The sequence below is a fragment of the Gouania willdenowi genome, chromosome 16 (genome assembly GCF_900634775.1).
Source record: "Gouania willdenowi chromosome 16, fGouWil2.1, whole genome shotgun sequence".
NCBI lineage: Eukaryota > Metazoa > Chordata > Actinopteri > Blenniiformes > Gobiesocidae > Gouania > Gouania willdenowi.
The window spans coordinates 37,753,803-37,892,964 of record NC_041059.1 but is presented as its reverse complement, the minus strand read 5'-3'; the positions used below and the strand labels follow the sequence as shown (position 1 = coordinate 37,892,964).

Below are 139,162 nucleotides of genomic sequence, written 5' to 3'. Positions count from 1 at the left end.
TAGTATCTGTGAAGAAAAGCTCATTTCCTCCTAGGCGTTGCTGTGGTAACCAGGCAGCAGCTCTCTGAATGCCTGAAGCTGATTGGCTGTTTGCCAGGCTATAAAACCTGGAAGGGACGTGGGAAACAGAGCTACAACCTCTGACCTCTGACCTTTGAGCTGCTGACGATGTTTACTAATTAACGACAGATCAGGTTTTCTCTCTCACACACACACACACACACACACACACACACACGCACACGCACGCACGCACGCACACACACACACACACACACACACACACACACACACACACACACATCAAATGTCTTGAGATTTAATGCCTTCAGACAAGCAGTTGATGATTACAATCAGACTCTTTTTAGGACAAAAAACACTGATTATAATTACACTAAATTAAAAAAAGCAAAAAAAAGAAATTAATAAAAAGTAAAGATTTAAAACTGTGTTGCCCCACCTTTTTAACATTTAATGTTTAGCTGTGTTGGATGATCAGAGCTCTGTTGGATGATCGGAGCTGTGTTGGATGATCAGAGTTGTGTTGGATGATCAGAGCTGTGATGGATGATCAGAGTTGAGTGTTGGATGATCAGAGCTGAGTTGGATGATCAGAGCTGAGTGTTGGATGATCAGAGTTGAGTGTTGGATGATCAGAGTTGAGTGTTGGATGATCAGAGCTGAGTTGGATGTCATTTGTTTGTTCTCTTTGATTTGAATGGATTTGCTTGTGTTTTTGTGTATTTTCCAAACCTGTGAACGTGGATGTAAATCAATCCTTTTAGTGTCTCTGCAGCTGCTGCTTCATTTTCCTAAACAGGAAAACATGACGTGTTCCCAGTGTTTCTCAGTCTCAGTAAAATCAGACAAAAAGTGAAGCACAGATGTATTGTAAAGTTGAGCGTGCTAAAAATAAACACCAACATTTAGCAACAAACGCATTTTTGAAAAATGGAAGTGAATTTTTTATGTTACTTTTTAAAGCAATATTTGTGAAATCTTTTTTCTCATAAAATTATAGTCAGTGTTCAATCTAAATCTAAATGTTATGTTTAATTATACATTTCAAATCTGATTCTAAATGTTAAATGTAAATCTTAAATGTTAAATCAAAATTTTAAATATAAGTCTAAATGTTAAATGTTTATTTAGGTAATTCAGGTGAATTTGCAAATTAGCTAAATATTTAGTTTCACCCAAGACATTTTGATTTAACATTTAGATTTAACATTCAGATTTTGAAAACAACTATAGATTATAATGATGGAATTAATGGGTGATAACACCTATTTTAAAGAATCTAGTTTTGTAAATTAGTTGGAAAGAAACTATCTTTAGTGCAGTGGTTCCCAACCTTTTTGGATCTTCACCCAAATTTGATATTAAGAATTTCTGGCGGCCCCAAAGACATTTTTTCCGAGAATTAGTTTTTGATCACGTTTGAGCTCAGATCATTTTTTCAACTGAATTAGTTCAACTAGATTTATATTTCACAAAGTGAAAGTACAGAAAAATAGTTGTTTTTTTTTTGTTTAAAAATAAAGAAATAAAAAAGATAAAATAATAATTTCAAAGTTTCAAAAATCTATTTAAATATTTCTGAAATTTGAAGTGACCTCATTTAAACTCCAGGTGAACCCACAAGGGGTCCTCATCCCAAGCTTTAAAAACACTAATTTAGTGGCTCCTGAATAGATTGATTTTTGATTGAATGAATGTCTTAGCAGCAAACTCAAGGTCCATAGAAATACACTATTACATACAAAAATAATCAATTAAGAACAGTTCAAATGAAGATTAGATTAAACAAGGCATTTGTTTCATTTACTATGTATTTATGCTGATATAACCTACAGCTACTAGCAGTGTTCATAACACTACTTCTGCGTACTTCTGCGCTGTTTCAGGGCTTAATAATTCTTCGGTGTCTGTAACGGTGACATGCTGACTGGCAGATGGTGTGATTTGGCTGAGAAAAAACCTTTGGATGTGATGTGTATGGACCACAGACATGTGACAGACACGGCACCGCAAGGTTAAAATGTGAACTACAGACGGTTCCACGATCTCATGTTTTAATCCTTACAATCTAATATCGTCAGATCGCACACGTGAGTGAGAGAGAGAGACACACACACAAAATGTTAGTTTTTTAGAGGAGTAAACTAACACTATAACACAAACACACAGCAATATAAACAGTGAGCAAAATTAGGTAGTTACATACCATCTCAGACGGCGTCTGTCCTCTACAAACACTTTCTTTCTGAAAGCATGTTGACGACTCGGTGCATGTTGTGTGAGGTGTCTAGAGACTGCTCGTCCCACTAATTGATCTAAAAATGTTTTAAAAGGTAATCAATCGCAAGGTCCTTCTGGCAGCGTTCACTGCAGCAGCGACGGCGTTAGCTCGTTAGCTTGTTAGCATTAGCTCTGTAGCAGTGACGTGCCGTCAGGGTAGGCAAGGTAGGCAGTGCCTACCCAAGAGTGAATTGATATTTTGATTATTTATTTTAATTATAATATAATTATAAATTATGATTATTTCCATTTCCAATAGCCTACAGTACCTATAAGTTTGAAAGTGTCTGCATTTTGTGCGTTTCATAGCCCAAATTACTAAACAGCGCTATTTCCTGGAACAGCTGCACAGTCTCACTCCGCTGTAAAGCAGGAGGAGGCCACGCCCCCTCCCAAAGGCGCGTTGCTGCTTTACCTCTGTTCCCATTGCGTGGTTTTACGTGTTTGCGCATGTGCAGTCAGGTCCCCAAGATGGAAACCATTTCAGTCCAAAGGCAGTGTAGAGAGCTGCCTTTGGACGTAACCGTATGCATACCGTATTCTGTATTTATATATTACTAGTACAGTGCCTGTCGGAAGTATGAATTCATATAGTGGGCGCTTAAGTAGAGTTGTCAATTATGGGCATAAAAACAACATACTCTGTAGTGTTATAAAGGAGTATATTTGCTGGTGCAAAATAAAATAGCATGTGCAATTTCCCTGGTTTATTTTTATGAGAAATGCGCATGATAAATGTGTTGGTTTTTTAATATATCATTTTCGTTTGGTGTATTTTTCTGTAATGTATGTTTTATGTAAGTCATTATGTGTATTTGTGTTTTTGTGCATTTTTTGTATAATTATTGTTTTTTGTTGTCATTCTAGTGTGATTCTGGAGTCATTTCGAGTATTTTTGTGTCTTTTTTGGTGTATTTCTGTTGTCATTTTAGTGTATGTTTTGTATAAATATTTAGTTTTGTGTATATTGAGTCATTTTCATGTTTTTGTTGTCATTTGGTGTATATTTCTGTAATATATGTTTTTTGGAGTCATTTTGTCTGTTTTTGGAGCCTTTTGTATATGTTTGTGCATTTCTGTTGTTGTTTTGTGTACTTCCTGTATAAATATTGTTTACTTTTTTGTTTTACGTCATTTGTGCATTTTTTGTATAAATATTGTTTTTTGTTGCATTTGTAGTGTGATTCTGGAGTCATTTTGTATCTTTTTTAGTGTAGTTTTTTGTATTTCTGTTGTATTTTTTGTCATTTTTGGAGAAATATTTAGTTTTGTGTATTTTGAGTCATTTTCATATTTTTGTTGTTGTTTGGTGTGTGTGTGTGTGTGTGTGTGTGTGTGTGTGTGTGTGTGTGTGTGTGTGTGTGTGTGTGTGTGTGTGTGTGTTTGGGGGGGGAATTCATTCTAAATTCATGCCACCAGTCTATCCACGTGTACCTGCCTAACTATTACTAAACGTATCTATTGTCAGTATTTAGATGTAGTGGTTGGTGTGTTGTGAGTGAAGCTGCAGTAATCAGGTGACCTTCACTATGTAACATGTAAACACTTAGATCTGACTCAGAGCGTAACACTACAGTCACTACCACCCTATGAATGGGTGTCGTGACACAGACTGTAACCGGACTAAATGGTGGTCCATTACACACTCACACACTCACATACCTGAAGGCATGTCACGTAGACAGTGATCGATAGTGAAGCCCACCTGATTGACGTGTGTGTGTGAGACTCTCTACCTGGGACTCTAATCTCCTCCGTTGGTTCTCACACACACACACGCTGCGAAGAACACAACACAGCAGCCATTACCATCAATAACTTCTGGGTGAGGTCTGTCTGGTCTAAATAGCAAACGGTCAAACTAACATAAAAACACACATTTTGAAACATTATCACCAAATAAAGAACAGTAAAAAACTGTTTTTTCTCAAAAGAGAAAAGACAAGTCCACGGGAGCTCTGACATGCATCGGATGTGAGCTGTGCAGTGAAATAGATATAGATGGTGCGATAGCGCCCAGTCACACTCTGAGGTCAAAATCTGAATAAGCTTCACTTGCCGTACCGTCCAGAAGTGAAATAAAAATAAAATAAACATTTTGAAATCACCAAATCACTCCAAAATAACAGACGCACACACTCGGGGTATTTGGAAGCCGTTGACAAGTTTCAGGTGGAACAGGCACCACGTCGGGGAGATATTTGCTCCACACACACACGCACGCTCGCGTGCACGCACACACGCATGCATGCACACACACACACACACACACACACACACACACACACAGACCTTTCTTGAATTATAGTATAGATTTCAACCCTGTGTGCTGCTATTTTTTTTTTTTCTGTAATGCTACTGGAATTTTAATTTCCCTGACGGAGTCTTCCCATGGGATTAATTAAATCTATCTAACTTGATCTAATCTAATATAATCTAATCTAATAAGGACATTTCAAAGATTTTAGGCCACATTTGTAAAAACAGTGGAGGATCCCGTTAAGATGACATGATGACTAATTGAAGTGCAATAGTTGAAGATCAGCCTTTTTGTAGCTTTGTAAAGATGGAGAATGACAAAGGGATATTTTTTTTAACTATTTTGAACGCTATTAATATAAACGCTTCATCAATGAAATGCAAACAAATTAACAAAGTATCTTTTTCTTATTTCCAATATAAATGAGGTTTAGAAAGACTTCCTCCTTTTGTCCTACAGCTCTGAGGACACACCAGAGTCACTCAAACACTTTGAATTGGAGCGACTCCAGTGTCCCATGATTGAGCAGAAATGGATCACATGTCATATTTTTCCATCTCATGTGTCTTATTCCATATTTGTTTATTGAAATAATGCCATGCAAAAACAATGCAGCCCTCAGACTCATAGACAGATATAAGATCTGACTTCATCATCAGGCTGAGGACCACAACTGCTGAACCGTTGTTTATTTCATGTAAGTATACACGTTTACAGCTTTCAGTCGCTTTGAACCAGGGTTGGGGTCAATTATAATTGTAATCGCGTAATTGATAATTAAATAAATCTGTGACGTAATTATAATTGTAATTGAAATAATCTGTTGCTGTTGTAATCATAAATAAATTCAGATTATTGACTAAATGTAATTTAATTAAATGCAAAACCAGGAAACCATGTTACAGTTCAATGGCTTACACACGTGTAGTTAAATTAATTATTAAAATACGTTTCATATCAAGTTTACCTGTCAGTTCTCTTGAGGCTTATTTTACCATAAATAAATAAAAATAATCTTGGGCTATACTGACAGACAAAAGGCCAACACCAAAAATATTACATATATTATTGTCATTGATTAGTAAACCTAACGAGGTAACCAAGAGATTAAAAACAAATTGGATGATTCATAATATTTTTTGGTGTATTTTACAGCTGATTTAAGACATGGGTCAAAACTGACCCATTATCATAAGAGATGCTAACAGAAAGCTAACACAAGAGGAAGGTTAACTTTGAACTTGAACAATTGAGACCGTATTTATAATAGAATAGTTTTAATTGTAATTAGGGGGGAAATGCTGGTCATCATAATCATAATTAAGTTGTTACTGAACATGGATAATTTATGACATAAATGTAATTGAAAAATGTAATTGACCCCCACCCTGCTGATGGACTGAAAGATGGACAATATTTGAGTTTTTTTTCAACCTGAGAGTTCTTTTTAGTGAGATTTGATCATTCTCACTGGTTTCCACCTCGACAGATGTTTTGTACTTGATAAGTGTGATCACAGACTCTTTACATTAATCAGTAAACTTTTAAAGTGGAATAAAACATACTAGATTATCTTCAATGCGGAGTCTTATTCTTTGTTTTTCATCTTTCAGTGAACAAACAGATGCTGATGACACAATGCATCTGATTGTCCTCTTTGTCGGTAAGAGAATAAAAACATATTCATGTTTTCTCAGATTAAGATGCTGGTAAAACTAAAGTGTATTGGGGATGTCTGACTACTGCATTGTGTGTTTTTGTTGTTATTTTGTGTGTTTTTGTTGTCATCATTATCTCCAACAAGGAGCTCATATTTTCACCCACATCTATTTGTTTGCTTGTGTGATCTGTTTGCAGGAAGATGTGAAAAATGCTTAAAGCTGCTTCTGTTCAGTTAAAATCATAACGTATGTCTACAGAAAGAATGAAATTGCTGCTCGGAAGCTTATTTTGGTCTCCACTGTAATAGAGTGACTATATTTGGATTTCCAAAAAAGACGATACTTGGGCCGATCTCGTCATACTCAAAGTACTCAACGTTTTCTTGAATCTACCTTTTGATGGCAAAATACAATATAACAAATGAATAAGTCGTTATTGTCCATAAGGTAAAAATATTTTTTGTCTTCATAATAAAGACTTAAAAAAACAGTCTGAAACCAGTGGTGACTGAAGTTAATCACCTTTATTATCTCATATTAACCTCCTAGAAATCTTTCAATCATTGACAAAATATGAGAACATCTCCAAAAACAAAAGAACAAAAAACTCATTGCTTACAGAACATTAAATAATGATTAAATATACACTTCAATAGATAACCTTTTTCATTGAATCCACTGTTATTTGGTCTTTTTGTCACGGGTAGCAGACAGGACCCAATTGCAGGACTCAGAGGCAGGATTGTGTTACAAAGTCTTTATTTTAACCACATATAGCACCGACTGACGTGAGGAACAGGGCGATCCTCAACCTGGGGTGTGCGGCCGACCTGGACTCCAGACTGACGAGTAGGACGGACCAGACGTGAAAGACTAACAGACCAACAAGGAAGATACACACAGACAGGATATATATAGGTGATGTGATTATAGCAGATTGACTACAGGTGTGGTGCTGACAGGAACGCCCAGAACATGTGACCCTCCCACTAGCTGAAGGTGATCCTCAGCCTAGTCCCTGACAGTACCCCCCCCTCCACAACCGTCCCCAGACGGCCCAGGCATTTCAGGATGCTGGCGATGGAAATCCCTCACCATGTCCGGGTCAAAGATGTCCCTAGAGGGAACCCATGCACGTTCCTCAGGACCATACCCCTCCCAGTCAACTAGGTACTGAAGACCACGTCCCCGCCGACGAGCTGCCAGGAGCCGCCTGATAGTATAAACCACCTCACCATCTACAACCCGGGGAGGAGGAGGGGCCCTAGAGGAGGGAACCAGTGGACTAACCCTAGCAGGTTTAACCATGGAAACATGAAAGGTGGGGTGGACGCGGAGTGAGCGAGGCAGGCGAAGGCGAACTGCAGAGGGACCAACCAGCTTAACTATCGGATAGGGTCCAATAAACTTAGGGGATAACTTCTTGGCCTCCGAGCGGATAGGCAGGTCCCGGGTGGAGAGCCACACGCGCTGGCCGACAGAGTAAGCAGGGGCGGGAACCCGACGCCGATCTGCGAGCCTTTTACGCTCTGCAGAGCACTGCAGGAGCCTGCTTCTTGCTTTAAGCCAAGCACGCTTGCAACGCCGCACCAACATCAAAGCAGACGGTACACTAACCTCTGATTCTAAGGCAGGAAACAGGGGAGGTTGGTAACCAAAAACACATTCAAAGGGAGACAGCCCAGTGGAAGAACAGGGAAGAGAATTATGGGCATACTCTACCCAGACCAACTGCCTGTACCAAGAAGCCGGGCTGTCAGAGACCAGGCAACGAAGGATGGACTCCAACTCCTGGTTTACCCTCTCCGTTTGGCCATTAGACTCGGGGTGGTAACCGGAAGAAAGACTCACGGTCGTTCCCAACAGTCTACAAAACTCCCTCCAAAAACGAGACACAAACTGAGGTCCCCTGTCCGATACTATGTCCCGTGGGAACCCATGGAGGCGGAACACATTAGTCAACATCACCTCTGCTAGCTCCTTGGCCGATGGGAGCTTCACCAATGGCACAAAGTGGGCCATCTTGGAGAACCGGTCCACCACAGTAAGAATGGTAGTAAACCCCTCTGCCTCAGGGAGACCAGTGACAAAGTCAATGGACAGGTCTGCCCATGGCCGGGTGGGTACCGGGAGTGGCTGTAAAAGACCAGAGGGGCGAGAACGAGAGGTTTTGTTACGTGCACAAACAGGACAGGCACTGACATACTCACGGACATCCCTGCTCATTCCTGGCCACCAAAAACGTTGCCTCACCGTGAACAGGGTGTGCTGACCTCCTGGGTGACAAGACAAACGGTTAGTATGGGCCCATTGAATGACCCCAGATCGTTGTGGGGAACACACAAACAGGCGATTAGGAGGACAACCTGGTGGTATCGTTGCCCCCTCCAGAGCCCGCCGAACCCGCTCCTCAATCTCCCACGTCACCGCCCCCACCACACAGGTAGGAGGTAAGATAGGCGTGGGGGAACGAGGAGCCGGATCCGGCTCAAAGGCACGGGAAAGAGCATCAGGCTTCACATTTTTTGAACCAGGGCGATATGACACCACAAAATTGAACCTGGTAAAAAACAGAGCCCACCGTGCCTGACGAGAGTTTAATCTCTTGGCTGATTTTATGTACTCAAGGTTCCTATGGTCAGTCCATACCACAAAGGGGTGCTCCGCACCTTCCAAATAATGCCTCCACTCCTCTAATGCAGACTTTATGGCCAGGAGCTCTCGGTTGCCAATGTCATAATTCTGCTCAGCAGGGGTCAGGCGCCTGGAATAAAAGGCACACGGATGCACCCTACCATCTGCAACGCTCCGCTGAGACAGAACCGCCCCAACACCCACATCTGAAGCATCCACCTCCACCACAAACTGCCTCCCTGGATCTGCAATACACAGCAAAGGTGAAGATGTGAACCTGGCCTTGAGTACAGAAAATGCTCGTTCAGCCGAGGGATTCCAAGAAAACGGAACCTTGGGAGAAGTTAAGGCATGCAGAGGAGCAGCAATGGAGCTAAATCCTCTAATAAACCTCCGATAAAAGTTAGCAAACCCCAAAAAACGCAAAAGTTGTTTGCGGTTACCCGGGATCGGCCATTCAGCCACAGCTCTGACCTTCCCCTCGTCCATCTCAATCTGACCTTCAGAGATTACATGTCCGAGAAAAGAAGTTGAGAGAGCATGAAACACACATTTCTCTGCTTTCACAAATAAACGGTTACTCAGGAGGCGCTCCAAAACAAACCGAACATGACCGACATGACTAGCTAGGTCAGAAGAAAAAATTAAAATATCGTCCAAATACACGAACAAAAACTTATTTAGTGCTTCTCTCAGCACATCATTGACCAGGTTTTGGAAAACTGCAGGAGCATTGCATAACCCAAAAGGCATCACCAAGTACTCATAGTGGCCTGACAGAGTATTAAAAGCAGTCTTCCACTCGTCCCCCTGTTTAATCCGGACTAAGTGATAAGCATTACGTAAATCCAGTTTAGTAAATACTCTGGCACCCTGCAGACGTTCAAAAGCTGATGTCATAAGGGGCAGTGGGTAACGATTCTTAACCGTAATCTCATTCAGACCCCTGTAATCAATGCATGGCCTAAGTGTTTTATCCTTCTTTCCGACAAAAAAAAATCCTGCTCCTGCAGGGGAGGATGAGGGCCTAATAATACCTGCCTTTAAAGCAGACTCAACATACTCCCTCATAGCTTGGTTCTCAGGTTGTGAGAGTGAGTAAATACGACCCCTGGGGGGAGTGGTTCCCGGTAATAAATCAATGGCACAGTCATAAGGACGATGAGGTGGCAGCGACGTAGCTTTATCTTTATTAAAAACCTCTCTCAGATCATGATAGCAGCTGGGAACTCGATCCAGGTCTGGATACTCTGAAATATCAATCGCTGCAATATTAACTAAAGGCCGACATTGTTCAGGACATTCCTTTCCCCAACTCAAAATCACTCCCGATTCCCAGTCAATATGGGGCTTGTGTATCTGTAACCAAGGAAGGCCCAAAATAACTGGGTAAGATGGACTCAGACCTAAATGAAAAGAAATGTTTTCAACATGGGAGGATCCAAACAATAATTCAACTGAAAGTGTTTTTTCATCAATGGAAAAAATTTCATGTCCATCTAAAGCAAAAGCCTTTAAAGGCGATGGTAACGGTACAGTGGGAACATTGTGTTGCTCAGCCCACTTAATGTCCATAAAGTTCTCATCTGCACCTGAATCAATGAAAATGTCAACGTTTACAGTGGTGCTATCAAACCTGAGTTTAGCAGGCGTCAGTCTTCTTAAAGGTGCAGTGGAGGAATTCTTAAGTCTCACCGGAGCCCACCTTAACCCAGGTGAGACTGATCTTTTAACGGGCAAACTGCAGCTCTGTGCCCTTGCTGGCCGCAGTACAGACACAGGCCGCTGGTTAGACGCCGATGTCGCTCCTGTGTGGAGATGCCGGTGCGGCCAAGCTGCATCGGCTCGTCTGGATGCTGTGCAGCGGTGAGTGATCGCTCCTGTTGCGGAGCGGGGCGGAGAGGGGCGTGGTCCTCACGTCCGTTCGTGGCTCCTCCTCTCGGCGCGTCCGTCTGCCTGAGGCGTTCACGAACCGCCAGACGATTATCCATCTTGACAGCCAGGGCGATCAGGGAATCCAAGTCCTCCGGGAGATCCATCGGAAACAGCTGATCACGGACAGGCCCGGTCAGCCCATAGAGGAAAGTGTCCCTCAGTGAGGCCTCGTTCCAGGTACAGTCCGCGGAGAGAGTCCGGAACTCGATTGCGTAGTCAATCACTGACCTTCTGCCCTGACGCAGCGCTGCCAGCGCCCGTGCCGCCTCCTGTCCACCAGGGCGTCTATCAAAGATCTTTGACAGCGCGTCAGCAAACACGTCCACAGACTCACACAGCCGAGATCGGCTATTCCACTCCGCGGTGGCCCAAGCCTCTGCTCTCCCCGATAGGTGGGAAATCATATACGCCACCTTGGACCTCTCTGTTGGAAATGCGCCTGGCTGCATTTCGAAATGGAGACCACACTGGACCAGGAAGGGTCGCGAGTCTCCGGAGTCCCCAGAGAAGCGCGCTGGGTTTGACAGCTGTGAAGACGGGATCGCTGCGGCGGCGGCAGCCAGCGAAACCGATGGGAGGATCGGGGCCTCCGGAGCTGAGAAACGAGTGATGAGCATCTGGACCTGTTCGGTGAGTTGAGTTAACTGTGTTTCCATTGAAACGTGTCGACGTGAAAGATCTTGGAGCCCCGCCGTTAACCCAGCCAACTGCTCATCATGTTGAGTGAGGCGGCTCCCCTGCTTCCTGATCGCTCCTCGAAGCTGGTCAGAGTCTGCTGGGTCCATCATGGTTGGTCTGTTCTGTCACGGGTAGCAGACAGGACCCAATTGCAGGACTCAGAGGCAGGATTGTGTTACAAAGTCTTTATTTTAACCACATATAGCACCGACTGACGTGAGGAACAGGGCGATCCTCAACCTGGGGTGTGCGGCCGACCTGGACTCCAGACTGACGAGTAGGACGGACCAGACGTGAAAGACTAACAGACCAACAAGGAAGATACACACAGACAGGATATATATAGGTGATGTGATTATAGCAGATTGACTACAGGTGTGGTGCTGACAGGAACGCCCAGAACATGTGACCCTCCCACTAGCTGAAGGTGATCCTCAGCCTAGTCCCTGACACTTTTAAACTCTTTCTTTTGGACTTTGGTCCTCTTTCTCTTTTCCTCGTGTATGGCGATTTTTGTCAAAGCGCAGTTACAGTCATTTAAATGAAAGTTTTACCCGAGATGCGTTCAAGGTCCATGGGAAACCCGTACAATTTCATTTATTTGTAAAATATCCCCGGACCAGACGTAAAAAGAGGAAATGTCCGGGTAAATCCAGATGTATGGTCACGCTACACTGTCAACACTCTCTTATTGACGTTCTCAGAAAAGGTTTGGTGCATTGCATTGTGGGATGTGGAGTCCTAATTTAGATGGACGCATAGCAGTGCTTTTCCTTCATTCTTACTTTGATTTCTTGTGTTTCTATTACATTCAAGGAGGACAGTGATTGACTCCATTTTTGCTCTAGTTTGTTCCTGGTATTCACGGCCGTGATATCAGGATGAAATAAAAACACGTCTCCACGTCCCACAATGCAATGCACCAAAATGACAACAAACAAAGTGTTGATGGTGGAAGTTTTTTAGTAAACAATCTTGGACTTAATGATCCATGAAGCCTATACAGTGTCTTTATCTGATAAACAATGATTGTGTCCAGCAGCTGTAAGGTTTATTTTAACCAAAAATAAACCTTACGCCACGGAAGATTCCATTAAACTTCAGATATAATGGTTTTGCTACAGTGATATACATCCCTTTAGCTCATACCTGTCAAGTTTTGGATTTGAAAATAAGAATAATAAATAACATTTTCTGGTGCCCACAACGATCCGTCCCACCCGCCCAACCAAGCTCCAGTATCACTTATATTTTAAGATAAGAACGCAGCGGTTGGACACAAAAAACGATTATCACCTTAAATTGACTATTCCTGTGGTTAGTAGAGGAGAGGAGGAGAAGAAAGTGACTTAGCAGCTACGGTGAGTTAGTGTTTGAAGCAATGTGGCGGGGTTCTATTTTCGTTCAAAAAGAAGAACCATGACAATCTATATGGCAAGTCGACTTTCATTTATTTTTCCCAAAAATGGTGCCGGTGCTCAATATTTACAGTGGAACATAAATATTTACATCAAGAGAAAAAACCACAACCTGGTCCCAGCTCTACTTCCAGCTGAGAGGCTTTCAGAAATGTCCCGGTACATTGCTCCCACATGCACCTCCAGAGAAAGACTGCCCTCTATGCAGCTTCCTACACTGCTTTTAACAGGTTAGCCCCTCCCATGGGTGTGGTTTAAATTAAACCAAAAACAATTATTAAGGAATACAAACAAAATCAATATTCACATCCTTTTCAAATGATAACTGATTTTCTAATAAAATAAACAAATGCATTTTTCAAATCACATCCTAAATTAATCCCCATATAAAAAAAATAATTAAGACAAAATAACCCCTGATCACATGATCTCCCACCCTGCGCTACTGCCTTACATAATCCCTTAGTTAACTCCGCCCCGTTTTGTCCGTCAGCTGCTCAGAGACGTCATGTCACCGGTAAGAGTTTCAGTGTGTGAGTGTGTGTGAGAATGTGTGAATGTTTGTGCAGCAGGTGAAGCCTAGAACAGTCAAGTGTTCAAACCTGGCTGACTCTAGCAACAGTTGGGGAAGAAGGAGATTATTTAAATGCATGATGTGAGGAGAAATACGGAGGGTAGAGAGAGAGAGAGAGAGAGTGTGTGTGTGTGTGTGTGTGTGTGTGTGACTCTGCTTACGCACACACACACACACACACACACACACACACACACACACACACACACACACCGTGGAGCAGTGTTTGTCTGACTCACAATCATAATAGCCGCCTGAATAGCCATGTGTTTTACTGTAATGTGCAAACACATGTCTACAAACACGCCTACTCATGATTATGCATAAGTAGGCCCCAAAACAGCCCGATTTTATAACTGCTCAGTAAGTCACTTTTTGGGAGTTTGGGAAAATAAACCTCAAATACTATGTTGTTGGGGTTCTTAGAACAAATGAAGATGGTGAAAAGCATAATACCACACCTTTAACTGAGTTTGATAATGAGCTGCTTGGTCCTCAGGGTTTGGCCTCACGCTCTGCTCAGACGTTTATGTTCGTCAGTACCACTACGTCGACCTGGAACTGAGCTGGACCAACGCTCAGCTTCACTGCAGGGAGAAGTTCTCTGACCTGGCAACCTTCAGCAGCAGTGATGACCTCAGCAGGCTCCCTGAAACAACCTTTAGGGCAGCGTGGTTTGGAATGACTGACCACTCCAAATCCTGGAAAAACATTTTCAACAACGACTCAAACTCTTGGAAATGGTCAGCGAGCGGTGAATGGAGCGTTCCCAGTTACCAAAACTGGTTCCCGGGTCAGCCGGACAATGATGGTTCGGCTCAGACCTGTGTGTACGTTTTAGGTGGTGGAAAATGGATTGATGGTTACTGTGAGGAAAAGAAAAACTTTGTTTGCTTTAACGGTAAGAACTGAGTTTTTAGAATTTCCACTCCTTAAATAACTGCTTTGTTTTTGCATCATCTCATGTCTGATCAGTGTGTGTCATTAAGGGAAGAGAACAGATGAAACTGATTCTATTTATCAAGGGTTCAAAACGGAGGTTAAACAGTATTTATGGAAAGAATGAAAGCATAAAAGTGTCTCAACTATATGTTCAGCCTTAAAAAGCATTGTACAAGCTTCAAAACACATTTAAACCAATTCAAACATGTTATAACTCATACTGGTAAATTGAATAATTTAATAAATTATATAATAATTATTTAATATAGTTGTAGATATGTTTAAATATTATAATTTTATAATCAGAATTATTATTATATTATAATATATTCTTCTTTTACTTCTAATAATAATAATAATAATAATAATAATAATAATAATAATAATAATAATAATAATAAATCATTATCAACTACCACGATTATTTATTTTATTTTATAGCACCTACATATGCTCCAATCATTTAAGTCCTAAAGTAATTCAAATGTGTTTTTCTTAAATAATTGTGCACATGATGTGTTTTTTGGAAATAATAAACAACTATTATGTTATATACATGACTTGTAGAGGTATCCCCAAGCCAACCGGAGCTAATTTTACGGAGAGGTGAACCATGTGTTACCTGTAATATGTTGACGGCTGTCCAAATGTGCACAATGTTTGGCAATTTAAATATTTTTCTAGGGCTGGGACTTTAATGCATGAATTATGATTACTTAATTACAAAAAAAAATAATACACACACAAAAAAAATGCAGTTAATCACTTTTTTTTGCACTCCAAACAGCACGGAAACTTTCCCATTTCACGAGTTCCTGGTATACCCATAATACAGACCACAACGCAAGAAACGGGAGACTCCGAGGAAAAATCGTTGCTGTGCTTCGTGAGCGTTAATTTTAGTTTATAATAACACTGGGTAGAAAACAAAAGCCCAGTTGTGTGCAAATCGTGCAAGAAAGCGCAGCTAGCATGGACAGCTAGCGCTGATACTCGGACAGTGCTAGCTCTAAACTGCTCTGAGCAGACAGTGTCTCCAATCCACACTGGACACTCAGACAGAGTTCAGAGCCAAAATGAATAAATCCATGAGTGACAAATGAACAAAGTCAGTAGATAAATGATTGTAGTGACAGTCGACCATTCTCTGTGGTAGAGGATGTGGGCGGGGCTAGAAGCGCTGCTACAGTTAGCATCGTCTGACCCAACTTATCAACTGCTATGTAGAAAAACTATTTCAAACTTAATTCATCAGCTTCATCAGTTGCTCTGTTTATTTCATGCCACAGATATTCTAACTATTTTACACGGTTCAGTTTCAACTTCTCTGGAATGTTCTGGAATAAGTGCTGTTTTTTATTTTAATACAGAAAAAAAAACCTTTAGAAGGTTTGCAAAAAATCCAGAAAAGCCTGACTATAACTTACTTAAATTAAAGTTTGTGCTTTGTGAACAATACGATTACAATATTCTTCATTCATATTGCACATTATGTTAGCACTCAGTAATAGAAATAATGAACACTATTTTGTTGTTTAAGCTCATTTATTGTTTGCATTAATTGATACCAAAATCTATTAAAATTGAAAAATGTTGCTTCTTGTGTCAAATATTGTTAGGCAATTAATTTAGATTAATTAATTACAAAGTCTCTAATTAATTAGATTTTTCTTTTTTTATTGAATCCCTCCACTAATTTTTTAATGTACAAACAAAAAATATTTTCTCGTCCTATAACTTCAGAACTCTTGGTTTTTTATGAGCTGATAGTAAACCATTAGATGTCTGACATGGTTTTTAAAGATAATGCCGTGTTACTTCTGACTTTCCTAATGTTCGTCCATAGGTACGTTGGATCAGAAAACATACCATCTGATTAAAGATTCAAAAAAATGGAAGGAAGCCCGAGATTACTGCAGAGAGCACCACATTGACCTGGCCATGATCGAGAGCCAAAGGGAGAATGAACAGTTTCTGTTGGAAAAACATACCCCTCTAGTGTGGATAGGCATGTACCGAGTGCCCTGGAGATGGTCTGATGGGAGCACAAGCTTGTTCAGAAACTGGAGAGATGGACAACCAAACAACTTCAATGGAGAGCAGCACTGTGGCGTGATAAAGATGAGCCACGTCTGGGACGATGACAACTGTGACAACGCAAAGCCATTTTTCTGCCAAAAGAGTAAAACGTTCACCAGTTCATGCTGGTCCACATCATTCCCCATCCCACTGTTTCTAGCACCAGTACAAGTCAGAAAAACCAAGCTTGTCTCACCTCATCTTCTTTTGTTTTGTCTTGACTGTTTGTCTGGTGCCGTACCCATTTTTATCTTGTCTTTCCTTGTCTAGTTGTGCCTTGCACTTTACCCAATCAAGCCACATCTTGCTTTACCTTGTCTTGTCTTCTCCTTTTTGCGTTGTCTTTGCCTGCACTTTAACCAACCTTGTCTGGCTTGTCTTGCGTTGTCTTGCATCTTACCCTGTCTTGTCGGGTCCTCTTTTTCCACGTCTTGTCTAGTCTTTTACTGTCATGTCTTGCACCTGTACTGAGAGTCATCTTGTGTTGTCTATTTTTTCTGGCCTTATCAATAGTGGATTATACGAAACTGGGCTTTGTTTGTGCTTTATCTTGTGTTGTCTTGCACCTTACCTGGTCTTGTCCTGTCTTGCCTTTTCTGGTATTTTCCTGTCTTGCCTTTTCTTCCCTTTTCTTTGATTACCTTGGCATAGCTTGCACTATAACCAACCTTGTCTTGCCTTTCCTTGCCTTGCGTTGTCTTGACTTGTCCCATGTCCTGTCATGCACCTACAGTATACCTAATCTAATCTTGCCTTGTATTGCCTTTCCTGGACTTGTCATGACTTGTCTTGTCTTGTTAATTATCAGTACCTAAACATGGCAGTGCAATGTGTTTAACAAAAACCTAAAAACTTTGCTTTGCCAGTACATTCCTTCCTTTTCTACACTGGTAATCCTTATTACTTGGTATTTTGTGCACTGTCTCTATTGTAGATTGTCATCAGGGCTTTAAGTACACATTATTTTCACAACACTAGTCTCCTGATCCATGCATCCACATGGACGAGGACCCAGATTACAACATTTTCATCATTGTTCCGTGATTTGTGCGCTGTATTGATATTCCTTCATACTGACAATAACTGAGCAAAAGTGAGCTGTTGATATAGATTATATTTCTGATTGTCATGTGTTTCTTGAACTCTTTAGACCTTAAAGTAAGAAAGATCAAGATTGTGAAAGTGAAGCTTCAGTCGACCACCGGCAACCTCTCAGACCCACGGAGCCACTCCTTCATCCTGCAGAAGGTCAAACCATTTTTTGATTCAGGGTCCAGCTCAAAGGGGTGTCTTTGTCCAATAGATGTTCATTAGAATTTAATAGATAACTGATCACATGGTTGAAATACCAGTTGTGCACATTTTGGCCTGTACATAGTTTTGTGTGAACCCTTCATTTTAATTAACTAGTTTGAAAGCGTCAATGCTTCATGAGGCTTCATATCCCCATTGTAAGTGTTTAATACTCCCAGTAAACAGACTAGGAGACCTAGGAAACTACAACGCCCCCTCCTGCCTGAAGGAACTATTACACTATTTGCATAACAATCATTGCAGAAGCTCCTGGGCCCGTTTTTCAAAAGTAATCTGCTCGGATTCTGGATAATGGATGGAATTAAATCTTGAAATGGGTTTTTCAAAATTAAAAATAAACAACGTAACAGGATTAGATCACATTATCCAATCTTGGTTTTGATCCGGATCAAAACTTTAATTTGTGTTTTTCAGAACCCTTTAGAAGGATTGGGATCACTTTGATCCAAAAAAATCTGGATTAAACCGATCCCATCAGAAGGGTGGATTCAGAGGGGATTTCAGGCCAAAAATGTAATGAAACTTTAAAAGTGTATTAAATAATACTATATTTGGATCATGCAGTGTAAAATACCATAGATCCAATTTATTTGTAAGGTTATATTATTTGATTTGTTTATTGTCAGGCTATAGTCATTATGTAGGCTATAACAGTATCGGTCCACAGCAAAGTAGAAAGAGTTTGGCCTCATAAAATATTCCCTCAAACTGATGTCAATATTGACCACAATTAACATATTTAAGTCTGTAACTAATTGATGATTTTATTAGTTTATTCATCACAATCAAAGATATTGTTTTTTTTGTTTTTATACTATTATTTAGCGATGCATGCAATGTTAAAACAGAATAATAAAGCAATGGCATCACTGGTTTTTGAAATCCAAAACAAATTCAAATCAGAAATAGTGTCTAACTATTGCGTCCCTTGTTACATGTCCTGTTTGCTGGTTCTGGTTCTGGTTGTGGCAACCAGCAGCAAAAAGCAGTGTTTTGGTTTGTAAGAAACACTCCCTTCTTCTTATTTGCTTCCGGTCTTGGTCGGTATTTCAAAATAAGATATTGTAATAGGGTTAAGGTCATATTATCCATGACCTATATGCTGAAGCAGTAACCAAGCCAAAAGTCAAGTAGAGGAAATTAAGTCTTTTCAAACCCTTTCTGGTTGGTTGGTGAAAAGGTAACGGAACCCCCACTAAGGCGCTTTTGTAGCCAATCCAAAACGCCCCACAGCTGGCCCGACCCTCCTTGTTTGTGGCAGAATGCAGGAGGTGGGTCAGGGTCTCCAAAGGCTGTAAACATCCTTGATCAAATAAAGATGAGCTCTGGTTATCCAGATTTGGTGATCCTGAAAAGTTGCTATCCGGATCAGATTGATCCAATCCAATGTTGTTTTGAAAAACCGGCTCAAAAGTAAAATTAATTACGTGATCATGGATAATAAAAAAATCCAGATACATTTTATCTGGATTTAACCTTTTAAATAACCAGGACCTGCATTTAAACGTGACATTTAATGTATCTTTTTAGTTTCTAAATGAACGCTCTCAATGATCTTAATGTTTCTTCTTCAGCTGGAGGATGAGCTGATGAAGAACACGGTGTCCATCAGAGTCAGCCTGAAATGGAAAACTGAACCAGGAAAGCAGAGAATCAAAGAAGACTATAAAGAAGACTGCAATAACAGTTTTTTTTGAGTAGTTAGGCTAAAGGAGAAGATGCTCTTTTGTGTCAGATTGTGACTGTGACAGACTCTTAGTGCTCTGTAGTGTTTCCACAGACAAACACATATTAAAGCAATGCTTCGGCGTGATTTTGATCTTTTTGGATAGAAGTACTTGATGAAATGTAAATGTAAATCACGATCAGAAATGGAAGAAGAAGACTAATCCAAACATTAAATGTGATTATTAAAGATCACAATTATATGGACACCAGTACAAACACTGACGAGTCAACAGTGAAGCCAGTGAACTCCATGAATGGAGGAGTTTTAGTAGCCGAGTTTGCTTGGAGCCATGTCATAGGAGTATTTCAAAGAGATAAATGGCTTGTGGTTCTTTGTGATCCTGCAACGTTGACGCCAACCTCAAGTTGGTTGGAGTTTAAAGGTGCATGAGAAGAGGAAGTGAGGGGATGGTGCAGCGGTGTCTTGGGACAGTTTCCTTCCTTTCTGCAGAGCGGCTCATTGACTTCAGTGTAATGACAACGTTATTCAACTTCAGCTCAAGTTCAGCTCAAAGAGAAACGAAACCCCAAACCCACTTTTCTGCTGAATACATATCTATTTGCATGTTAAGTAGTGCTGTTCATTGAGCCTAGTCCAACATTTTAGTAAAAGTATTTTAATTTAGCATTTTTATTTGTAAAATGTCTGAGTGACTGCCCACTAAGGGTTGAACGCTGGCTATTACAATTGAATTTTGCAATACAGCGTCATTTGGACCATTGTGCATCACTGTGACTGTTGGCTCCGCCTCTCCTATAAAAGCTGGGAGGAGAGAGAGGGTTTCCTCCAATCACAGCCCTCAGTGAGCATTGACTGACAGCTCCCTGTGGAAGCCCTTTCTACAACGGTGATGTTTTTGACTGTGCTTCTATAAAGAGCAGATTCTGGTCTAATCAGAGGTTTCATCAAGCTATGTGTGTATTTACAGACACATTGGCCCTCATTGATCAACCTTGTGTGTAAATCTGAGTGCACATTGTGTCGTACGACAGGACCAACGTGGAACTTTAGAAATATTTGTATCTGACCAATCCCAGCGTACTAATGACCGGCGGTTGATAAACGAAGCCGCTGAATTTGATTTTCATGAACATGCTACACCCTCAAATTTTCCTGGTTCGGAGGCCCCGCCCACTGAGGTCAAAAAAACATTTGCAAGGAAATAAAACGTTCTGAGATGAAAATCAGCATCCTCACAGCTGAGGTGAAGAAAAACAAACATACTTTTTGGGACTGTGAAAACTGGAATTTAAGGAGCTCATTTGAACACGTTTCTGTATTGAAACAATCTCAGGTTGAGGTTTGAATTAAATTATCTAACTGCAAGTGATGATTTGAATGAAATGTTATTCACCCACAGTCTAAAAGCATAAATCTCTGATATTTGATCAAGACAATTTTTTAAATTTAGAGTCAGGCTGACGAGCGCTGGCCCTTGAACCCCCCGTTCAGCGCTGTGCACTGATCAAACCGATCTATTTTGTTTTAATAATCCATTTTGATCTGTTCTGAATGTGTGTCTGCTTATGCTTAAATTACATCTGAGGATCGTTTCATACTTTATTTTCAGTCTCAGTCAGACTAGGCTGTATTAAACCACAAATCCACACACTTAGATTTGCGTACATGAACTCAGACCAGATGTGAGATCTTATCGTAGCGTGCGATCACTTCAGAATTGATTAATACCGGAGCTTGCATGACTTTGGTCGAGCACACATCACATGCTCAGATCTGATCTCGGCGACTGTGCGAACGTGTGTGCACTTTTTGTCGCTGTGTGTGTGTGTCCTGGTTTATGTGTGTGTGAGGTGGTTTTCCGGGGGTTCATGACTGCAGAGCATTGGCTGGGTGCTATGGTGTCTGTAGAGTTGTGTGTGCGTGGGTGAGCTTCACATCAGGATTGTGAGTGCCTGTGATTGTAGTAGTTGATCAGAGCTCAGCAGTCACTGTGGAGCACTGTGCACTGCCTGAGTGGGCGTGTCCTTCAGCTTTAGGAGCTCCGCCCATAATCAAGACAGGTTTTAAATTTCCCCCCTAGTGGTTGGTCAGCAGAAAGCAGGGGTTTTGTTACTCTGAGTTTACACGTTAAGAACTCACAGCACGTTGTATCACTGGGCTTCATGTTTCGTTTATTTTAATTATCAAACTTTAAGCAGAAAAAAATAAAGCAATCAGAGTGAATTAATTGTTGACCTGTGTCCTTAAAAATGTCTTCTGTCCTCTGTCATAGCCATATAAAGAATAGATCTGTACCTGTTCTCTGTTACAGACATATAAAGAATGCTTTGCTAATAGATGATGTTTGATACTCTCTCTCTTTTAAGATTAAAAGTCTTGATTGACTGAGACCTGCAGATTCAACTTTTTTTTTTTTGAAAGTCAAAATCGGGGCAAAATCATTTTCTAATCAGTTTATGGCCTCAGTAGTTCACAATTTATCTGTTGGAAACAAACTGAGGACAACTCTGGAATCAAACAGTGCTATTTTTAAAAATCCTTTTAAATGTTGAACAATTGCTGGCACAAGTAGAACACCAGAGCAAAACTAATCTGTGTACATGACCTCTTCCCTTTTCTCAGTATGAATAAAGCACAAAGTGGAACTAAGTCAGGATAAACATATTCTGACTCATTGAGTTACCGTCTAAAGAAGAAGAGTGTGAGAGTGATCAGAATAACACCAAACACAACCCCAAGGATCAGCTTCACATTCAGACCTGAAACACACAGTTCACAGCATCAGTTCATGAGTTATCCCTTGTTTCCATTCATTTTAGTCTATTTTAGTCAGATAAAAATGTAACGCCAATTAAAATAGATATTAGTTATGGAAGCGTATTGCATTCACTGAAATCTGTTTTTTCTGAATGATTTATATTTTTAGGTTTGTGTTTTGGGCGACTTTCTTCTATTTTTCAGTCTATTTTTTTCTTCTATTTTTCAGTGGAATTTTAAAAAAATATTTGGAGGAAATTTTCTGAATTATCGAGATACTTGGAAATGTTGCGAGAACATTAATCCTATAGTGACTCCTTACTACACACTTCAATTCTCTACCCATTTTGGGTGTTTTCAGCAGTCTCCTGATCATATCTTGAGTGACCACGTAGCTAGCCTGAATACATTTCAAATGCATCATTATATTGTATATCCATGATGGAACATGCCATATCTGTTCAGCTGATCCTGGAGAAATGTCTCTATGTCCCGCAGATCTGAATGGGCTTTCCTTCTGAACAACTGCAAAGTCCTCAGGTGCCTGCGTAAAAAATTCCATAGCCTAACTATGTAATGCCATCAATATCATATATAGAATATTGAACTATCGCCTAGTGTCTCAAACCAAGTTGAAAGTACATTTTTTATCAATTTAAACAAGCAGCTAGTGTTGTGTTCAAGACCACACTATCCGAGACCAAGGCTTGCCCGAGACCAGAATGCACCGAGACCAAGACAAGACCAAGACTTTCGGGAGCCGAGACCGAGTCAAGACCATAAACATTTTTTTTTTCAATTTAAATTTTTTATAAATAAAAAAAATTATAGCAAGGTTCAACAGTTAAATAACATTCTCTCTTTAATTTTAGTTTATTTTAAATACATTTGACAGACAAAAAAGGTGCCTCCAAAAAATTAACTAAAATATTAAAACTACTACTGCTACTGATAAATTCACAATTATTCTACATATTTGATAACAAGATTTTTATGTCAGCTGAATGTACAGCAAGTGTTTAAAAGCATTTCTGCCAAGAAATAATGATTCTTGATTCTGATTCTTTGAGTTGTGCAGGTCAACAGGTCACAGATTTCACAAGATAATTTTTTAGTGTGAAAAAGCCTTTACACAGGTTATTTTTATTAATTCACTTAGTTGATATAGTTTAATTTGGTTGCTGTAATGTAACTAGGATATTCAATTCACAAAGGTTTCCAGCTGTAACTGTAAAAGTGAAACTTTCTGAAATAAAACTACAAACAAGTTGTCATCAGTGTAAAAAACATAGAGCTACAGGTAGATGTGAAACTAAATAAAACAAACTCAAACCCTGGAAAAGTCATGTGACAAATTAATCAATAGTTCTTGTTGAGAATTATTATTATTCTATAACTATAAAAAATAATTATATTGTGAACCTGTTTATATTGTGGGGAACATATTATATACATAAATGTAATTGGAGTCTAAAGACACAAAAAAACCCACCACTTTTAAAAGATAATAGACTAATATAAGACCTCTTTACAGTTATTTGACTCATTCTGCGTTAGTGCAACTCTGCGGTGATGACGCGCTGGTGACGACATAAACCAAGATGGCGGCGGCCCGGACTACAGCCGACATTATGTAATAAAGCCTTAAAAGACATGGATATAATGAAAAGAGTGGATGGACAGAGGCATAAACATGGAGACTTTCACACAGACACACACAGACTTATTAAACACACACAGACTTATTAAACACACACAGACTTATTAAACACACACGGACTTATTAAACACACACAGACTTATTAAACACACACAGACTTATTAAACACACACAGACCTCAGTAAACACGGTAAACGGAACAGGCTTCACCGCTCGGCTGGCACTAGGACCCAGAAGCAGAGTAAGTGCGTCCCCTATCCAGCCTTCACAGACTGTAATATCATCAGTTTATCATTTTACCAGTTATTAGAGCTACTGTCTTTACCAGGGAGATAATATTTATTACTGGTGATTGTTTTCTGGAGTTTTACTGGGATTTTTACCAATGATTAGTTCATATCTCCCTTGCACTCCGCGGTCCAAACTGACACCGTAGCCACACACGTATGTGTCACAGCCACTACAAGGAGCACCAAGTAGTGGCAGTACTTTTCCCCCTCTTCCTTTTTTTTTTCCTTCCCCTCCCTTCCCCTTAGGTGTGCGTTTACCTTGGCTGCTGCAGATCCTTAATCAGTGGATGAGACACACCTGGGAGTGAGCTTCAGCAGGAGTCATTGGTCCTCACATAAAAGCTGCAGGCAGTGTGTTTTCTGGTGTCAGACTGTTAACAACTATAGAGTCAGTACGATTGCTGTTCTGCCGTGCCGCTTTCACCTCATTCTCTGTGTCTCCAGTTTTGTTTCTCTACCCACTTGCCTGGAAACTGCAAGATCATCTGCCAGAATAACCACTGCTTCAAATCTCCCAGGATCAACTCCACCATCTGCCTCTGCTTCTCCTCTGGACTGGATTTCCTCACACGGCTCTGCTCAGCCATCATCCTCCACTACCTCAGTCAGCCTGTTTCCCGATCCTCTGTCACCATCTCTCCATCACCCAAACCGCCAGCTTTATTCCCCAGTTCTGTTTGTGAGTTTATATCTGAGTTGAATTAAATACTGCAAAGGATCATTGGTTGTCGTGTCTTGTTGTCCTGCACTTGAGCCTCTGAATACCGGCCGTGACAGTATGAGTGTGTCACACACGTCACTCAGTCACATTAAGGAAGGTTGTGGTCATTATACGGGGTGGATTAAATAATGAATAAAGGATTGTTTTATCCCGTTCTTCTCCGTGTTATCACGTTATAAAAAAGTTTAAAAATAACAGGAATTAGTGCTGGTGTCGAACGGTCTTGACAGAAAATCCCGAGTCTGAGACAAGACCGAGTCAAAATGCTTCAGAGTGCGAGACGAGACTGAGACCTTTAAATTTGGACTCGACTACCACAACACTAGGTACAGCAGAAAAGGTTTGTAACCACTGCCTTCTTTGATGTGTAGATTGTGCTATTTTTGAAAAGGACATGTTGTAAAGACTAATGTTGGAGATGTGTGCTCAACTTGAATTCATTCTACATTTTGAAGCAACCCTTACCTGCACTGAATTGAAATATTTTAGAACAATCCACTGAAATACAAGGCTTTACAGAACAGCATGCACTCAAAAAAAAACAACTCTTTGGATTAACTCAATTGAATTATGGGCAGGATTTCCATCCAAAACACATACAGTACTTAGCCCCAACTCAAAACAAGTATGTCAATGCAGTATAATGTAATTGAGTTTGTCCAACTTAATTTTGTAACTTTTTTTATGTTAGTTTAACTTTACCTAATGACATTAATATAACACAATTACTAATTATTAATTGAGTCAATCCTACTTATTATTTTCATACAGTGTTGCAGCAAAGTATTTACATTCAATGAATTAAATTGATTTATGTACTTTCAAGCCACATAAATGTAATTATTTGAAAGTAATATTAGGTCAAATTATTATTTTTTAAATACCCCATTAGGAAACACACAACAAAAAAAAAACCTGATTGAGGTGTTTTATTTAAAAGTAATAAAATCTCAACAGGACCAACAAGCTTTTCAAGTACCTTAAAAGTAGCTCAAATAGCCACAACAGTGAAATAACCAACAATTTTAAATCCTCTTGAGTTGTAAACAGTGACAGTGGATGCTTTCCAGTCTCAACATTTAAGTTTGACCCCACAATTGGAAAAATTGTGCATTATTCAGGCCAACAAGTTGTAAAGTTGAAATACTATAAAAATATACATAACAAAAATTACATATGCACTAAAAGATGCATCAACTTCACATTTTTTAAAAGCAGCCTTATTTAACACAGATTGTCCAGGCAGTAAAACATCAGGGAGAAGCTTTTACAGAACAGTGCTGCATTCCCAGTGGATAACCATCAAATCAAGGCATCTCAAAATTTTGTGTTTTACATTTTACAAAAGTAAGTTCAACTTGCTAAACCAATAAAACAATTTACAGACACAGAACAGTCTAAAAAAATAAAACAAAAAATTGTCTTGAGGCAGACAGCATGCCTGTTCAGACGGCACCAAATGAGGTTCAGTTTGGTGTAGGTAGTTCAGATTCCACTTGTCAGTTCACAGGTTTGGTCAATTCAGATGTTGTCAATCCAACCAAAAACTAGTAAACATTCCAACCTATTCATCCTGCTACATAAAAAGCTTGATTTTGAACTGCTGTAATCCTGCTAAACCATCCAGGTTTAGCAGGATTAACAAAGTTAACATAAATTAGCCCAAACAGTGCGATGAATGCCATTATTACACTTTCCACGTTGGTGAGGACTTTGACACCCTCAATCACAACCACAATGTCATCTGGCTCCTGACAGTTATCTCTTCAGCAGTGGAGGTCTGTAAAAGAGACATAATCATGTTATAGGCTTCTACTTTCTCCATTTTTAACCCATGTGAATATCTAGCAACTCCTTGTGGAAGTTGGGTCCCCAGGTTTGGAACCCATACAACCAGAAGTCAAGAGCTTACTTTACTGAACTGGGAGTTGTCTTGGCCCATTATCAGATATTTATCACATTGGTCCTATTTAAATCAAAATTAAAATTGTCCATGTAATGTTATTACATTAATGGAATTTGTCCTCTGCATTTAACCCATCCCTGAGGAGCAGTGGGCAGCCATTTTGCGGTGCCTGGGGAGCAGTTCGTATGGCAAGCCCTTTTAACATTTAATAAGTCTGGCAGACATGTAGCAATTTAGTTTTCACTAGTGGAAATTACATTTGAACATGTTCAAATGTAATTTTGACATGTTCAAATGTTAATTCAAGATATCTGTAAAGCCATTTTCACACGTAACAAATATATTTCAACATGTCAAAATGTCATTTTGACATGTAGAAACTGAATTACAGATATCTGCAATTACATTTTTACATGTTACAATTGAATTGCAGATATCTGCAATTACATTTTTACATGTAACAATGATATTACAGATATCTGCAATTGAATTACAACATGTGGAAATGCAGGTTCGGATATGTGGGCGGGACAATGACGTCATTTCGGATATGTACTCAAAATTACCATATTAATTTCGGATATGTGGGCGGGAATGGCCGTCGTGTACCATTCCATTGGCCGACTGTGACGGTCGCAGATGACGGTGCCAGTGGCTCGCACCGTATGTGTTTTGAAGTGGAAGACGTAGAATATGGCGGAGCAAGTGATCCTTAAAATTCAAAGAAAATGTTTTGCAATCGAACGAGCTTATCAACAAGGTGTATGTAGTCAAAGGGAACTACGCGCGACAGACGCCTGCATTGTTAATTTAGTGAGAATTGCTGACCTACTTTCTACAGAGACAGCTAATGAATTAAGAGACGCCCTTCTGGAAATCAAGGAATTGATTTTGAGTTCGCAGCGAGATGCCCCGGCAGCCTTCTCAGTTAATCGAGTTCGTTCAGGTAAGTGCTGAATCATTTGGTCAAAATTATATTCATATTATCTATGTGAACATGCTAATATGCTAAATGGTGACGGTGAGCTTTGGTCTACCGTGAATAACATAAGTAATATTACAAAATCCAGGCAGATGGTGGCAAGTTAAAGAAAATTTGTTAAGGGCTAACGTTACTCAGATATTTCTGTAAGGAAAAGAAAGGTAAACGATGTAAACAGGACAGGCACATACAAGCTAACACCAGGTGAGCACGACGGTGTGCATACATCACTCAAAAAAATGAAACATCATAATTACTTAACAATGTTGTTTCAAGTGGTTACACACAACAGCATTCAGTAATTGCTAAGATATGCAACAAATTAAAACCTACAGAATAAATACAAGTAAGTCTTAATAAACATCATTACATACTATCTACTCAACTTAGTTCAGTCCATTCTAAGCAAAGACTTTCTTTAAGAATTATTTGATCAAGTTGAGTAATTCCTATTGAATATTTCTACACACAAAATACTTAACCAGGTTATGTAAAAATTAAGAAACTGCTCCTCTTAAGAATTACTTAATTGAGTTCACTAATGCCTACAAAACAGAACTATGTAAAAGTAACTTAACTACATTGACTAGATATTAAGAGACTACATACACTAGTATTTTGTTAAAGGCGTTATGTGTAACCACTTGAAATAACATTGTCAAGTGTTTTCTAAGTAACATGGCGTATTTACTGTAGAACAAAGAAAAGTACCAAAAAACATTTTTGAACAGAATATGCTGCTTTTATTACAACTTTTTTTTTTTTTAGAACAATTCATCAAACAAGATGACAAATGTTTCAAATAAGACAGACACTTAAAAGTGCAAATTTTTGCTAAAACTGCAAACTTAAGAAATTTTCAAATTCAGAAAATCGGAATATTATTTAAATTAAAATTAGAAGAAAAAAAAAAAAATCTCTGAAGGAATATGGTAAAGAACAGTCTTTCTAAAATGCTTGAAACAATATGTGGCTCATGTGTTTCTTGAACGCGCATTTAGAACACAACAGCCCCCAGGACAAATGCTCACATAGCCACATAGACTAGGTCATCTCACTCAAAAAGTTTGTTTTTCAGTACTTGAACTTTCTTTGAAAGCTTCCTGTTATCAAGTTCCATCAGAACCTTCTGAAAAAATTCAAAAGTGTACTTAAGGTCAGGTGGGTAGTTGAGGTTGAGCACGTAGATGAGACCAAACAGCAGAGAGAAGGCAGTGGCAACATCTCTGAGGTCCTTCATCACAGTGACACCTTCGATGATGATGCCCACGTCTTCTGGTGCTTCGTGTTCTCCATCACTTTCATGCATGATGACATAAATGCCAATGACAGTCTTCTCCATCTGGCTCTGGGCGTCACGAAACTCCACATCCTAAAACGAGGAAGCACAAAAGAACGAAAGATGTAAAAAGATACAAGGATTTGACAATTTCCAGTTATGGCAGCCTTGTTTTAAAGTGGACATGTCACGCATATGGGGCTTAACACTAGACTCGAACCTTATTTTTGGGTCTCCGCATTGATATTTTATAATTTATATATGATGTCAATAAGAATTAAATGGTAACAATGAATTACAGGTGAAAGAGCTGTAGAAAGTCTAGACTGGGGATCTTCCTTCTGGCAGTTGTAGCAATTACTTAAAAAAGTAAATGCATATGTCCACTTCAAGAGTCAGGACTGTATACATACAGGCACACTTTACTTGTGTATTAATGAGTTAATGAATTATATGCAGAAAAAGGCACAAATGTTGGGAAATAAGTTAAATAGTTCATATAAAGGAATTATAAGAGAAGCTCCAACTATTTTTACAACATGCAATGTACATAGTTTTGCAAAGCATACAACTCTAAAATACTTTAACATTTATGAAATGTACCCAAGGCCAGAGTAAAATCATAATGCATATTAAATGTAGAATGCATCTTTAAGTTGCATATCTTTAGGTTCCAACTTTATCCACAATTTTAGGGATGCACCGAACTGAAAATTTGAGGCTGAAGCCGAATAAAATAAACGCTTGGCCGAACACAGAATTTGTTCTGAAGTTTTTCACAATTTTTTTAAATAGTGCATAAATAGCCTAGAATACATTTTTAGACATGTTTTTTAAAGAAAGTAAAGGTTTATTGAATATTCTGGCTTTTTTTTTTTTTTTTTTTTTTAAATGTTCCAGTAGCCTTTGCTTTTCAAAAAAAAAAAAAAAAGCACAACTATGTTATAATATATATTATACTTTATTGCCATATATGTAAATGCAAACTGCACTACTTTTTCTGCTGCTGGTCGTGTTGGGAGTCATTGCTTGGAACCACAAACCCATTGTTTACACACATCAGCTGTTAGCGCTCCGTGCTAATGCTACACCAGTCTATGCAGTGACACCAGGTGTGGTGTAAGGAGGAAACGATGGGGATGTTTACAGATTTGTGGCTCACAGCGCTAACAGACTCGGTTGTGGTATTGGACGTTTCCAACTTTTACGCGGTGACGGACGACAGAGCGGTAAGGCGAGAGTCTGCAGTTTGTGCAGAAAGGAGGAGCTGCTGCTGGTTGCACAGCATCGCGCACACATCTTTCCGACTGTAAATCACTGCACGTTGTTTGATTGCGTCATACGTCATTCTGCCTCGTTTTTAACTCATAAAACTGAAGACCGAATGTGACTTTTTTTTCAATATTCGGCCGAATATATTCGGTGCGTCCCTATTACATTTGTAAATGTCAACGTTAGCAGTTACAACTTACCAAATATTGTGTAATGAGATTGTTAGGATCTTCACTGAAATACACTACGAGTGTTTTCAGGATGCAAGACCTCCTCGTTTCGATTGTGTCCATCTGTAAACAATACAAACAAACAAAAAAAAAAGGAGTAAAGATTTTTGAATTTAGCTTCCCTGCTTTTAAGACAACCATTTTGAAAATAAGTATTTTATTTGGGCAGAGAATCAATCAAAAGTATATTATTAATTGCATAATATAATGTGATTAATCACAACCAGCAAATTTATGCCAGATGTCCAGTCTCCACCTTCTGACAGTCATACAACTTAAATACTTAAAAATGTTCTGTAATTCGTGTATGCGTGTGTGATTTGAAGTCAGGCCAGGAGAATGTGAATTCTGGAGAATCCTCAGTTTATATAACCTCATAACCACCTTGTCTGTACAAAACAACTAGATTACAAAATTAGTTTACAATTATAATTATGAAGCTGTTTGTGATGAAGTTGTTTCAGCCCCACTACATTTGAAATACATTCCTGTAAAATCTAGGAAGAAATTGCAAACCTCATCAGTCGCTGCCATAATTTGAGCAATCTTTTGTCCAAGCGCTCCTCCCTTCTTTCTGAAGATTTTCACCATCTTAGAGGCATACTGGTCCAGTTGGGATATGAACTTTGAAGTAAGTGCCATCGTGGTGATTCGTTTGAATTCAGCATTTATCTAAAAAGCAAAATGAGATGATACCTTTAAGTATGCATTTTGATCTGTACATTTGGCAATTTTACATTCAATAAAATTAGATCTTTTCATTCATGACATACCTCCCGATGACAGAAGAGAGCAGGCCATCGACTTTTGAACTCTGCTATGAAGGACATGTCTTTCAGAATGCAATTTTTGGATTTTTCCCCTGTAAAGGATATAGCATGTGTGAGTGAGTTCTGTATTGTGGCTTGTTTAGGGGAATGTCCGATTAGGACGCACTGAGGAATTCATCTTATTGAGCTTTTTAATGCAGTTCTGAGAAGTAGTGAAAGCAACTGCTAAAACAAGTGTTTCAAAACAAAATTATATATATAGGCAATATTGTAATTTCATATATTACCAAAATAGAAATGTGATATATCTTTTTTTTTTTTTTTTTTATATCAAAAGAAATGTGATATAGCTTGAAACTCGATATTGCCCAACCCTACTCTAAACCTTTAGTGAATTTAGTGAATTCTCCCCTCAGTGTTTTAGTGGTACCTGCCCACTGGGCAAGTGACTGGTATTTTTTGCCAACAGCCAAATCTACTTGGCAGGTAAAATTAGGTTAATTTAAAATAAATTAACACGGTAATGTGTGTATTTTATTTTTAACTTTTTTATGTGGATATCAATTTAATTTACATCTTGTATAGTGTAATATATATATATATATATATATATATATATATATATATTGCTTTAAATCCTAAATATAACAAAGACTTGCACATTGCCTATAACGCTATATAGAGAGAAATGCTGCACGATGCACATATTTGCTCTCTGCAGAGAATGGTTATGTAGGAGGGGGATTACAATACAAACCAACATAAAGGTTCAGCCATCAGCTTTAAAAGGTGTCTATTTGTACGGACAATCCCCGGTGCCACTGCCTTAGCTTTACATTTGCTCTCAGCATAAAACAAGCTACATTTTGATCGCGTGGAAATCAAAGCGCATTCAAAATGAAATCGAGAAGGGTTCGCATTCTGCACCTGTCTCCCAGCTCTCCGCTTTTACCGTCTCCTCAGTGCACGCCCTCCCTTCAGCTGGTTTCGGCACTGGCGCATGGCCATGAATGACATGCTGATAGCGCTCTCAAACTCGGCTTGAATGTTTAGGAACGACTAGCGGCGTGTAAATCAATATTAACCCTCTACAAAACATGTGTCCGTCTGTGCGTGTTACATATCAGCATGCCGAAGCGTAACTACATAAAACGTGGTGAACAATTTTACCACAAAATACAAAGACTCCCGGTCAATGAAAAACGCACGTCTTTTCACTTCTCATTTACAATATCAATTTTACAATGCGTTTAAAATTCATAATGCTAATCTAAAAGTAACAAAATATATTTACTATGTTGAAAATGAGAAAAGACTTACCTGTTTTGTTAGACGAAGACGAGTGAAAATGGCTCGATGATTCAAACTCAATCCACTTGCTGCGCATGCGTGTTGAGTTCACTTTAAGCGCGCAACTCCGGTGGCAGCTACGGCATCCTCAGAGGGACAAACCTCCTATTGTCTATGCAAACATCCAACGTAAATATTAACCAATGGCCTTGTTTAAGTGTAATACTTATTAGTATTTAATACAATTTACACAAATAGGTTCACTAATGAGTAAAAAAGTAAAGTTAATGCATAAAAATAGCAAAAATCACCTATTTAAAAGCAACAGTAGTGAAAGTTCTTTTTTTTGAGTGTAAACTGATTGTGTTCTTTCAATGATTGTGTATATAATGTGGATGTGATTAGTTAGCTGGCTAAATTATTCTTTTTACACCATACTATTATTTTAACCGTTCAGTTAGGCCTGTTTGCTACTCTGAAGACATGATCAGCTCAGAAAACATGTTATAAATTGATGACAATTTTGCCTTTTCAAAGGCGTTAAAAGGAGATCAGAGTCAGCATAACTGTACCATTCATTATTTGAACAGAATCTCTAGTCACTATTTCCCCTACGTCAACGATTGAACACTTCAAACCATACAAAAAATACATAGTGTCGTTTAACTTGATAATTTAGTGCATTTAATATTAAATCTTCTTTTACATATGTACAAATTTAGATAAATGACTATAAGACACACTTTTAGAGAGTGTTTCACAGTTTAATAAGGTAGTCAGAAATCTGCAATGCATATATTTGAAAGTCATTTTTGAGCTACCTGTTGCTTATTTTTCAGGAGGCCGTGGCAGACCAGCCATTGATGTTTCAAGGCAGCAAATACTGTTTCTGCTGAAACAAGGATACACTGTCAAGCAAATGGCTGGCATGTTTGGTTGCTCCTCATCGTTTCTTTACAAGAAAACAAAGCTGCTTGGAGTGTGTGTTCGAAGAGGACATCTACCAGTGACAGACGAAGAGCTCATCCAACACATCACAAGACTTCATGGGCTTTATCCTAATACAGGAAGTGAGGTACAGTAGTTTTTATGTTCCCCATGAACTGTACACAAAATGTATGTTGTAATTCGGCTCACCAATACAACTTGCTGAAAATGTTTTTTGTTTGTGTGTTGGTTCTATGTTATCAGATGATGAGAGGATTCCTCCGAGCTGAGGGGCTGTTTATTCCACGGCATAGGGTACGAGACGCATTGACCCAGATAAATCCTGGTGCAGCTGCACGCAGGTGGAGCAGTGCTCTGACCAGAAGGGTGTACCATGTTCCCCATCCCAATAGTTTATGGCACATAGATGGAAACATGCGACTCATAAGGTATTTGGTCTGTATGTTATATACATGACTAACTATTAACAGAGATGAACTCCATTTCTACACAAGATATTCCATCATTTGCATAATTTATGTTATCAGATTATACTTTTTTTACGAAGAGAGACATGAGTCCAGCAGATAGAAAGACAAACAAACACGGACAGACTGAACAAATTACATATAGCATCAGAGAAAATAGCATGCATCACGAAATAGATTAGAAGTTTAAAGTTTGTATTATATCAGTTGTTGTTATGGATATGGGGGTCAAGAGCATTGTGACGTTTGGCTAAAATTTTCCGTAGATGTTCAGCTTGGTTGAGTTCTGCTGACTGAATGGCCCGAGCATTTATTCACATAATTTTCATCCTCACCAGACCATTCAGTTAGCCCTGGTGAACAGAATCTCACTTTCAGATGTTTATGTGTATTTTATTTAGCGGTTTTCCTTTAATCTTTCCCTGTATGTACATTTACTGACTAGTTTCAATGCACTATAATCTAGAGGTATAAAAACAACTCCACCAATCTGCTAGATTTATAATCAAATGTACCTTTCTCCTTTGTTTATCACAAGGTGGGGTTTGGTGGTCCATGGAGCCATTGATGGACACTCTCGACTGATCACATACTTGAATTGCAACACAAATAATCGCGCCTCCACTGTACTGACACAGTTTGTAAAAGCAACCTGTATGTATGGCCTTCCTTCCAGAGTTAGATCAGACTATGGAGGTGAGAATTCACAAGTTGCACTGTTCATGAACCTTGTTCAAGGTGTGGAGAGGAGGAGTCACATCACAGGCGAGTCTGTCCATAACCAAAGAATAGAACGTCTTTGGAGAGATGTTTTTCTGCATGTTCTACAATATTTCTATGATGCTCTCTGGAGAATTCTGAGCTTCTTGATCCTGAGGAGGACCTCCACAAAATGGCACTGCAAATTGTCTTTCTACCAGAAATTCAGAAAAGACTTCACAATTTCAGAAATGCCTGGAACAACCACTGTCTGTGTAGTAGGTTGGAAAAATGCTATATTTTAAGTTTTCATTTAGAAACAGACACCCCCTCTATTTTATTTTTCATATTTTAGAACTAAGTGTTTTATTTGTCATGTACCTCCACGCCAGTAGATGTCGCTGTAAGCGCACTGTGGGGACTAGAAGAGCTCAGAATTAAACAGGCTTTGGTCAGACTAACGTGTGCTCTGTTTCTCTCCACAGGTCAACTCATTTAAGTTCATTTTGGTAACTGTAACTTGGTCTAAATGGTATCCGCACTGACTGTGTAACTACCTGTGTTTATTTTTGAGAGTTTTGTCAAAGTAAAGCAGTGTTTTTTAGAAGTTTGCTGTAGTCACGTTCTCTCCACGGACGCCATTATAGCCTCGTGTTGAGCCGTGGAGGAGCATAGTATAAGCTATATTTTCACAAGAAACGTAACCAGTGTCATGGGTATTGATTATAAGAGACTTTTATACAGTTAATGTGTTTAGAGCCGAGTAGAAAACTATTTCTATGTATTTTTGTATGGGTTTGCTGCCATTCAGAGGCACTTTTCCTTTAGTGTGTGTGTGTGTGCGCTAGAGAGCAGTATGAGAGTGAAAGTTTGTAAATTAGTATAATTAATACACTTATTGTGTAACATTATATTTGAAATAGTGAAGAATGAATGTTTGTTTTATGTTGGAAGTAATATTTTATTATGCACTTTATTATATTTTTATTGTCTTTTTATATATTTTACTAAAGGGACGTAATGTTTTTTTATTGTATTTTATTTTATTGTCTTTTATCATTTGATTATGTCTTATGTTAATGATTCTCGGAATTAAACAGGCTTTGGTCAGACTAACGTGTGCTGTGCGTCTCTCCACAGCCACTTACCATTAGGCTACACAGTTTAACACTAGCTGTGTTGCCACTTGCTACCGCCCAGCTATCCCCTAGGGCTGGCGCCGGTAACATCTGCGCACTGAAAACAACAGAACAGCTGTCCAAATCTGGATTGGAGGAATGCTGGCCAATATGGAGATGGACAACACAGCCATCAACAATGTGTTTGGTGAGGACCTTTATAGTGAACAGAGTTTGGAGGCCCTTTTGGCACAATATGGGATTGTCACTTTCCCCAGTCTTGATGACGACGACCATTTCCCAGCTGTTGTTGTGGAAGCACCCAGAATCCACCTCACTTCACAGCAACAGCAACTCGTCATCCAGGCAGTTGAAGATATTGCAGATACGACAGAATATCAGACTTGCTGCACAGTAATTGCAAATATGCTTGTGTTGCCCCAAAGTGAAAATAGTGAATGAGTTAAAGACCAAACTGATACACTGGAGGACAATTTAAAGTAATATCCAGAGTGATGATACCCAGAACAACATCTCAACCTAGAGTGTGATGTTGCTTTAATACAACATTAATACAAGCACAAAATAGTGGTAACAACTAAAAACTCAACAGATTATTTTAACTCCACCAACTCAACGAGTTCCACAGTTTAACTAAAACTAGTCTCAGTCTCATTCTAAGCAACCCATACATTCTCCTGCACTGTTACTTTGTTGGTCTCCATGGTTACCACAGAGCAGCTACTTTGTTGTATGAATCTTAACTTGTGTGTTAAAATAAATTCATTTTATCATGAAACGATTGAAATTCAAGTCTGTTGTTTGAGAAGTTGAAAAGATAAAACCTTTCAGCTATAATTGTCAATTCAGAGTATTCAAAGCTATTGGCTGAGGTGGAGTGATACATGTTGGGGAAAGTCCCAGTGAAGTTGTGTCCTATATCGTCGCTCACGTAATGCCTCTGATCCAATCATATTGCCTGTCAGAACAAACTGTTTTATAAATTACCATATAGGTATACCATAGCTTATAATGGAAGAAGTATTCAACTCCTGTACAAAAGCACAAGTAGTACCACACTATACGTTGTATAGTAAATGTTCACTGTTTTAACATCTTATTTCAACAAATAATAAAGGCAGGTGTTGAATCCGCTTATTCATTTATTTGAAATACCCTCTATGATCATAGTTAAGTAATGTAATATTTTGTCTAATGACCAATAATAAGACTATTGTTTTTTCCGGAATATAAGTCGCACGAGCCAAAAAATGCATAATGATGAAGAAAAAAACCATATATAAGTCGCACCAGCCAAAGAGGAGTATGCACTGATACAAAAGCCTACAGTGTCCTCTAGTGGCCTTCACACAGATAACCGCTAGAGCGTACTGTAGGCTTGTGTATCACACTGATCTCTGTGCCTGTACCTCTAAAATGTTTAATGTATTTGTATACAAGTCACACCCCAGCCAAACCATGACAAAAAGTGTGACTTATAGTCCGGAAAACACTGTACTTCTTGCAGTACACCACTTTACACCCTGTCATTTTACCTCAGAAATCAAAGACACTGCATTTTGTCTTGAAAATATATTTCTTTATTTTATTGTACAACTGCAAAATGTCCTGCCTCCACTGCATAACATTGGAACATTAACTGATAACCACATTCGAGGGGGGAAAAGGGTGAGTTGTACTTAACATGAAAATATCAGTTTCTGAAATATTTGTCTCCAAAATATGAAGTTCTTTTAACAGTATAACCATACTATAACTTCTAACTATTGTTGTGTTCAGTTATGATTACTTCACACAAATGCACTGAAAAAGCAGTTTTAATTTTAAGAAAATTGCAGCAACATTACAGAAGTCTGAAGCGGGCTTTGCCTTAGTGAACTTGTACTTCAAAGCCTGAACTGACTTAAACTTTTTGTCCACAGAATGCGGCACTGAAATCAAATTGCAGAGATCTTGTTTGTTGCCGTTAGACTTAAAGACACAAACATATTAAACAATGGATTTTTTTGTATTTTGTTCAACCTCTTTGTGATATTATATTGATATTTTTATTGTTTTGGTCTGGACTTGGTCTCGTTCCCTAAATGCCTGGGAGCTCTCTGTTGTCGGGCAGTTCTTGGTTATATTTAGTGTGGTCTTGACTACAACATTGGTTTAAAGATTTATTAATTTTAGGGCAAATGTAATGCTACAGTTAAAGTCAAGTAAGCTTTCAATTGGTTTTAATATAATTTTATTGTAGTTTTTCAGAAAATGCTCAGGTTTTGGGAGGTTGTTTTGAAACAATGCAGAGATTTTAGAGTGTTTATGTAGGACCCTAGTTATATTATGCAATGCCGAAACCTGGAGCCTGCAGAATTCCTTCTGTCATACAGCTTTTGAATTTTTCATATTGTTTGTGAATGGGCAGTCTGCGCACTATGGCACATGTGTTTGCCTCTGGAAAGATTTTAGTGTCTTCATTGTAGAGAAATTCAATGACCGGATGCAGTGGGAAGCCCAGGGGAGGCACTGCTGAAGCTCCAGAGGCAAACTCCAGCACCATTTCCAGCGTCAAGGGGCTGCATTCTCCTTCTACAAAGACACAAGCAAAGGAAACTGTAGATCACATGGAAATAAATATGAATGCCTGTCACACTAATACGCTTCAAGTATTGTACAACTGTATCTACATGAAAGTGATGATATAGTCCAGATCTATAATATCTATATTGTTGAACATTGTTGCTAAACTCTTCTGAAACTTCCCAATAGAGGTCTGAGGCTATTTTCAAGTTGTCGTTTTGACATATGCAAGGCCACCCTGGGGCCCATCAGCATAACTATAATTGCACAACAAGACACAAATGGCTGACCGATCAACCAAACCTGATTCCAATTCCTAGGGCTGGCTTAGTGGTCCCGCCAAAAACACACATGCCATTGAAATATCGTACCCTCAACATCGATTAACCAGTCTCTCCAGAAACAGATGGTCTGATTTTCCAGGGGTCGTCTGTTACTTCCAGGGACCGAGAAATCAACTTGAAACAAAGTAGACAAGTCTTTTGCCTCCAGTGGTTTTGGTGCACTGGTGAACAGGTCCTCAAAGATTTCAGGGTGAGCCCTAAGCTCATCAAGGAAACCAAGAGTTTTGAAACTTTCCTCAAACCTGGAAAAAAAACACACATAAATCAGAACATTACAAATCAATGTTTTATGAACAAGTTACCCTTTCACACCCCTCAGTTTTGCCCTGATGGATAAACTGCTCACTCTCTGAATGTCATGTGCGTTCGCCCATCAACAAAATAATGTGCTGCAGATTGGACCAGGGAATCCCTCTGCAAGGATGTGATGTATCTCAGTGATGTATCTCAGTGTTCCCATCATGCTCAGACTGTCTTCTGCATCTGTGATTGCATCATTTGCCTCACGGACAGTCTCAGCTCCTTTTATCTAAAAAAACATATATATTGACTGAGAGTCGTCACATTTTGGGGAAAAAATCTACAGTGAAAATGTAATGAGCAAGCTTCAAAAACGGTGCAATACACAACCTTTAATAACTTTTCTCTGAACGACTGGTCTCCCACTTCATCCAATGAAGCAGCAGGTGGAGATTTACCGCAAAGCCGGAGAAAGAGACGCTTAGAAAAGAAGCATGGGTGAACTCCACCATGGATTATACACACAGTCACCATCTTTCCAAACAGGGTGTACAGTCCAGTCTCAAGATCTGAAAAATAAACATTTATGTAAAGATTAAAATAATTAGTTTTAATTGGTTACACTTCTTTTTAAATATGCAAAAAACTTCATAATTACTTACAATGAGTATCAAGCGCCAACAGTCTATCATTTTCAGGCCCATCAAATATCTTTGAGTGCTGTATAGCCCTCATTAGCAACCGCAGGTATTCCCTGGTTGGCCCCCCGTCATCCACAGCCCCTTCTCCTTCCCCCTCACTGTCGACAAATATCACATCCAGCTTTGCTCCTGGGTCAAAGCAGCGTCGTTTAAACGCTTGAAGGCTACCCTGCAAGATGTTGTCTCTGCAAACGTTTATTTGATTGCTTGTGTGATTGCAGGTGAGATCCACTTTGCTGAGGAGCTTCATCAAGACAGTTTGCAGATCAATTCTGTAATATAAAAACAAATGTAAAAAGTTAAGATTACAAAAGACAACTTTGAAGTTTGAGACTAATTATTCAAATGAAAGTAAAATAACATACTGAGATGATGAGGATTCACTATTCTCCACTATTGTTCTAAGAGTTGGCTGAAGAGGCAGTGATCGTACAGGAGACTGGTCAGGAGAAGAAGGGAGAGAAGGAGGAGAAGAAGGAGTAGCTGAAGGGCTGTGTTGGTCTATGGCAAGGCAAGCATTGCTCAGGTCACATGCATCCATTTCCTGAATTGGAGACAAAAATACACACAAATACAGATACACAATATACATTAAAACTGTTATTTTAAAAATTAAAATGTTTGAAATTACATTGTTAATCACCTGTACATCTGGTCTTGCCATCCACTGAACATAGAGAGTTGAAAAACCTTTGATGTTGTACTGCTCAATGGATCCTGACAGTGTGCTTTCGAGTAGATTGGTTGATGCTGCTTCTCTAAGACAAAAAACCTCAGTGGCCGTTTCCTCTTGCCCAGCAAAATCAAACAATGTCTAAAGCAGAGAACAGAAACAGGAGTTTACATCTATGAATTATCACACACAACCCAGGGCACAACTTAACATCAGAAGTGAACTCCTTCTCAGAGGTTAACATTAAGACAGGTAAAGTGATAACCTGAATGGATTCAGACAAGACAAACTTCCTCATCCTCTCCAATCCATTTGGAAACTTGAATTTGAGCGGCACACCATCAGCAGGCTCTTGAAAAGCTTCCATTCTGTCTTGTGTTGCCTCAATTGCCTAAAACACATAATTACACTTGTATTAATTTTAAAATGCATGTTTAGAGCAACAGGCTGTGAAAGAGTAATTGAAATTGTATTTCATTACATAAGCAATAAAATTTACCTTTAACCTTCTCTGTTCCTGTGATTCCAGTCCCTGATGTCTCATTTCCTGTTTTATAGAAGAACATGTTTTCAACTAATCCATTAATACAACACAATTTTTTTTTCCAATGACAATCCAGCATGAAAGTAGCCTACTCTTTGTCTGTCTGCCAACAATGATGCATTAAATTCTGCATCTTGTTGACACCGTAGAGCCCGCCAATCTTGCAATGTCTGAATAGCAATCAGTATAACCGAGAGATACAACATAATTAGAATAGACAAGTGTTTGACAGTAATCCATTCCTGGAAAAATACAAACGTTTACCAAAAACGAATTGCAATGAAGGCAAGAGGTGTGTTCTTCATTACCTCAGTTGTGTTCCTTTCAAAAAGTGGTCCTGGCACAGGTTCACTTTCAAAGGATCCTGCTGGTGCAGGCTCAGGAGGTGCGAGAGGCATATTTAATGTTGTTTCCTGTGATATAGTGTGAAAGTTCACAGACAATTAACTCAGGCAATCCAAGGTCAACATTTTTGCAGATATCTGCAATTACATTTTTACATGTAACAGTTGAATTGCAGATATCTGCAATTCAATTTGAATGGAAGTCAATGGCACATTTTTACATGTAACACTTGAATTGCAGATATCTGCAATTACATTTTTACATGTAACAATTGAATTGCAGATATCTTATTAAATGTTAAAAGGGCTTGCCATACAGTTCGGGGTTAAGGGACTTGCTCAACATCCCACAGTGACAGCCCAGGTGAGGCTTGAACCGGCAACCCTCCGATTACAACCCCAGCATTTTCAATTTCTGCTTCAAGGAACAATGTGGGTTCATTGAGTGAAGACTAAGTCCTCAGTACTCATTAAATATCACAACATTACTGGAGTTCCATATCATAATGGAAATTAATATATTTTATAGGGGTGTGGCATCTAAGGAACCTTACAATTCAATTCAATGATGATTCAGGGTGCTACAATTCGATCACGATAATAAACCTAATGAATTATACAATAAACATTGTATAATTCAAGGAACTTCTCCAACACCAACAATGTGTCTGAAAGACAATGTGGAGACATGATTTATTGCTCTGGTTGAATGATGGAGTCCAGGCGAGGCATTGATGATTTTATAAAAAAAGATTTATTTTAAAATAAAATAAAAAGGAGTAAAAAAGAAGCTTCCATCCTGAAAGAATGAAAGCTCAGGCTCGTGGCAGAGCAAAAAGGCAAGACCCGCTCCGTTTAACAGTTTCACAGCTTAAGCTTTTATACAGATAACCGAAAAGTTCCACCCTGAGGTGAGGAGAAGGGGGGAGTCAGATGCCCAACAGTGGAAACATTTGAGGATGATGAAGACGTGTATATTATGAGGAAGATTGGGCGCCACTCTTATCTATCCTTGATAGTGTGTGCGTTCGTGTATATCTGCATGTGAGTTTGAGTTTGGCCTTCAGCAGAGACTGTGTTGCACTGAGTACAATACGATCTGTACTGTTTAATCTAACATGATTCAGCTGTTCAAAAGTGCAAAGAGTAATGGAGTCATCATGTATTAAAACATGACAAATTGTACACATGAACAAACATTTGACGATATGATGATGAATATAATAATTGCCATAACACTGGATAATAAATAAACCAATAAAATGATTTTCATCAAGAACTTCAATGCGTTTTGTGTTTTAATTAGATAACATATTTAATGTGAGATTAATACAGATCAGTCGTCCTGTCCGCTTTGCAGAAAAACAGCCCTAAAGCATAATGTTTCCACCCCCATGCTTCACAGTGGGTATAGGGTTCTTGGGATGCAACTCAGCGTTCTTCTCCCTCCAAACACGAGGAGTGGCGTGTATACCAAGAAGTTTTATTTTAGTCTCATCTGAACACATGACTTTCTCCCAATCCTCCTCTGGAACATAAATGGTCATCGGCCAACTTTAGACGGGCCTGGGCATGAGCTGGATTAAGCAGTGGGACCTTCTGGGTGCTGCAGGATTTTAATCCATGACAATGTAGTGTGTTATTAATAGTAACCTTTCAGGGGTATTCCATAAAGGATGTTAACAAACTCTGAGTCTATCCATAAACTCTGGGTCAACCCTCCCCCTTGATGGGAAACTCTGTGTATCTGATTCCATTACAGCTGGTATGAAGTGGGTCAATCCACCCTGAGTATGTAAACCTTGGGTAACTTACGTGCATGCGTGCAATAAAAAGCCATCATCAATGGATCAAAGATGAGTCGAGCTGCCATGGCAACCACCCGGAAAATAGTGATTTATTCACCCTAATGTTTGAGGAATATGAGCCTGTTGTAAAGGTGCGTTCTGTCTTCAGTGACTATAGTGGCTGAAATCACCTGTAATTAGTCACACTTTTTGGTCACTTCATCACTTTATTGCGTCAGTGACGTGACGAGCGGTGAATAATATGAATAAAATGTGTCTGAGGAGACGTGTCAGCAGCATAGGATGGCTACATAGAGAGCCCTCCTGTTACACTGGATATTAAGACAGTAAATGCCGCTTGATATCACATCATTTATATTGATTTTTAATGTAATATTGTCGCCAGAGTCATCTCAACGTCCTAAAAAATGTCATAAAAAAAACACTGAAGCAGGACACGAACCCACAACCCACCGCTTTCACGCACAGCATCACAACTCACTGCGCCATCATATCAGAGAAGAGTTTTAACGTTCATTAAAGTGTTCAGAAATGGTGTTCAGGTGGGCGGAGCCAGGTAGAAACGCAGGGTTTCTTTGATAAAACCTGCCAGCGACCAGGTTTAGTTCATGGACAATGTTGCCATGGTAACATACTCAGAGAAGAACATACCTCACGTTTAGGACTGAGATACTCAGAGTTTCCCTCATTTTAGCCTGAACATACTCAGAGTTTGAACATACCCGCTTTATGAAATACCCCTCAGGTCATTGACCAGTTCCCCCCTGTGTTGTTCTGAGCTGATTTCTCACCTTTCTCATGGTCATTTGTACAGCACAAGGTGAGATCTTGCATGGAGCCAAATATTGAGGGAGAATGTCAGTGATCTTGTATTTCTTCCATTTTCTAATAATTGCTCCAACAGTTGATCTCTTCTCAACAAGCTGTTTGCCTATTGTAGATTGGCTCATCCCAATCTTGCGCAGGCAGAGCTTAATTTGGGCCTGATCCTGCTGGAGCAAGATCCGGCCCCTCCCAGATTTTGACCTGCACTTATATGATTGGATCCAGCACCTCATTAAAAATTAAACAATACATACATTACATATACTCGTACACTTGTCTCTTAAAAAAAAATCGTAATCATTAGGAATCGCAATTGAAATGAGGAATCAGAATTGTTCAAATTCAATTGAGGCCCAGCCCTAGTGGGGGGTGAAAGTAACTACTAACTTTTACTTTGAGTACTGTTTAATTGAGCTACTTTTTACTTGTACTTGAGTATTTTATGTATGACTTACTTGGACTTGAGTAGGATACATCAGTACTCTTTACACCTTTGCTGATGTGCTCACATCATCACCCCAGTGTTGATTTTAAGGCGCTTTTGTGGTGTGTCTAATAAAGAGGCTGTAAATAAAACACACAGAACAGCTGCAGAGTATTGACTTTATTAATGAGTTTAAGGCCACTGTGACTCAGAGCGATGAGCTGAGTCACTCAAACACTCACTAAGCACAAAAAGACACATCAGATGAATTTGACTCCAATCCAGTGAATCAGCTCAACCTGAATCCACTTAACTCTAAATGACTCAAACCAAATGACTTCAATGCTCTCACTTTGACCTTAGTCAAAATAAATCACATTCCTTGAACCAATTAACTCAAATGACTTGATTCAACTTGATTTTTTTGTATTTATTTGATTCAAGTGAATCAAACAACTCAATCCAAATGGGCTTTTTAGACTTAAATCAACTTAATTGAGTTGAATTGACTTTAATGAAATGACTCAAATCAAATGATAGGCATCGACTCAAATTACTTCAATCACTTTTAATTGACTTTGGTAGAATTGAATCAACTCTCTGGATTGACTCAACTCAAACTGGCTCGAAGGACTCGAATGACTTAAAGGAGACATATCATGCTTTTAAATCCTTCCTTTTTACATATAAATCATACAGTAGTGGTCTATATAAAGCGGAACTGCAATGCTTGGGTCTGAATTCCTCATTATTATAGCTCCACCCCTTTTCTACCCTTTTCTGATGTTCTTCTGAGAGAAACTCTTTTTGGTGCGGTCTCTTTAAATGCAAATGAGACACTTCATACCCCGCCCCCTCTCCAGGTTGCAGAGGTGACAATTGGTTCAACTCCACCCTGTTTGGCCGTTTTTGTAGTTTGATAGAAGAGATACGATTATGTAGCGGCGCAAAAACTTTTTATTCACACGTTATTTACAAAATGTCAACAACAGAAGACTTGTCCATCCAGCCTTACATGTTCGAGCCAGAGTCGGACCCGGCGGAGCGAAATGGAAATGATGATAAACCTGCAGAACAACGTCTTCATATGGATGTTAACAAGTGAGCAAACACAAGCACTGAGCTAACGCTAGAGCCAAGCTAACGTCAGGAAATGCCTTTTAATACAGTCTTTTTGGAGACAAAACCAACAAAATGACCAATGAAAGCTTTAGACTTAAATTAAATCACGTAGGCCATATCATCAAGGATCTAAAACGAGCACACAGCGCTAACATATGAAGATAGTGCAACTGCTAATGCTAACAAAACAATGACAGGGACGTCTTATCATCACACTTTTTAGCGTTATTTACAGCTTACCGAAGTGCTCTGTTCGTCATCTCCAAAGATAGAAGGAACTGAACCCTCAATCAGACAAAGTCTTTCGGCAAATCCTTCTTTATTCTGGCGGAAGTTGATGAAGCAGTCATCACTGAAGTGCTTCGTGCACACAAAAATGACCTTACCCACAGATGTGGGTACATTTCCGTGAAAAATAGAACTCAACCAGGCACTTTGAAAAGGTTCTGATGCTGGGAGACGGTGTAATGAAGCGTGTGGGTTACTACATCCAACAACCCAACATTTTGACTTATCCTCTCGTAACTTCAACATCCTTGAGCGTGGACTACAAAATAAAAGCGAGAAATAAAAATGGCGGATTGCTCGAAGTGTTGGGCCTGGAGTCGATGTCCTAATTTGGCAGTTCCGCTGCAAATACTGTGACGTTATTGTTCAAAAAACGTAATAGAGAATCGAGAAATCAAAACAGATTGAAAAATATGACCAAAGCAGAATATAAATATATCAACGGAGCACGTGAAGTGACTAATTAATTAACTTTTCTGTACTTCTAAACACTCTAAATATACAACATAATGCATTTAAGGGCTAAAAAAGTGGATTTAGCATGATAAGTCCCCTTTAATAAATCGCAATCAACTCGATCAGAGTGAAACTGATTTGAATCAAACAGTTCAAACTCCTCTAAATCGAGTCACTGGAGTCGACTCCACTCCAGGAAGAATCACTGAGCTAATAATGAACTGCTCACAAACCGAATCCTGCGTTTGAGGCCAAACGTTTCTGTAACAAAGATCAACCCAAGTCTTAGAAACTCCACAAAAACTGACTTTTCAATTTTAAATGAGAACATAAAAAAGAAAAAGGCAAATGAATACTTAGATTTTGACTTATTTGCTCAGTTACAGAAAAGAAGTAAGATGATATTAAATAAGATACTAAATGTAATCAAAGTGAACAAAAACTTTTCTTCATTTGTGTCCGTCAGCGTAGGATGGAAAACTAAACCAAACGAGGAAAACGCAGACGTGGAGCAAAGGATATGAAGACTTGAATCAAATGACTCAAATCCACTCAAAGCAAATGTGTTGAATTCCCTCAAACTAGCTTTGTTTAAATTGAGTCAAATCCTTTTTTTCTCGACTGTTTACGGAGCTGCTAACAGAAAAGATTCAAACGGTCATCGAAACTGATTCAAAGGTTTCTTTTCAAAAGAAAAGAAAAAAGAACATGATGTGGACTCAGCCCGTCCGAGGAACCGCAAACTGACGGAGGTCAAAGGTGGTGGATACGTTGAGATGAACATGATATGAAGACTCAACTCAAGTAGAGATGAACCAAAATATAAACAGAGCAAAGTCTTCCCACACCAAGTAGAGTTTCTGTCAATAAGCCCCGCCCACAGAACAATCAGAAGCTTCAGGAGTACAGTCACTATTTACACAAACATTATGATATATTTGATCCACTTTGTGTTGATTTTATTTCTATCCATGATGTTGGATCTGGTCCGCCATGGTGGTAGCTTTAGGCGGCGGAGGAGGAGGAGGGAGTCCGGCCTTTGTGTCGATGTCCACGGTGATGTTGGTGTAGAGAGGATGATATTCCCGGGAGATGACTCGAGATTCCACAGTGTTCATCCCGTCCTGTTTCCACGTCTGATGCGTCTTTTCCAACATATTGAACCTGGAACAGAGAAGTTTAGTGTCTGTGTTGGAAAAGTCATCCTAACGTATTACTACTCATACTAACGTACTACTCATACTAACGTACTACTCATACTAACGTACTACTCATACTCACGTACTACTCAAACTAACGTACTACTCACACTACTGTACTACTCATACTAACGTACTACTCATACTCACGTACTACTCATACTAACGTACTACTCACACTACTGTACTACTCATACTCACGTACTACTCATACTAACGTACTACTCATACTCACGTACTACTCACACTACTGTACTACTCATACTCACGTACAACTCATGCTCACGTACTACTGACACTACCGTACTACTCATACTATCGTACTACTCATACTAACTTAGTACGCATACTAACTGACTACTCATACTAATGTACTACTTATACTTAGTACTCATACTAACTTAGTAGTCATACTAACGTACTACTCGTACAAACGTACTACTCATACTTAGTACTCATACTAACTTAGTAGTCATACTAATGTACTACTCATACTAACGTACTACTCATACTTGGTACTCATACTAACTTAGTAGTCATACTAATGTACTACTCATACTAACGTACTACACACTACCATACTACTCATACTAATGCACTACACACTACAGTAGTATTCACGCTAACGTACTACTCATACTAAGGCTGATGTCAAAATTAGTATGTAGTGCGTTCATATTAGATGGTATGAAAAGATTAAATAGGTGAGAAATACTCAGATAAATACTATATGGTGACATTTTTTAAGTGTGCACGGTGGGCACACTAGTCATACTCAACCATCCCATGATGCATTGTGAGAGAAATGGCTTCAAGCTTAAAGTCAAACATCCTCTTTTCAAAATAAAAGCATCTCTTCTTGTCTTCCATTTATTTTTTAACACTTTTGTAAATAGGGATCCTGTTTTAAAGTTAACAGAACATTTTGTCAGTAGCACAATAGAGAGTCTGAAAATCTCTGAAATGTCAGCATGAAATGTGTTTCTGTAGGTTTTATGGATCAAATGAGTACATATTATTCTACTCGGTCACTTTCTCACTTAAAATGTTTTATGAACTTTCAAAGGTGGAGAATCAACAGAGTTATTTAGCCTCAGTGTGCTTTAGGTTTTTGTCGGATATTTGAAATGCATCCTGGGAAATTTGGATGTTTACTTCAGTGGGAACGCTCATCATCCTAATAACATATAGTAAACAGTATATCATTGAGTATGTAGTACGTTAGAATATGTTTGACACTAGCAGCGTTTTCTCATCAAACAGGAAGTGAGTCACCTGTTTATGTTTACGTCGTTTCCTTTGTCCCGTGTGTGATTGATCATTTTGTAGCGTCCCACCTTCAGAGATGGACGACTGATGGACATCCCGGCCCGAGACACTCTGTGGAGACACACACAGGACCATGCTTGTCATGTTGTTAAACATCAGTTGTTTCCTTATTGTGTGACTGTAATTGATCTGATCAGAGGTCATAGTGTGATGGCTAATCAATGTGTGTGTGTCTGTCTGACCTCTTTGCGATGTCATCATCCTCGCCCCCCCACCCCCAGTAGTTGTTGGGGAATCCGTTTATCTTCTGGTAATGCAGCGGACTCAGCGCGGTCACGCCTCCAAAGGCCTTCTTGTACGTAGGCCTGAGAAGGTCAAAAAGGTTCTTCAGCTGAAGGTTTGACCAGCTCTAACTATAGACATCATAATACGTAGACGCCCCATCGACTGCTACTGCCCACTATAGCGGTGTGTCAACAGGGCGGCCATCTTGGACCGGTGGCAATTGCTCCTACAGTGTGTTATATCTATAGAGCTATGATGCGCTACACAATTAAAGCTGACATAAATCGCTCACTTCTCAAGCAATTTTCACGGGGTTTGTTTGTAACAAACGTCAGACATGATAAATAGATAGACATAAATAGAGCAAAATAAATTGTATTATTATTATTATTATTATTATTATTATTATTATTATTATTATTATTATGATTATTATTATATCATCATCATTAATTATAGCCAAAGAACTGAAATATTCAAGGATGTGTGTGTTGAGATTATGTGGTAAGTGGTATAACCAGAGGGGTATTCCATAAAGGCGGGTTAACAAACTCTGAGTCTATCCATAAACTCTGGGTCAACATACCCCGCGATGGGAAACTCTGGGTATCGGATTCCATTACAGCTGGTATGAAGTGGGTCAATCAACCCTGAGTATGTAAACCTTGGGTAACTGACGTGCACACGCGCGATAAAAAACCATCAGCAATGGATCGAAGATGAGTCAAGCTGCCATGGCAACCACCTGGAAAATAGTGATTTAATCACCCTAATGTTTGAGGAATATGAGCCTGTTCTAAAGGTGCGTTCAGTCTTCAGTGACTATAGTGGCTTAAATCACCTGTAATTAGTCACACTTTTTGGTCGCTTCATCACTTTATTGCTTCAGTGACGTGACGAGCGGTGAATAATATGAATAAAATGTGTCTGAGGAGACGTGTCAGCAGCATAGGATGGCTGCATAGAGAGCCCTCCTGTTACACTGGATATTAAGACAGTAAATGCCGCTTGATATCACATCATTTATATTGATTTTTAATGTAATATTGTTGCCAGAGTCATCTCAACGTCCTAAAAAATGTCATTAAAAAAACACTGAAGCAAGACACGAACCTGCAACCCTTCACTTCCAAGAGCAGCATCACAATTCACTGCACCATCATATCTTCAAAGAGCCGTGATCTACAGATTTAACTGTATAACAATATAAAACAACAATCGAGCCTTAAAAGTGGATTTATTTAAATGATCATCTCCTCCTTTATATTATCCACAGGTTTGTATTCAGTGAACTTTACTACAGACGTCAGTAGATGTTTTAATGCAGATCAACCTCAACCTACATCTACAATGTTATAAAGAAAATTACCATTTGCACACAAAAAAAAAAATGTAAAGCAACACAACATTATTAATGATGTGAACACGTCTGTGGTGTGTGATGTTACTAATGTGTTTCAGAGAAGAGTTTTAACGTTCAATAAAGTGTTCAGAAATGGTGTTCAGGTGGGCGGAGCCAGGTAGAAACCCAGGGTTTCTTTGATAAAACCTGCCAGCGACCAGGTTTAGTTCACGGACAATGTTGCCATGGTAACATACTCAGAGAAGAACATACCTCACGTTTAGGAATGAGATACTCAGAGTTTCCCTTATTTGAGCCTGAACATACTCAGAGTTTGAACATAACACGCTTTATGAAATACCCCTCAGCATTTTAAATATATCCAAGCACCTTGTATCATAGCTACAGTACATGTGCAATGTTTTTAAAAAATTAAAGTTTGGAAACTGGTTCAAAATTCAACGAATAATTCTACTTAGAGATTGAGAAATACCTCTTTCAGTCATAATGTCCATGCACTGTTGGACATTATGGTATCATTTATTATTTTTCATTTTTATTTATTTATTTTGGACAAACAACAATTTATAACCATCATAACTAAAACATACAATAATGCAAAAAAAATCACTTAAACACCCCATACAATATATCTTGTCCAAAAAGGAGTAGAAAGAAGAAATGGTTTTGATGTCCTTGTTACAAAAATTTTGTCCATAACTTTAATGAAAACTAAGTTAGTTTTGCCGTGATATGTTGGTGGATAAAAATGAAGAGGTGTGTGTGTGTGTGTGTGTGTGTGTGTGTGTGTGTGTGTGTGTGTGTGTGTGTGTGTGTGTGTGTGTATAATTTTCATTTGGACCGCGGAGTGGAAGGGAGATAGAAACTAATCATCGGTAAAAATACCAGTAAAACTCCAGAGAATAATCATCAGGAATAAAAAGACAGCAGCACTAATAACTGGTAAAATGATAAACTGGTGATATTACAGTCTGTGAATGCAGTACAGGGACGGACTCACTCTGCCTCTGGGTCCTAGTGCCTGCCGACCGGGGACTTCTGTTCCATTTACTGAGGTCCGTGTGTGTTTAATAAGTCTGTGTGTGTCCGTGTGAAAGTCTGCATGTCCATGCCTCTGTCCATCCACTCTTTTCATTATATCCATGTCTTTTAAGGCTTTATTACATAATGTCGGCTGTAGTCTGGGCTGTAGTCGTCACCAGCACGTCATCGCCGAAAGTCGCGCAAGCTCGAAATGACAACTGTAAAGAGTTCTTATATTAGTCTATTATCTTTTTAAAGTGGTGTTTTTTGTGTCTTTAGACTCCAATTACATTTATGTATATAATATGTTCCCCACAATATAAACAGGTTCACAATATAATTATTTTTTATAGTTTCTGTTTCCACTGTATCCAGAATAATAACAATCTTTCACAACAAGAACTGTTGATTGATTGGTCACATGACTGTTCCAGGGCTTGAGTTTGTTTTATTTAGTTTCATCATGTTATTTCTTGGCAGAAATGCTTTTAAACACTTGCTGTACATTCAGCTGACATAAAAATCTTGTTTTCAAATATGTACATTCATTGTGAATTTATCAGTAGCAGTAGTAGTTTTAATATTTTAGTAAACCTTTTTTGTCCATCAAATGTATTTAAAATAAACAAAAATTAAAGAGAGAATGTTATTTAACTGCACACACACACACACACACACCTTTTTGGATTTTAAAGATAATCATTTACTCCTTCATCCTCCACATTTTGACTCACTCAATCATCCTCAACATTTTCATTCCTTTTGTGTACTATACATCTCCAGAATGGCTTTTTTACACATCATCACTTTTATGACATTATGGTAATATAAACACATTTTTGTTATATACATTTCTACTACATGTACCATTTGAAGACAAAATAATCCAAAAGGAACTTCTCCAACACCAACAATGTGTCTGAAAACAGTCATCAGATAAATATAGAATCACAGGAGTACCAAAATTAAAAGGAAATGCATGTGGAAATATAAAGAGAATCAATAATGAAAAAATATACAAATGTAGTCACATTATTTTTCATTGTCTTTTCCATTTGCATTTCGACATTGCTTTTACTTCCTGACTCAAGCTGTGGGTAAAAGCAATGACCCGCCCACAGCAAAGGTCTTTCTGTCCAGGCTGACGAGTCGATACCTGATCTCACGGTTACTGCTTGCAGTGGCTATGTATTAGCAGGCTTGGGGAGTAACGGATTACAAGTAACAGCTTTACATAATCAGTATTCAAAAAACATGTAACTGTAATCCATGACAGTATATTAAAAAACGTGTAATCAGATTATAGGTTGTTTTTTTTTTTTTTTAATAAAAACAGAGATTATTTCGGGGGATTACATTTTAAAAACAAGCAGAATATGCATCTGTGCATCAACACAGTTCACGCACACGTATTGAGAGACTTCACAGCAGTTCACCACAACAAATGAACAGGTAAAACAAGCTATAACAATGTTGTGATCATGTGAACTGTGCAGTCACCGTGCACTTGTCTGGAAACGGACCAATGTGTCAGTGGACTCACAGAGCGTCTGTATTTAATACATCTGAGCACTGAAGAGTTTTCTAAGCAGAGTTGACGGAGCAGTAAGAGTGTTTTATTTTTCTGTGTCTCGTCAACACTAGTACCGTGGGACCCCTACACAACAATCTGAAGCACGTCACGTAGGGCGTTATATCAGTGCATCTGAACTTTATCACGACTGTAAATGGTCTGCGTTATGAAAATTATCTCTTGATTGGATTAAAATTAAACCAGTGCGCAAAGATAATGTACTCAGAGCTGTGTGTGCGTCTAAAGAATATGCTGGATAATAAATAAACCAATAAAATGATTTTCATCAAGAACTTCAATGCATTTTGTGTTTTAATTAGATAACATATTTAATGTGACTGTCTTCCAACAGCTCAGTCAGGCCTGTACAACATTATTTAATGTATGAGTGGGGTCAGGTTAAACATTTATTTATTTTGTTTTTTATTGTGCATTGTTGGAATGTCATTGTTCAATAAATATTTTCATATCTTTAATTGATTTATTATTTTAAGCATTAATATTAATTTATGCAATTGCAATGTTTTCATTTTAGTGATTAGTACATTCAGAGCCAGAAATGCAATGGGGGACTAATAATTTGCATAATAATTTATTTCAGTGTTTCATTTTCGGCCAAAAAAATTAATTTAGATCCTAAACAGAAATAATAATAATAATAATAATAATAATAATAATAATAATAATAATAATAATAATAATAATAATAATAATAATACATTGGATTTTATATAGCTCTTTATCATAGATACTCAAAGCACAATGTGAATGATCTCTGCCTGCTGTTAAAATGTTGTCGTCGTCCAGAGATTTTTGCTTTTACTCTGTATTATTGTATCTGCTCTGTGCTGTCAGAAAATGGATGAATGAATAGATGTACTGTAAGTTATAACCATCCAGTCTTTTAAAAACTCTTCTTAGGGAGGTTTAAAGACAAAAACAAATGATGTTTTAGTTAAATATATGAATATTCCTGGCAGAAGGCTGCAGGATGCAGGTTAACTAAATTCATTAATCAAGGAAATAATTTACATCAAATTGTATTTGGCACATATTTAATTAAAGTCACTACCTGTATATTACATGACACATGAAAAACATGCTGACACCAGTGAAGGGAATTACTTTACTTTACCCTGGAGCATGTTAATGACTAAAACATCTACTGACAATTGTTACTATGTTGTGTATGTAACCTTTGTAACTATAGAACTAGTTAAAACCTGACATACCACATTCAGGTGGTGCTTTTTTGTTTAACAAATATTACAAAACTGTAACAACAACAATTATTATATTCCATACAATAATCATTATAGTATGGTCTGTGGTCTAAGACAGGGGTCTGCAACCTTTACTCTACAAGGAACCATTTAACTTCATCTCATCTAGATTAAAGTCCTCCTGGAGCCAAAAAAACTTTCTCAATGAATACATTATAGTGTATTATATTCTATACAGTTAAAATTATATAGAATAATGTTTGATTTAATTTGATTTGATTTATATTGATAATGTAAATGGAAACTTAAAAACAGTTTAAAATAAAATAAAATAAAACAGTATCTTCATCTTCAAATTCTTACACATCTCAGTTTACATGAACACAATGTTATATAAAGAAGATTTTTTTAGTTCATGTATATGAAAGGCTACAAAAAGTAACTTGGATTTGATAACACATGATCATGTGATCAACTCATTTCTTGCCACACATAAAACATGCATATTTAACCTGTACATTGGTGGTTAAATGAATCTGTTCCCACACAATTAAAATCTTTATTTTCTTCCAGAATGTGTTTAATTATCTTACCAGGGATTTAAAACTTAAGGTTAGCCACAGGTGCAGGAAAGTTGATGGTCTGTAGATGTTACAGGAGGTGATGTAGGAAGGTGCTGAGTCATTGCACGTGATTTATTTTAGGTTAACACATTGTTATATCTTGATGATTTTATTTGTCATTAATCATTAATAGCCTCTGTAAAAAAAAAAAAAAAAAAAAAAGATTTTATTCAATAGTTTTTTAGGGACCCATTGCAAAAGAGTCAAAGAGCGACATCCGCCTGGGTTTGTTTACATGTGTAAACCATGTGACCTCGCGATGATTCACCACGAGACCATCAAAGTCTCGTCTGTGTCTGCCCCGGTCTTCACCTCATTTGAATCCACAGTATGTGAACTCTCCGGACCTATTCCCACCATCATTGCAACTGTTTACCGCTCGCCTAAATCCAACAGTGATTTTTTAAATGACTTTGCTGCCTTCCTCATTCATTTATCCTCCCTTTCATCAAAAAATCATTCATATGGATAACATCAATCATCCTTTTACCTGAGATTTTACATCCTGTTTAGATAGTTTTGGTCTTCAGCAACATATCAACACATCCACCCACTCAAAAGGTCACATTCTTGATTTACTCTGCTGCTCCGGTGTCACCCCTCTTGACTGTAAAACTGATGAACTCCCCATAACTGATCACTTTCTCCTCTCATTCAATGCTGCTCTCACCATTACTCCCACCAAGCTCCCACGTCTCATATCATTCCGCAACATTAACAATATAAATCTCAACACCCTCACCTGCAGTATTGACCACCACCTGGACATAAATACATTTTCTCTCCTCTCCCCATCCCACCAGAATCCTTCCCATTTACTCATTCCTTTTCCATTTTTCAACTCCCCCTTTCCTCTGAAATCTCAGACCTCATCCGTCAGTCCAAACCATCCTCCTATCAGTTGGACCCTCTCCCCACATTCCTGGTCAAAGCCTCCCTCCCCTCTCTGATTCCCATCATATCATCCACTCCTCTCTCATCACTGGAACTGTTCCCTCATCCTTCAAATCAGAAAAAAAATCTGGTGCAGATCCTTCCAATCTCAATAACTTCTGTCCCATCTCAAAACTCCCCTTCATCAGTAAAATTCTCGAAAAAATAGTTGCCAGCCAACTTCACTCTCACCTATCCCACAATAACCTTCATGAACAGTTCCAGTCCGGTTTTTGCCCTCTCCATAGCACTGAAACAGCACTCGTAAAAATAACCAACAACCTCCTCATGGCAGCTGATTCTGGACTCCTCAACATCCTCATCCTCCTCGACCTGAGTGCAGCATTTCACACCATCTCTCACACCACCCTTCTGAACAGATTAGCTTCCATGGGCATTACCCACACCCCCCTTAACTGGTTTAAATCCTATCTCTCTGGCCGCACTCAGTTCATCAAGCTCAAATCCTTTAAATCAAAACCCTCCCCCGTCACTACAGGTGTGCCCCAGGGCTCAGTCCTGGGGCACCTTCTCTTCATTATTTACCTCGTCCCCCTTGGCAATATCTTCCGTAAATTTGGCATTCATTTTCACTGTTACGCTGATGACACCCAGCTCTACCTCACCAGTAAACCATCTTATACCCCCCCCCACTTCCCTTACTGACTGTATCACAGAAGTTAAATCCTAGTTAAATCATAATCTCCTAAAACTCAACTGTGACAAAACAGAGGTTCTCCTCATTGGTACAAAATCAACACTCTCCAAATTCTGTAGTTTCTACATCCAAATTGACAACTCTTCCGTTTCCCCCTCACCACAGGTTAAAAGTCTGGGTGTCATCCTGAGGCCCCTCCCCCAACACGATGGAAAGAAAGAAACCAACAGTCTCTCTACGCACAGAAACCAAATCACAAGATAATTAATTTTAAAAAATTACAAAAAGAACTAACAACAATAATTTATTTACTAAAGACTCAAAATTCCCCAAAAGAGAAAATAAAATAATTCTGTACTGAAACCGTAAAGTCACATGACGTCCCATGACGTCACTCATGCGAGCCCTGCATTCACTCAGGTTGGCTGATTGAGTGTATGAATGAGTGGTGTATACTGGAGAAATGTTTGCAACTCGGAGAAACTATGGATGGAAAAAGGCTTGAGCAGTGGCCAAGTGTGCACCCATAGCGCCTGCGGTGGCTGATGAAAAGAAACCCGAAGACAGCGGTAAACGGCTGGAGCGGTAAGGGAAAGCTGGTCTGAATGAGTGTGCATGTACATGTGTGTGTTAGCGTCATGGTCGCCCCCTGCAATTCTTCTTAGTCCAGAACTCAGCTGCCCGCATCATCACCAAAACTCCCTCTATCTCCCACATCACTCCTGTTCTCCACCAGCTTCCCATTCAATCTCGCATCAACTTCAAGATCCTTCTGTTAACTTATAAGCCCATTCACCAAACTGCCCCCCTTATCTGACTGATCTCATCCACGTCCACACTCCATCTCGCTCCCTCAGATCATCTTCCTCCATTCATCTGTTCACTCCACCAGCCCACCCTACCACTATGGGGAGCAGAGCTTTCTGCCGCTCTGCTCCCCAGCTCTGGAACTACCTCTGGATCTCAGGAACATGGACTAATTTTCACAAAACAAAGCCAGACTCAAAACTCACTTATTCACAACAGCATTTCCCACCTGAGCCCCCCTGTTCTGTCTCCGTGTTTAAGCTTCATTTTGACTGTTGTTTTTATACTGTTTTAGCCTAAATTTGATTGTGGTTTTATACTATGTTGTTGTGGTTTTATCATGTACTGTTAAGTGACCTTGGGTGAACTGAAAGGCGCTGAATTTCAAATAAAATGTATTATTATTATTAGGCTCCAGAGCCGCAGGTTGCAGACCTGGTCTAGGTTAATGATTCAACCGAATTGTTCATAACTAATGAATCATAATAATATATGTAAAACAAAAAAGCACCACCTGAAAGAGGTATGTCATGTTTTAACTAGTTCTATAGTTAGAATCCTGTGATCAGGTATCGACTAGTCAGGCGGGTCATTGCTTTGACATTGCTTGAGTCATGAAGTGAAAGCAATGTCAAAACACAAAAGAAAAAGACAAAACAGAAAAAGTAACGACAAAATGGAAAAAAACAAAAGCAAAATGGAAAAAAAATATGACTACGTTTGTATATTTTTTCATTATTGATCCTCTTTATATTTCCCTTTTTTTATTGATTCTCTTTATATTTTTACATGCATTTCCTTTTAATTTTGGCACTCCTGTGATTCCATACATAACAAGGTTATGAGTCAAACCGTAACACCAACTGTTTGGAGCATTTGTTGTGATCATAGATCAGTTGTGGATGTGTGTGTGTGTGTGTGTGTTCGACGTACTTGTAATTATTCCTGTCAATGGCAACGGAGACGTGCTTGGGGTTTACGTCACACACGTACGTGTTTCTGTCGTCCTCAGGAATCAGATCCACGTCGTGGAAGAACAGACAGTCCCAGTCCTCCTCCTTCATCGCCTCCCGGAAACCCACGTTCATCAGCTTAGCTCGGTTAAAAGTGTAGTTCCCAGCCTAACACACACACACACACACACACACACACACACACACACACAGTGTTTCTCTACTGTGATTAATTTCAAAATTAATACACATATTCTACATTAGACACTTCTTTCCATTTAAAAAAAAAAAAAGAAATTGATTATAATAACGAATCAATAATTACTAGAGTTAAACCACACAAATTTCATTCTTGTGTGTAGTTCAGTTCAATTAAATGAAATAAATTCCTGAATAAACCATTAATCATGATTAAAGGCATTTCACAGACCAACCACAAGTCTTTTCACACTCGGAAATCTCCAATACTAATAATAATCATACATTTTACTGATAGGGGCTTTTCAAAAACTCTAATACACTTTACAGTTGTGAAAAAAATGTGTCTGACTTGAATGTGTTTCTGGTAGGGCAGCTCAGTGCGTGAATGTGAGTGACGTAGTGTGGCTGCACACGCAGGTGTGTGTGGAAAGAAAGCTATGGAGGAGAGAGGTGTGTGCATGCCTATGAGAGAGTCCTACACGGCAACCGGGATAGATAGTGAGGATATGTTCACAGTGCGGAGATAAAATAAAGTGCAGCTCTAAGACAACCACACGACCTGTTCTTTATACGCGGTCGTGACGGCACCAACTTTGACGAGCGTAAGGTATACGAGAGTTTACCCCGCAGGAAAAGCGGCCTCCGGCCCTGGAGTATACATATCTCCTGTGTCTTTCAACCACGGTGGGGAGACTCAACAGGAAAGGTTTTAACACTGGTGACTACGAAGGGACACTCGTTGTTAAAGGAGAGGTGAGCAGCATAAATAAGAGGACAATAACTGTGATACATCAGTAATATTACCTTTGCTAAGCTAATCCAAGATGGCATCCGCTCGTTACCTTCCTATGTGTACGGACAAGAAACTAACTACTCAAACCCGTTTATGTCACTAACTAATGTCCAGGACAATGAAGAAAGTACTGTGGGGGCTTATGAACACGGGACTGAGATAAAATGTGAACATTATAACCAATTAGTGTGTGATGAAAGCTGTGCTAACACACGGGCTAATGGAGAAGATTTGTTTGCGTCATTCAACCGTCCTGCTCCGCCCTCCCCGACCAATCCTTTTTATGGAGCTGACAGGCAAAGCCATGGACTTGCACGAAGCCCAGATGTACATGTGCTCCCCTATAATGCTCCAAACATGTCATCAAATGTCCAGTATGCAGACGCAAATCCCTTTGCTCACATGGGATGTTTTGGACAAAGCACACCAGCTACTTTTAAACCAGAAACAAGCACGCTTCCAATATTATACTCTTGTGTTAACCCAGAGCCGACCATTGAACATGGATGTTCCTCAGCCAGCCACCCATGTGACTCACCTCCATGTGAGAGCCGCACTGCACTTCGTCACTCTCCTCCATCAGACAGTGTTGAGGACTAAGATCTAAAATAGAGAGTCCCTACTCTAAGACCTGGCCAGTACGACGGTAACACACCATGGAGAGAGTTTTTGCACAAGTTTGAGAGCTGTGCAGAGGACAATCACTGGTCAGCAAAGACAAAGGCCATCCAGCTGAAATTCTGCCTAATTGGAGCTACAAGTGCCATAGTCCACAGAAACCCTTGATCATCTAAGTGGGACTAGCGCCGCCTGCTGGAGGAACTCGAAACTGCATATGGCCCTTCTTCAGATCACGCAGCAGCTGTTGCAGTAGAGCTGAGGCAAAGAGTACGCAGATTTGGTGAGTCGCTTCATGTATTCAGAGATGACATTTATGGGAAAGTAGCTATAGCCTATGGGGATTGGGCAGAGGCTGAGCAAGATGCTATAGCTGTTGAAGTCTTCACTAATGGCCTGGGGGATGCAGAACTAGTACAATGACAGTTAGAAAAGCACCCAGCCACCCAAGCCAGAGCTTACGAGATAGCCCATCACTATAAAACCACAAAGAGAGCTGCTGGGCCCGCCTTGGATTGGATTGGTTTATTTGAAAGGGGACAGTGCAATTTCATATTACACATAAACAAACATGGTTAAAAAAAGCCAGAATTAGCCAGAAGGCTATTTTTCATCTGTAGACCCCTGGCCAAGATGTAAAAAGGCAATAAAATACAAGCATAACAATACATTTACAAGTCAATAACAACAATAACAGTACCTGTTACAATATTAAAACACACACAAAAACACGTGTTCAAAAGGCTATGTTATCTAATACAGTACAATGCAGCGCAACAGGCTCGGCTTTTTTAATGTTGGCAAACGTACATGTTAATGAAACAAATTTAAAATTTTTTTGTAAAGGCCTTGTAAGTGGTTAGCTGTTTAACCTCCTCAGGTATTGAGTTCCACTCAGCAGCGCCCCTAACTGACCAGCTGATGATGAACTGGGGCCAAATCATGTGCTACTTTGTATATGAGACTCAGATCTGAAAATCTATGGAGATTTAAAAGGTTGTACTTTTTCAGTATTGCACAGTGATGATAGTGCCTTGGTTTTCTATCCAAGACTTTAATGGCTTGTTTGTATAATGTTTCCAAAGGTCTTTTTGCACTCTGACTTGCCTGAGACCAACTTGTTAGGCAGTAGTTAAAATGGCTGAAAATCATGGAACGTAGAAAAATTATTGCAGCTTCGGTTGACCTTTCATTTCGGATTGAGCGGAAATTTGCTTGATTAAACTTGATATTTTTACATAATTTGTCAATATGGGCTTTAAAGGAGAAGTGAGAATCTGTTACTAACCCAAGGTATTTGTACTGATTTACAATTTGTAATTTTTCTCCAGCAACCAGTATGTCAGGATTAGATGAGGCTCTATTTTACTGAAAAACATACCTACAGTTTTCAAAGTATTTAGCTGCAGGCAGTTCTCCTGCCTGCAGCTAAATACTTTACATCATTGATTGAGTCCATGAAGGTTTGTTGTTCCTGCTTTGGTATCCTAAAGGATTCTGTGCCTGGCAAAGATTTAAAACACTTTTTATTTAATTTTCTGGTGACCATGATGAGATTGTGATCAGACAATCCAGTAAGCATATTGTAAGATTTCAAAATCCTTTCTGGCCTGTTTGTAAAGGTCAATTTGAGTGCTCGTAGAGTTTGTAATTCTCGTGGGGCCTTTAATCACCTGAGCCATATCCATTTTGTCCATGACCTTTTTCAAATTTTTCCTGATTTGTTTGACTTCCCAATTAACATTTAGGTTACCCAATATTATAAGTTCTTTTGCAAGGTTGAGTTGTTTTAATAAAATGTCTAGCTTTTCATAAAAATCTGCATTTGAAGAAGGAGGTCTCTACATAACCACAAGAGTGAAGGACATTTGCTGTGACAAAGTTACATTTAAACCAGGAAATTCCAAATCATTCTCATCTGCAACATGAATTTTATTACAGATAAAAGTTTCCTTAGCATAAATCATGACCCCCCCTCCCTTTGAATCCTGTCTGTCTTTACGAAACATTTTATAACCGGGTATAGATATTATTGCGGAGGGTGAGGTTTCTTGAAGCCAGGTCTCAGAAAGGCATAGAAAGTGAATATAAGAGTCAGTAAGTAGGCGACGGACTTGATCACTTTTTGACTTGATACTTCGTATATTCAAATGTGCACATAAAATGCTTTTTGGTTTTGATCTTGAGTCCCAAATTAATTTAGAGTTATTAACTGTCTGAAATACCCCGAGTTTCCCGTGTTTTATTATTGTGGGATTTGTCGGTTTCCTGTTTCTAGTGTTGACGTAATTTGCAAGTAGCTTTACGTTTACTATGCTGTCACCTGTTGCACGGTTCTCAAACTTACAAGGAAGAGAAAGAGAAGATGGGGCTCGGATTTTACTTGCCGTTGTAGAAAGAGTCTGACAGGTGGAGGTTAGCGAGCCGGCCGCTCCGGTGAGATCCGTACCAGCTTTCAACCATGTCCCTGCTGTACTATCGCCGCCGCCACTCCTACCAGCTGTTTGTGGACTGTTTATAATGCTCCCTCGCGCTGATTCTAATGAGGAGTTTATGGCACAGTTTAATGAGCATGATGAACTCCGGTGAAACAGTGCTCCACGGCTATCCTGAAAGGCGTCCTCGTCCAAATATCCATTTGATGGGGGCATCCCGTTCCCGTGCAGCGGAGACGGCAGAGCTGCGCAGCCGGTAAACACGCCGCTAATCCCTGATGGATCCGTCCAACCAGTGACCACATTTGCGTCGATCACTGGTCCCGCCGCACTCGCCGGAGAGATGGAAGAATCGAGGTAAGTGCTTAGCTCAAACATGTAGTTTGTAGTAAAAGTGCGTACCTGTAAGTTTCCTGCAATGCTCTTGCTGTGGTTTGATGCGATGATATGATGTTGGGCCATTTGTCGGACCGGGGCATTGGTGAATGTCCCCAGACAGCAGAAGGCAGATGGTGATTATTAGTGTGAGGCTCTGTTGCGGCTTTAGTGCCGATTTGGTGTGCTTTCTGATTTTGCTGTACAGATGTGGATGAATCAGCATAGCAGCCAGGACTTGTTTTCCAAGTCCAAAATGTTTGGTGACTTGAATTGTCACAAAGTCCACTGACATAGGTTTGATGATGCTATTGGAACTATAAGAGTCATCCAGAATTTGACCAGTATCTGTGTAAAAAAAGGTGTGTGAGAGCAGTGCATAAGCAAAGAGCGCTGCAACTATACCTGCCACACCTGGCTCCGCCATGTTTCTTTCCATCTTAGGGCAAAATAAATGACTTTGTAATAGAAATTTGCATGGGTGACTTTGGTAAACACCGCATATTTCTGTTCGGAGAAGAAGTGCCCTACTTTCACCCAGAGACTGCCTCAAAGTTGCTCACTGTGAGAGTAGCCCGAACTCTCATGGTTGAACCCGCACAAGATTTCCTAGTCATGGGCGCTGTACATTGGACCAGTGGAGCTCAGGGGGACATGATACTTAGCCCTACAAAATACTTATTGCCTGGGTCCTAGTCCATGTTCAGCCCACTAACGTTGTCCCGCTATGCCTCTTTAACCCTGGCAACAAGGCTGTTACTATTAAAGAAGGTGCAATTGCAGTCCTCCTTCAGCCAGCAGAAGCTCTGCCCCCTTCCAGGAGTTCTACGTACAGAGTTCCACTGGCCTTAATGACAATGAAAAACTTGAACCGTCTAACCCAGGGGTCTGCAACCTGCGGCTCTGGAGCCACATGTGGCTCTTTGACTCTTTTGCAATGGCTCCTTGTAGCGTTTAAAAAATATATGGTATTGATGATTAATGACAATAACTTAAAATAAAATTATGATAAAAGAATTGGTTACCCTAAAAATGAATCACATTGTGCAATAACTTTGCCACCATCCTACTTCACCTCCTGCAACATCTACAGATCATCAACTTTCCTGCACCTGTGGCAAACCCAGAGCCGGATTAACGCAAAGGCAAACTAGGCACGTGCCTAGGGCCTGATTCACGGGATGGGGCCCAGACAGAGGGACAAGACAAAAATAAAAAATAAAAAGATTAAAAAAAAAAATAAAAATGTACAAATGTCCTATCTACAATTTATTTCAATATTTCTTAATTAACTAAAAATAGTCACAATGTTTATTTTAACCATAGACTGTTACATTACGTCACATTAACGCCAGTCAGTTAAATCAGAGGGGACGTCAGAAGCGCGGTCAGAGGTCAGAGCGGGACAACAAAGCTAGCAGGCAGGTCATTTTTTGAGTATGCTAACATTCAAGATGCTTTCAGGTGCGGCAAAACATAAAAAGAAAAAAATTGAAGAGGAAAAAAAGAAAAGACAGCGGGGGGCTTTACAGAAGTTTCTGTCGGGAAGCCGTCCGACAGGTGTGAACCTGCTGGAGTCAGCAGAGCCAGAGGCCGAGACAAGCCCGGAGACACGGCCCGAAGACGGGGCGGGAAATGCAGTGGAAGACGCAGTGGCGCCGTCAACATCAGCGCCGTCACAGACGGACAAAGTGATGGAAGAACAGCAGCCAGCCAGATGTGCCAGAAGTGAGCCCAATATCGTTTTGAAGCAGGAGCCTCTAGACCCAGAAAGGGTATTAGCAAGCTACCCATCTGATCCTGCAAAGTGGGACCAAATCGATGACAGGATGCGTGAGTACTTTACACTAAACAATCCCTGTCAAAATATTGGAGATTTCTCTGCATCACAGAGGAAATATGGAGACATTAACCAAAGCTTAACTAAGGAACATTTCTTTAGAAAAAAGCTTAATGGAGAAACCCTGTCAAGAAAATGGTTAGTGTACTCACCGTCTACTGGCACTGTATTCTGTTACTGCTGCAAGTTGTTCAGTATAAGAGACAATCAATTTGTCACTGGATTTAATGACTGGAAAAACTGTGCTAATTGCTTGCATGAACATGAAAATAGTATGGATCATCGCACTGCTGTGCTGAGTCTATCATCACTTGGAAATAAAAATGCACGCATAGATTCAAACATAGTACAGCAACAGGAGTCTGAGCGAGCATACTGGCTCAACATTTTGAAACGTATAGTGGCAACTATTCAGTTTCTTTCTTCACGAGGACTGCCCTTCCGTGGGGACGATGAGTTAGTATAGGATCACCCCACAATGAGAACTTTTTGTGCTGCTTGGAGTTAATTAGTCGCTTTGATCCACTACTGTCAGAACATCTAGCCAGATATGGAAATAAGGGCAGGGGACATACCAGTTACCTGTCCTCTACAGTTTGTGATGAGTTTATCCAGCTGATGGCTAAGAAAGTTCTGCATGCCATTGTAAAAGAAGTTAAAGATGACAAGTATTTCTCCATCATTGTGGACTCAACACCTGACATCACACATGTTGATCAGCTTGCTCTGATAATTCGCTATGTCCTGAAGAAAAGTGGTGAACCTGTCGAGAGATTTTTGGAGTTCATACCACTACATGGGCATACTGCAGAACACATGGAAGAAACACTCAAATCTGAGTTAAAAGAACTGGACATTGATTTGATGGACTGTCGTGGGCAGAGCTACGACAACTCTAGTAACATGGCAGGGAAATATTCTGGACTCCAGGCAAGAATAAAAAATAAGAATCCTAATGCTGACTTCATACCATGTTCTGCACATTCTCTTAATTTAGTTGGTGCATGTGCAGCAGAATGTTGCCTTGAAGCAATTTCATTTTTTGGCTTCATTCAAAATCTCTACAACTTCTTCTCAGCTTCAACTCGGCGGTGGGAGATTTTAACAGCCCATCTCACAAAATGTGAGCGAGGTCTGACACTGAAGAGCCTTTCCAGCACAAGGTGGTCTGCAAGAGCTGATGCAACAAAAGCTCTGAGATTTGGCTACAAAGCTATACAGGATACTTTGAACAAAATCAAAGTTGACCATGGAACCCCCAGAGCTGCTCAATATGAGGCGAGTCAATTAATAACAGTGATGGAGACCCTTGAAACTGCAGTTATGACAGTACTGTGGGATGAACTGCTGAGAAGAATCAATTTCACCAGCAAAGCATTGCAACAGGTACAAATTGATGTATGTACTGTTCCTTTTCTGTACAGTTCTCTCATAGAGTACATGGGACAGGCCAGAAATTATTTTGATGTCTATGAAGCAGAGGCCAAGACTCCCACAGCGACAGAGGGATACAAAGCAGATAGCCAAAGGAGACGAGTGAAGAAAGTTATGTTTGGTGAGTCTGCAGGTCCAGAGGTGCGGCGCTCAGGCCGTGAAGCATTCTTGATTGACACACATTATGTCATCTGTGACTTCTTGTCACAAGAATTGAAACAACGCAAAGACGCATACAAAAATGTGGAGGAGAAATTTGGTTTCCTTACTAAAACGAAATCAATGAACATTGAACAAATCTGTGCAGCCACAGAAAAGCTGAAGAAAATATACCCCCAGGATCTTGAGGAGGACTTTACAGCAGAGTTTTGCCAGTTCATCTCAATGGTAAAAGATGAAGAATCAGTCATGGCCATGTACAAGAAGCTCCTAGAGCTAGGCTTGAGGGATGCTTTCCCTAATGTGGACATTTGCCTTCGCATGTATCTGACATTACCGATTGCAAACTGTTCAGGAGAAAGATCATTTTCTTTGTTGAAACGAGTAAAAACATACCGGAGAGCAACGGTAACAGAAAAAAAACTGAATGCATTTGCCCTGTTGGCAATTGAGAATGGATTTACAACTTCCCTGGATTTTGAAGACATTATCGAGGACTTCACCGCATCAAAACTCAGGAGAAAGCATCTGTAAATGTAAGTTTTACATTTAAAAATCTAAATCTGAATAAGTAAAGTGAATATTTAAATCAAATGTAAGATGCATATAAATTAAATGTATAATATAGGGCTATACTTTCTACTATAATAAAATGAAATATGAGAAACAACCCAAGTATATTCAAATCTCAAACAGCTGTCTTTCATCTTATGTATACATTTTTTTTATTTCTCCACAGGATTTTGATGATGCCATCCAGACGTATTTCTGCTGCGATGCTGGAAAGCTGAAGAGTAGCCCAGAGTGGAGCGTGCTAAATGGTTTCCTTAGTAAGTGCTGCTGGTTTTATTTATTGTTATTCATTGTTGTACAGTTTCTAAATGGTCTTGATGAATGTGAAGGGTTCATGTTTGTCTTCTTGTTCCTATTAAAAATCACAGGTGTGAATATGGGCTCCAGGAGAAGGGATAAGAATTTTTGCTCACCCAATTCAGGCTCGTTTCCCTTGGCTGTCTGAGCAGGTTAGTAAAGAAAAGTGAAAGAATGTGTTCCTGGTTCAAACATAAGGATCGAGTTATTTAATGATTGCTTATTTTTCTACAATGTCTGTCAAGTCCTCCTTAATTTTGTGCTGTTCCTGACTTGATGGAACCTCTCTTTACTGGATGTTTGCCCCGGATTTCACTCAAGAACCAGACGTTCATTTACTTCTTTCTTTTTTATTTTGAAGTAATGGCTTTAGGTTTGCACATCAGTTTAGCCTCAGCTTTAACTTCAGCCTTAGCTTTAACTTCAGCCTTAGCTTTAACTTCAGCCTTAGCTTTAACTTCAGCCTTAGGTGAAAAACCTCGAAAGAAAAATACACAGTACAATAATAATCAGACAACCATTCATTCAAAGAAATAAACTTTAGCTTTCCAACTCTAACTCTTTTCACATAATTCATGCAGTTATCCGATTTTTAAACAAGTAGCACTTTCTAAACAGGGTTTCATCCTTCAATATAAGTCCATTATACTTAATCATTTTAACTTCCACATTTTTAAATATTTAACCTGTACCATAAACTTAGTGTTTATTTTATTTATTTAACAAAGAAACAAATCATCTCTTTACAATCATTATTCTTTTTTACCACCTATTTAGTAAACCCAGATTGTTGAAAGAAAGTTAACTTAATACTTAATAACTCATGTCTCTTTTTCAACAGCTTTAATATTTCTACTGAATATAAATCATTGTAAACTACTTATTTAATAAACTATTTTTAACCATTTAATCTTATCTTATTTATACTTATATGTATATAGTTTTACCAACACAGTTAACTTTGCACCAGACATAAATTTAATAACCCCTTAAACAAACAAGTATCAAACTCAAACATTTTTTCACTGCCTGTTAAACAAACACTTTTATAGAAATGAACAATAAATGGATTCAACTCAATTTTCCATTTTAGCAGTGTTTACGTCGTAAGTCTAATGAATTGTCCGATAAACAGAAGTTATCTCTCAGCGCTTACCAGCTGCCCATCCAATCATTTAAAGAGTCTTTTGAACCTCACAGTAAGTTCAGTCCCAGGTGAGGGGACAGAACACTTTCCCACTGGAGCTAAGCACTGCTACTGTCTCAGCTTCACCCACAGTCACTGGTTTGCCATTATCACCCTCAGGTGTGCTCACTCACCGGTGGGAAGGACTTCTACCTGGCCCCTCCCCTGCCTAGCAGGAGGGTGAGAGGCAGCTCACATGCAGTTTAGCAGAACACCTCCCACTCGGTCTTTATGCAGGCACTGTCGGGAAGGCCGCACTAAACAGCAACTGGAAAACTGCTCATTAAAGTCCCTTGTTGGAGCTTCCCGAAGTCTCCACCTTGTTCCTCGACCGGCAGAAGAACCACCAACCGCCGGACGTCTCTATGAAGTATCGTACTTTGGCAATCCTTTCCCGTGGGTCTAGGTTCTTTGGCGAAAGGCTTCAGAGTCCTTGATGCACACACACTTGGAGAGACCTTTACGTGGACGTCCCGGACGATGCCTTTAGGATCCGCATTCACGCTGACGACTCTTGCTAGCTTGAACTGGCCTCTTAGTGCATTCTGGTCGCAAAGCCAAACCACATCTCCACTGGCAACGTTTCTTTCAGTGGTATGCCATTTACTGCGAACAAACAGGTTTGGGCCTGCAAGTTGACTCCAGGACTTCCAAAAGTAGTTAACTTGATTTTGCACTTCCTGCAGCCTTTTGAATGGGTAGGTGGCATAGTCGAACGTTTTGAAGTCTCCACTCTGCGTGGCTCGACCAAGCAACAGGGTGTTCGGCGTGATGTACAGGACGCGATCCTCAGGACTCTGTACTCTGGCATCGATAGGCCTCTCATTTGCTAGGTTGGCAGCTAGTTTGAGTGCAGTCAGGAATTCGCTGAAAGTAAGACCTTCTCCTTTACCAAGACTTTGCAGTGCTCTTTTGGTGACCTTGACAGCAGCCTCAGCAGCGCCATTTCGGTGAGGTGAATCGGCAGGAAGGATTTGCCACATCCAGTCGGCCCCACTCTTGGCAGCATATTCTTCAAGCGACTCTTTGTTCTGCTGGCTTGGGTAGGTGTACATCTCCTCCAGGACCGGTTTTGCTCCAATAAAATTTGTCCCTGGATCCGACCAGATTTTCTGGGGATGACCTCGCACAGAAGTGAACCTCTGGTACGCAAGTAGAAAACTTTCCGTTGTTAGCGTGTTTGCTAGTTCAACATGGATGGCTCGGCTTGACATACAGCAGAATATCACGCCCCAAACTTTCATGCTTACTCTTCTCTTGATATCGTCCTTTACTTGGTATGGCCCGAACAGGTCAACAGATGTGAATTGAAAGGGTGCAGCTGGTCCCAACCTCTCTTCGGGCAAGTCTCCCATCACTTGTCTGCAGGTTCTTGCATTTGCCTTTCTGCAAACAACACACTTGTTGACAACTTTTCGGGCAATTATTCTCCCTTTGATGACCCATGCTTTCTTTTGCATCTGTAGCAAAGTTCCTGCTATCCCATCATGTCCCTCATTGTGTGCCTCTCGGGCCAGGAGGGTGGAGATCCAGGCATGGAAAGGGAGCAAGGGGACAGCTTTGCGGTCCTTTTTGAAGGTTTGGATCCTGCCGCCACACATCAGGAGCCCATTTGCTGGATCTCTGTAGACAACCAGCCTATCAGTTGTTGTGTTTGGAAAATGCACACAATTCTGTTCTGCCAGGCACAGGTCTAGAAACACATCTTTTCTTTCTCTCACTGTGATGACACCAGAGGAAGGTACTACCTCCCACTTTTCTTTGTCTTTAATCTTGCCATGCAGGAACTTTTTTGCGGCTCTCCAGGTCCACGCTATTGTCCCGTCCAGCCGCCTTAGGTTGCTGAAGCGCTTTACATCCAATTGCTCTCGGACCGCTACTGCTGCCGGTGTATTATTTGAATTGGCCGCTGCCTTCTGGTCACTGTTTGGACTTTGTGTTTTGAGTTGCAGCATAGCAACAAAGGTTTTCTTCTGCATTTTGGTGATCTTGTCTTTAGCCTGAGCAGCGACATTTCTGGCTGATTTTCTCGGCCACTCATCCTCAGGAAGCTGAAGAAACTTTGGACCCATCTGCCACTCGGATTCCTCAGTAAGGTCATTCGGGCTGGCCCCTCTAGTGACAATATCAGCTATGTTTACCGAACCCGGAATCCACCACCAATCTTGAATGTCAGTACTGTTCTGGATCTCTCCAACTCTATTAGCGTAAAAGGTTTGGTAGCCATAACTCTCACGTTGTATTGCGCCTAAAACGGTTTGACTATCAACCAAGTGGTACCACTTCTCAACTTTAATACGGCAGTGTCTCTGGAAGTCGTTTCTTAGCCGGGCTGCAAAGACTGCACCGCACATTTCTGCTTTCACGGGGTCGCCCTTGTGATCAAGAGGGGTCAGCTTGGCCTTAGACTCCACTAGCCTCACGACAACACCATGGCTGCAGCTCCAACGCAAGTACAGTACAGCACCGTATGCATGCTCACTGCCGTCAGAGAAAGTGATGCCACTTGCCTTTGCACATGGATCATTTGGTGTCAGGGGTCTGGTGAATCTGAGTTGGCTCAAGTCTGCATACTCTTCGAGGAGTTTTATGGCGTCTTCTCTGAGTTCTTTCGACAAAGCAGCATCCCAGGTGTCCTCTCTGTGATACATTACTTTTGCTTCTTGAAAAGCCCTTCTGATCAGGATGGCCGCTTTCTGCTTGGCAGGGGCTACCAGGCCAAGTGGATCATAGAGACCAGAAACTTGGCTTAACAGTTCCCTTCTAGTGAGTGGGTCGGGGGTTTTTCTCCTCACTTCCTCCCTCCATAAGTCCAGACCAAGTCGTATCTTCCTCTTCTTCCTGGAGAAATTAACTGCAACCATGACATGCAGTTTGTCGTCTCCAATTGTGTAACCCAGACCAAGGGCCTTGTTGTCCCCTTCTTTAAGCTGGTTTGGCAGGATCATAGTCTTTGAGTCCATCTTGGTACCTCCCTGAGCCTTCCTCCCACTTTGATCGGAGTAGGCCCAAGGTTTCATGATGAACCCTCCAGCTTTAAGGATCTGCTCCACATTTGAGGTGAGGACTTTCAAGTGGTCAAGGTTATTATGGGAGGTCAGGATGTCATCGACGTATGTGTCTTCCTCCAGCACACGTTTTTCTTCCTTGAAGTGACTGAATGGGGTCAAGTTGGCAGTCTCTCGCATGGCGACTTGGGCTATGCAACCTGCAGGTTTGTCTCCAATGTTGACCCTAGTTATGGCAAAATCTTCTATTTCAGCATCTTCGCTGTCACGCCACAGGAAACGGTGCAGGTGGGTCTCTCTCTCCTCCAACCAGACAGAGTTATACATCTTGCGGATGTCACCAAGGGCAGCAAAGCTACCAGCTCGGAACCTTAGCAGGACAGCTCTGATCGGATTGAGGACATCAGGACCTTTAATCAGTATGTCGTTCAGGCTTAGGCCCCTGTACTTCTGGCTGCTGTTCCATACAAGCCTTACTTGGGTGGAGACTGAATGTGGATTTGGTGCGATCAGGTGACTTATATACCACACTGGACCAGTATAGCCCTGCAGATCTTCTTTGGACAGTTTTATTGCAGCTTTGCGATTAATCATCTCATGGATCTGTAAAGTGTAGGCTCTCTTCCATTCTGGTTCCTTTGCCAACTGCTTTTCTGTTCTGAGAAATGTGGCTTCAACTGCTCTCTTGTTGTTGGGTAGAGACTCTGGATCAACTGTCCATGGATATTTGGCATGCCAGTGTGGTTCAGGACTATGGTGGTCTCCGATCACATACGTCAAGCCTTTCCTCACCATCTCCATCTCCTTTTCTTCAGCCAGGGTCATTTATTTTCCCCCGGGTTGGCAATTCCCACAGCGACACCCTCCACATTGCGGTACACAAGCAGCTCCTATGCTTTCCCACTTCCACCACTTCAGAAAATCTTTGCTGCTTGTGGTTGTATTGGATTGGGTGTGGAGCTCATCAAGGGGCAGACAGGAGGGGGGATTTCTACAAGTGAGTTCACTGTACTTGACTGCTGCAGTTCTCATCGATCTAGCAAAGTGTGTTTTTGACATATGCGCTGCTAAGGTGACTTCTTCAAAGAGGTCCGGGTGTGCGACTCCGATTGTTTTGCCAAGCGGGCCATCCCAGAGCACTAAATCACCAACTGAACGAATTTTCTGCGGCAACTGGCCTTCTTTGTGGCTGATTAGAAGTTGTATTTCCCTAGGTCTTTTGAGGTCTTTGAGGGAAACATCTGGGAAGATCTTTTGCAACTTGGAAGCTTTAACATGTCTGTGGACCTCTGCAATTTTATCAAGCCCATAGCAGATCAGTTGGTGGGACTTAAGAGTACCTCTCGGAGTACTGACGCGTATCTTGAGAAGGTAGCGTTTAGTTGAGACAGACACTTTCATTCCTCCAACCCCATAAACTACCAGCATTACATCTTCACTTTTAAGGTTTAATCTGCTTGCAGCCTCATGTGTTATGTAGTTCGTGTCTGATGCAAGGTCTATGAGGGTTCCAATTTTTTTTCCATCGTTTGATGTGATGTCAAGAAGCATCAGGATCACTGGATACTCCATCAAACCATTTTCTTCCAAAAGACCTCTCCTCGCCGCAGTGGACTTGCATGCCCTGGATATGACATTGCAGAAGGCATTTCGACACTCTTGCGCAAGTCCAGGTGAAAGTTTGGAGAGAAACTCTTATTGGAATAAATGCACCTTTTACCCTCAGCTTTCTCTGGACTGGGTCGAAGTTTTCTTTCGGGCTGACCTTCGGAAATTGGGCAGAGAAGAAAGTGGTGCTGGTCCTTGCACTCGTCACTTCTGCACAGGTATTTCATATTTCTGCAGTAGTCACCGTTGTGGACTTCAAGGCATCTCTCACAAGCTTTGAGCTGTTTTACTGCACTCTTCCTCTCAGATGGTCTGAGGTTGGTCCTAAATCTCCTGCAGAAAAACAATTTCTTCCTGTGCTTTAGGTCACCGCAAATGATGCATCCCATTTCACCACTGGACTCGGTTGTCCTTGTTCTGGTATATTTTAGGAATGTGTTCTTCTCCTTTGCAGGCTCACTGACATCCCTCAGCTGATCGAGTTGTTTGTATATGGACTCTTGGGACTTCAGGAATGAGATGAGCTTATCGAAGCGGTTCTGGTGATTAACAGCGTTCCCTACGTCAGCAGCAAAGGTTAGCCAGTCTTTTTTCAGGGTTTCAGGCAGCTTGCCCTCAATGGATTTAGTCACTAGTGGGTTCTTTATGGCATCTACATTTCCCAGTTCATTCAAGTCATAGAGGGCCTTTTCCACTGTTTGGATGAGTTCGAGAATCCTCCTTGGATGGTTGCTCCTGACCGGTGGAGTTGCTTGTAACTCCTCGACAATCTCAAGAGTAATGGCGGCTTGGTTCCCAAACCTGTTTTCAAGTACTCTGAAGATTTCGTCTGATGAGCTGTATGGTGAGAGGCGAAGATCTCTGGCTACTTTGTCATCAAGGCTATCAAGTAGCTGAAATTTCTTCACCTCTTTCGAGCCAGTTGGCTCCCCTTGCTTCTGTAGAGCCTCCCATTCTTTCCTCCATCTGTAGAAATCACGCTGGTAGCCAGCAAACTTTGGCAAGGCAGTGGCCTTTAACTTTATTGCTGCTACTGCAGGTAAGCATTGGACTGAGGTGGGTTCTTGTTCTCTGTCTGATTTCACACAACATCATAACCCGGCCTGGAGCTCCAGTGAAGCAGCCCCCTCGTCGGATTGCTGGGGAAAAACAGCAGAATGCAGACCAGCAGATCCGTGAGAGCCTCCAGAACGGCATTGCCACCCGCAGCAACAGCAGTTGGGCATCACCATTGCTGAGTCTGGTGGGGGTGGGGACACACCCGATAACTACAGTTGTGAGTCCAGTGGGGGTAAGCACAGACAACTTTATGAATACAGATATTAAAAAAACTAACTGACTGTCTATGTGGCTAATGTAAACAAGACCACACTCTTTCCTGGTTGGATTGTGGAGGAGTTTTGCCAGGCTCAAGCTGCTGACACAGATAGTTGGAGGCCAGCAGTGAGCGCCCCAACTGGAACACAGTCTCCCCATGCAGCCCAGTCACCAAAACATATTGGAGTCAATGGAAAAGACTGTACTTTAGAGATGGGGTCCTGTTCCATCACTTTTGCTGCTTGGAAGACACACAGTTCTATCCTCAAATTGTCCTACCACAGAAAATGCAACCCAATGTTATGTGTCAGATGCACAACGGTCCGGTAGGTGGCCATTTTGGTATTAAACGGACTGTAGCCAGACTGCAAATCAGATACTACTGGTACCACATGAGGGAGGATGTGGCCCTCTGGTGCCAGACTTGTGCTGACTGTGCATGCAGAGCCAGACCCCGCAAAACTCCACAGGTACCCATGGGAATGGTCAGGGTTAGAGCTCCCATGGAGCGCATTGCGCTGGACATTATGGGCCCACTGAATGAAACAGATCACAGAAACTGTTACGTGCTCGTAATACAAGAGTATTTTATGAAATGGAGTGAAGCATTTCCACTCCCAGACGAAAAGGCAGTGACAGTGGCACACGTTGTCACAACAGAATGGGTGTGTAGATTTGGAATGCCTCACTCTCTGCATGGCGACCAAGGACGTAATTTTGAATCAGAGGTATTCCAAGAAATGTGTCGTCTGTTTGGTATTGAGAAAACCCACACTACGCCATTCAGACGGCCAAGTAGAAAGTTTTAATGTTACCCTCCAAAAGATCCTGGCCTCTACTGCAGAGCACTGTCACTGGGATTGGGACTTGATGATCCCATATGCAGTCATGGCTTACAGAGCGACCAAGCACAGTGCTACTGGCTTTACCCCCAACTATATGATACGTGAAATAAGTGAACCAGTAGGCCTGATGGCTGGCTTGCCCCCGGACTTAGACAATGCACCTTCAGCCCCAGAGTACATACAACAAATGCGCAAGTGGCTGGAACTGGCTCACAACATCACTCGAGAAGCCCTGGGTGAGTCAGTCACACGTGCGAAAAGACAGTCTGACAAAAACGCTTGCCACTCACAGTACAAGGTCGGAGATGCTGTGTGGTATCTCATCAAAGGAACACGCCATGTAAAAAACAAAGTCAGGAAGTTCCTCCCCTCCGATGAAGGATCTGTCTTTGTTATGGGACAGTTGGATGATCTAGTCTACCGGATCCAGAAGAGCCCCAGAGCCAAGGTCAAAGTCGTCCACCACGATCAACTGAAACACTACCGCAGCCGCGAGCTCCTGGACAACACCTGGGTCCTGGCTCAGAGCTGGACACCATCTGAGATCTTGCCACCACCAGGACCTCAGCCTGCCTCGTCTTTTCTCCACTGCCCCAAGTGACAGCCCCAACAACTCCAAGTTCCCTTCTCCATTTGATAATGATTCCAGTAAGATCTTGACTCCTCCATCCACTTCTGCCCATGTGATGTTTGACCATGGTGGGGGTGAAGTGGAAGAGTCACAGTGCCAGGCTCAGCAAGTTTTACAACCCAAAGGTTGGCGCAAAGGACCGGACCAGTATGGGGACTGGGTTACTGAGTGAGTCACTTAAAAGGATCATATTTGCATTAGACAATTTTACAAATTGAACACTAGTGTGGTTCACAAAGTTCTCTGCATTTGTTAAAAAAAGAAAGGAAAAAAAGTCGAAGAGAATGTTTGTATATGAATGCACTTTATTCCATTTTTAAGTGTTATATCCTGTCTACAAGATTAGCCAGTCGGTAATGCTCCCGGTCCCCAAAGAATAGGTGTCGTGTATGTGTTCTATACTCTTTCCAAATAGAGATGTTTGCATTTTTATGTATATTTTTCCACTCGTGTTCACTGCTAAATGTGCTAATGTTATCAATGAGTAGACACTGGTTAATACAGTTTGACTTACCTACCTGCCTTAATATGTCAATGTGTGTAATATTGGACACTGCTATCTTTTCACATTTGAGGCCTACCAAAAAGGGATTGTGTACCAGTTTATATAATTTGAATGGAATGGTAAATTGTGTTAATTACCAGTCCATGGTGGAGGTAGTGTTGTGAGATGTGTCTGACTTGAATGTGTTTCTGGTAGGGCAGCTCAGTGCGTGAATGTGAGTGACGTAGTGTGGCTGCACGCGCAGGTGTGTGTGGAAAGGAAGCTATGGAGGAGAGAGGTGTGTGCATGCCTATGAGAGAGTCCTACACGGCGACCGGAATAGATAGTGAGGATTTGTTCACAGTGCAGAAAAAAAAAAAGTGCAGCTCTAAGACAACCACACGACCTGTTCTTTATACGTGGTCGTGACGGCACCAACTTTGATGAGCGTGAGTCATACGGGAGTTAACCCCGGAGGAAAAGCGGCCTCCGGCCCTGGAGTATACATTTCTCCTGTGTCTTTCAACCACGGTGGGGAGACTCAACAGGAAAGGTTTTAACATATGGTTCCAGTAGTGGTCTTGTTATGTAGTGATTTCTCTCTGATGGAGAAAGTGAATCTATTAATGTACTAAAAATGTAGTTGTAATGTAAATGTAGTTAAAAGGTATAAATTGGGTAACTTTTATTATTTATTTAACTAATGAATTAATTTTGGACCTGGTGGATGACGTAGAAGCAGATTAATTAACGTTATTTCTAATAATAAATTAATAAATATCTGACCTGATGATGAAGTAGAAACAGATGAATTAACATTATTACAAATAATAAATAAATATGTGACCTGGTGGATGACGTGGAAGCAGATTAATGAATGTAATTTCTTATTAATAATAAATTGATTGATAAATATGTGACCTGGTGGATGACGTAGAAGCAGATTAATGAATGTAATTTCTTATTAATAATAAATTGATTAATAAATATGTGACCTGGTGGATGACGTAGAAGCCGTAGTTCAGCTGCTGCCGCTGCAGGAACGGGTGGAGGAAGTAGAGCAGGACCTTGAGGTGGTGCTCACGGTCGCGGTAAGGGATGATGATGGCCGTGCGGTGTCTGGCCTCGCAGTCCGGCGGCCTGTAGCGTCCCCCGCGGACCACCAGGGGATTCTTCCTCTGCACCTCCTGCATGGTGAAGTTCGAATGGATTCTGACGTTGATGCGACCGACTGCAGAGGAACCACAGCCAGGAGATTTGAATCATTCAAATTAAGAGTTTGACACGAGGGCAGAACAAAGGGCTGAGTTTAACAGCTGTGAAAAACAAACCTTTAGGAAACAATTCATCACTATTTAGTTCATAAAATACACAGAATGAACCCTTTTTACCCTGAATACATGTTTTCAGTGAGACAATAGAAAAGACAGTTCTTTGACCTTCCATTTTAATCAATAACATTTTTTTATATACTAGGTGACACCAAGATGTATTGACAACACAAAAAATAAGAGAAAAACATACCAAATGATGATGAAAACACAATATGAAAGAAAGAATGCAGAAAAACATAGAAAAAGGAAAACAAAATAAGAACGACAAACAACACACACAACATTAAAGATAAAAATACTCAAAGAACACACAAACAACAATCCAATTACAAAGCATGACAACAAAAAAACACAAAATCAAAGAAAAGTTCATAAAAAAATGTTGTGTCACCTAATATATTTTTCTCTCATTTTTGTGTTTGATCGTTGTGTTCTTGTTCTTGGTGTTTTTGTAGATTTTTCTCTTGTTGTCATTGTGTGTTTTTGGTTATTTTATCAATTTGTCATTGGTTATGTGTGTATTTATTGTTGTGTTTTGTAAATGTAATGTTTGTTCTTTGTATGATTTGTCATATTTATCTCCCATAATTTTGACTTTTTTTCCACTTTTTGTGAGTTTTTGTTGTAATTTTTGGTTTATTATTTTTTTCCTCATTAAAAAAATTAAAACAAACAAAAACATATATTTTTAATAAATTCAACAATTTATTTCTTAACTTGCATTAAGTCTTTTTAATTAGAAATGCATTGTTTTGTTTTTTTTTAATTAATCGAAAGTACACATTTTTGCAAAAAACAAAAATAAAAACACATCTACACACACGCACAGTGCTGGGCGATATGGAGAAACTTATGTCATGATATAGGTAGATTCATATCATGATAATATATACCCCAATATATTATTTATTCCTCAAAATTGCATGAAATGAATGGAAAATTGCTATACATTATACATTTTATTATAAATAAAAATAAACGAAAAAAAGAATCCCAAAATAAAAGGTACTACTTCTTTAAGAATCTCCTCAATGAAGGACTATTTGTGACTTTTGCTACATATGCTGTTGTCATGTGTTCTGATTTGTAAATGTGTATGTGGAAATGCCACCAGGGAGCACAAGAACCAACAATAATGGCTACTGCTATCATTTTACACCGTACCTGTAGTGAATTTTACTGGCAAGCTCCATAAGATCATATATGATAGTAGAGGTTTGGTTAAGGTCTATTCTTTAAAAGTCCTTCTAGAGCAGCAGGAGGTAAATTAACGTTCCATTTGTGAGACATGATTGCAGCTATTTTGCTTGGAAGAGTCGTATTAGGTGTAGTGTCACAGTTTGTAACCAGACTTATTGATGATTCTGGTTGCTCCAAAGACCCAATCTGGGTGAAAAAAGTAGCGTTTCACCTCCACATTACATAACATCCATTATCTGCATCTTTGTGGTTCTAAACTAAACACTTATCGCTCATGTGCAAGTAGTAGATACTGCAGATTAGCCTGCTAGCTTTGTCATATTTTAGCTACAGAGTGGGACCAAGACCACACACATTAAATGATCCATATAAACAATAAAGGGTTATATCGTACAGTATTAAACATGCATAAACAAATATCTCTTTCTTAAAGCTAAAGGGAACGCTGTGGAGTCTTTTCACGCCTGCTGTGAGACATTTGAGTTTGTTTGTAATGAATGAGGAGATTCTTCAGATGAACCTCATCTTAACCTTCTTAATATGTGACTCTTGGTTCCTGTTACGGCAGAATTTACGGTTGACCTCATTTGAGACATGATTCATTGCTCTGGTTGAATGATGAAATCCAGGAGAAGCATTGATGATTTTATAGAAAAGATTTATTAAGACTAAGACTAAGTAAAAAAAGAGTACAAAATTATGTCCGTCCGGCCAGACGTTCGATGACAGAGTGAGACAGTTCTGATCCAATACGTATATTCCCCTCAGTCCCCCTCCCTCCTCCCCCCAGGAGATAGAGATACAGAGAGAGGGAGGAGGTGAGGACAGAGGGAGAAAAAAGGAAAGACAGTTTGTTCTTTTGGGTCTAAACAACCAGTCCTGTATCTGTCGGTTGTCATAGAGACGGAGGAGTGTGCGTTTGTGTTTGTGTGTGTGAATGAATGGATGTGTATGGCGTGTGTGTGTGACATGTGAGTGCGCACACAGAGAGTGCCTACGCACCTGTCCTTGGGAATGTTTTGGGGACTATGTGAGTGTGTGTGTAAGCATATCATGTGCTTTGGACAAGGCAGTCTGACCCAGAGTGAAGACAAGTTAAAGTTGAAGACATGAGAAATCACACAATGAAAAGTTACACCCCAAGGCTTAAGGATTAAAATATAAGTAATTATATTATTAAGCATAACTAATTATTCTGCCCCAACAATCCACTCTTTTTGGACAAAGTCCAACACAAAAAAGCGAAATTAGTTAGTAAGTTGTTTAACTTTAGCACAGCCCAAAACACATAAAACATTAATCAAAATTAGTGTAATTCTAGCGCAACCTCATGGTCCGTAGGACAAATGATATTGACACCGTTATAACACTATGGATATAAGCTAACATCATTGGTGATCAATGAATGTGGAATATATATCACTAGTAGCAAAAACACACATGGTATAAATGTCAGCACAGCACAGCAACAAAAACATATGTAGGTGTCATCAGTAAGCAGAGTCATCATCTGAGACATCAAAAACACTCATCATAAACACTTCAGGCTGGGCTTCCGGCGGCGGAAGGGTTATAGGACGTGGCGGTCTTTGTTCATGGCGTCAAACGCCTCTTTTGGCCACGGTCTGTAGGTCTAGGACCATTCTACTTTGTGGGACCATTAAGCGTATATTCGTGATTTCCCCCAGAGAGGCCAGTAAGGGCCAAAAATGACGCGTTAACAAAGGACTTAAACCTGTATTCTAAGGTTTCGACGCGCAGCCGTACCCCAGATCGTCGTGTGGATGAAAGCTATTAGTCCCGGGTGTATGAATGTGGGCACATGTGTGCGAATTATGTGCGGTGTCGCATTCAGGACTAAGTAAAATTGAAATTATGACCGGGAATCTGGCCTAGTTTGCGAGTTCCGTTTCTGGCGAAACAGAAGGGAAAAAAGTGTGGATCGTGTGTAATCTACATACATAGCGGAAGATGTGTCATCGCGTAGTGTAGTCAGTTTTTTTTTACTGGCGGTTTAGAACAACGGTTGGGGTCCCCCATGCCGAAATTAGAGTGAGACAAATAACAAAAGGAGTCGGAAGCATCCATTGGTATCGCGGAACAAAAACAGTTGGATAGGCCCCTACTTTTAGCTTGATAGTGCGCGTATCGGAACCAGGTGTTCGTGAAAAACGGATGAGTAACATTGGTCGCAGCTAAAGTGTCGTGCAGGACGATATCGTTTATCCAGCGTCTATTTCTGCTTGCATTAGTCACCCTGTAAAAAGAATCATTCACATTAGGAACAACACTTGCATTCATTGGTTCAAGTCCAGTGTCCTCGATTGTCCCCCTGGAGGCCAGGAGCCAGAGGAGTACTGGAACCGCGGACAGGACCATCGCCCCAATCGATGACCAGAACACGAGTGACATGAAACGACAGAATAATGGCATAATTCCAGCCTGCTCCTGGGGCATAAACAGAGGGGCTCGTGACCTCTTCATCACAGCGGGAAAATGCTTGTGATCTCCCACGATGTCCTCAAGGTTGGATTTCAAAGGTTTCAACAGACCATATGCCCCGTTAGAAAGATTAGCTTGTAACCCCGGGGACTTTTCCTCTGCCCTTCGTTGCAACTTTCAGGGCACACAAAGGCTCCTCAAAACACTGCTCCTAATCCAGAAAAGAGGAAACGCTCCTTACTGCGGTTCCACGATCAGTGGTGTTGTTGGCACCTTCCTGGAGTGTGATGCCAATTGTTACGGCAGAATTTACGGTTGACCTCATTTGAGACATGATTCATTGCTCTGGTTGAATGATGAAATCCAGGAGAAGCATTGATGATTTTATAGAAAAGATTTATTAAGACTAAGACTAAGTAAAAAAAGAGTACAAAATTATGTCCGTCCGGCCAGACGTTCGATGACAGAGTGAGACAGTTCTGATCCAATACGTATATTCCCCTCAGTCCCCCTCCCTCCTCCCCCCAGGAGATAGAGATACAGAGAGAGGGAGGAGGTGAGGACAGAGGGAGAAAAAAGGAAAGACAGTTTGTTCTTTTGGGTCTAAACAACCAGTCCTGTATCTGTCGGTTGTCATAGAGACGGAGGAGTGTGCGTTTGTGTTTGTGTGTGTGAATGAATGGATGTGTATGGCGTGTGTGTGTGACATGTGAGTGCGCACACAGAGAGTGCCTACGCACCTGTCCTTGGGAATGTTTTGGGGACTATGTGAGTGTGTGTGTAAGCATATCATGTGCTTTGGACAAGGCAGTCTGACCCAGAGTGAAGACAAGTTAAAGTTGAAGACATGAGAAATCACACAATGAAAAGTTACACCCCAAGGCTTAAGGATTAAAATATAAGTAATTATATTATTAAGCATAACTAATTATTCTGCCCCAACATTCCTCTGACACATGTTTTTTTCCATCTCCAAACAGCAAAGAGGATCAGGGTTTCCAGTGTCCACCATTTATTTCTAAAGGTCAAAAATGCTAAAAGCGCCTGCAGTGATATTAAAACCAGTCGGACAAAGGCAGGGTGACACGTGTGTTCACACAGATCACCAGTGGACCAACACGGCTCAGGGAAACAAACACTGAACACTTGGCACTGAACACTGAATACAACTTTTTAATAATAACAGGTGACTTAAATATTCATGTAGACAATAACATGGACAATACTGCCAAAGAACTGTATGCTTTAATGGACACTTTTGGTCCTATACAACGTGACTGGTCCGACACACACTCAAGGTCACACTTTGGATCTGGTTATCTCTAAAGGTGTTGATATCTCTGCTGTTGATGTAAGAGACTTAGCTCTATCTGATCATTTCTGTGTCTTTTTTGACCCAGAGACTGTAACATCTGTTCCCCCTACTTCTGTGTGTTTAAAGAAAAGGTACATAAATGACAACACAAGTGCACAGTTTATGGAAGCCCTAGCAATGACACCAACATTGAGTGCTGAGACAGTTGATGATCTTCTGGATGAGTTTAATACAAAAGTCTGTAATGTCATAGATGTGGTGGCTCCATTCAAAACTAAGAGAAAACCAAACACACAGAAAACACCTTGGAGGAGGACTGAGATAATGCAGAATTTGAAGTCTGACTGTAGAAGAGCTGAGCGTAAATGGAGATCAACAAAACTCCAAATTCATCTCGAACTATACAAAATAAGTCTGCGAAAATTCAGTGATGGCTTGTTCAAAGCAAGGCAGCAATACTTTTCTGAAGTTATTGCCAAAAATGTCAACAACTCTTGCACGTTGTTTTCTGTAATTGAAAAGCTCAACCCCAGATCAGATAGCCCCTGAATTACTGTCAGCTGGAAAATGCAATGAATTTGCTGTATATTTCAATAAAAAAATACAATCAATAAGGTCAAACAAAATCACAAAAAGCTTTAACAGCTTCAACCACTGAGGGATGAGTCAACTTCATTGTTAGAGTTTATTACAGTGAACCCAAAAACAATAGAGGAAACTGTTCAGCAGCTGAATCCATCAACGTGTTGCCTTGACACAATACCCTCAAACTTCTTTCTGTTGTAAAGTCAATTGTCACTGATTTGTGTCAGATAATTAACTGCTCATTCCAATCGGGCACCGTACCAAAATCCCTGAAAGTAGCTGCTGTGAAACCTCTGTTAAAAAAGAGAACACTGGATGCCTCTATACTGGCTAACTATAGACCAATCAGCAACCTTCCAACATCATTGAGAAGGTGGTCTTCAACCAACTGAGTCAATTCTTAACATTTAACAAAATATTTGATACATTTCAGTCAGGTTTTCGTTCTCATCACAGCACTGAAACTGCTCTGATCAAAGTGATCAATGACATAAGGTTGAACACTGATTCAGGAAAAGTATCTGTTCTCATTCTATTGGATCTAAGTGCTGCATTTGACACTGTAGATCATACAATTTTGTTGCACAGATTGCAAACATGGGTTGGACTAAATGGAAAAGTAATGCAATGGTTTAAGTCATACTTGGAGGAGCGAAGCTATTTTGTAAGCATTGGAAACTTTGAATCTGACAGATTACCAATGTCCTGTGGGGTTCCTCAGGGATCTGTTCTTGGACCTCTTCTGTTTAGCCTTTATATGCTTCCTTTAGGACAAATTTTACAGAACTGTAAGGTTGATTAACAGAGCTACGCAGATGACACACAACTATATCTATCACTGAACCCAGATGACTATGGTCCCATTGAGGTGTTGTGTGACTGCTTAGAAAAAGTAAACTGCTGGATGAGTGAAAACTTCCTTCAACTAAACAATGACAAGATGGAGGTGATTGTCTTTGGTAACAAGGAAAAGAGGACTGCTATCAGCAAGTATCTGAGTCTAAAAGACTCTTAAAAGACCAAGTCAAAAACCTTGGTGTTCTGATTGACTCAGATCTTACATTCAGCATCAGATCAAATCTATCACAAAAACATCTTCTACCACCTAAAGAACATCTCCAGAGTGAAAGGTTTAATGACTCAGAAAGATCAGGAGAAACTGGTCCATGCTTTTATCTCCAGCAGACTGGACTATTGTAATGGTCTTCTGACAGGAATCCCCCAAAAGATCATCAAACATCTACAGCTGGTTCAGAACGCTGCAGCTCGGGTCTTAACCAGAACAAAGAGTTCAGAACACATTAGTCCAGTTTTAAAGTATTTACACTGGCTCCCAGTCAACCTCAGAATAGACTTTAAAGTTCTGCTGCTGGTGTATAAATCTGTGAATGGGTTTAGTCCAGAATATATCAGTGACATGTTAGTCAGGTATGAACCCAGCAGGTCTCTCAGATCTATGGACACAGATCAGATAGTGGAGCCCAGAGCTCACAGTAAACATGGTGATGCTGCTTTTAGTTGTTATGCTGCAAAGAAGTGGAACAAACTGCAGCAGAGCTGAAATCAGCATCACATGTGAACATTTTTAAATCAAAGTTAAAGTCACTTTTTTTCTCTACTGCGTATGATTGAGAGAGAGATTTTTTGTCATGTTGTTGATGTCATGTGTTTGTTGATGATTTTACTGATGATTTTATTGATGATTTTAATTGATTTTATTGATGATTTTAAATGTTCTTATTGATTTTAAACAATTGAATGTTTTATCATATAAAGCACATTGAGTTGCCTTGAGTATGAAATGCGCTATACAAATAAATTTGCCTTACCTTGTCTTGGCTCCAGCCAAATAATAGAAGCAAATAGAGACAAAGTGTCACGGTGGGACAAGTCAATTTTTCTATGACAAAATATTCTTATTTTAAAGCTACTTTTCTGCTCGTCTTTCAAACACTCAGCTCTGCAGCTGATTAGGGCAAGCAAATGGAACTGAGACAGCATGGAACATGGAAATGGGAAAACTACATAATTGAGATTTTCTTGGGGGGAGAGAAAAAATCTGATATTTTGTGTTCTCGTTCATGTTACACAATAAATATGAAAACATTTCTGGATCGGATTTGAAAAAAGTCTGATTTGTGCAGAGCCTCAGACTGTGTTAAGTGCATTTCACACCTCCTTCAAATATTTTGTCAGGCCTGATTCCTGCACAATAAGCAGAATAACTGGCTGTGGTTGTTTCCTCCTCCCAGATTCCTTTGCTAGATTTCCAACTGATAAAAGCTTTGACTTAAGCAGGTCCACATATAAGGATTTTCTAAATGTGAAGAGATGTTTTATCTGTTCAGGATTCTCACCAGAATTTTTTCACAGCATAGGGAGATCACGTGGTGTGTGAGCGAGCACCATTGGTGTGGACAATTTTGATCTCTGAGTCAAGTTGAGCTAAAGTTGTTTTTTTTAATCTTTGTTCCAGCCTTACTTTAAAGCTAAACGTTATTTGCTGAATTGGTGAAGGTGACGATGAATGTAGTTATAGTAACATGAAGTATGAATAAACAAAATCACACACGTGATCAAACAATGTGATCAAATGCTGCGTTCCAAGCAACTCAGAACTCTGCATTTTCCAACCTCCTAACTGAAAAAGTAACTTTGAACGCCACCTGAAGTTGAAAGAAAATCCCATATTAAAGCAGTCAGCCATGTTTGATTTCAACGTGCTGCTGCTGAACTCAGTTGAACTCAGAAATTGGGAATTTTAACTTGTGAATTGTGGAGTTCCATTGAATGGAGCATTAAGCGTTTCTCAGTCAGCTGCTTCCTGATTGGCTACATTCCGTTCCACGTCACAAATCACATGATTAATGAGACGGGAGTCGTCAGCTTTCCTCACACACACACGAGGAGTTTTGGTCGTAAATATTGAACAAGTTTAATATTTACTAATGTTGACCCGTTTCAGAGCTGATTATTAGGACTAATTCACTCTGAGCTTATATCAGATCACAGGACCATCTGATAGGATCATCTTAGAACAGTGGTTCTCAACCTTTTCAGCCCGTGACCTTTAAAATAAAGGTTCCAGAGAGCGGAGACCCCCACTGTAGCTGAAGGTGGGTGAACACAGACATGAACATTGAAGAACAGTCATGTGGAGACAGGACCATCTATAAGGGGGAATAAAGGGGAGAGATTTTTGGGGTCCATCCATGAAGTCAGTAAAACGATGGTCCATTGTTCTATGTATCTGTCATAACCACATTTATTAATTCATCTAAATAATATCCACTGTTATCCAGGAAGTTTAGTATTATTTGTGCCATAGTATATTGTCATCTTAAAGATGCAAATCATTGTTTTACTCAGAAATAAAATGAGTTAAAAATGACCAAAGATGGTGGAAAATGTGGTGAATTGGAATTTTAAAAACCATAGAAATAGTTTAAAAGATGAAAATTAGAGTGGGCAAAAACAAACAGAAAAAAAGGTTTGTAAATACATTTACTCATGTATCTTATTCCTTTAAGCCTTAAGTTGTAACTTTCATTGTGCCTCCTGCTCTACTTCTAGCTGGGTCAGGTCATCTTCCCAAAACACATGCCAGACACAGAGGCATCCTCTATTATCACACACACACACACACACACTCACATAATCACACATACTCACCCAATACACATCCATTCATACACGCACACACCTCCAGCACAGCTGACAATCAGGAGATACCAGAGAACTGGCTGTTTTGACCTAAGAAGAAACTGTCTCTTTTCACCCTCTTCTTTCTCTCCTCTCTGTCCTCTTTATCTCCTGGGGGGAGGAGGGAGGGGGACTGAGGGGGAATATACGTGATGAGTTAGAACTGTGGGCCCCTCGATCATCGGACGTCCGCCCGGGCGGTCACTAATTTTTGTCCATCTTTGTACTCTTTTTTATTTAGTTTTATAATAAATCTTTTTTATAAAATCATCATCTTTCGACTGGACTCCATCATTCAACCAGAGCAATAAATCATGTCTCCAAATGAGGTCAACCGCAAATTTGCCGTGACAAAGGCGAAAAGGGTTCAAAGTGACAATATTGGCTTTAAAGTGGCAGAACTTGGAGGAGGGGTTGGGGTAATGTCATTTAAAAAGTAGAAACACTTAGTTTAAACTGGCAAACAATGGGCATGACAAATTGTGAATGTGGATACATTAGCATAAAAAATAAGCATGAAATATGGTGAAAAGAGGTTATAAGTAACAATAATGGGTCAACATATGTGACATTAGGTGAAAAAATGGTGTAAAGGGTTTATAAGTGTCCAAAATGTCTTTAAAGTAGAAAAATGTGCAGAAAAGGCTTTGAAATTTCAAGGAGAACTGACAGAAATGGGAGTAAAGTGGAAAAAATGCATTAAAAGGAGCCAAAATATGGTCATAAAAAGTGACGAAAAAAGGTTAAAATATGGCAAATTTGGCGTTGTTGCAGAAAAAGAGTAAAAATAAGCAAAAATGCAAAAAAGGCTCAAATTGTTCAAAAAATATCCTTCGTTTCTTGAAGGCATCTGGCGACCCCCTCCCAGTGTCTAGCAACCCAAAATGGGTTGCTGACCCTAAGGTTGAGAACCCTATTTCAGAAGACATAAGATAATCTGGAATTTGCCGTCTTTAGACGGGAAGTGGGAAAACAAGAGAAAAACAGCCAGATTATGTACGCTGTTTATTTAAAATAACTAGTACAGTTCCCGTCAAAAGTATGTATTCATATCGTGAGAGCTTAAGTAGAGTTGTCAATTATGGCCAAATGAGTATGTGTTTGAAGGTTGGATGTACAAAGAGGTGTACATACTCAGCACTCTGTTGTGTTATAAAGGGGTGTATTTGCAAGTGAAAAGTAAAATAACGTGTGTGATTTCTCTGGTTCAATTTTATGGGACATGTGCATGATAAATGTGTTTGTTTTTTTACTCATTGTTATATATTTTTTTTCTTTTGGTGTATTTTTCTGTACGTTTTTTGGAGTCATTGTGTGTATTTTTGTATCTCTGCTGTGTTTTTGTACATTTTTTGTACAATTATTGTTTTTTTTTGCCATCGTAGTGATTCTAGAGTCATTATGTGTATTTTTGTAAATGTTTTGGTGTAGTTTTGTGCATTTCTGTTGTCATTTTGTGTATTTTTTGTATAAATATTTAGTTTGGTATTTAGTTGTGTATTTTGAGTCATTTTCATTTTTTGTTGTTTGGTGTATTTTTTTGTAATAAATGTTTTTTGGAGTCGTTGTGTGTGTTTTTGGAGCCTTTTTATATATTTTTGTTGTTGTTTTGTGTACTTTTTGTTCATAATAATATAAATATTGTTTAGTATTTTGTTTTATTTTACTAATTTAGTATATTTTTTTATTATAAATACCATGTGTGTGTGTGTGTGTGTGTGTGTGTGTGTGTGTGTGTGTGTGTGTGTGTGTGTGTGTGTGTGTGTGTGTGTGTGTGTGTGTGTGTGTGTGTGTGTGTGTGTGTGTTGTGTGTGTGTGTCCGTGAAATGTTTGAAACTCTGATGACCAAACTCCATAGCCATTGTAGCACAATCAGAAAAGTACTGGTAACAAAACTGCGTAAAACAAAATGTAAATCTCCAAATTACATGAGTGAGTAAAGTATTATCTACAATTTGAGCTGAAGTCAGCATCCAATGTGAACATTGTTAAATCAAAGTTAAAGGCACTTTTTTTCTCTACTGCATATGATTGAGAGAGAGATTTTTTGTCATGTTGTTGATGTAATGATGATTTTACTGATGATTTTAATTGATTTTACTGATGATTTTAAATGTTCTTATTGATTTAAATGTTCTTATTGATTTTAAACAATTGAATGTTTTATCATGTAAAGCACATTGAGTTGCCTTGAGTATGAAATGCGCTATATAAATAAATTTGCCTTGCCTTGCCTTGTTTTTTTTTGTAAACAAAAACATTGCTTAACTTCGAACCGAATGGTCAGAGCTTAGCTTCCTTGCGCACCACTAAAGAGAATCCACAGTTTTCCAGATGGAGTATTGAACGGGTTGAGTTCAATACCAATTCTAGTGAAACAGTGCGTTAATTAGCAATTAGCAGTTAAATGGTTTAAACAATGGGAAACTTGTCGGCAAAAGACTCACCAGTGGCTGACGGTTTGAAATGACCTATTCAGAGAGCTCTGATAATGCTGATGACATGGCACAATGATGGAGACGGAGGAGGAAGTGGAGTCCACGACCCGCGATTTAAAGGAAGTTTGGGATGACGGGAATCATTTTATAAAACCATGAAATATTAAATAATCTTGAAATATTAACTTAAATAACTTTTAGCAGTACAAAAAAGCTGCTTTTCTTTTTTAAACCCAAACAAACTGCGACACAGTGACGACATGAACCAGGAACCGGAAGTAGCGCGCTCAATACCACGCTCAATACCGAGAGGGCCGTAATCTTAAAACGAACGTTTTGAACATTTTGCAACAGCAAATTACTCCAAAATAATGAATAAACACACTTGGGGTATTTAGAAGTAATTGACAAAGTTTCAGGTCTAACAGACACCGTGTCAGTGAGATATTCGCTCCATACACACGCACGCAGAACATTCTTGCTTTTATAGGTAGATTAGACAGAGTGGTGCCCAATCAGAGCATTAACAGGAAAAAAAAAAAAAAAAAAAAAAAAAAAATGGTTTGTGTTGACGTTATGTGTACTTTTGATCTCGTGTTGTATATTTTTCAGTTATTTTTGTAGATTTGTTGTTGTCTCGTTATTTTTTTTTAAATACATTTGTGTATATTTGCTGTTTTGTGTATTTTTTTGTACTTTTGAAACTATTTTATTTGTTTACAAAATTAGACAGAGTGGCAGATGCCCAATCTTAGCATTAACACAGGAAAAAAAGAGTTTGTGTTTACGTTTTGTGTTTTTGAAGTCATTAATGTGTACTTTTGGTGTTGTGTTGTACATTTTAAGTTATTTTTGTAGATTGGTTGTTGTCTTGTATGTTGTTATTGTTTTTTAAAATATATTTGTATATATTTACTGTTGTTTTGTGTATTTTTTTTGTGTTTTTGGGAAGCATTTTGTGCATTTACAAAATTAGACAGAGTGGCAGTTGCCCATGTCTGCTATACATAATTATATACACAACAACATTATCTGGAAGTCAAAAGTGATGCGTTTAAATCATCTTAAAGAAATTAGCCATCAATCATCATCTGATAATTCTGGTTCTTTTCTGGTCACTTGAACACAAACATGAATAAAGCTCACTGACCAATGAGAGGCGAGGTCTTTGGACAGTAAGTCAGGTTCTCCCCTTGGCTGTGAGCTTTGGACAGACGGGAAAGGTTGGCGTAAACGTCTCCTCCATTTGCCACCACTGCTGTAGACGTCTGGTTACGTCCTGTTGGGATGGAAGCCTTGTCTTTCCGTAAGATGTGGATGAAGTACGTGACACTCTTCTGGTATGCTTCTCTGGAGAGCAGGGCAATGACCACCAGCTGGATGCCCATGAACATGAATAGGTAGATCTTTTTGGACTGGAAGCTGAACATGGCGGTGGTAAAAAGTTCAAACCTGTTACCGGGAAAATCCAACTCAGGGCTGGCGAGAGAAAAAAGGCACTTTAATTAAAAAGAAAATATAAGTTGTTCTGTGAGGAAACAGAATAAATACTAATAATTAAAAAAAAACTATAATTGAACAAAAATGGATGTCAAAAATAAAAATGTAATTTAAAATGATGAGTAAGATACAATTAAAAAGTAGATATAAATTGTAGTGAAATGGATTATTCTGACTGCTCCATTTTAATTACCGTATTTGCACTTAAAATCCTTTAATTTTCTCAAAAATCAACAGTGCGCCTTATAATCAGGTGCACCTTATATATGAATTAGCTACTTCAACATACTGAACTGAAAAAGTGAGTGTATTGTTCTGTATTTTATGTGTTAAACCTGAACAATGTAGACAGTTATTGCTAATGAGTTGAATAAAGTTTGACTTATCTGACTATTTTATTTCGCTTAATGCGTCTTAATAATTATTAATAATAATAATAATAATAATAATTAAAGCTGCGAGCGGCGTCATAGGGTCCGATGAAGCGGCCGGGGGCGGTAACCCACGGTCACGTATACCACTGTTGGGGATTTGGGAATTGGCCTGGAGTTGTAAGCGTTTTCGTATAACGGCGTAGTTATGGCGAAGGATTTTCCTGTGTCATGATAGGCCCCTCCCACTTTTCACAGGCTGCTCTATTTTCCATAGCAATGTGCTTCCATCTAATAAGATTCATCCTACAGTGTTTTGAAGTCAACACGACATGTCGTCTTGCCGCTAGAGCTGCTGGCGTAGGACGGCCCAAGAAGCGGCGCCCTCTGAGAGCGCAAGGCATTGTGGGTGTTTTTGGTTATCGTTTGTTGTTTGGGGCTGTACGGTCATCGTGTGTATCAAATATGAAGCACTTTGAACTTTGCATTCTGGAGGCGCGAGGTGCGTGCAATTTTCGGTGAGTTTTCGGGCGTTTTTAGGGGGTCGAATTAGCGTTCAAAGTGGGGAGGTACATAATAATGATAAATAAAAGCGAAAACAATAGGTTCCTCTGTCCCATTCTGGGACATCGGACCCTAATAATAATAACAAACCGGTGAGCCTTATAGTCCGAAAAATACGGTATTCATGTCATATAAAGATGTATGAGAACAGCATTAATGTCACTTAATTTCCCCTCAGGGATCAATGGTTTACTGAATCTGATCAGGTTTATTGATTAAGTTTGGATCAACTTAATTTAAATTTACCTAATTTAAATGATCCTGATGACATCATTCCAGACCTTAATAATTCAACAAAAATAAATGTGCTAGACACATCACGTGTAAGAAGTGTTTTGTCACCACTAGGGGTAGAATATTTTAAAGTATCAGAAGTTATCATTAATCTACGATGTTTCAGACTCTACAATCCCTGGTATTGATGGTCTCGTTAACAACAACAGAACAACTTTATCCACAGATCTTCTGTAGCTCTGATGAGATGTTTAAACTCTCTGAACAGGTAAAACTGATCAAAGCTGCTGCTGTTCTCATGGAGCAGCAGGGTGGGTGACTTGGGGTGTGTTCATGTGGATGGTGGCAGAGGGAAAGAAGCAGTTTTTGTGTCTGGAGGTTCTGGTCCTGATGGACCGAAACCTCTTTCCAGAAGGGAGAGATTGAAACAGTTTATGACCGGGGTGGGAGGGGTCTGCCACAATCTTTCCTGCACGCCTCAAAATCCTGGAGGCGTACAGGTCCTGGAGGGAGGGCAGATTGCAGCCGATGACCTTCTCTGCAGAGTGGATGATACGCTGCAATCTGGCCTTGTCCTTGGCCGTAGCTGCAGCGTACCAGATGGTGATGGAGGAGCAGAGGATGGACTGGATGATGGAGCTGTAGAAGTTCACCATCATCTTTGTTGGCAGACTGAACTTCTTCAGCTGCCACAGGAAGTACATCCTCTGCTGAGCTTTTCTGATGAGGGAGCTGATGTTCAGCTCCCACTTGAGGTCCTGGATGATGATGGTCCCCAGGAAGCAGAAGTACTCTACAGAGCTCACTGTAGAGTCTCCCAGGGTGAGGGGGGTGAGGGGGGGTGGGTTCTTCCTGAAGTCTGCTATCATCTCCACTGTCTTTAAAGCGTTGAGCTCCAGGTTGTACTGGCTGCACCAGGACACCAGCCGGTCTGTCTCCCACCTGTAGTCAGACTCGTCTCCATCAGAGATGAGACCGATGATGGTCGTGTCGTCTGCAAACTTCAGGAGTTTGACCGACTGGTGAGAGGAGGTGCAGCTGTTGGTGTACAGGGAGAAGATCAGAGGAGAAAGAACACAGCCCTGAGGAGATCCAGTGCTGATGGTCCAGGAAGCAGAGATGGTTTTTCCCAGCTTCACGTGCTGCTTCCTGTCAGACAGGAAGTCTGTGATTCACCTGCAGGTGGAGTCTGGCACGTTCAGCTGGGAAAGCTTGTCCTGAAGGAGAGCTGGGATTATTGTGTTAAAAGCAGAGCTGAAGTCCACAAACATAATCCTGGCGTAGGAGCCTGGGGAGTCCAGGTGTTGGAGGATGAAGTGGAGAGCCAGGTTTACAGCATCGTCTACAGACCTGTTGGATCTATAGGCGAACTGCAGGGGGTCCAGGTGGGGGTCGGTGATGTCCTTGATGTGGGAGAGCATGAGGCGTTCAAAGGACGTCATGACCACAGATGTCAGAGCGACAAGTCTGTAATCATTAAGTCCTGTGATCCTCAGCTTTTTAGGGACAGGAACGATGGTGGAGGCCTTAAAACAGGCTGGTACGGTGCATGTCTCCGGTGAGGTGTTAAAAATGTCTGTGAACACTGGAGACAGCTGATCAGCACAGTGCTTTAAGGTGGAAGGAGAGACAGAGTCCGGTCCACAAGCCTTACAGGGGTTTTGACTCCTGAAAAGTCTATTTACATCTCTTTCTTTGATGGAGAAAGGTGTATCTGTGGGAGGGGCTGAGGATGGGGGAGGGATAGGGGAGAGAGCCTCTGTAAGCAGCTGTGGTGAGACTATAGCTTTGATGTGGGGGGTGAAGGTGTTGGAGTGAGGCTGGTCAGAGGTGTGAGGGGGGATGGAGTCAGGTCTGTCCCATTGTCTGTCGAATCTACAATAGAAGTTATTCAGACTGTTGGCCAGGCAGAGGGAAAGACATTTCCACATATAAAAACGTCTTTTCACTCACGATGACAGCGTTTAAACCAGATTCTGTCCATTTCCAAATTCAACAGTAGATTCCGTTTTCATTGGTTGATTCCATGATTCTGTTAACCATACCTGTCAAGTATCCTGTTTTGGCAGGAAAACTCCCGTGTTTTACCCCTCTTTCCCGCCATCTTCCCGTATTAATATTTTCCCGTAAATATTCTGTATTTTAATGTAGTAATAATTAAAAAGATGCCTTACTAAACTGAACGCCATCACAAGTCTCGCGAGAACTGCCACCTGAAATGTGCCGACAGCGTCAACAAACCCAGAAACCACTCAGAACAGAGATGATGAATGAAGACGTTACGACGAAAAAAAACCAAGAACTGGTTTAAATATGTTGGAAACTGGAACAGAGAGTTTATCTTCCTAAAGAGCATCAGGATGGGACACAGTTACACGTTCTGTTAGATTAATAACTGAGATTTTAACTTCTACCACAGCAGAAGGAACAACGTATGTCACCATGAAAAATCAGCCAATCACAAGCTCCACAAATATAAACAGCTTTAAAAAAATGTTAAAGAATGTAAAGTCTGTAATAAATGTGTCTAATAAGTCATTAGTAAATACCAGAGAACCACATGAGTGAGCATGAGAAATTATAAGAAAATATATAATAATGAAAATAAAATGTTAATGTCTAACTTAAAGACAAGCAACGTGAAATTAACAGTAAATATACAATGTGTTGATTTGTATATAAATTGTAAGTATATTAAATAAACACATGTGCTTCATATACAATTTATGTTTTTATTTAGGCTGTTTTATAGTTTAGGAACTAGGGCTGGGTGATATATCAAGACTCAAGATGTATCGAGTTTTCTATTTTGTAGATATAGAAAACTATATTATTTAATATATATATATATACATATACACACATGCTGTCCCTTACAGGTGTAAAAGCCAAAAGTGGCACGTACTATTGATCAGCTGTTTGTTAATAAATGTCACTGTGTAGCATTTTGCATCAGCAAATTTAACCCAGAAATTTCTTTCCGGTCAGACTTTATTTGTTAAAATTATCTAGATTTATATCATATATCACCATTTTGAAAAATATATTGAGATATGAGTTTTGGTCCATATCACCAGCCCTAGTAGGAATGTTTACAGCATTTCAATGTTAGTAAAGGTTGACCTGCCAGATTCTAATCACATAATTTAATTTAGTAAGTGGTTGATAAGTGGCTATTTTAGATTTCTTGTACACCTATCTTAAATTATATGGGATACTAGAGCTTAGTTGAGCGGGTGGGACGGCTGGTAGTGGGCGCCAGAAAATTTCCCTTGTTTCGAAATCCAAAACTTGCTGTTAACGTGGATTTTATAGGGCCCTAGCACTAGCATGCCCAAGGTTTTCTTACTCCTGTTGCCCTGCCCAGAGGCCGCCAAATGACACTCATTTGCAACTCAGTGGGCCACCTCTCTTATGTAAATAAAGCCATTCGATCGGAATGTGCAGCTGGGCAGTGACAAACTTTGGGGGTTGGTGTAAATGATGGCCAGTGTTGAGAAACCAGTTTCTCCCAGGTAGATGTTTGTTAATCCAAATAACATTATATGGAATTATTGGATAAGAATGGCCAAATTAATATGAACCATGTGTGTTGTGATCAATTAATAAACCACAATAAATAAAATTAGAAAAAGAAAAACAGTAATAAAGCAACCAAGCTCCTGTTTCCTACTCCTGTATTTTCACTATTTACCTTTATTGTTTTTGTGCTTATAAATCAAATGTATTGTTGCTATTTATGGTAAAGCAAGATTTCCGAGTGTGAAAAGGACTGTTTGAGTTCTCACTTTAAAAAGGTAAATTCACGAGGTCCACCATTCACTAACCAGGTCCATGAATTATTTTATTAAGCTATTATTTTACAAATTTGAAGAAAGTGCACAAGATGCACAAAGAATCAATGCTTCAACAGGGAAAAACAATCTCAATCTCTGTTTACACCATCAGTTATGCTGACATTATCCCTCTTAACCTTTGACCCAATGCGGAAGTACTGAACCATAGTGAAAGTTTGAAAAGGCTTATCACCTCAAGGTGAAAAAATAGCCGACTCAGGGCAGATATTTCACTGACTCTGGTGACTGAGAAGCAAGGATGTCAAAAGTTTACAGCTCTCAGCAGGCTTTGGAGATGATCCTAAATGACGCCAACCCCTGTGACTCCGATGGAGAAGAAATATCCCTTCAGCTGAGTTCTGACTCTGAAATTTCTTCCGGTAAGATTTTCTAAACATCCTTTTTTTTGTTTGCTGATTATGGCAGTTGTGTTTTTAATGTTTCATTAATCACATCTAAAAAATATGATCACCCTATACATGAGGAGGATTCGCCACCTTCAGAAAAGAGAGGTCGCCTGGAGACACACGAGTGGCTGACAGAGACGGCAAAAGACGGCACAGTGTGGCGTGAAGAACAGGTCGGAAGGCCTCTCCATCACAGCCCAATTGAAGGTCATGTCACAGATGGAGAGCCAACTGCTTTGGCCAGAAGAAAGGTGACGAGTCGCTTACAGAGTTTCTTCTGCTTCATAACTCTGGAAATGCTTCGGACCATTCAGGAGTGGACTGTCCAGCATGCACTCCAGACACAACATGAGAACTGGTTCATGGCCATACCTGAACTAATGGCGTTCATTGCCATCCTGCTTCTGTGGGGGATTGTCCGCCTTCCATCGCTGCATGACGCATGGTCAGCAAAACTGGGACCGCCCCTGATCAACAGGATTATGGCTCGAAACCGTTTCAAGGACATCATGCAGCATCTACGCTTCGACGACAAGGACACACGCGGTGAACGAGTTGCGACTGACCGGTTTGCTGCAATCTCTGACGTTTGGGGGTCTTTTGTTGCCAACCGCATCACTTCGTACAACCCAGGCAGGCACATCACCATAGATGAGCAACTTTTTCCAACTAAGACTCGCTGCTGTTTCTTGCAATACATTGCAACGAAGCCGGACAAGTTTGGTATCAAGTTCTGTGTGGCATGTGACCTTAAATCCAAGTATGTGTGCAAAATCATCCCATATCTTGGCAAAGACCCCAGTCGTCCACCTGGGGAGAGATTGTCTGAAAATGTGGTGATGAAGCTTATGGAACCGTTTATGGACAAAGGAAGAATTGTTACAATCGACAATTTTTTCACTTCATTGTCACTAGCACGTCGACTGCACAGCCGGAAGAGCACCCTCCTTGGCACAGTCAATAAGATTCGCCGGGAGCTTCCAGATTCAGCTAAAAAGAATTTGGCCCGTGAGGAATTCAGCACACAAGTGTTTTCAACCTCTGGTGCCACACTGACTGTTTATGTGCCCAAACGAAAGAAGACTGTCTGCCTCCTCAGTAGCGTGCACAGCGTGGTGGAGACTGAGGCTACTCGGAAAAAAAAGCCGAACACAGTCACTGACTACAACAGCATGAAATGCGGTGTGGACGTCATGGACCAGATGGTTCGAAAGTACACTGTGCGTTCAGGAACACGGCGTTGGCCAGTCGCTGTGTTTTACAACATGATTGACATTGCAGCGCTGAACGCACATGTGCTTTATCAGGCATGCACTGGGGTCAAGGAGAGGAGGGTGGACTTCTTGCTGGAGCTTGCAAATGAGCTTGCCCAGTCTCATATGGCAGCCAAGGAGGTGAATGAGCAAAACCTTCAGCAATAACCACCCACACCTGATGTGGGGAAAAGGGCATTGTGCCAGGTGAAGTGTTGCTGCAGGAAAAACCGTGCCACCAAGCGTTGGATGTATTGTGACAAGTTTGCATGTGGCAAATGCATAAAGGAGGTGTGGCAGTGCCAGAAATGTTCACAAAATCTCTATTAAATAAATTTCACCAAGAATGCAAACAAACTGTTGCCGTCTCACTATTACTACTTACTACTTTCTGTTGCAAAAGTTGAAATATAAGTTGCAACCTCTATGTAGCTGCTGTATGGGAAACACAAAGGAGAATACAAAAGGTCTTTGTGTCCTGGAACCTACCTAGCCACCCCCCCACCCTAGCTGAGGGGGGAGTAGTGGCCTCAGTAACATAACAATGGTCACAAGCTGAGTTGTTCACACCCGCCATCTGACACCAGCTTGGACATTAAAGGTATAGGTGTCAAATGACACCACTCTGGTCATGCTAGTGCTAGTGTAGTTGTTAGCGCACTCAGAGACTCGCGCATGTGCGTATCGTGTATGCAGCGCATACAAGCGTGTGTCCTGTACCCATCTCTGATTGGCCAGCAGCTCAGGAAGGCGATTCTTGGCAATTCTGATTGGTGAACATACAGTATATATCACTCAAATGATGGAGACGGAAGAAAAAAACTCCAGCACCAGAGGTTACGTTATCGCAGTAGTAAAAACCTAATTATCGATGCGATTAAGGTCAATCGTTCAGCCTTAACACACACACACAGAAACCTCGGCAAACAGAACAGGCTTCACCGGGGCATGAAGCAGCAGAGCTTTACTAATGATCATTAAAAAGTTCATTTTTTCACTAAACGTCCTGAATAGTGGAGATAGAACAGCTGTTGAATTAACCGCTGGCTTTGATTGACCAAACTATGGACTTCTATCTCCTTTCTCCACTGCTCTCTTTTCTGCTCCGCGGAGCAAAGCAAAACATTGTGTTATTGTCGAGCTGCTGCTTCAAAACTACAATCAAAATTAAAGCCGCGAGCGGCGTTGTAGCGTTCGAAGAAGTGGCAGGGGTCGATAACCCATGTGTATCAAATATGAGACTGTTTGAACTTTGTATATCAGAGTTAAACCGTTTTTTCTATTATGGCATGCAAAATGATGCCAGTCAAAAAAACCCAGTATGAAAGTGAAAACCAGCTAAAAATTTGATGCGAATCCCTTGAAAAATAGTCAAGATACAGCATTGAGAATGTGATGACGAAGGATTTTCCAGTGACATTATAGGCCCCTCCCACGAATTACAGAATGTTTTTTCTTCATCAGAGACCTGCTCCCATCTTATAAGATTCATCCGACACTATTTTGAAGTCAACACAACTTAGCTGTTAGCATCGGACACCACTAAAAGCGGTGCCCTCTTAAAACGCAAGACATGATGAGTAATTTTCACATTGCGTCTTGTTTAGGGATGGACAGTCATCATGTGTATCAAATATGAAGCAGTTTGAACTTTGCATTTGAAAGTAATATGCAATTTCCTATTAAGGCGTGATTAACAGTGCCAGTCGCACAACGACCAAATCGTTTAAGATACCCAAATTCTTACGATGAATTTTAATCTTCAGTGGGTCCTAAGTGCTCTGGTTCAGTTTGAAGCGAATCAAGTGAAGCCCCTCAGACTAGTTAGCGCAAAAGTGGAAAGCAAAAGTGGAAACCCAAGATGGCCGACTTCCTGTTTGGTTTTGGGCAAAGTCATCTGCAACTTTTGTAATGCGCGCACAATCAAACCGTTAGAGATACGCAAATTATTTAGATGATTTTTAATCTTCAGTAGGTCACATGGAGCCCCTCAGACTAGGTCACGCAAATATGTTTCCAGGGCGAAATGCCATTTTTTGACCAAAAATGGCTGACTTCTTGTTTGGTTTTGGACGTGGTCATAATGTAACTTTTTTGCTCAACTTAGCGTCAAGAAGCCATGTGGTGAATTTCATATGAATTGGGCAAACCTGCCAGTCATGCATTGCATTTTTGGCATCTATAATGCGCACTGTGGCCATTTTTTTAGCGATTTTTTTTCATTTCACCAAAATATATATTTTTTCAGCAGGCCATTGGTGCGTGCAAACTTTGGGTATCCTAAAGGGCATTTCTGAAAAGGAATAATAATACCCAAGAAGAGCAAAAACAATAGGTTCCTATGGCCAGTATGGCCTTCGGACCCTAATTAAAGCCGCGAGCAGCATCATAGGGTCCGAAGGAGTGGCCAGGGTCAGTAACCCATGTGTATCAAATATGAGACTGTTTGAATCTTGTATATGAGAGTTATATCTGTTGTCTATTATGGCGTGCGCCATGTGAGAACGCAAAGCATGATGGGTCATTTTCATATTGATTCTTGTTTAGGGATGGACAGTCATCATGTGTATCAAATATGAGGCTGTTTGAACGTTGTATATGAGAGTTATAGCGTTTTTTCTATTATAGTGTGCAAAATGCCGGCAGTCGAAAAAACCCAGTATGAAAGGGAAAACCAGTTGAAAATCAGTCTCAGTGACGTTGATGCGAATCCATTGAAAAATAGCCAAGATACAGCATTTAGAATGTGATGGCGAAGGATTTTCCAGTGACATAATAGGCCCCTCCCACTGATCACAGCCTGTTTTTTCTTCATCAGCGACCTGCTCCCATCTTTAGAGATTCATCCAACACTATTTTGAAGTCAACACATCATATCGTCTTTCCGCTAGAGCTGTAAGCGTTGGACGCAAAGCGGCGCCCTCTGAGAAAGCAAGGGATGATGGGTAACCGTCACATTGAGTCTTGTTTAAAGATGGACAGTCAACATGTGTATTAAATATGAAGCAGTTGGAACTTTGCAATTGGGAGGTATATCAAAACACCATTAACTCAAGATGACCGACTTCCTGTTTGGTTTTGAGCAGGGTCATAATGTAACTTTTTGCTCATCTTGGGGCCATGAATACATGTTGCACCAAATTATCTCGTTTTCCAGCAGGCCTGAGGTGTGTGCAAATTTTGGTGAGACTTTGGGCATCCTAAGGGGGTAAACAGGTGTGGAATAATAATAATCTATACTATAACGACAGAAAGGTCTGTGTGTGTGTGTGTGTATGTGCATGTGTGTGTGTGTGCGGGTGTGTGTGTGTGTGTGTGTGTGTGTGTGTGTGTGTGTGTGTGTGTGTGTGTGTGCATGTGTGTGTGTGTGTATGTGCATGTGTGTGTGTGTGTGTGTGTATGTGCATGTGTGTGTGTGTGTGTGTATGTGCATGTGTGTGTGCGTGTGTGTGTGTGTGTGTGTGTGTGTGTGTGTGTGTGTGTGTGTGTGTGTGTGTGTGTGTGTGTGCATGTGTGTGTGTGTGTGTGTGTGTGCATGTGTGTGTGCGGGTGTGGAGCGAATATCTCCCCGATACGGTGCGAGTTCGACCTGAAACTCTGTCAATGGCTTCCAAATACCCCAAGTGTGTGTATCTGTTATTTTAGAGTAATTTGGTCATTTCCAAATGTTTATTTTAATTTTAGTTCACATCTGGATGGCCACGAAATGAAACCTATTCAGCTTTTGACCTCAGTGTGAGGGGGCGCTAGCGCACCATCTATATCTATTTCACTGCACAGCTCCTCACCCGAGCAAGAGTCACGTGTGCAGCCAGAGCCAATCGCTGCGCACACAGCCAAGCTGTAAACATACAAGCGAGAGAAAGGAAGATAGCTTTACACCGGAGAGGGAGGAGGGGCGTCTGAGCAGCCGGGCTCACACTGATATACGAGCAATATTCTTAAGTGTCACGTATTGGGCCGGATGTGAGTCACTGATGTGTGTGTGTGTGAGCCATGGCAGACTCCACTTCCTCCTGTTCCATGCTATCGTTAGCATCTCAAACACAGAGCTCTCTGAATAGATCATTTGAAACCGTCAGCCACTGGTGAGTCTTTTGCAGACAAGTTTCCCATTGTTTAAACCATTTAACTGTCCGTGTAATTGCTGATTAACGCACTAGAGTTGGTATTGAACTCAACCCTTTCAATACTTCATCTGGAAAACTGCAGATTCTCTGTGGTGCCGTGCATGGAAGCTAAGCTCTGACCACTCGGTTTGAAGGTAAACAATTGTTTTTTTTCAATAAAAAAACAGCCGAATTGTAGATAATACTTTAATTTACTTATTCACTCATGTAGTTTGGAGCTTTACGTTTTGTTTAGCACTTTTTTGTTGTTTTTCTGATTGGCGCTACAATCGCTATGGAGTTTGGTTATCAACGTCTCAAACATTTCACGGAACACACACACAAGGTATTTATTTATTTCTAATAAAAATATACTAAATGAGTAAAATAAAACAAAACATTAAACAATATTTTTACAAAAAGTACAAAAAATGACACCAGAATCACTACAATGGCAACACAAAACTATAATTATACAAAAATACACATAATGACTCCAAAAAACATGCATTACAGAAAAATACACCAAACAAAAAATATAAAAGCGAGTAAAAAAAAAAAAACAAACATTTTATTTTGGACCCACAAATAAACCCCTTTATAACACTACAGAGTACAGAGTATGTACACCTCTTTGTACATCCAACCTTCAAACACACTCATTTGGCCATAATTAACTCTACTACTACAACTACTCCCATATGAATGCATACTTCCTGACGGGCAATGTATCTATATGTAGCACTTAAATAAGTGTTTGCTAAACTGAAATGATTCTCAGAATTGTTAGAACTGCATGTATTGTAAAGCCTGTTTTGTTTGACTGTAGTGGTACCTCCCCGCCAGCGGGTGGCGCTGGAGAGCAAGGAGATGCACTAATACAGTGGGAGAGTGAGAAACAAAAATGGAGCCTTGACTGCAGTGAAGATGTGTTCCTTTCTGAGGCAATAAAGAGCTCATTTTGACAACTACATCAACGTGTCCGGGTATGATGTAACATTTTGGAGGTTGCACTGAGCTCTTTGATTACATGACGGAATAAGACTGAAAAACAACCAAGAAGACGGTAAAGTGTGCATGACGCTAATGCTAAGCTAACTCGTGAGACACAGGCCGTGGGGGTCTGTTTTTAAGTTAAATTCAAGAAGAAAGAGCATATCTGCAGGCATGTCAGAGCAACGTGATGATTTTTTGTTGAATCTGGAAGTGAAATTATGTGGACTTTTACTGAAGGAACTGTTAAAAGTGTTTGAACTGTGCAACATCACCGGAAAAGATAATGAGGACATTTCAGGCAAAGGCCGCAGAGCTCTTGTTAAGCTCATTACTAACTTTTGTGAGCGAGATGAGCTTTTGCAGAGCGAGGATGAAGGAATGTCAACTCTTTTGGAGTTAAATGATGTTGTGGACGTGCTGTTAGAGGAAAGGTCATCGGCTGTGGTGGCGGAAGATTCAGCGGCCCTGTCTTCACCCACGGGCGTGGTGGTGGCGGAGGGGACGCGCTTGGAGCGGTCTGCAGTGCCGAGGGGCCCACACGCGTCGCGGGAGGACAACGGATCGACGGCAGACCCAGCACCATCATCGTGGCTGTCAGCGCTGGAACAGCAGGATGCGCCGAGGACAGCGCTGGATGGCGGGACTCAGCGCAGAGGACGAGACTCAACTAGCAACAGCTGCTGCATCGTTGCTCCAGGTGGATTCAGGAACGATTTCCGCATAAATGGCCATGTTGGTGAGTCAACTTCCAGAGACACACTGAGCTTCAGCAGCCTTGAGCATCAGATTGAAAGTGGCTTAAGGAAGGGTTACCCTGAAACTGAAATAGTGGAGGCAGTAGTTCGTGCTATAAGTCCTGGACTGAAGCTAAGGAGCTATCTTGAAGGAAAAAATGATCTTAATTTGACAAACTTAAAACAGATTTTAGGGGCTCATTATGCAGAGAAAGATGCCACTGTGTTATATCAACAACTGACCAAAGCGACACAAGGAGGTAATGAAACACCTCTTGAGTTTCTGATCAGAGTGCTGGATTTACGTCAGAAAATTCTTTTTGCATCTGAGCGTACACAGTCAAGTCTAAAGTATAATAAGGAGCTTGTCCAAAGTCAGTGTTTTCAGTCAATTATGACCGGACTCTTAAATGACAATGTCAGGGCAGAAATGAGGATGTACTTACAAAATGTAAACAGCACTGATGAGCTCCTGTTTCAGAAAATGCAAATTGCACAGTACAATGAGAGCGAACGAGCTATAAAAATTAAAGAAAACACATCAACTTTTAGAGCAGGATTGAATGTTGTTGAGCAAGCCAAAGCACTGGATGAACCCTACATCAGCCAGCCTGTCGCTAAACCTAACAAACCAACCAAAGACAATTCACTCTTCTCTAAAATCGAAGAAAGTAATACAGCAATCAGAGCACTTACAGGCCAAGTAGCTTCACTTGTGCAGACTGTACAAGACGACAAAAGAATTGACAGCGAAAAACCCAAAACATTCAGAAAGTCAACTCAGAGACAGAGAAGACAATGTACTGCATGCCAGAAAGAAAACAAAGATTGTGATCACTGCTTTAAATGTGGTAGCGACTCACACTAGGCAAAAGGATGTAGAATGGGGGGAAATCAGAAACCGGGAAACTGGAGGAGGCTGTGACTGAGGGACGTGCCACAGCCCCGAGACTCAAGTCCCCAAAGTGTGAACCCCAAAACTCCAAGAAGGTCCAGTATGTAGAGTCACACCAAATTAAGGAAACTGCTTCACCTAAATTTGTAACAACTCATGCCAAAGCTAAAGACCAACTATCGAGCATGCTTAATTTTAGTGCGAAACGCAAAAAAGTAGCACAGCTGGTAGGCAAAAAGTGTCTAGTTTGGTGTAAAATGAACATGTGTAAAACTCAAGCTCTTTGGGACACAGGGGCCCAAGTTTCAATAATGAGTGAGTCATGGAAATCTATTAATTTACCTGATTTAAAAGTCCAACCCATCAGTGATCTACTAAGTGCTGATGAACTTTTAGACCTGAGAGCTGTAAATGGATCTGAAATCCCCTTTCAGGGCTGGGTAGAGGTTAGCCTTAGCCTTTGTGATTCAAAAGGGAAAGCTACAGCTGAAAATGATGTCTTAGTTCCAGTCTTAGTGAGTTGTGACATTATGCAGAAACCAATAATAGGTTTTAATGTTATTGAGGAACTGATAAAACAGGACCCTAGTGAGTCTAGTGATAGAGTAGCCTTACTCAGAAACTCATTTAAAGTCTGGGCGGGAAAGGCAGATGCACTTTTTTTTTTTTTTTTACCTTGTCTGCACATGCTGTCGAAGGTTAACACTACAAGAAGTGCAATCTTTTAACAGCAATGCATATTTTATTATTGCAATTAAATAAATTTATTTATTTCATTGCATAATTGTGACCGTCACCAGCCCTCCCTAGGGAAGGGTAAGAAATACTTTATTAAAGGGAGGATGTAAAAGAGAGAGGGCAGTGTTACACCAAGGTGAGGGGTTGGAGGGGGGTGGGGAAGTTAACAGGAAAGAGGGATACAAGATAGGATATAGAATGGGTGGGGAATAGTTGTTAGGTTTTAAGTGATGCGATGTGAAATTGTGGTTGTGTATATTGTGCTTATTGTTGTGTTGTCCAGCCAGTTTGGTGACCAGTGTGCGGTTTAGGAATAATGGTGGTGGCTGTGAACAGAGGAAGAGGTGAGTGGAAATTCCATAAAACAGGTATTTGGAACAACGTGTCTAAGGTTGAGCCCAGTATGAGTGTTATCCCACAGCCCAAGGCCAGTGCATCCATGACAAATGTATTTCCAAGAACCGCCACTGCAAAACCCAAGAGCCGCCCCCGGGCCCGAAGAAGCAGTCAGGCCAGCAGCAAGAGCAGGCAGCCTAAGGGCCCCCGGCGACCACCCCACGGCCAAGCAGCCCCCCGAACGCCCCCAAGATCCCAAGCCGAGAGGCAGCCATCGCCCCCCCCATACACACCCGAGAGAGCCCCAAGGAGCCAAGGACCCAGCGCACCACGCCACCGATCCCACCCCCAACCCCCAGACCCCCCACCCCATTGAGCCAGATGACAACTTGTCCTTAGATGAAGGGTTAAAATGTAACTGTCAGTTGTTAAGTGCATCAGGCACATCCAAAAAAGTTAAGCTTTATGTCACTAACACGACACAGCGTGACATAGCTTTGCCTGCAAAGATTTTTGTAGGTAGCATTGAGAGAGTGGCATGCTGTTATCCAGGTAATGTTGACAAAACTCAGGTTAGTTCAGTTGAAGCTGAAAGCTACCAATGTCCCCCTAACTCAACTGAAAAGCCTTGTGACCTACCTGTCAACCTGAGTCACCTCAACCCAGACCAACAAGCCGTCGTCATGGAGATGCTAAGGGAGGAGATGGATGCATTCGCCAGGCACAAAGAGGATGTAGGCTACATCAAGAATTTGAAAATGGACATTAAACTGACTGATGAGGTTCCAGTAGCTAAAACCTACAATGCAGTCCCTCGTGCGCTCTATGATGAAGTTAAGAATTATATTCAGGACTTGTTAAGCAAAGGTTTCATAAAAAAATCAACCTCATCGTATGCTTCACCAGTGGTGTGTGTAAGAAAACGTGATGGAAGCCTAAGACTTTGTATTGATTATAGGGGCCTTAACAAGAAAACTATCCCAGACAGGCACCCTATACCACGCATTCAGGAGATCCTTGATGGTCTTGGTGGCAACATGTGGTTCAGTGTGCTGGACCAAGGCAAAGCATACCATCAAGGTGAAATCAGCGAAGATTCAAAGAAGTACACTGCCTTTACGACGCCTTGGGGGTTGTACGAGTGGAACAGGATTCCATTTGGTCTCACCAATGTACCCTCAGCTTTTCAGCGCAGTATGGAGGAGAGTCTGGAAGGACTTAGAGACAAAATATGCACTCCATACTTAGATGACGTCCTAGTGTACAGTCGAACATTTGAACAACATATTGAGGATCTGAGATCTGTCCTTAAACGTCAACAAGCTTGGGGAATAAAACTCCGACCTGATAAATGTGATTCATTCAAAAATGAAGTGCACTATGTTCGCAAAATCATTTCCTCAGAAGGCTACAAAATGGACAATAAAGAGGTATCAGCAGTACAGGCTCTCAAAAACAACCCTCCTACAAATATCAAAGAACTCCGCAAACTTTTAGGGTTCTTAGGTTATTACAGGAGTTATGTACAGGATTTTTCTAGACATGCAAAGTGTTTGTATGATTTGTTGTCAGCTGACCACTCAGGTTCACAGTCACGGTCAGGCGGGGCGGGACAGCCTGCACCCACTTAAAAAATCACTTGGACTGATACTCATCAAAAAGCTCTAATCTATTTGGTCAATATCTTGACTAATCCACCAGTCATAGCTTACCCTAGGTTTGAGGATCCATTCATACTGCACATAGATGCATCTGAAGAAGGGCTTGGTGCGGTTTTATACCAGAGACAGGAAAGTAAACTCAGAGTGATCGGGTATGGCTCACGGACTCTCACACCAGCAGAGAAAAATTACAGGCTGCATTCAGGGAAACTTGAGTTCTTAGCGCTCAAGTGGGCTGTTACAGAACGCTTTAGAGACTACTTGTTTTATGCCCCTTCAGTGACAGTCTATAGCGATAACAACCCTGTCACCTATGTTTTAAGTACAGCCAAACTAAATGCAACAGGTCATAGGTGGGTTTCGGAGTTGGCTGACTTTAACATAACCTTGAAGTACCGACCGGGAAAAATCAACGTTGATGCAGACTTTTTGTCCAGAACACCTACCAGCATGGACTCGTACATGTCTGAATGTACTGAGCAGTCTTCACCTGAGTAATTAAATGCGATACTTATTGCTATGGAGACCCAGAAAGAACAAAACATGGACTGGATCTCTGCTATAACAAGCAATCCACAAGTGCATGAAATCATTTGTGATGACCAACCAAATATGAAAATCACAAAGGAGGAATTGTTGCAGGCTCAGTTGCTAGACTCTGCCATAAATCAAAATTTCAGACTCACCTTCTAGACCCCAGAATTAAGGACTAGCTCCGAAGCCTTCCTGTTCGTTGGTGATGCCAGAAAGATGAAGTATACAGTCCTACCCTTGACTGTCATTATCTGCATTAATTTTCTTTATATGAGAGATAAAGCACACAAACTGGTTACACTGGTAATCAGTCAGGCACTCTCAGTTGTTGATGCAGCCATACCCTGTCAATGAGCTGGAAATAACTGGTGTGGAGACATACTTGACTTTTGTTTGGCCTCCTTGTTACTCACATTGTGAATGAGCACTTGCCATTTATTGAAATTGCACACCGGGGTGTAACCCCGCCCACAGCCAGAAGTAGGTTGATTGAGGACACAGCTCAATCATTCAACACCCCCACTTGTTCTTAAATTGACCTGGGCACAACACGGTGCATCCTATTTACATATCACAAATATTTCCTGTACAGCACAAAAAAGTCACAAAATTACTGTACGGTACATAACATTTCACAAAGTTTCAAATACCAAATAGGAATATCACATTTATCAATACTTATTTTAGTCACAGGTTTTCTAAAAACATCTGCCACCATTCTATCTGTGGGACAATATTGAATCGTTATTTTGCCATCACAGAGTACAGATGTACAAAATGATGATGAATATCAATGTGCTTGCACCGTTGACGACATACTGGATTCTTTGATTCTTGATTGTCTTCAAAAATAGTAACAGGAGTATAGTTCATCCCATTATCCATTCCAGCCAACAAAAATGTAAGGTAAAGGCTCTCCTGTGCTGTAGCTGACAGAACCATGTATTCATTTTCACACGTGGATAAAGCTACTGTGGAATGTTTCTTGGACTTCCAGGAACTAACAGGCCCACTCTCAGACAAACTAAAGCAGTAGCCAGTCACACTGGGCCTTTCATTCTGGTCCGTACCCTGGTCTGCATCACAATAGGCTAAAAGTGTAAGATTTTCATATTTTCTATCATACAATTCCTGGTCTACAGTACCTTTTAAGTATCTCATCATATGTTTAGCTGCAACCCAATGTTGTTGTGTTGGTTCAGAAAGATACTGTGACAATTTACTGACAGCCAAACTTAAATCTGGTCGAGTTGAGGTCATTAAATAAATTAAACTGCCAACCATTTCACGATACTTCTTTGGATCAGCAGGTTCACCGTCACTGTCAAATTTAATTTTCATTTCACATGGTGTCTCAGTTTGCAATGAGTCATGTCAAATCTTTCCATAATGTTGCTATTGTATCTCTTTTGATTAATTTTAAATTCCCCTTTTGTCTGGGCAAAATCAATGCCAAGGAAATGCCTCAGTTTCCCAGGATCTTTAATTTTGAATTTTTCTCCCAACATTTCCTTCACACTTTTGAGTATTTGACAATGACTCGCTGCAAGAATAAGGTCATCCTTTCATTCTCAGATTGTTTATAGTAAACACAATACTCTGCTGTATTCTGAACCATTTTCAATAAGGAAATCATGAAGCATCTTGTTCCAATTTCATCCTGATTGTTTCAGACCATACAGTGACTTGTTGAGTTTAAACGCCAATTTCTCTCCTGTTTTTGACTTTATCTCAAATCCTTCAGGCTGCTCCACATATATTTCACAATCTATAGGGTCATGCAGACATGCTGTTTTAACATCCATCTGATGTAGCTCTGAATCAGATTGAGCTGCAAGCTGCATTAAGACACGTACAGAGGTCATATCAGTATACCAGCCACTTGACTATAACTTTTCGCAACATATCTGGTTCTTTAAAGTGTCTCAACTGAGGCTGTTAGTTTGTAATTATCATTTTCTATAAGAAAGTCCATTTCTTCCTGCATAGCATTAGCCCACTGCTTTGATTTTGAAGAGCTCAAAGCTTCCTGCAGTGTCAGGGGAACATCACATGTCACACGATAACAATAGTCAATGAATGTTCAGTGAATAGTCAGTGAATGATTGTCAAATTTTACTTCATAATCATAATCCGCAAATTATTTTGGGGGACTTCTCTCTCTTTTTGGATAACAAGCACAATGGCTACTCTCACTTTCACTTTGTAAGTTGGTATTAGATTTACATGCCTCTATTTTTACTTCTTGAGGATCACATTAATCTTGGCTGAATTTCAGCTCTTGTCCTATGTTCAAAATGGTCATACATGTCTTCATCTGTCTGAGTGTCACATTCATTTGTTCTCTTTGTCACAAACTTCACCAGCCTGTTTTTCATCACTTTACCAGTGTCTGGATAAAACACTAGAAATGCAGGACTGTTTTTGTCATAAGCAACAAAGATCCCTTTTTCACAACGTGTGTCCAACTTTTTCTTGTCATATTTATATGCATAACACTCTGAACCAAACGCTATCGGGTTTATCCAAGTCATCTGTTAAAGCATCTATTTCTGATTATAGCAGCAGTTCGTACTGCATATGGCCACAACCATTTTGGTAGTTTGCTCTCTATCAACATACATCTTGCCATTTCAAACAAGGTCCTCCATGCCCTTTCTGATGTCCCATTTTGATGGGGCGATCGAAAAGCTGAGGCTTCATGTCTTAAGGAATTTTGCCATAGCAATGACTGAAACACAGACGAGGTAAACTCTGTTCTATTGTCTGACTTTATGCATTTGATTTTTCCATAAGGGGCAACATTGGCAATGAATCTCTCTGTAGAAAAAGTATCACTCTTAGTGTAGTGTATGCACTATTTCTTTATGTGGAAAGGTACTCCGCTCTTGTTGTTTACAGCGCACCTTGTGGTTCGGGTATTGGCGCAGTGACGTGCTCAGGCTCTGTGTGTAACCGGCTCTTCAAGTAAAAAAACATCTGTGGAAGCTCTGTCTCCGTCTTATTCTAATTTAAGTTGCTACAAACACAACAAACTGGCGACGAGTACAAACCAACATGCAAGTGGATGATCCCCGCTGCACTGACAGTTGAGGGAGACGGTGGAGCGCGACGGAGAGGACGTAAAGCAAAAAAAACCCCAAAAAAAACGGGACCCGTGAGTAACAGGCTAACGGCTACCTGTAACACCAGAGAGAGTGAGTGACGTGAACAAGACGTGAACATGTCTTTTATTTGGAAAATAAGGAGTTTGACTGTACAAATGAAGACTGGGAAACATATATTGAAAGGGTTGAACTTTACGTCACTGCAAATGATGTGGAGGATGAAAAGAAAGTTCCCACACTCCTCAGCCTGATAGGTGTTCAAACATATGGCCTGCTCAGAAATCTGATAGCTCCTGAAAAGCCTGTCTCACAGACATGTCAATGCATTGTGGACACATTAAAGAACCACTTGAGCCCAAAGCCCCTTGTGATAGCAGAAAGGTTTTGTTTTTGTCGTGGATTCCCCAGGTAGTGGTGTGAACGATGAAAAAGATGTAGTGTAGAAAAAAAGGATCTTTGACGAAACTGGATCGCATAATATTACAAAGTTTATTAACACAAGCAGAATCAAAAGAACAGAAGCCCTGTGAGAGCAGCCGGGGTCAGATTTACTCTGAATAAAATCAGCCAAAAAAGGCATATATGATTTGACAGGGAACCGGAGACCAACGGGTGGAGTCTAAGACTTTAGCCTTAAGACAAAGAAAGGAAGCAACAGTTGTCCATAATGGTGGTAAGACCCTCACATGAAAATGAACAAAGGCCGGAGTTAGATAGTTTATGGCCTGAAACTACAATTTGAGGAAGAGCAGAAAATGGGGACAGGATGCAACCCCTTAGTCACAAGACAATATCACATGCAAACAGCAGGTCCACAGAGACATTTGTCTAAGATAGTAAACCCCATATGATTAGGCCACAGACAAAGGCTTATACTGAACTTTTAGATGAAAAGGTATATAGCAAAAATGGATGTCATGTTAAGCAGTTAATACACCTCAGTTTTCACAATAGAAACCAGTCTAAAGATGAAAACGTATCAGAATATGTTGCTGAACTACACAGGTTGACTCAGTTTTGTGAATTTGAAGCCAGACTTTCTGATGTCCTACGAGACAGACTGGTTTGTGGCATGCATTGTCACACAAAAAAGGCTACTGTCAAAAAAAAGATCTAACACTGGAAAAAGCACTGGCTATTGCAGTATCGATGGAGACAGCAGCTAAAGATGCTTTGGAGCTACAGAATAAAGCTGTAGACAGTGGCATACACAAAATGTCCATGAATGACACAAGAAAACACGAACAAAAGTGTTACAGATGTGGCAAAACATCCCATGATGCAAATGACTGCTGGTTTAAGGACAAAAACTGCAGAAAGTGTAATAAAACAAGACACTGTTTTGACTGAGAAAGATGACAGGGAAATTATCTGGATCACCCCAGATGTGTCTGGCATAACATTTAAAATGGAGCTAGACACGGGTTCAGCTTTGTCTGTCATTTCAGAAGCTGACTACAGACGATTGTTCCCCATCTTACCACTGCTGAAGACCTCCGTGCAGCTCAAGACCTACACAGGTGAAAAAGTGTGCCCTGCAGGTAAACTAAACATGAAAGTGACACATAGGGGTAACACTCAAAGATTGATGCTATATGTGTTAAAAAAAGAAGGACCCCAACTCTTCGGCCGAGAATGGTTAAGAAAGATCAGACTGGACTGGCACATGATTAAAGCTCTACATTTGGCTCGAACAGACAATAATAGCTTGCTCGATACCACAAAGAGACTGTCACAACTACTGAAAACCCACAAGAAGGTGTTTACAGGGGGCATAGGCACACTAAAAAGCGAAAATTGAGTTGGATGAAAATGCAAATCCAAAATTCCACAAAGCCCGTCCCGTGCCATATGCACTCTTAAAAAATTTAGAGGCCTCTGGCATCCTGTCAAAAGTTGAATGGAGTGACTGGGCGATGCCCATTGTTCCTGTGATAAAGAAAGGGAAAGCTGATGCTGTTCGCATATGTGGAGACTTCAAAGTGAGGGTCAATCCTGTACTGCGTACGGTGCGGTACCCACTGCCACGTATCGACGACATCTTTGCATCGCTGTTCTCAAAGATCAACTTAGCAGAAGCCTAGCTACAGATGCAAGTTGAGGAATCTGACAGGAAATTCCTCACAATCAACACTCATAAAGGTCTGTTTGAATACAACAGGCTCATTTTTGGCGTTGCTTCGGCCCCCGCAATCTGGCAAAGAGTCATGGATCAAGTGCTTCAAGATATCCCAGGCACACAGTGTTATCTTGATGACATCATTGTAACTGGCAAGAAAGATGAAGATCACCTAGAAAATCTCAGCAAAGTGCTCACCAGGCTAAGTGAGTTTGGCCTGTGTGCAAAGAGAATTAAATGTGAGTTTTTCAGGAACGAAATTTCATACTGTGGACATGTCATTGATAAGCACGGCTTACATAAATCAAAGGAGAAAATTGAAGCTGTACTTCAAGCACCAAAACCAGAAAATGTGTCAGGGTACTCCGCTCTTGTTGTTTAGAGTGCACCTTGTGGTATGGGTATTGGCGCAGTGATATGTGCTCAGGCTCTGTGTGTAACCAGCTCTTCAAGTAAAAAGACATCTGTGGAAGCTCCATCTCCGTCTTATTCTAATTTAAGTTGTTAGAAACACAACACTTAGCTTTTAGAAAATAAGTGAACATCACTCCAGAGCAGTGTCGGCGTCATGGGGGGGCATTCGCGGGCAGTGCCCCTCCAGCTGACCTACTGTGTCCCTCCACACACACTCCTCCTGGCCACTACAGGGTAGCTTTTCATTAATCAAAGATATCTGATTGGCTATCAATTGACTGTATCCATTCACTGACAGTGGATGGTAGTCTGCTCCATAGATATATTGTACTGTGGTGTAATTGTTTAACATTTGTGCTATTGAAGGTACCCTAGAGCTATGGAATCAGAACAGTATCATAATGAATGAACTCTTGCAGGGTTTTTCACAAATGCACATGCTTTGTTTCACAGTTGTATTTCAGATTCACAAATGCACACGATCTGTTTCACAAATATTATTTTGAGACACACTTGTAATATAAATCCACAGATAATGCAAATTGCTGAATGTGCATTTACAAACCGCTTCTGTGCTGTGAAACCTCTGTGCATTTGTGAGAGAAATCTCTGCGATGAATTTTGAAACTGCCCTGACGTCGCGGGTCAACAAACGTCACCATTGGCTGATAAAACTGATTGACAGATTCATCAGCCAATCAGATGTGTTTGCTTTCAGCTAATCATATGGCTTCTTACATTTTCGCCACACTTTTCACATATCAGTAGCTCTACAATTGGTTTAAAGTATGGATATTTAAAACTTTGGTGGGCTTTTATTTTGAAAGTACACATCAAAATGTTTTGAAACTTATAGGGTCACACCATGACGTTGTGTACTACAATCCTGAAGTGAAATGAGACTGTAATAACTGAGCATTTAAAAAAACTGATTTCAAAGTCTTATGTAATAAGTCATATTTGAAACTTTGGTGGGCTTTTATTTTGAAACTACACATCAGAACTTGCTAGAATTATCTTAGCCATTGTGTTCATTTTTATGTTGGATTATTTATTCACACAGATAAAATGTCATGGCCTTCATCTTCTAAGGCTTTAATGTGATCAGAATTAGGATGGTAAAATAATCAATAATCAATAATTTTACTCCTTAGAGGTTAAATTTATTAGTAACTCAGCCATGTCCAAACATTTCCACAATGGGCCGATGTGACTGTAGGTTTTCTTTTCAATCAAGTAGCAGCACATCAGACTTGTGAAGTGCTCTTAGGACGCTGCTTTTATTTTGAAGTCCGTCCTCAGGCTGTATTACCGTACTGTGTTCAATAAACAGGCACCGCAAATTGGCTGGCGGCTAGAATGACCGAGGATTTTCTGCATTCTTTATATTGTGTTTTCTTCATCATTTAGTATGTTTTTACTTACTTTGTGTGTTGTCAATATGTGTGTTCTTAAACATCTTGGTGTCACCTAGTATATAAAAATGTTATTGATTAAAATGGAAGGTCAAAGAACCGTCTTTTCTATTGTCTCACTGAAAACATGTATTCATGGTAAAAAAGGGTTCATTCTGTGTATTTTAAGAGAGAGTACGCTAACGAAGAGTTGGTTAGTAAAATAAAAAAAGAATAATGGTTAAATATTTTGGAATGATTTGGCTTCAGTGCGTCACTGTGTGCGAGTGAATGATTGTGTTACTCAGAAGTGCGTGTGTGTGGATGTGTGTGTGAGTGTGTGTGTGTGTGTGTGAGTGTGTGTGTGTGTGTGTGTGTGTGTGTGTGTGTGTGTGTGTGTGTGTGTGTGTGTGTGTGTGAGTGTGTGTGTGTGTGTGTGTGTGTGTGTGTGTGTGTGTATGTGTGTGTGAGTGTGTGTGTGTGTGTGTGTGTGTGTGCTGTAGAGATCCAGAAATCTCTGCTGGTCGATAACAATATAAACAGTACTCAAAATAACTCGTTAGCGTCACACTGCACATTTACTGTATGTAGGGGAAGCTCAAACACTGCTTATGTCGTTTCAGACACTAACAGAAAAGTAACATGAAACTGTCCATGCGCTCAGTACAACCCAGGAAGAAGGCAGGTCTGACTCAACTCTGACCTTACGTTACAGTGTATGCCCGCCTTTAAAGGCAGGCATAGAGTGTATGTTATGCTATAATACAGTAGTTGGGGGGAAAACCCAATTACATCATAAATTCAATATCACTATAAATTAAGTAATGCCATTCTGGTTCAATTGTATGCATCAAAGCATCATCTCAAGGCAAGGGCAAAATATTGAGATACAGTATATCGTGATATTGCTTGAAAAAAAAAAAAAACCTAGATATTTAAAAAAAGGTCATATCACCCAGTCCTATTTTAAACGTGTTGTAGTTCATCTGCCGAGTGCGGAGCGTTCTTATGCCCCCTCTTTTAGTACTGGCTGGCGCCGACTACATCACTTTCTTCACAATATTTGAATTTACAGTTTTTTTGGATTGCTTAAGCACGATTTTTAAAACAGGGCCCGTGTTTTCAAAACACTACAGATCCTTTGCACAATGAAACACTCTTGTAAAAACTATACACTTCTTTTTAAAAACCACACTTTGTTACCATATGAAACACACGTTTCACATTACTGTACTCTGTTTGCACGAGTTACACTCTGCTGTGATAAACCTAAAACACTTTTAGCACGTCTACTTCCCTATGATTAGAGTAGGCTACTATCAACAAAGTTGAAATATAATGTAAATTCACCAAACACTACACAAGATCAATGTTGCAGACTGAAGAAACTCATTTATTTCTCAACACACCCAAAATGTTGACATGGAGATTTATAATACTGAAACAAATAAAAAAAAAAAAAAAAAACTAGACATCTCTTGGTCTAGCTGGATCTGGCCAGAGAATTTCATCTACATCGCAGGCAATGTCATCATTAGCAAGACACCTTGGAAAGAAACGTCTTGAATGACGAATCCACCCTTGCATTGCTGCTACCTCCATCTGGTCACAGGCCTCCTCCATGGATTGGATGAGGGGTACCTCAGCCTGGAAACGGAGGTCATATTCCTTCCACCGCCATGCCGAGAAAAACTCTTTTATAGGGTTGAGGAATGGAGAGTATGGTGGAAGATATAAGACGGTGAAACCAGTTCTGAACCAGAGCAGAGCGGTGGAAAGACACATTGTCCCAGACAACAATGTATTGGATATGATCGATTTGATGCTGTTATGTTGTGCAATTGGTCCAAGAATGTAAGTATGAGTGCTGTGTTGTACAGGCCCATATGGGCATGGTGGTGGAGGACCCCATTCTGTGTAATGGCTGCACAGAGTGTTACATTACCCCTACGTTGCCCTGGGACATTGACTATAGCCCAGCTAAAAATTTGATGCGAATCCCTTGAAAAATAGTCAAGATACAGCATTGAGAATGTGATGACGAAGGATTTTCCAGTGACATTATAGGCCCCTCCCACGAATTATAGAATGTTTTTTCTTCATCAGAGACCTGCTCCCATCTTATAAGATTCATCCAACACTTTTTTGAAGTCAACACAACTTAGCTGTTAGCGTCGGACACCACTAAAAGCGGTGCCCTCTTAAAACGGAAGACATGATGAGTAATTTTCACATTGCGTCTTGTTTAGGGATGGACAATCATTATGTGTATCAAATATGAAGCAGTTTGAACTTTGCATTTGAAAGTAATATGCAATTTCCTATTAAGGCGTGATTAACGGTGCCAGTCGCACAACGACCAAATCGTTTAAGATACCCAAATTCTTACGATGAATTTTAATCTTCAATGGGTCCTAAGTGCTCTGGTTCAGTTTGAAGCGAATCAAGTGAAGCCCCTCAGACTAGTTAGCGCAAAAGTGGAAAGCCATTAACCCAAGATGGCCGACTTCCTGTTTGGTTTTAGGCATCATCTGTAACTTTTGTAATGCGCGCACAATCAAACCATTAGAGATACGCAAATTATTTAGATGATTTTTAGCCATTAACCCAAGATGGTTGACTTCTTGTTTGGTTTTGGACGTGGTCATAATGTAACTTTTTTGCTCAACTTAGGGTGCCCAAAGCTGCGCCCTCTGAGAAAGCAAGGGATGATGGGTAACCGTCACATTGAGTCTTGTTTGAAGATGGACAGTCAACATGTGTATTAAATATGAAGCATTTGGAACTTTGCATTTGGGAGGTATATCAAAACACCATTAACTCATGATGACCGACTTCCTGTTTGGTTTTGAGCAGGGTCATAATGTAACTTTTTGCTCATCTTGGGGCCATGAATACATGTTGTGCCAAATTATCTCGTTTTCCAGCAGGCCTGAGGTGTGTGCAAATTTTGGTGAGACTTTGGGCATCCTAAGGGGGTAAACAGGTGTGGAATAATAATAATCTATACTATAACGACAGAAAGGTCTGTGTGTGTGTGTGTGTGTGTGTGTGTGTGTGTGTGTGTGTGTGTGTGTGTGTGTGTGTGTGTGTGTGTGTGTGTGCGCGTGCGTGTGCGTGTGTGTGTGTGTGTATGTGCATGTGTGTGTGTGTGCGGGTGTGGAGCGAATATCTCCCCGATACGGTGCGAGTTTGACCTGAAACTCTGTCAATGGCTTCCAAATACCCCAAGTGTGTGTATCTGTTATTTTAGAGTAATTTGGTCATTTCCAAATGTTTATTTTAATTTTAGTTCACATCTGGATGGCCACGAAATGAAACCTATTCAGCTTTTGACCTCAGTGTGAGGGGGCGCTAGCGCACCATCTATATCTATTTCACTGCACAGCTCCTCACCTGAGCAAGAGTCACGTGTGCAGCCAGAGCCAATCGCTGCGCACACAGCCAAGCTGTAAACTTACAAGCGAGAGAAAGGAAGATAGCTTTACACCGGAGAGGGAGGAGGGGCGTCTGAGCAGCCGGGCTCACACTGATATACGAGCAATATTCTTAAGTGTCACGTATTGGGCCGGATGTGAGTCACTGATGTGTGTGTGTGTGAGCCATGGCAGACTCCACTTCCTCCTGTGCCATGCTATCGTTAGCATCTCAAACACAGAGCTCTCTGAATAGATCATTTGAAACCGTCAGCCACTGGTGAGTCTTTTACAGACAAGTTTCCCATTGTTTAAACCATTTAACTGTCCGTGTAATTGCTGATTAACGCACTAGAGTTGGTATTGAACTCAACCCTTTCAATACTTCATCTGGAAAACTGCAGATTCTCAGTGGTGCCGTGCATGGAAGCTAAGCTCTGACCACTCGGTTTGAAGGTAAACAATTGTTTTTTTTCAATAAAAAAACAGCCGAATTGTAGATAATACTTTAATTTACTTATTCACTCATGTAGTTTGGAGCTTTACGTTTTGTTTAGCACTTTTTTGTTGTTTTTCTGATTGGCGCTACAATCGCTAAGGAGTTTGGTTATCAGCGTCTCAAACATTTCACGGAACACACACACAAGGTATTTATTTATTTCTAATAAAAATATACTAAATGAGTAAAATAAAACAAAACATTAAACAATATTTTTACAAAAAGTACAAAAAATGACACCAGAATCACTACAATGGCAACAAAAAGCTATAATTATACAAAAAATGCACAAAAACACAACAGAAAGATACAAAAATACACATAATGACTCCAAAAAACATACATTACAGAAAAATACACCAAACAAAAAATATAAAAGCGAGTAAAAAAAAAAACAACAAACATTTTATTTTGGACCCACAAATAAACCCCTTTATAACACTACAGAGTACAGAGTATGTACACCTCTTTGTACATCCAACCTTCAAACACACTCATTTGGCCATAATTAACTCTACTACTACAACTACTCCCATATGAATGCATACTTCCGACGGGCAATGTATCTATATGTAGCACTTAAATAAGTGTTTGCTAAACTGAAATGATTCTCAGAATTGTTAGAACTGCATGTATTGTAAAGCCTGTTTTGTTTGACTGTAGTGGTACCTCCCCGCCAGCGGGTGGCGCTGGAGAGCAAGGAGATGCACTAATACAGTGGGAGAGTGAATAACAAAAACGGAGCCTTGACTGCAGTGAAGATGTGTTCCTTTCTGAGGCAATAAAGAGCTCATTTTGACAACTACATCAACGTGTCCGGGAATGATGTAACATTTTGGAGGTTCCACTGAGACTCTTTGATTACCTGACGGAATAAGACTGAAAAACAACCAAGAAGACGGTAAAGTGTGCATGACGCTAATGCTAAGCTAACTCGTGAGACACAGGCCGTGGGGGTCTGTTTTAAAGTTAAATTCAAGAAGAAAGAGCATATCTGCAGGCATGTCAGAGCAACGTGATGATTTTTTGTTGAATCTGGAAGTGAAATTATGTGGACTTTTACTGAAGGAACTGTTAAAAGTGTGTGAACTGTGCAACATCACCGGAAAAGATAATGAGGACATTTCAGGCAAAGGCCGCAGAGCTCTTGTTAAGCTCATTACTAACTTTTGTGAGCGAGATGAGCTTTTGCAGAGCAAGGATGAAGGAATGTCAACTCTTTTGGAGTTAAATGATGTTGTGGACGTGCTGTTAGAGGAAAGGTCATCGGCTGTGGTGGCGGAAGATTCAGCGGCCCTGTCTTCACCCACGGGCGTGGTGGTGGCGGAGGGGACGCGCTTGGAGCGGTCTGCAGTGCCGAGAGGCCCACACGCGTCGCGGGAGGACAACGGACCGACGGCAGACCCAGCACCATCATCGTGGCTGTCAGCGCTGGAACAGCAGGATGCGCCGAGGACAGCGCTGGATGGCGGGACTCAGCGCAGAGGACGAGACTCAACTAGCAACAGCTGCTGCATCGTTGCTCCAGGTGGATTCAGGAACGATTTCCGCATAAATGGCCATGTTGGTGAGTCAACTTCCAGAGACACACTGAGCTTCAGCAGCCTTGAGCATCAGATTTAAAGTGGCTTAAGGAAGGGTTACCCTGAAACTGAAATAGTGGAGGCAGTAGTTCGTGCTATAAGTCCTGGACTGAAGCTAAGGAGCTATCTTGAAGGAAAAAATGATCTTAATTTGACCAACTTAAAACAGATTTTAGGGGCTCATTATGCAGAGAAAGATGCCACTGTGTTATATCAACAACTGACCAAAGCGACACAAGGAGGTAATGAAACACCTCTTGAGTTTCTGATCAGAGTGCTGGATTTACATCAGAAAATTATTTTTGCATCTGAGCGTACACAGTCAAGTCTAAAGTATAATAAGGAGCTTGTCCAAAGTCAGTGTTTTCAGTCAATTATGACCGGACTCTTAAATGACAATGTCAGGGCAGAAATGAGGATGTACTTACAAAATGTAAACAGCACTGATGAGCTCCTGTTGCAGAAAATGCAAATTGCACAGTACAATGAGAGCGAACGAGTTATAAAAATTAAAGGAAACAGATCAACTTTTAGAGCAGGATTGAATGTTGTTGAGCAAGCCAAAGCACTGGATGAACCCTACATCAGCCAGCCTGTCGCTAAACCTAACAAACCAACCAAAGACAATTCACTCTTCTCTAAAATCGAAGAAAGTAATACAGCAATCAGAGCACTTACAGGCCAAGTAGCTTCACTTGTGCAGACTGTACAAGACGACAAAAGAATTGACAGCGAAAAACCCAAAACATTCAGAAAGTCAACTCAGAGACAGAGAAGACAATGTACTGCATGCCAGAAAGAAAACAAAGATTGTGATCACTGCTTTAAATGTGGTAGAGACTCACACTGGGCAAAAGGATGTAGAATGGGGGGAAATCAGAAACCGGGAAACTGGAGGAGGCTGTGACTGAGGGACGTGCCACAGCCCCGAGACTCAAGTCCCCAAAGTGTGAACCCCAAAACTCCAAGAAGGTCCAGTATGTAGAGTCACACCAAATTAAGGAAACTGCTTCACCTAAATTTGTAACAACTCATGCCAAAGCTAAAGACCAACTATCGAGCATGCTTAATTTTAGTGCGAAACGCAAAAAAGTAGCACAGCTGGTAGGCAAAAAGTGTCTAGTTTGGTGTAAAATGAACATGTGTAAAACTCAAGCTCTTTGGGACACAGGGGCCCAAGTTTCAATAATGAGTGAGTCATGGAAATCTATTAATTTACCAGATTTAAAAGTCCAACCCATCAGTGATCTACTAAGTGCTGATGAACTTTTAGACCTGAGAACTGTAAATGGATCTGAAATTCCCTTTCAGGGCTGGGTAGAGGTTAGCCTTAGCCTTTGTGATTCAAAAGGGAAAGCTACAGCTGAAAATGATGTCTTAGTTCCAGTCTTAGTGAGTCGTGACATTATGCAGAAACCAATAATAGGTTTTAATGCTATTGAGGAACTGATAAAAACAGGACCCTAGTGAGTCTAGTGATAGAGTAGCCTTACTCAGAAACTCATGTAAAGTTGGGGCGGGAAAGGCAGAAGCACTTTTGAACCTGATTCATACAGTTATCAGTGAAAATGTCACTTATCCAGTCAGAACAGGGCGCACAGCTGTTATTGTGCCAAGTGGACAATTACTCAGTGTTAGCTGTCCTATTAAAACCGATTTGAGAGTAAAAACTGAAATGCTTTTTGAGCCAGATGACAACTTGTCCTTAGATGAAGGGTTAAAATGTAACTGTCAGTTGTTAAGTGCATCAGGCACATCCAAAAAAGTTAAGCTTTATGTCACTAACACGACACAGCGTGACATAGTTTTGCCTGCAAAGATTTTTATAGGTAGCATTGAGAGAGTGGCATGCTGTTATCCAGGTAATGTTGACAAAACTCAGGTTAGTTCAGTTGAAGCTGAAAGCTACCAATGTCCCCCTAACTCAACTGAAAAGCCTTGTGACCTACCTGTTAACCTGAGTCACCTCAACCCAGACCAACAAGCCGTCGTCATGGAGATGCTAAGGGAGGAGATGGATGCATTCGCCAGGCACAAAGAGGATGTAGGCTACATCAAGAATTTGAAAATGGACATTAAACTGACTGATGAGGTTCCAGTAGCTAAAACCTACAATGCAGTCCCTCGTGCGCTCTATGATGAAGTTAAGAATTATATTCAGGACTTGTTAAGCAAAGGTTTCATAAAAAAATCAACCTCATCGTATGCTTCACCAGTGGTGTGTGTAAGAAAACGTGATGGAAGCCTAAGACTTTGTATTGATTATAGGGGCCTTAACAAGAAAACTATCCCAGACAGGCACCCTATACCATGCATTCAGGAGATCCTTGATGGTCTTGGTGGCAACATGTGGTTCAGTGTGCTGGACCAAGGCAAAGCATACCATCAAGGTGAAATCAGCGAAGATTCAAAGAAGTACACTGCCTTTACGACGCCTTGGGGGTTGTACGAGTGGAACAGGATTCCATTTGGTCTCACCAATGTACCCTCAGCTTTTCAGCGCAGTATGGAGGAGAGTCTGGAAGGACTTAGAGACAAAATATGCACTCCATACTTAGATGACGTCCTAGTGTACAGTCGAACATTTGAACAACATATTTAGGATCTGAGATCTGTCCTTAAACGTCAACAAGCTTGGGGAATAAAACTCCGACCTGATAAATGTGATTCATTCAAAAATGAAGTGCGCTATGTTGGCAAAATCATTTCCTCAGAAGGCTACAAAATGGACAATAAAGAGGTATCAGCAGTACAGGCTCTCAAAAACAACCCTCCTACAAATATCAAAGAACTCCGCAAACTTTTAGGGTTCTTAGGTTATTACAGGAGTTATGTACAGGATTTTTCTAGACATGCAAAGTGTTTGTATGATTTGTTGTCAGCTGACCACTCAGGTTCACAGTCACGGTCAGGCGGGGCGGGACAGCCTGCACCCACTAAAAAAATCACTTGGACTGATACTCATCAAAAACCTCTAATCTATTTGGTCAATATCTTGACTAATCCACCAGTCATAGCTTACCCTAGGTTTGAGGATCCATTCATACTGCACATAGATGCATCTGAAGAAGGGCTTGGTGCGGTTTTATACCAGAGACAGGAAAGTAAACTCAGAGTGATCGGGTACGGCTCACGGACTCTCACACCAGCAGAGAAAAATTACAGGCTGCATTCAGGGAAACTTGAGTTCTTAGCGCTCAAGTGGGCTGTTACAGAACGCTCTAGAGACTACTTGTTTTATGCCCCTTCAGTGACAGCCTATAGCGATAACAACCCTGTCACCTATGTTTTAAGTACAGCCAAACTAAATGCAACAGGTCATAGGTGGGTTTCGGAGTTGGCTGACTTAAACATAACCTTGAAGTACCGACCGGGAAAAAGCAACGTTGATGCAGACTTTTTGTCCAGAACACCTACCAGCATGGACTCGTACATGTCTGAATGTACTGAGCAGTCTTCACCTGAAGTGTTAAATGCGATACTTATTGCTATGGAGACCCAGAAAGAACAAAACATGGACTGGATCTCTGCTATAACAAGCAATCCACAAGTGCATGAAATCACTTGTGATGACCAACCGAATATGAAAATCACAAAGGAGGAATTGTTGCAGGCTCAGTTGCTAGACTCTGCCATGAATCAAAAATTTCAGACTCACCTTCTAGACCCCAGAATTAAGGACTAGCTCCGAAGCCTTCCTGTTCGTTGGTGATGCCAGAAAGATGAAGTATACAGTCCTACCCTTGACTGTCATTATCTGCATTAATTTTTTTTATATGAGAGATAAAGCACACAAACTGGTTACACTGGTAATCAGTCAGGCAATCTCAGTTGTTGATGCAGCCATACCCTGTTGATGAGCTGGAAATAACTGGTGTGGAGACATACTTGACTTTTGTTTGGCCTGCTTGTTACTCACATTGTGAATGAGCACTTGCCATTTATTGAAATTGCACACCCGGGTGTAACCCCGCCCACAGCCAGAAGTAGGTTGATTGAGGACACAGCTCAATCATTCAACACCCCCACTTGTTCTTAAATTGACCTGGGCACAACACGGTGCATCCTATTTACATATCACAAATATTTCCTGTACAGCACAAAAAAGTCACAAAATTACTGTACGGTACATAACATTTCACAAAGTTTCAAATACCAAATAGGAATATCACATATTTATCAATACTTATTTTAGTCACAGGTTTTCTAAAAACATCTGCCACCATTCTATCTGTGGGACAATATTGAATCGTTATTTTGCCATCACAGAGTACAGATGTACAAAGTGATAATGAATATCAATGTGCTTGCACCGTTGACGACATACTGGATTCTTTGATTGTTGATTCTCTTCAAAAATAGTAACAGGAGTATAGTTTATCCCATTATCCATTCCAGCCAACAAAAATGTAAGGTAAAGGCTCTCCTGTGCTGTAGCTGACAGAACCATGTATTCAGTTTCACACGTGGATAAAGCTACTGTGGAATGTTTCTTGGACTTCCAGGAACTAACAGGCCCACTCTCAGACAAACTAAAGCAGTAGCCAGTCACACTGGGCCTTTCATTCTGGTCCGTGCCCTGGTCTGCATCACAATAGGCTAAAAGTGTAAGATTTTCATATTTTCTATCATACAATTCCTGGTCTACAGTACCTTTTAAGTATCTCATCATATGTTTAGCTGCAACCCAATGTTGTTGTGTTGGTTCAGAAAGATACTGTGACAATTTACTGACAGCCAAACTTAAATCTGGTCGAGTTAAGGTCATTAAATAAATTAAACTGCCAACCATTTTACGATGCTTCTTTGGATCAGCAGGTTCATCGTCACTGTCAAATTTAATTTTCATTTCACATGGTGTCTCAGTTTGCAATGAGTCATGTCAAATCTTTCCATAATGTTGCTATTGTATCTCTTTTGATTAATTTTAAATTCCCCTTTTGTCTGGGCAAAATCAATGCCAAGGAAATGCCTCAGTTTCCCAAGATCTTTCATTTTGAATTTTTCTCCCAACATTTCCTTCACACTTTTGAGTATTTGACAATGACTCGCTGCAAGAATAAGGTCATCCTTTCATTCTCAGATTGTTTATAGTAAACACAATACTCTGCTGTATTCTGAACCATTTTCAATAAGGAAATCATGAAGCATCTTGTTCCAATTTCATCCTGATTGTTTCAGACCATACAGTGACTTGTTGAGTTTACACGCCAATTTCTCTCCTGTTTTTGACTTTATCTCAAATCCTTCAGGCTGCTCCACATATATTTCACAATCTATAGGGTCATGCAGACATGCTGTTTTAACATCCATCTGATGTAGCTCTGAATCAGATTGAGCTGCAAGCTGCATTAAGACACGTACAGAGGTCTTATCAGTATACCAGCCACTTGACTATAACTTTTCGCAACATATCTGGTTCTTTAAAGTGTCTCAACTGAGGCTGTTAGTTTGTAATTATCATTTTCTATAAGAAAGTCCATTTCTTCCTGCATAGCATTAGCCCACTGCTCTGATTTTGAAGAGCTCAAAGCTTCCTGCAGTGTCAGGGGAACATCACATGTCACACGATAACAATAGTCAATGAATGTTCAGTGAATAGTCAGTGAATGATTGTCAAATTTTACTTCATAATCATGATCCGCAAATTATTTTGGGGGACTTCTCTCTCTTTTTGGGTAACAAGCACAATGGCTACTCTCACTTTCACTTTGTAAGTTGGTATTAGATTTACATGCCTCTATTTTTACTTCTTGAGGATCACATTAATCTTGGCTGAATTTCAGCTCTTGTCCTATGTTCAAAATGGTCATACATGTCTTCATCTGTCTGAGTGTCACATTCATTTGTTCTCTTTGTCACAAACTTCACCAGCCTGTTTTTCATCACTTTACCAGTGTCTGGATAAAACACTAGAAATGCAGGACTGTTTTTGTCATAACAACAAAGATCCCTTGTTCACAACGTGTGTCCAACTTTTTCTTGTCATATTTATATGCATAACACTCTGAACCAAACGCTCTCATTATGGACATGTCAGGGGTCTTCCCAGTTAACACAAAATATGGGGTTTATCCAAGTCATCTGTTAAAGTATCTATTTCTGATTATAGCAGCAGTTCGTACTGCATATGGCCACAACCATTTTGGTAGTTTGCTCTCTATCAACATACATCTTGCCATTTCAAACAAGGTCCTCCATGCCCTTTCTGATGTCCCATTTTGATGGGGCGATCGAAGAGCTGAGGTTTCATGTCTGATGGAATTTTGCCACAGCAATGACTGAAACACAGACGAGGTAAACTCTGTTCTATTGTCTGACTTTATGCATTTGATTTTTCCATAAGGGGCAACATTGGCAATGAATCTCTCTGTAGAAAAAGTATCACTCTTAGTGTCGTGTATGCACTATTTCTTTATGTGGAAAGGTACTCCGCTCTTGTTGTTTACAGCGCACCTTGTGGTTCGGGTATTGGCGCAGTGACGTGCTCAGGCTCTGTGTGTAACCGGCTCTTCAAGTAAAAAAACATCTGTGGAAGCTCTGTCTCCGTCTTATTCTAATTTAAGTTGCTACAAACACAACAAACTGGCGACGAGTACAAACCAACATACAAGTGGATGATCCCCGCTGCACTGACAGTTGAGGGAGACGGTGGAGCGCGACGGAGAGGACGTAAAGCAAAAAAAACCCAAAAAAAAGTAACAGGCTAACGGCTACCTGTAACACCAGAGAGAGTGAGTGACGTGAACAAGACGTGAACATGTCTTTTATTTGGAAAATAAGGAGTTTGACTGTACAAATGAAGATTGGGAAACATATATTGAAAGGGTTGAACTTTACGTCACTGCAAATGATGTGGAGGATGAAAAGAAAGTTCCCACACTCCTCAGCCTGATAGGTGTTCAAACATATGGCCTGCTCAGAAACCTGATAGCTCCTGAAAAGCCTGTCTCACAGACATTTCAATGCATTGTGGACACATTAAAGAACCACTTGAGCCCAAAGCCTCTTGTGATAGCAGAAAGGTTTTGTTTTTGTCGTGGATTCCCCAGGTAGTGGTGTGAACGATGAAAAAGATGTAGTGTGGAAAAAAAGGATCTTCGACGCAACTGGATCGCATAATATTACAAAGTTTATTAACACAAGCAGAATCAAAAGAACAGAAGCCCTGTGAGAGCAGCCGGGGTCAGATTTACTCTGAATAAAACAAGCCAAAAAAGGCATATATGATTTGACAGGGAACCGGAGACCAACGGGTGGAGTCTAAGACTTTAGCCTTAAGACAAAGAAAGGAAGCAACAGTTGTCCATTATGGTGGTAAGACCCTCACATGAAAATGAACAAAGGCCGGAGTTAGATAGTTTATGGCCTGAAACTACAATTTGAGGAAGAGCAGAAAATGGGGACAGGATGCAACCCCTTAGTCACAAGACAATATCACATGCAAACAGCAGGTCCACAGAGACATCTGTCTAAGATAGTAAACCCCATATGATTAGGCCACAGACAAAGGCTTATACTGAACTTTTAGATGAAAAGGTATATAGAAAAAATGGATGTCATGTTAAGCAGTTAATACACCTCAGTTTTCACAATAGAAACCTGTCTAAAGATGAAAACCTATATGTTGCTGAACTACACAGGTTGACTCAGTTTTGTGAATTTGAAGCCAGACTTTCTGATGCCCTACGAGACAGACTGGTTTGTGGCATGCATTGTCACACAAAAAAGGCTACTGTCAAAAAAAAGATCTAACACTGGAAAAAGCACTGGCTATTGCAGTATCGATGGAGACAGCAGCTAAAGATGCTTTGGAGCTACAGAATAAAGCTGTAGACAGTGGCATACACAAAATGTCCATGAATGACACAAGAAAACACGAACAAAAGTGTTACAGATGTGGCAAAACATCCCATGATGCAAATGACTGCTGGTTTAAGGACAAAAACTGCAGAAAGTGTAATAAAACAGGACACTGTTTTGACTGAGAAAGATGACAGGGAAATTATCTGGATCACCCCAGATGTGTCTGGCATAACATTTAAAATGGAGCTAGACACGGATTCAGCTTTGTCTGTCATTTCAGAAGCCGACTACAGACGATTGTTCCCCAGCTTACCACTGCTGAAGACCTACACAGGTGAAAAAGTGTGCCCTGCAGGTAAACTAAACGTGAAAGTGACACATAGGGGTAACACTCAAAGATTGATGCTATATGTGTTAAAAAAAGAAGGACCCCAACTCTTCGGCCGAGAATGGTTAAGAAAGATCAGACTGGACTGGCACATGCATAAAGCTCTACATTTGGCTCGAACAGACAATAATAGCTTGCTCGATACCACAAAGAGACTGTCACAACTACTGAAAACCCACAAGAACGTGTTTACAGGGGGCATAGGCACACTAAAAAGCGAAAATTGAGTTGGATGAAAATGCAAATCCAAAATTCCACAAAGCCCGTCCCGTGCCATATGCACTTCGCCCGAAGGTCAAAGCTGAATTAAAAAATTTAGAGGCCTCTGGCATCCTGTCAAAAGTTGAATGGAGTGACTGGGCGATGCCCATTGTTCCTGTGATAAAGAAAGGGAAAGCTGATGCTGTTCGCATATGTGGAGACTTCAAAGTGAGTGTCAATCCTGTACTGCGTACGGTGCGGTACCCACTGCCACGTATCGACGACATCTTTGCATCGCTGTTCTCAAAGATCAACTTAGCAGAAGCCTAGCTACAGATGCAAGTTGAGGAATCTGACAGGAAATTCCTCACAGTCAACACTCATAAAGGTCTGTTTCAATACAACAGGCTCATTTTTGGCGTTGCTTCGGCCCCCGCAATCTGGCAAAGAGTCATGGATCAAGTGCTTCAAGATATCCCAGGCACACAGTGTTATCTTGATGACATCATTGTAACTGGCAAGAAAGATGAAGATCACCTAGAAAATCTCAGCAAAGTGCTCACCAGGCTAAGTGAGTTTGGCCTGTGTGCAAAGAGAATTAAATGTGAGTTTTTCAGGAACGAAATTTCATACTGTGGACATGTCATTGATAAGCACGGCTTACATAAATCAAAGGAGAAAATTGAAGCTGTACTTCAAGCACCAAAACCAGAAAATGTGTCTCAGGGTACTCCGCTCTTGTTGTTTAGAGTGCACCTTGTGGTATGGGTATTGGCGCAGTGATATGTGCTCAGGCTCTGTGTGTAACCAGCTCTTCAAGTAAAAAGACATCTGTGGAAGCTCCATCTCCGTCTTATTCTAATTTAAGTTGTTAGAAACACAACACTTAGCTTTTAGAAAATAAGTGAACATCACTCCAGAGCAGTGTCGGCGTCATGGGGGGGGCATTCGCGGGCAGTGCCCCTCCAGCTGACCTACTGTGCCCCTCCACACACACTCCTCCTGGCCACTACAAGGTAGCTTTTCATTAATCAAAGATATCTGATTGGCTATCATTTGACTGTATCCATTCACTGACAGTGGACGGTAGTCTGCTCCATAGACATATTGTACTGTGGTGTATTTGTTTAACATTTGTGCTATTGAACGTACCCTAGAGCTATGGAATCAGAACAGTATCATAATGAATGAACTCTTGCAGGGTTTTTCACAAATGCACATGCTTTGTTTCACAGTTGTATTTCAGATTCACAAATGCACACGATCTGTTTCACAAATATTATTTTGAGACACACTTGTAATATAAATCCACAGATAATGCAAATTGCTGAATGTGCATTTACAAACCGCTTCTGTGCTGTGAAACCTCTGTGCATTTGTGAGAGAAATCTCTGCGATGAATTTTGAGACTGCCCTGACGTCGCGGGTCAACAAACGTCACCATTGGCTGATAAAACTGATTGACAGATTCATCAGCCAATCAGATGTGTTTGCTTTCAGCTAATCATATGGCTTCTTACATTTTCGCCACACTTTTCACATATCAGTAGCTCTACAATGGGTTTAAAAGTGTGGATATTTAAAACTTTGGTGGGCTTTTATTTTGAAAGTACACATCAAAATGTTTTGAAACTTATAGGGTCACACCATGACGTTGTGTACTACAACCCTGAAGTGAAATGAGACTGTAATAACTGAGCATTTAAAAAAAAACTGATTTCAAAGTCTTATGTAATAAGTCATATTTGAAACTTTGCTTGGCTTTTATTTTGAAACTACACATCAGAATGTTTTGGAAGTTATAGGGTCACACCATGACATTGTGTACTACAACCCTGAAGTGGAATGAGACTGTAATAACTGGGCGTTTAAAAAAAAAAAAAAAAAAGAATTCAAAGTCTTTTGTAATAAGTCATATTTAAAACTTTAGTGGGCTTTTATTTTGAAACTACACATCAGAACTTGCTAGAATTATCTTAGCCATTGTGTTCATTTTTATGTTGGATTATTTATTCACACAGATAAAATGTCATGGCCTCCATCTTCTAAGGCTTCAATGTGATCAGAATTAGGATGGTAAAATAATCAATAATTTTACTCCTTAGAGGTTAAATTTATTAGTAACTCAGCCATGTCCAAACATTTCCACAATGGGCCGATGTGACTGTAGGTTTTCTTTTCAATCAAGTAGCAGCACATCAGACTTGTGAAGTGCTCTTAGGACACTGCTTTTATTTTGAAGTCCGTCCTCAGGCTGTATTACCGTACTGTGTTCAATAAACAGGCACCGCAAATTGGCTGGCGGCTAGAATGACCGAGGATTTTCTGCATTCTTTATATTGTGTTTTCGTCATCATTTAGTATGTTTTTACTTACTTTGTGTGTTGTCAATATGTGTGTTCTTAAACATCTTGGTGTCACCTAGTATATAAAAATGTTATTGATTAAAATGGAAGGTCAAAGAACCGTCTTTTCTATTGTCTCACTGAAAACATGTATTCATGGTAAAAAGGGTTCATTCTGTGTATTTTAAGAGAGAGTACGCTAACGAAGAGTTGGTTAGTAAAATAAAAAAAGAATAATGGTTAAATATTTTGGAATGATTTGGCTTCAGTGCGTCTGTTATGTTCTGTTGGAAGTTTAGTTATTCTGTGTCTTTGTTTATTTTGAGTCTAGTATGTGTTAACTGTGTTTTATTATTGCAATTAAATAAATTTATTTATTTCATTGCATAATTGTGACCGTCACCAGCCCTCCCTAGGGAAGGGAAAGAAATACTTTATTAAAGGGAGGATGTAAAAAAGAGAGGGCAGTGTTACACCAAGGTGAGGGGTTGGAGGGGGGTGGGGAAGTTAACAGGGAAGAGGGATACAAGATAGGATATGGAATGGGTGGGGAATAGTTTTAAGTGATGCGATGTGAAATTGTGGTTGTGTATATTGTGTTTATTGTTGTGTTGTCAAGCCAGTTTGGTGACCAGTGTGTGGTTTAGGAATAATGGTGGTGGCTGTGAACAGAGGAAGAGGTGAGTGGAAATTCCATAAAACAGGTATTTGGGAACAACGTGTCTAAGGTTGAGCCCAGTATGAGTGTTATCCCACAGCCCAAGGCCAGTGCATCCATGACAAATGTATTTCCAAGTACCGCCACTGCAAAACCCAAGAGCCGCCCCCGGGCCCGAAGAAGCAGTCAGGCCAGCAGCAAGAGCAGGCAGCCTAAGGGCCCCCGGCGACCACCCCACGGCCAAGCAGTCCCCCGAACGCCCCCAAGATCCCAAGCCGAGAGGCAGCCATCGCCCCCCCATACACACCCGAGAAAGCCCCAAGGAGCCAAGGACCCAGCGCACCACGCCACCGATCCCACCCCCAACCCCCAAACCCCCCACCCCATCGACCCCCCCACCCCCCCACCCCACCCCCGCGCCCAACCCCCCAAGGGGAGGGCCCAGAGAACTCCCTGCCCGAGGCCCCAGCGGAGGAGCCGAAGCCCACGCCCAGCAGACGACCAGAACCGCGCCGAAGAGGCAGCCAGTGGGCACCCGCCGGCGAGCCCAGAGCCAGCAGGGGCCCGACCCCAGGCCAGAAGGACCCGGAACGGATGCAGCACCAGGAGCAGCCCGCCCAGGGAGGACGACCACACCCCAAGCCGCATAAGGCACCAGGGGGCCGCTGGGAGTCTCCCCGCCGGCCCCCAGGCACCCCAACCTAGCCCCCCACGGCGCCCCAGATCACCCTTCACTGATGCCGCCCGCGCCACGAGCTTCAGTTTTTTTTTTTTTTTTTTAAAGCCAGGGCCCCCTCCAAGGGCCAAGCCAGACCGCCCCGCCGGGATGTGGCCCCCTATTCCGGCCCCCGACACCCTACCTCACGGGGCACTGCCCAAGCAGGGGCCGTACCAGTAGGTACGCAAGGGCGCGGCACGCGCCACCCGCCCCGAAAGACCCCCGCCAGGACCGGCCCGGCCAGCAGGCTAAGCACCCCGGGCTCCAGGAGCACCCCCCGGGACCAGGACCCCCCAAGGGCAAGCCCCCGGGCCAAGCCCCCCGGGACGCATCCCCCACCCCCGCCCGGGACCCGGCCACGGCCCAGCAGGACCGCACAGCCCCGGACAGCCCACGGCCAGCAGCCCAGGGCCCGCCGCCCCCCGGACAGCGCCAGCCACGGAGCAGCGCCCCCCGCCGGCCCGCGAGCAACCGGCGATCCCCACCGCGGGGACGGAGGCACCCCAATGGCACACATCAAGTGCGGGACAGCAGCCCCCAGCCAAAGATGCCCCGGACCCACCCACCAGTCCGCAAACGGCAGGATAGACCCACCAGGCGGCCGACAGCAACCTCCACCACCGGAACAGCTAGCGCCGTCCCCCAGTAAACAGCATCACCCCGAGGCGCCAAGCAACCCCGCCCCAACCCCGGCGAGGACACCAGCACACCCCCAGCACACCCACCCCCCAAACCAGCGAGGCAGGCCGCCCCGGGCCCGCACACCGCGGGGCCCGCCCCCAAGGCCACCAGGAGACGAAACAAGCACCCAGCCACACCCAAGGGGAGGAAGCACCCCCGCGCCCCACCAGGCCGACACCGCCCGGAAAGACCCCGCAAGGAGAGACCCCAGCAAAGCCCCCCCGAGACCCACCGCCACGCCCGACCGCACCATCCTGATGTATTTTTACTCTAAGCAGTGGCCCAGCCACCAACAGAGGAGCCAGGCCCCCACCGGAGAGGCCCAAATATGTGAACCAACCCACCACCCTGTTATGGTGCCTCTCCATTCCCCAATGGAGAGGCACTTCCCTATCCCCTGTGTGAATGTGTGTTTAGTGAATGTATGGGGTGTAATTAAAAGAAGGGGGAAGGAGGGGAGCGGTGCTCCCCATCCTGCCTCTGTGGATATATGTGTATGTGGTGTAATAGGCCGGAGGGTGTAGGTGAGTACACCCTCCGGGGGGTGGCATGTTGAAGTGCGATTAAAATTGGAGGGATTAGTATGGTAACTAGAGGTGGGAGTGCCGCCCCCACGCCACTACATAGTGACACAGGTGGCGGCCCCCTCCACCCCCAGTCCCACCATCCAGCCCCCCAAGGGTTGGGTATGGGTGTGTGGTGCATTATGTGAGAGAGCCAGACCAGCTGGGAGTGAGGTGAAGTGTACATGTAGGAGGCCTGTCTGGTGCGAGCCGGGCCCGTCCGCATGGCGGGCCACGCGAGAGGGTAGATGGTGCAGACGGGCAAGCGGCACTGCGGGCCCCGGAGCAGCAAAGCCGGAGACCCCCCCCACGGCACCCCCCCAGACCGCGACGGCCCCGCGGAGCACGGCGGCACCCCCCACCCCCGGGCGCAGCCAGGCACCAACCCCATCCCCCGGTGCTCCAGGGGGCGACCCCCGCCGCACGCCGGCCCAGAGCGACGCCCCCCCCGCCGCCAAGGAGGGCGGCCGAGCAGGGGGGAGGCCCGTGCCCGCACCAGGGCCAGCACAGGCCCACCCGGCGCCACGATATAACACTCTCCACCGGGAGGCGGCCCCGGCCCCCCCGACGAAAGAGGACACCATCTACCGCCAAGCAGGGCCACCCCGCCAGCCACGGACCGGCAAGCCCGAGTACCGAAGCACCCCCAGCCCGGTACCGCCATCCCACACCAACGGCGCCAGTAGAGCCCCCCCCCCCCCCCCCACGGAGGCGATCCCCGACGACCCACGCACCGGCACGAGACACCCCCCCGACGCCAGCACACCCCGGACGACAGCGGGCCCCAGGCCACCAGCCCCGCCCCGCCCAAGGCTGCGCAGCGCCGCCACGCGCCGCGGCCGGTCCCCGGGCAGATGACAGGAGAGCACGCCCCCGGACACCCAGACCACGGATCCACCCCCGGGACGCCCCCGCCCCGGAATGGCGCCCACGGCGCCCGGTGCACCCAGCCAGCAGACCAGCCAATCCCGACGCGGATCCACCAGGCCAAGAGCCACGCGCCGCGCCCCCGCACACCCACCCAACACGACCCCCGGGGAGGCCCCATAGCACCCCCCACCCCACACCCCTAGCCGTAACGGCCACACCCCAACCATTGCGGCCAAACAAAAGCCCCGGAGGGGGCCCCGCCTGGCTCGTCGCGCAAGCGACATCCCTGGCAAGGGCGCGCCCTAGGGAGCCAAGCCGAGGACCCGCAAGGGCCGACGGAGCAACCCACAGCCACACCCCGCCACCCAGCGACCCAGGAGGCAATCGCCGACCCCGGGCAGCAGCCACCCCCAAAGCTACCCCCACCCCGGATCCCCCCGGACCGGAGCCAAGGACCCCACCACCCCAGGCCCCCCAACGAGACCACCCCCCAGCCAACCCACCCGGCACGGCACCGCCCGCCCCCCAGGCGGGAGCCACAGCCCCCCAACCAGTGCCCCAGACCAACGGGAGCCCCCCACACCCAACCCAACAGGATGGCGGGCGCAAGAGCAAAGGAGGAGGAGGGGGGGAGGACGAGACAGGGGGACAGGGAGCAGGAGGAAGGAGCGGCAGGGGAGCACGCAGGGCCCCAGCCCCAGAGACCAACCAGATGCGTATGCAAGGGGCAACAGCGCCAAATCAAACAGCCCCGGGACCTCGTGAACACCCAGAAGGAATGCACACCCGTGCCGAGGCAACAAGACACCCCGGCAACCCACCCCAGCCATCCCGGCCAAGACCACCCCAGAGGCCCAAGGCGGCCCAGGCCTACAGTTGGGCTAGTGTGTTAGTAAAGAGTGGTGCTGGCAGTCGCTTGCAGGCTAGATCATCAGGCTTTTAAAAATTTAGATTTAATGCAATTAAAAAAGGAGTCCAACGCTCCTCAAAGCACATTGTTTTTTTTTGTTTTCTGAGAGCAGACATCTTTTCCATGGAAATAAATTCTGTGAGGAGATTTTGCCATTGGTTTATGTTTAAGGATTTTTTGTCTTTCCAATTTAGTAATATTGTTTTTTTTGCTATGGCTAGTGCCGCAAGGATTGATTGTGATTGGTTTGCTGGAAGTTGAAGCATTGTCAGGTCTCCAATCAAACAAAGATTTGGAGATAAAGGAATCCTGCAGTCCAAGATGGAGGACAGTTTTTCAGTGATTAGAATCCAAAAGTGTTGAACTGGGGGGCAAAGCCATAAGGCATGTAGATAGGAATCCGCTGTATTCTGGGTGCACTGAGAGCAGATGTCTGTTGCTGAGAAGCCCATTTTATGCATTTTCTGTTGGGTAATGTGGGATCTGTGGAGGACCTTGTATTGAATTAGCTGAAGGTTTGTGTTTTTTGTCATCTTAAAAGTATTACAACAAATTTCTGTCCAGAAATCAGTGCTCGGGGTGATTGAGAGTTCAGCCTCCCACTTCGCGATTGGTAAGTAATTACAGTTAGTGTTCGAGAGCGCTCTGTATATTTTTGAGAGTTTTTTTGATTTTGTTGAAATTTTTTTCATATATATAGCCAGTTCTGGAGGTTGTAAAGTAGTTAAGTCTAGTGGAGTAGTTTTCTTTATTGTCTCTGTTACTTGTAAGTACTGTAGAAAGTTACTTTTATTTATATCGAATGCTTGGGTTAGATTGTTATATGTCCTGAGCTTATCATTTTCGAAGAGGTCTTGGAGATGAATAATTCCGCTATCTTCCCATGTTTTTAGATAGAGTGGTGTTTTTTTGTTTCTAAAGTCAGGGTTGTGCCAGATTGGAGACAGCATGTTAGTTTTTATTTGAACATTTGTTATGTCCAGGGCTTTCCACCACGCAGTCAGGGTGGAGGCAATCAGTGGGTTTTCAGAATCAGAATCAGAATCAGAATCAGCTTTATTCGCCAAGTGTATGTTGTACACACGAGGAATTTGACTCGGTCAACTGTGCTCTCTCCAATAGTGAAAACAAAAAATTTTCAACAATAAACAATCAGCTAGAAAAGATGAAAATAAGTATAAACATAAGTATAAATATAAACAGTAGTTAGACTAGAATGTGCAAATAACAAGATGATAATAATAATAATAATAATAATAATAATAGTATAAAAAAATAATTAAATAGATACAAAATAAAAATAAAAAAATAAGATAAAAGAAGGAAAATAATAGAAAAGAAAGATAATAATAAAATATAATAATAATAAAAGGAAAATAGTGCAGTAGAGCATTGATAAGTAGTGCAGTAGAACATTTAAATTAAAGGTATGTACATGAACATTCTCAGTGTCAGATTGATCCAAGGTTGTTATGTTTGGTTCCAGGGTTTTTTCACAGAAACAGGACTGACACTCTTTGACTGTTTAGTGTTGATCAGAGTGACAGCCTGGGGGAAGAAACTGAAGCAGTTATGATGTTTCAGGGTCATAGTGATAAAAGGGAGATCAGAGAGTTTAATATGTTTGCAGTCTAGCTGTTCTATTTCTAGCCAGGTGTTGTGGTATTCTTTTGGTTTTAACCATTCTGTTAAATATAGAATTTGGTTTGCTAGGTAATAATGCGTGAAATTAGGGGCTTCCAACCCTCCCTCGCTTTTTTTTTTGAAGAGTTGAAAGGCTTATTTTGGGTTTTTTATTCTTAGCATAGAATTTTGTAATTGCAGAATCTAATCTTTTGAACCATTGCGTTGGTGGTTTCAGTGGGATCATAGAGAACAGATAGTTTATTTTAGGTAAGATTTTCATTTTAACTGAGGCTATTCTGCCAAGGAGTGAGATGGGGAGATTGTTCCATCTCCGCAGGTCTTCTGTGACTTTATCCAACAGAGGGTCTAGATTCAGTTTAATTAATTCATTTAGGTTTGGTGATATATTTAAGCCTAGATATTTAATTATATTTGTGGGGGAGGGGTATTGTGGGTTTTGGATTGCTGGGTTCCATGAATTTTTCGTTAAAGGAAGGATTGATGATTTTGACCAGTTAATGGAATAGTCTGATAGTTTAGAGAAGCTGTTTATTAGTTTAAATAATTCTTCTAATGAAGATTGGGGTTCTTCTAAATAGAGTAAAATGTCATCCGCATAAAGATTAATTTTGTGTTCTGAGATGGATGAGTGGATCCCTCTAATAACAGAGTTCTGACGAACAGCTGATTCGAGAGGTTCAACAAATATTGCAAAAAGCAAAGGTGAGAGTGGGCAACCTTGTCTCGTTCCCCTCTGCAGTGTGAAGCTTTGGGATGTTATTTTGTTTGTGGTTACTGAGGCCTTAGGTTTAGAGTATAGGGTGGAGATCCATTGTATGAATGATTCTCCAAAGCCAAATCTGTCAAGGACAGCAAGGAGGAACGACCAGTTGACTCTATCGAATGCTTTTTCTGCGTCTAGTGACAAGATTATTGTTTTCTTTTTAGAGTTCTGTGCCATGTTGATCAAATTAAACAGCCTTCTAACATTGTCTGTGGAGTGTCTATTTTTAATAAATCCTGTCTGGTCTTGGTATATAATTGACTGTACGACTTTCTCTAACCTGGAAGTGAGTGCTTTGGAAATAATTTTTATGTCTGTGTTAATAAGTGAGATGGGACGGTAACTTGAGGGTAACATGGGGTTTTTGTCTGGTTTAAGTAGTAATTTAATGTTTGCTGTATTCATGTGACCTCCTACATAACCTTTATTTTTAATCTCTGTTACTACTCTGAAAAAGAGCGGAGCCAGCATTGACCAGAAGTGTTTTAGGAATTCAGCAGGGAACCCATCTGGACCTGGTGCTTTGCCTGTTGACATGCTATCCAAAGCATTTTGTAGTTCTTGTAAGGTTAATGGTGAGTGTAAGGTGGTTTTCTGCTCTATGGTGAGCTGTGGTAGGTTTAAGTTATTGAGGAAGGTTTTCATATCTTCAGGGTCAGGGTTTAAGTTTGATGAGTATAGGTTTTGATAGTAATCATGAAAAACCTTATTAATGTCCTGAGGTAAGTTTAAAGTTTGACCTGAATTATCAGAAATTGCCGCAATGAAATAGTTTTCTTTGTTGTGTTTAAGCTGATTTGCTAAATATTTGCCTGATTTATTATTGTAGTCAAAGTTTTTGTACCGTAGTTGCTGTAAAATAAAATCCGTTTTCTTAGATAAAATTATGTCCAGATTAAGTTTTGTATTTTGGAGTTTTTTCCATAAAAGTTCAGACGGGTTAGCTGCGTATTCTTCCGTAAGTTTCTTAATTTTTTCTTCGATCGTTTTTTCTGCTATCTGTTCCTGTTTTTTCTTATAAGAAGACTATGATATAATCTTCCTTCTGATGACAGCCTTGCCGGTTTCCCAGAGTAAGGACGGTGACACTTCCAGAGAATCGTTTGTTAATAGAAAGTCCTCCCATTCTTTTCTTATCATTTTACCAAATTCACTGTCATTAAGTAAGGAAGTATTAAAGCGCCACAGAGAGGATAATTTCTGATTAGGGTCACACTTCAGGGTGAGGGATATCGGGGCATGATCGCTAATGATTATAGGATGTATTTTAGAGGAAATCTTATGTGCAATGGATTTATTTGAGAGAAAAAAGTCGATTCGGGAGAAGGATTTATGCACAGGGGAGAAGAAGGTGTATTCTTTTTTAGTTGGATTGTTCAGTCTCCATACGTCACCTATTCCAAGATCATCCATGTAATTCATTAATACTTTAGTAGATCGAGACGGTTTTGTATTTGGGCACTTACTGGATCTGTCTAATGATGTGTTGAGTGTCAGATTGAAGTCACCTCCGATGATTACAGATGAATCTGCAGATAGGTCCGATAGCTCCGAAAAAACTCTATGGAAGAATTCAGGGTCGTCGTTATTGGGGGCGTAGAGGTTTAGAATTGTGAAACATTTATTATAGATTACCACTTTGATAATAATATATCTACCCTCTGGGTCTATGGTGGAGTTGATTATGTTAAAGAGCAACCTTTTGTTGAAAAGAACCGAGACTCCTCTTTGCCTGGATTTGAAACACGAGTTATATATTTTGTTAAAATTTAAGTCTGTCAGAGATTTTTCTTCTGATTGAAGTAAGTGAGTTTCTTGAAAGAAAACAATGTCTGCATTTAATCTTGATACATAATCAAATATCTTGATCTTTTTAGCCTGCGAGCGAATGCCACGCACATTCCAAGATGTTACTGTAAACTGAGACATGGAAAGGAGTGCGGTTTAGTCCTT

The 139,162-nt window shown here is 41.0% G+C and overlaps 2 protein-coding genes across 3 annotated transcripts; one reads left to right on the top strand and one right to left on the bottom strand.

Moving 5' to 3' along the window:
• Window positions 1–5,185: 5,185 nt before the first annotated feature.
• On the top strand, window positions 5,186–21,783 carry LOC114477618 (macrophage mannose receptor 1-like). Its single transcript, XM_028470042.1, has 6 exons — window positions 5,186–5,258; window positions 6,175–6,224; window positions 13,961–14,362; window positions 16,250–16,585; window positions 17,633–17,730; window positions 19,371–21,783. The coding sequence occupies exons 2-6, from the start codon at window positions 6,200–6,202 to the stop codon at window positions 19,491–19,493; spliced, it is 984 nt and encodes a 327-aa protein (XP_028325843.1). The 5' UTR covers window positions 5,186–5,258; window positions 6,175–6,199; the 3' UTR covers window positions 19,494–21,783.
• Window positions 21,784–46,089: 24,306 nt separating this feature from the next.
• Window positions 46,090–107,433, bottom strand: LOC114477614 (beta-1,4-galactosyltransferase 3-like). 2 transcript variants are annotated; one of them, XM_028470037.1, is made up of 7 exons: window positions 107,280–107,433; window positions 90,110–90,438; window positions 76,939–77,174; window positions 58,120–58,307; window positions 48,941–49,063; window positions 48,705–48,809; window positions 46,090–47,394 (listed from the first exon to the last, which is right to left on the bottom strand). In XM_028470037.1, the coding sequence occupies exons 2-7, from the start codon at window positions 90,387–90,389 to the stop codon at window positions 47,196–47,198; spliced, it is 1,131 nt and encodes a 376-aa protein (XP_028325838.1). In that variant the 5' UTR covers window positions 90,390–90,438; window positions 107,280–107,433; the 3' UTR covers window positions 46,090–47,195. The 2 variants fall into 2 exon arrangements, with proteins under 2 accessions (XP_028325838.1, XP_028325839.1); XM_028470038.1 differs by lacking the exon at window positions 48,941–49,063.
• Between the last annotated feature and the right edge of the window lie 31,729 nt (window positions 107,434–139,162).

What these genes read in the sequence shown, in the direction of transcription:
- LOC114477618 (XM_028470042.1), top strand. Translation starts at nt 6,200, where the DNA reads ATGCATCTGATTGTCCTCTTTGTCG. An exon ending in GCCATTTTTCTGCCAAAAGA is followed by an intron (nt 16,586 to 17,632) that starts GTAAAACGTTCA and finishes TGAACTCTTTAG; the next exon opens with ACCTTAAAGTAAGAAAGATC. An exon ending in ACTCCTTCATCCTGCAGAAG is followed by an intron (nt 17,731 to 19,370) that starts GTCAAACCATTT and finishes TTTCTTCTTCAG; the next exon opens with CTGGAGGATGAGCTGATGAA.
- LOC114477614 (XM_028470037.1), bottom strand. Translation starts at nt 90,389, where the DNA reads ATGTTCAGCTTCCAGTCCAAAAAGATCTACCTATTCATGTTCATGGGC. An exon ending in AAAGACCTCGCCTCTCATTG is followed by an intron (nt 77,175 to 90,109) that starts GTCAGTGAGCTT and finishes GTTCCTCTGCAG; the next exon opens with TCGGTCGCATCAACGTCAGA. An exon ending in ATTGACAGGAATAATTACAA is followed by an intron (nt 49,064 to 58,119) that starts GTACGTCGAACA and finishes TGACCTTCTCAG; the next exon opens with GCCTACGTACAAGAAGGCCT.